General features: G+C 47.9%; 7 protein-coding genes and 1 long non-coding RNA gene across 11 annotated transcripts; 3 read left to right on the forward strand and 5 right to left on the reverse strand.

The window, feature by feature from the left end:
* Nucleotides 1–3,050: 3,050 nt before the first annotated feature.
* si:ch211-120g10.1 (butyrophilin subfamily 3 member A3) lies at nt 3,051–9,615 on the forward strand. Of its 2 annotated transcripts, none has more exons than XM_056287250.1 (10): nt 3,051–3,182; nt 5,478–5,560; nt 6,098–6,196; nt 6,486–6,587; nt 6,817–6,951; nt 8,006–8,143; nt 8,229–8,280; nt 8,393–8,419; nt 8,553–8,579; nt 8,702–9,615. In XM_056287250.1, exons 2-10 carry the CDS (start codon nt 5,498–5,500, stop codon nt 9,259–9,261), a joined length of 1,203 nt encoding a protein of 400 aa, XP_056143225.1. In that variant the 5' UTR covers nt 3,051–3,182; nt 5,478–5,497; the 3' UTR covers nt 9,262–9,615. The 2 variants fall into 2 exon arrangements, with proteins under 2 accessions (XP_056143225.1, XP_056143226.1); XM_056287251.1 differs by lacking the exon at nt 3,051–3,182 and adding an exon at nt 3,203–3,245.
* Nucleotides 9,616–11,605: 1,990 nt separating this feature from the next.
* recql5 (RecQ helicase-like 5) lies at nt 11,606–33,132 on the forward strand. Its single transcript, XM_056287232.1, has 19 exons — nt 11,606–11,743; nt 11,992–12,113; nt 12,233–12,754; nt 14,264–14,360; nt 14,448–14,559; nt 14,685–14,847; nt 14,954–15,036; nt 20,722–20,943; nt 26,833–26,938; nt 27,655–27,691; nt 28,684–28,742; nt 29,407–29,477; nt 29,700–29,793; nt 29,894–30,124; nt 30,861–31,555; nt 31,645–31,690; nt 31,775–32,002; nt 32,197–32,269; nt 32,361–33,132. Exons 1-19 carry the CDS (start codon nt 11,650–11,652, stop codon nt 32,480–32,482), a joined length of 3,177 nt encoding a protein of 1,058 aa, XP_056143207.1. The 5' UTR covers nt 11,606–11,649; the 3' UTR covers nt 32,483–33,132.
* On the reverse strand, nt 15,073–19,098 carry LOC130118932 (uncharacterized). The gene is made up of 3 exons (XR_008810803.1): nt 18,556–19,098; nt 16,247–16,388; nt 15,073–16,131 (listed from the first exon to the last, which is right to left on the reverse strand). It is a non-coding gene; the product is annotated as an uncharacterized LOC130118932 (long non-coding RNA).
* A 1,038-nt stretch (nt 33,133–34,170) lies between the features above and the next one.
* On the forward strand, nt 34,171–55,012 carry cdr2l (cerebellar degeneration-related protein 2-like). Its single transcript, XM_056287249.1, is given in 6 exon segments — nt 34,171–34,270; nt 45,569–45,681; nt 48,242–48,390; nt 49,708–49,872; nt 52,650–52,791; nt 52,793–55,012. Coding segments are annotated over 6 exon segments (1,446 nt in total). The 5' UTR covers nt 34,171–34,191; the 3' UTR covers nt 53,591–55,012.
* A 173-nt stretch (nt 55,013–55,185) lies between these two features.
* arhgdia (Rho GDP dissociation inhibitor (GDI) alpha) lies at nt 55,186–73,731 on the reverse strand. Of its 3 annotated transcripts, none has more exons than XM_056287255.1 (6): nt 73,651–73,731; nt 62,054–62,249; nt 59,683–59,769; nt 58,931–59,007; nt 58,729–58,792; nt 55,186–57,195 (listed from the first exon to the last, which is right to left on the reverse strand). In XM_056287255.1, exons 2-6 carry the CDS (start codon nt 62,241–62,243, stop codon nt 56,993–56,995), a joined length of 621 nt encoding a protein of 206 aa, XP_056143230.1. In that variant the 5' UTR covers nt 62,244–62,249; nt 73,651–73,731; the 3' UTR covers nt 55,186–56,992. The 3 variants fall into 3 exon arrangements, with proteins under 3 accessions (XP_056143230.1, XP_056143231.1, XP_056143229.1); XM_056287256.1 differs by having other exon boundaries at nt 62,054–62,246; nt 73,651–73,676; XM_056287254.1 differs by lacking the exon at nt 73,651–73,731 and adding an exon at nt 72,775–73,026.
* A 2,572-nt stretch (nt 73,732–76,303) lies between these two features.
* On the reverse strand, nt 76,304–79,391 carry alyref (Aly/REF export factor). Its single transcript, XM_056287252.1, has 6 exons — nt 79,020–79,391; nt 77,419–77,568; nt 77,116–77,263; nt 76,952–77,015; nt 76,687–76,861; nt 76,304–76,599 (listed from the first exon to the last, which is right to left on the reverse strand). The coding sequence occupies exons 1-6, from the start codon at nt 79,257–79,259 to the stop codon at nt 76,585–76,587; spliced, it is 792 nt and encodes a 263-aa protein (XP_056143227.1). The 5' UTR covers nt 79,260–79,391; the 3' UTR covers nt 76,304–76,584.
* A 350-nt stretch (nt 79,392–79,741) lies between these two features.
* On the reverse strand, nt 79,742–87,840 carry mcrip1 (MAPK regulated corepressor interacting protein 1). Its single transcript, XM_056287257.1, has 5 exons — nt 87,745–87,840; nt 86,995–87,087; nt 84,486–84,604; nt 80,798–80,902; nt 79,742–80,701 (listed from the first exon to the last, which is right to left on the reverse strand). The coding sequence occupies exons 2-5, from the start codon at nt 87,000–87,002 to the stop codon at nt 80,637–80,639; spliced, it is 297 nt and encodes a 98-aa protein (XP_056143232.1). The 5' UTR covers nt 87,003–87,087; nt 87,745–87,840; the 3' UTR covers nt 79,742–80,636.
* Nucleotides 87,841–89,231: 1,391 nt separating this feature from the next.
* On the reverse strand, nt 89,232–92,372 carry ppp1r27a (protein phosphatase 1, regulatory subunit 27a). The gene is made up of 3 exons (XM_056287253.1): nt 91,455–92,372; nt 91,171–91,321; nt 89,232–90,448 (listed from the first exon to the last, which is right to left on the reverse strand). The coding sequence occupies exons 1-3, from the start codon at nt 91,888–91,890 to the stop codon at nt 90,328–90,330; spliced, it is 708 nt and encodes a 235-aa protein (XP_056143228.1). The 5' UTR covers nt 91,891–92,372; the 3' UTR covers nt 89,232–90,327.
* Between the last annotated feature and the right edge of the window lie 23,081 nt (nt 92,373–115,453).

The raw sequence follows: 115,453 nt of genomic DNA on the forward strand, positions 1-115,453 counted from the left end.
GTTATACATAATCCTCAGCGCAGGCGCAGACAGCCTGCTGGTTATGACTGATGGGGAGCCAGCAGGCAGCTCCCTCCTGCCTCTGCTTCCCAGCTGGCCCAGTACAAGGCGAGGCCCCGTTTGACCTCTAGAGTTACAAACGATCTATAGCCTTCTTATCATCGTCTCTGACATCAACCTCTAATTAACGACAGATTCAGCCATTTTCACCATTGTTCTGGTTATTTGTTAACAGGCGACCTACCGAATAATGTTGGGCGAAGGAGAAGGAGAGAGCGAGGGCATGTCCAGGGGCAGCGGGAGAGGAGGAAGGGTAGGAGTGTGGAGGTGAGAGTCAGAACTTTGAACGTTGGCACTGTGACTGGTAAAGGGAGACAGCTGGCTGACATGATGGAGAGCAGGAAGGTAGATATACTGTGTGTGCAAGAGACCAGGTGGAAGGGGAGTAAGGCCAGGAGCATCAGAGGTGGGTTCAAACTCTTCTACCACGGTGCGGATGGGAAGAGAAATGGGGTAGGGGTCATTCTGGAGGAAGAGTATGCCAAGAGTGTGTAGGAGGTGAAGAGAGTGTCGGACGGAGTGATGAGTGAGGAGTATGAAGCTGGAAATCGAAGGTGTGTTGATGAATGTTATCAGCCCGTATGCCCCGCAGGTTGGGTGTGAGATGGAGGAGAAAGAAGAATTCTGGGGTGAGTTGGATGAAGGGGTGGAGAGTGTAGCCGAGGAGGATAAAGTGGAGATTGGAGTGGACTTCAGTGGGCATGTTGGTGAAGGGAACAGAGGTGATGAGGAGGTGATGGACAAATATGGTGTAGAAGGAGAGGATTGTGGAAGGATAGATCGTCATGGATTTTGTGAAAAGGATGGAAGTTGCTGTAGTGAATACATATTTCAAGGAGAGGGAGGAACACAGGGTGATGTATAAGAGTGGAGGAAGGTGCACACAGGGGGACTATATCAGGGTGCTGAGAGAGGAGGTGTGGTACTGTATGAGGAATTTGGGAGTTGCAGAGAAGTATGTAGGAGTGGTGCAGGATATGTATGAGGGCAGTGTGACAGTGGTGAGGTGTGGGTTGGAATGACATATGGGTTAAAGGTGGAGGTGGGATTACATCAGGGATCAGCTCTGAGCCCTTTCTTGTTTGCAATGGTGATGGACAGGTTGACGGACGAGATCAGGCAGGAGTCTCCGTGGACTATGATGTTTGCGGATGACATTGTGATCTGTAGCGAGAGTAGGGTGCAGTTTGTGGAGAGCCTGGAGGGGTGGAGGTATGCACTGGAGAGAAGAGGAATGAAAGTCAGTTGGAGCAAGACAGAATACCTATGCGTGAATGAGAGGGAGGACAGTGGAATGGTGAGGATGCAAGGAGTAGAGGTGACGAAGGTGGATGAGTTTAAATACTTGGAGAGAACTCTTTAAAGTAACGGGGAGTGCAGAAGAGAGGTGAAGAAGAGAGTGCAGGCAGGGTGGAGTGGGTGGAGAAGAGTGTCAGGAGGGATTTGTGACAGAAGGGTACCAGCAAGAGTTAAAGAGAAGGTTTACAAGATGGTTGTGAGACCAGCTGTGTTACATGATTTGGAGACAGTGGCCCTGATGAAAAGACAGGAGGTGGAGCTGGAGGTGGCAGAGATGAAGATGATAAGATTTTCACTGGGAGTGACGAAGAAGGACAGGATTAGGAACGAGTATATTAGAGGGACCGCTCAGGTTGGACGGTTTGGAGACAAAGCAAGAGAGGCAAGATTGAGATGGTTTGGACATGTGTGGAGGAGAGATGCTGGGTATATTGGGAGAAGGATGCTGAATATGGAGCTGCCAGGGAAAAGGAGAAGAGGAAGGCCAAAGAGGAGGTTTATGGACGTGGTGAGGGAGGACATGCAGGTGGCTGGTGTGACAGAGGAAGATGCAGAGGACAGGAAGGGACGTAAACGGATGATCCGCTGTGGCGCCCCCTAACGGGAGCAGCCGAAAGTGGTACTAGTGGACGATCTACCTAATAACGTCTGACAGCAAACAGTTGTTAAGCATGGGAATTGTCCCTCTGTTTTTTGACTTTGCGGAATGGCATAATCCCAACATTTTGATTAAGTTGCATTCCTCAGATAACAACATAGCCTCCAAACCCCAATGGGCAGGAAGCAACAATTTAGATGAGTATCTCGAGCCAGTTAATTGGCAAGATAACTTGAGTCAACACCATTACAATTACCCACCAGGTATACAATAATAAACTGTAGATCCTTAAAAAGCTAACTCTATCCATCCATCCATCCATCTATCTATCTATCTATCTATCTATCTATCTATCTATCTATCTATCTATCTATCTATCTATCTATCTATCTATCTGTCTGTCTGTCTGTCTGTCTGTCTGTCTGTCTGTCTGTCTGTCTGTCTGTCTGTCTGTCTGTCTGTCTGTCTGTCTGTCTGTCTGTCTGTCTGTCTGTCTGTCTGTCTGTCTGTCTGTCTGTCTGTCTGTCTGTCCGTCCGTCCGTCCGTCCGTCCGTCCGTCCGTCCATCTATCTATCTATCTATCTATCTATCTATCTATCTATCTATCTATCTATCTATCTATCTATCTATCTATCTATCTATCTATCTATCTATCTATCTATCTATCTATCTATCTATCTATCTATCTATCTATCTATCTATCTATCCATCTAACCATCCATCTATCTATCTATCTATCTATCTATCTATCTATCTATCTATCTATCTATCTATCTATCTATCTATCTATCTATCTATCTATCTATCTATCTATCTATCTATCTATCTATCTATCTATCTATCTATCTATCTATCTATCTATCTATCTATCCATCCATCCATCTAACCATCTATCTATCTATCTATCTATCTATCTATCTATCTATCTATCTATCTATCTATCTATCTATCTATCTATCTATCTATCTATCTATCTATCTATCTATCTATCTATCGTTTAAGTAGCCTGTGATTACCTCACAAACATGGCCGCCTCGTTTCTCCGACTACTTCCGTGCCGGAAATAGCCGAAGTCTCCCCACCGCCGGAGAGCCCCGCATGTAAACAAGGTCAGACACTGCAGCAGCCAGCCAGCCAGTCAGTCCCGACGCTCCTCCGGCTCCGCTTCCAGTCGCTCCTGCAGGAGGAGGACACTAAAGCTTTCCCACCCAATCATCCCAGGGAGGTAAGCTGCCCCTGCGCATTTCCACACCAATTGCGAGAGCCGTTAGACGACTCGTTTATTAAGGTAAGAAAACGTTTTTTTTTAAAAATAATTATATCAATAAATCCAACGCCTCGGGTTACATCGCACGTGAGTGTCTGTCGTGCGTGCGCGTCGCGTGCACGTTATCCGTCCGGTCGCGTCGTTCAAGGGCATTGCAGCAGCAGCGCCGCCAGAGAAGCGCCCCTGCAAAGTCGGCTCGGCGCGGTACCTTGTGCGCAGGGTGTCCGTCCGGTGTGGAACTGGGTCACGGTTCCCGGGAAAACTGCATAGTCATTTTCCCCCACCACCACCACCCACGTTAAACCAAACCGGAGAGTTCAACAATGCGAAACTGCAACACCTGCACCAGATATATTAAAATGCACGTGTTGGAATTTTGAGACGAATTGTCATTTTTGTGTGATATGACTCACTGAGGGCAATTAGTCTGCCCTCTATCCCGTCCCCCCCCTCCCCAAAAAAAAACATTTAGCCACGATGAACCTCTGGCGGTTGTGTGCGCGTGGACGGCGGCATCGTCTCCAGGGAAACCAGAGGGGATGGAATCTGAAGTCGCAATTCTGCATCTGATCATCAGCCTGAGCCGAGAGAAGAAATGTGACGGTAGACGGGCGTTAATCTGGGCACCTTCACCTCCTCCCTCTGCTGGGACCACGTATGTGGGAGGACGTGAAAGCCTGTTCAGACTGGTCATTTCTGGACCTTATTGAGTGCCAGAAGAAAAAAAACAAAAACGCTGGCTCAATTCCTGCACTCCTTTTGCTGAGAGAGACAAGGAGAAAAACGAGAGAGGGGGGAGATGAGAGAGAGGGGGGGGAGATGAGAGAGGGGGAGATGAGAGAGAGAGGGGGAAATGAGAGAGGGGGAGATGAGAGAGAGAGGGGGGAGAGAGAGAGAGGGGGAAATGAGAGAGAGGGGGAAATGAGAGAGGGGGAGATGAGAGAGAGAGGGGGAAATGAGAGGGGGAGATGAGAGAGAGAGAGGCGGGAGATGAGAGATGAGAGAGGGGGAAATGAGAGAGGGGGAGATGAGAGAGAGAGGGGGAAATGAGAGAGGGGGAGATGAGAGAGAGAGGGGGGAGATGAGAGAGAGGGGGAAATGAGAGAGGGGGAGATGAGAGAGAGGGGGGGAGATGAGAGAGGGGGAGATGAGAGAGAGAGGGGGGGAGAGAGAGAGAGGGGGAGATGAGAGAGGGGGGGGGGAGAGAGTGAATAATGCAGGGGACAGAACCTGTTCGTGGCAGATGAGGCATTAGACAGCGGCGCTGGGGACGTGCAGCACCAGACACATTGCAGAGGGCGAAACCAACCTCCGAGCGTTCACTTCTGGCTATGACTCAGTCACCCACCCACCCCACCCACCCACCCACCCCTCCACCCCCGGACTTGGGTTTCTGCACCAACAGCAGCTCCATTAAACCCAGTGATGATATGATTTGGTCGCTGAGATTGAACGCCGTGCCGTTTCCAGACGATGAAATGATAGCAAAGCTGTCGACACGGCCTCGTCTTTAGTCTGTTGTGACCACGCACACACACACACAGACACACACACACACACACACACACACACACACACACACACACACACACACACACACACACACACAGGGGTTTCGTTTCGAAGCAAAGTGGACCGAGGCCTCGCGGACACGATTTGTACGCTTTCCATCTCCCGTTTCACGGTTTACAAATACACGCTGCAACCCTGAAGACGGGGTGTTTTTCTTTTTCTTCGTTGTTCGCGGCCTTTTAACGGAGGCTCACTGGGTGGAGGTCATCGTGATAAATTCTGCAGAAGATCTAACGACTTATTTTACGTAGAAGAGTTATAGCGAGTCATTTCAGCACAACCGACTACTACTACTGCTGCTGCTGCTTTTGGCTGCTGCCGTTAGGGGGCGCCACTGCGGATCATCCGTTTCCATCTCTTCCTGTCCTCCGCATCTTCCTCTGCCGCGCCAGCCACCTGCGCGTCCTCCCTCACCACATCCATAAACCTCCTCTTTGGCCGTCCTCTTCTCCTCTTCTTCAGCATCCTCCTCCCGGTATACCCAGCGCCTCTCCTCCACGCATGTCCAAACCGTCTCCATCTCGCCGGACACTTGAGCATAATCCAATAATGGAATTGGCCCATTTGGAAGCGCTGTCAGGGAGCAACGCTCCCAGACAGTGACCCCCCCCCTCCCCCCTCTCCCGGGGTCCTCGTCAGACTAATGGTCTGATGCAGCTTTATCTCCGGTGTTTCCTTTAGGAATCCAGCACAGATCTACCATGATGCTGCAGTGTTTCCACTTCATGGTGGAGCCGGCCAAGAACATAACGGTCAAGCTCAAGGTAAAAAGAGTCCCGCCGCATCACCCGAATCCCTAAAGTCCGTATGTTTTGTGTGCGAGCTTCTTTTGCGCCTGTGTGAAAGTCTCGATCATAGTCACTATAGTAACGTCATAGAAGGTTGCAAAGGCAGCATTTTTTGGTAGCATCAGTTGATTGCTTGCATTTATTTATTTTAGATATTGAGTTCAAGTCCCCTTTTTTCTGGTTCATTTCTGCTGGAGACGGCTGAACGGGGTGACCGGGAGAGTAATAGAGGGGTGGAGTCGGGGGTGGGGGGGTATTTGGGAGAGAGAAACTGTTTTCTTTTTCTGCTGACGGCAAAAGATGTGATGTGCATTTTGAGCAGGCCAAGCATCCTCCCTTCTGTCTCGCCCTGCGTTGCTTTTTAAAGCGCTTGTGAATTCGCCGTCATAATTTTTTAAAATCCTTTTATTTATTTTTTTTCTCTGGTTGAATTTTGCTGATTGCTTTCTCTCCTTTCCTTAGATAACATGCATCTCTCCGGTTTTTTTTTTTTTGTTGTTTTCCCACCCACAGGAATCTCGCAAGAGGGCACAGAATGAAAATAGAGAGCCGTTGGAGGAGAACCAACTCTTCATTGTGGAGCTGGCGAGGGACCTCAGTCGAGTGTGCCAGGTATACACCGAAAAAGCAGAATAAACGTCTTTAAGGCAGTACTTATACCCTTTTCAGGAAGGAATTAGCTGTCATATTGATGTTGGCATGGTTACTCGACTATATGATACTGAGGTATGAGACATGCATAGGGGTGAGACTGTTGTCACAGCTGATTCAAAGGGCCGGTTGACTGGCTGGACCAGGATTCCTGCTTCTGTTTGTCCTTGTTCTCGCTGCCTGTCTCTTCGAGTGCACTCGGTGCACACAGCCAGTGACCCTTTTCCCTCTCTGCGGCCTTCGAACGCAGAAGTCCGAAGTTCTGGAGAACATCTGGAACCTGGATGACACCTGGCCCACTCCTGTCTGCAGGGCCTTCATCTTAGAGTGGGCCTCAATGCTGGAGAGCAAGGTACTCGAGTGTGTGTGTGTGTGAGAGTGACCCGTTGTCTCACACTGCGAAGTGGGCCTTTAGTTTTGAACCCGCTCTTCATAAACTTTAAGTTTTTAGCAGTGAAATGTTACCCAAGGGCATTCAATTTAGGCATGCTTTGCAGTCTATACATGAATTAAAAAATTAAAAAAAATGTAGAGACTTCCACACCGACCGGTTGTCAAACCGTTTCACGGTTCGTCTGCAGAAGAGGCCAATGCAGACGGATGGTTGGCCAGAGAATGTGGAGGTTAAAGATCAGGACCTGGCTGATGAGCAGGACATGCACCAGGCCAAGATGGTGATCCTCAACTGGACCAAGGACCTCAGAGCCCAGCCTGAGGTGGGGAGCGAATGCGTACAAATACTACCTCCTTGGTACTTCTGTTATGTCCACTGTAACTATCAAGTCCATCATCCATTCTCTGTTAACCTTCTCACATGCACCAGCCCACTACGGAGCCGTCTAGCTACAAAAATACTTTGTTTTGCACACTCCAAAAGTGCCATAACATCATTTGGAGACTCCAGATGGGCATTTTAGAGATCTACCCATGTACATCCAGCATAAAAACATAGCAAAATGCTCCTATTTTGGTGCTATTCAGTCTAGTCACATCTTTGCTGCTGGAAGTGGTGTTGGTGGGCCAGTAGGAGGCACTCTTCCCCCTGATCCTAATGAAAACAACACATATAAAATCCCAATGCCCCAGTGCAGCGACAGGGACACTGCCCTGCAGGAGATGCCGTCCTTCGGATGAGACGTTAAACCGAGGTCCTGACTCACCGTGGTCATTAAAGACCCCATGGCACTTATCGCAAAGAGTAGGGGGTCCCCCGGTGTCCTGGCAAAATTCCCAACCTGGCTGTCTCCATCTGGCCTCCTAATCCTCCCTCCACGTAATTGGCTCAGTGAGTCCTCCTTCTCTACCTCAAGCTAATGTGTGGTGAGCCTTCTGGCGCAAAATGGCTGCCGTGTACCATTGGTGGTTGTTGAAGTGAGTTACCCCCTTCAATGTGAAGCACTTTGGGTATCTAGAAAAGCGCTATATAAATTTAATTATTATTATTATTGTTATTATTATTATTGTTATTATTATTATAGATTCAAGAGACAAAGTCAAAGGAAGTCATTCTCACTCAAATAACGGTTTCTGTTTTAGGCGAAGATAGAATTCAAGTTATACGGTGTTTTGAGCTTCTCAAATTCAATTTCAGAAGCTCTTAGGTTGAATCGGACACTTGAGGAACAAATTACAATGCGTTAGCTTTTTTCCTGCAGAGACCATGATTACGCATGTATTCAAAAGTGCTCAAGAGCGCCAGATATTTTAGTTTTAGGGACATCTTAACGGGTTAAAACCTGACCTTGTGCGGTATTATTTGGTCATTTCCAGCAAAGTGTGTGGCCTGGCGAGCCCGTGGCGAAGGTTCTGGACGATCTGCAGTCCGCATGGCGGTGGGGCCGCGTGCCCACCCTGGTGACTGCTATGGAGCTGGTTATGTGGACGTTAATGTCGCAGTGCCTGGATAAGGTAAGGGGGGTGTTCGCGTCGTCCATGTACTTCATAGCCGGGTCCTTATGAAGCCAGCCTTTTCAACAATTTTGTTTTCTCGCAGGAGACCATACCCCAAAAATGGCTTATGTGGAAGCAGAGGACTAAGAAGATTGGTCTGTAAAATATTCGCTCTCTAAATTCAAGTCTGAACTAAGTCTGCTCTGCTTATGTCTGTGGAAAATCGAAACGGGAATTCTGAATGAGTTTGTTATTGTCTCTCCCCAGCTGCGATCCATTACATCCCTCACTCAGGTAGGCCAAATGGTTGAGCGTGCTTAATATTGAAAATCCGTTTCATTATTGGCAAATTATAACAGAAATATTGACTTTTTTTGTAACGGTGTCATTCCGTGCCAGTTATTCAATCGCTTTATTCATTTCACAGTGTGGGAGTGGATTGTGGAGGCTGCAGGTAGAGGTTTTGTTTTTTTGTTTTTTTAATGTCAGTTGTTTGAAACACCTGAAAATGTGATCTGATCGAGGCTGACTGCATCTTTACCGTAATCCAAACCCCTTTACTGCTCCTGCCCCCAGTGGAGGTGACGCTGGACCTGGACACAGCCAACCCCGATCTGCTGATCTCCAACGACGAGAAGAGGATGCGCTGTGGCTTTGAGAGGAAGGATGTGCCCAACTACCACCAGCGCTTCGATGGCTGGTGGTGCGCTGTGGGCGTGGATGGCTTCAAGACCGGCCGCCACTACTGGGAGGTGGAAGTGGGGGAGCAGGACTGGCGGCTGGGCGTGGCCAAAGAGTCGGCGCTGAGGAAGGGGTTCAAGTCCCTGAACACTAACACAGGCTACCTGACCCTGCGCCTGGAGAGGGGCACCGAGCTGAAAGCCCTGACTGTGCCCTTCACCGCCTTGCCCCCGGGCCTCATTCCCCGCAAGGTGGGCGTCTACCTCGACTACGACCGGGGCCAGCTGTCCTTCTATGACGTGGAGAGCCGCGCCCACATCTATACCTACAACGAGAGCTTCACAGAGAAGCTGTTCCCCCTGTTTGGCACAGTGGAGATTGTAAAGGACCTGGTAATCCGGTCCCCAATGCCCCGAACCCACTGTCTATGCCCCACGACCTGCCTCTGGGGTTGAGCCATCTCTACCTTTGCACATTCCTCGTGATTCCTCTCTCTCGATCACTCCAGTAGACAAACATCAGTATGTACAAAAAGTGAGTCCCATGTAATTACAGGGAGTAATCAGAGATCTATAACGACAAAAGATAATCATCATGCTATCGGATAGCAGCTGTATGTGAAGCCACCCTCAGTGCTACTGCTTCGACGTGATTGTTCCCGCCTCTCCCTCACTAGTTCTAGTGTTGCTCTGTGCTCACATACGTGCTGTGTTTTCACACATCGAAAAGAATACAGCGTCGAAGCCATGTATTGTGCAATATTAATCCTGCAGTAACAATGCACTTTCTGTGAATAATGAATAAACCAAACCCATGTCTTACTTTCTGGTCTGTTGTTTCGTTTTAAGTACAGCAAAGAATCATGACATTTTTCTTATTACACGTTCAGTGAACTGCATATGCATGAAATATAAAAGCTCACGTTAACAGTGTACACGGTAAGGAAAACCTCAAATTTCAGAATAAAATATCTCTTGGGAAGACGTTTGTGACCTGGAAGAAATGACAATAGTTGACAAATGTTATGAGAGTAATGAGAGTAGTTTCAACAATTGGAGCAATATGTGGAAAAGTAAATTACAATAAACCTGAGTTAACTAGAAATTCAATTAGGAAGATGCTGATAGTCACACTTAAAGTAAGGTGATGAATTCTGAGTCGCCCCTTTCAGGAGCCACACATAAGTATCGATGCAAATTTAAAAGCGCTGATTTCTGTTAAATCCGTAACACATTTAGCACTCCAGAAATCCTGAAGTACACGTCTCATGAGTGCCCTGCTGCAACAAGAGGGCCACATCCAAAACAAAGTTCAAAGGTCATGTGGGTACAAGTTAGTACAATCCATCCATTATCCGAACCGCTTATCCTGCTCTCAGGATCGCGGGGATGCTGGAGCCTATCCCAGCAGTCACTGGGCGGCAGGCGGGGAGACACCCTGGACAGGCCACTAGGCCATCACACAGGGCCCACACACACACACACACACACACACACACACACACACACACACACACACATACCTAGGGGCAATTTAGTACGGCTGATTCACCTGACCTACATGTCTTTTGGACTGTGGGAGGAAACTGGGGCACCTGGAGGAAACCCACGCAGACACGGGGAGAACATGCAAACTCCACACAGAGGACGACCCAGGACGACCCCCCCAAGGTTGGACTACCCCGGGGCTCGAACCCAGAACCTTCTTGCTGTGAGGTGACCGCGCTGCGACCCCGTGCTGCCCCAAGTTAGTACAAGCCAATCAAAATTCCTCTCTGAAGTGATCATTAACTAACTCGTAATGAATAGCCTACTGTCTGATGCGTGCCACCCTCAGTCACTGTAACAGTTTACACCTTTAGGCTTGAGGCATATGTCTTAGTCTAAATAGCGTAGCCCCCTTCCCATCCACCCCTGCATGTCTGTGTTATGTTCATCTGTCGTCTCGTTTCACTCTATTTATTGTAAAGCGACTTTGAGTACTAGAAAAGTGCAATACAAGATTGATTTATTATTATTATTATTATTATTATTAAATCAACTGGGCATTTAAGTTAAAAGTTTGTGTTTTCCTCCAGCACACACTATATGAGACAAAGCACATGCATAGGTTCATTAAAATGAAACACAACTTTGTGTAATAAGAGGTAGGGGTAATTCTTCAACATGATCCAGACAGGGCCTGTGTGGGTGCAGGTCTTTGTTCCCGACCAAGCAATTACACACCTGATTCTACCAGTTCAACCAATTCTGATTCGGTCTCTGTTAAGGACCTTTCTGTGTAGACCCGCTGCTTGGTTGGAACAAAGACCTGCCCTCCACCCGCCCTATCTGGATCACGTTGCCCATCCCTAGCTGTTAGTCAGGTGGCAGGGGCACCTGCAGCCAACCAGAGACACCACGTTGGCGCGGCAGATGAGTCAAGAGGCGAGCCCCAGCTGGGCCAATCAAAGCTGCTGACGTCATATACTGCGAACATGAACACGTGGCTTTTCGTAAGCTTGCCTGTAGTATATAAATACCAAAAAAAAAAATGAAAACCAGCCTAAGAACAAACAAACAAACAAACAAAAATGTCACCCCTGGTTTGTTCAGCTCACGTATCATGAAATGTTGGCTTTTCACTCTTATCATTGTTTTAACCGCGTTTTATTTTATCGCTGTTATCAGTGTGGTTGTTATTGCTTCCTTTTCTTTTACCTTCTAACAACGTGGACCCCATCTGCCCGGCGACCCTGACGACAGCACGAGTTTTGGAATATAATCGCCGGCGTCGTGACGTCATCCGCCTGCGACTAGAGGGAAGTTTGTTGTGAAGCTGGTTAAGTTCGAGCAGGTAACTTGATGGCGTCTTTAAAACAGTCTTTAAAATCCCACTTTGGTTTCAGGGGTTTCAGATCGAAGCTGCAGGAAGATGTTGTCAAAGCGGTCATCAAAGGTAGAGACAATTTAAGCTCCCGGTTTGGTGAAATTAGCACAACTGTCAATTAACAAATGATGGCTGGCGCTCACTCTTGATTTAACTGCGAACTGCTTCAGCGACAGAGGGCACAATGCACACTTTTCCATGGCCGTCTGATAATAGTGTCAAACGTAAAGATATTTATTTTCATTTACATCCCGTTGTCAAAAACGTTACCCCCCCCCTTTGACGTGACGATAACGGGTCCAGCTCTCCTCTTGCAGGTGACCGCGATGTGTTTGTATGCATGCCCACCGGAGCAGGGAAGTCTCTCTGTTACCAACTTCCGGCAGTGTTGGCCAAGGGCATTACTCTGGTCATATCCCCCCTAATTGCTCTCATTCAGGTCAGTCTGTAACATTTCAGTTGAGATTTTGTCAAATAATATAAAAATGGTCATTGATCTGTGTGAACTTTCCACCATGTCTTGCTTTTTTTGCCACTGTGTCTCACAATACTATTCAGGACCAAGTCGATCACCTTAGGGAGCTGAACATCGCCGCCTGCTCCATAAACTCTAAGCTCCCAGCGGGGGAGCGCCAGATGATCTTGGCTGACCTGGAGAGCGAGAACCCAAAGTTGAAGTTGCTCTACATCACCCCGGAGATGGTGGCCTCCCCATCCTTTCAGCCATGCCTCACGGGCCTGTGCTCGCGGAGCCTTCTGTCCTACCTGGCTGTGGATGAGGCGCATTGCGTCTCCCAGTGGGGTCATGATTTCAGGCCAGACTACCTCAAGCTGGGAGAGCTGCGTACCCGCATGCCAGGGGTACCTTGTGTGGCGCTGACAGCTACAGCACCCGAAAGGGTGCAAGAGGATATTGCACAGTCCCTCAGGCTTCACAGACCATTGTCTTTTTCCACGCCGGTGTTTCGCAGTAACCTCCACTATGATGTAATCTACAGGGAACTGCTGCCTGACCCCTATGTCCATCTCCATGCCTTTATTAAGGAATCTCTCACGCTGGAAAGCGGAAACAAAGAACAGGTTAGTAACTGGCTCACACTTCTATGTTAGTCAAAAGAAGGTTGAGTCAGTTCACCTGGATACAACGTTTATTTACAGATACATTTCATCACTCAACTAAGTGACATCTTCAGTCTACACTAATTGCAGGTATCCCACCCTTATCAACAATACAGTACAATACAGTTGCAAAACGACCCAACCCAACGACCAGTTTCATATCCAAATATGGGTGTGACAGTTAACTAGAATTTTAATGGTCATGTGTACAATTCACAAAGGATTTGGGCATGTCGTTATGGTCGTTCCCTCTTAACATAGATTCTTTGACTCCCCCTTCAAATCAGCGTTCCTCCCTATCAAGGATGTGCACATCCTCATCCTTGAAAGAGTGGCCACTGGCCTGCAGATGGGTGTAGACTGTGGAGTCCTGGCCTGACGTGTTAGCTCTCCTGTGTTGTGCCATTCTTTTGGCCAGTGTCTGTTTGGTTTCCCCAATGTATCATGGCAATCCTCCTGGCACTTAACCGCATACACTGTGTTGCTCTGTTTGTGCCGGGGGACCTGATCCTTGGGGTGGACCAACTTCTGGCACAGCATGTTTTGGGTTTTGAAAGCAACTGAGACGCGGTGTTTGGAAAATACGCATTTCAGTTTTTCCGCCACATACAGAATCACCACTGGTTTACGTTTAGGCAGCTGTTGTCCTCCTCTCTTTGATTGGCTGGTGCACTGTTTGGGCGTCTTCCTGGCTTTGACAAACACCTAGTTAGGATAACCACACTTAACCAGGGCCTGTTTAATGTGGGATTTCTCCCCTTTCCCTGGCCGCTGTGTCAGTGGGTACATTGTCAGCTTGGTGGGTTGCCTTACACTTCTATGTTAGGGCTGAACGGTATTAAAATTGTTGCAATATTTTTATTTTTCTGCGATATGTATCGCAGTATTAAAGAATAAAAAAGGGTTGCTTATTTACCCCAGATACATGCATCTCCCCACTTTCAAAGCTCCATGTGCAAAGAATTGATCAATCTCACAATGATTAAGGTGATTTTAGAAAGGGAACTAATAATGTTCTTCAGGAGTAGTCATGAAAAATGAAGCTTGCAACATTTTGTTTTGTATCAAGCAAGAAGGCCAAACATGGCTGATGGGCCCAGTTTGCCTTACATTGCATTCTTCGCAGTGTGACTATTGCACATGTGCAAATTGTGATGTTGATTCTGAAATTACATATTGTTCACCCCTCCTCTGTGTAGTTGAGGCTGTGTGTGTTTCTCTTCCTGGTTCTAATCAGTTGCTACCTTGTTTGGACAATGAAAATCAAATTCTTATTATGATACACTATTTTCCATCACATTTGACTGCAACATATGATGGACAAATAGAGAAAAAATGGCCTTGCTTGGGAGGTCAGTAGCTAGGGCTTCTCACTATGTATTTTTTGTGTTACGTGAAATGGATGGTGATGAGGAGCTGAAATTAGTCACACTACTATTTCTTACAGTAGTTTTTTTTTTTTGTGAGCAGGGTTGTGGAATTGTGTATTGTCGGACCAGAGAAAACTGTGAAACAGTAGCTTACAAACTAACTAAGTTGGGAATCTTGGCCAAGGCATATCATGCGGGTAAGACCATTTTTCTTTTCATGTTCAGTGGTGTGGGGAGAGAAAAACAAGTGTTTTAGCTCAAGTATGTGACTTTCTGTCCTTAAGGGTTGAAGGCGGGAGATCGTACAGAGGTGCAAAATGACTGGATGCAGGGGAGGATGCTGGTCATCGTAGCCACTATCAGTTTTGGTATGGGTGTGGACAAAGCCAGTGTAAGGTAAGGGAGTGAATGAGTTTTTTTTTCCCCCCACAATGCTGCTGTTTTCATTAACTACATGGTCTGTTGAATATATTTTGAGTTTGACTGTGTGTATTTGTTACTGATTTTCATAAATTCCCCAGGTTCGTAGCTCATTGGAACTTGGCCAAGTCCCTTGCCAGTTACTACCAAGAGTCTGGGCGAGCTGGGAGGGATGGACAGCCTTCACGCTGTCGGATCTACTACTCGCCGAAAGATAAAGAGCAGATGAACTTCCTCATCCGCAAGGAAGTTGCTCGCAAACAGGTCGGTAACACCTGGGGCAGCTGAAGATGCCAGTCCTTGTAAGGAAGAGCCTGTAATAATCCGCGTCACTTGAAGACGTGTGAATAACTTGCGCACTTGTCTTCAGGAAAAGCGTGGCTGTGCAAAGGAGACCGACCAAGCAGCCATCAAAGACTTTGAGGCCATGGTGGTCTTTTGTGAACAAGAAAGGTAAGTAAAGCAATTGGCAAAAACACACAACGTGTAACTAACTTTTCTTTTTATTCGATAACAACTCAGACATGTAGCATACACTATAGGCTGGAGCTAGTCATTAATTCCATTCAGAAAACATAGTCATACGTCACCGTTTTCTATCATTCAGGAAATATAATTTATATAAAAATGACCCATTGTTTACCTCTTTCTTGTATATAGAAAATATATATAGCTCTTTATATTAAAAATCGTTATAACATATACACCATGTTTTATCAGATTATCAGGTTGTAATTCTTGTGTTTGACAGCAGAGGGCAGACTCGATCCCTTCCTCTTTATTTGTTGTGTTGATTTTCAGGGAACATATTAAGGTTTGGCAGTGGCAAGCAATGCTCCGTTGGGAATTTGCACGCAGTCTGACTTGAGTAGTCATCTCTTAAGAATGTAGCGAGAGCCGCGGTTTAGACAAGCAAAGTTGGAAAAAACAACCGTCTCGACTCTTACGTTTCCCTGCGTACGTACCGGCTGGCGTCTTCCTACACGTTGGCTTAGAAATGCCGCGCTCGTCTTATTGTTGATATTCCATGCATCTGACTGCCCTTCTCGAGACAGTCTAGGGATGCCGTGTCGGGGCCCTCCCCTTTTCTCAGGTCAAAGGCAGCATTGTCGACCTGAAGAGCCCAGGGATGCTCCGTGGAATGTCGATACTCCTGAAAACCTGGACGCCTTGGCGGGAGTGTTCGGCAGCCTTTCGGGGCATCCTCCGTCATGTTGGTCAGGAACTGTGGTGTTTAAAAGCTGGCCTCTGCTATGACCACTTCACATTCTCTATATGAGCCCTCGTTGCTCAGTGAATTCAGAGTCAGAGTTGGAGAGAATGGCTGCTGTTGTGTATAAAGAGTTGTCTCATATTTTAGCCTGTCTGGATTCTGCACAGACCCGGTTTTTTGTTTGTTTGAGGGTTAAGCGTTCCAGAGATCGCCTTTCAAAACATTTCTTCCCCTTGTGTGAAAGGGCACACCTGCTCAGATCTGGGGCCCTTTGGTTCCTGTGCTCCGGCAGCAACAGGTCACACAAGTCAGCACCATCATGAGCACAACAACCACTTTGAGAGAGAGAGAGAGAGAGAGAGAGAGAGAGAGAGAGAACATAAACATGGCCGTTATAATCGGTTATTTATGATGTGTCACAGTGGATTATGTATCAAGACATAGACTTACAGATGAAGGTCAAAAGAATGAAGAATGCCCCCAGCTCCAGAGGGCTAGCGTTAGGCAGGGCCTGCAGCTTGGTCCAGATCTTGTTCAGAAGTCCCAGCGTCTCCTCTCTGGCGTCCATCCTGGGGAGGCAGGAGCAACAGCTCTAAGGGGAAATGCACCCACAGCGGATTGTTTTTGTTAAAGTTTCAGCTTGTTGACATCGTGTTATTATTCCTTACTTGTATGTTTTGGTGTCGGGGTGCAAGGCTCTCTGCTCGCTGTGAACTTGCCAGACTGGGTTAAGATGATATTGCTGCTATGTTGGAGCAAGCCACACCGCCATATGTTTGACGTTGGAGCCAAATTCCTACGTTTTCTATTTACATAGATTGTTAACGGTGAATTTGACAGATGGTAATTAGTTCATGATTAATTCATGGAGGCACAATTCTGCTTTACTGTAATCGAAACAGATAAGTGGATTTCTGCAGTTCGTGTTGTTTGCATGAGGAGAGCGGCGCCCCGCAGGTTTCTGACCATGTCATTGTAAACGTGGATATTTTCTCAAGTGAACGTCGAGCAGAAAGCATTTGTTTTTTTTTGTGTTTTTTTTGGGGGATTTTTCCCCCCTTTTTCTCCCCAATTGTATCCGGCCAATTACACCACTCTTCCGAGCCGTCCCGGTTGTGCTGCTCCACCCCCTCTGCCGATCCAGGGAGGGCTGCAGACTATCACATGCCTCCTCCGATACATGTGGAGTCGCCAGCTGCTTCTTTTCACCTGACAACGAGGAGTTTTAGGGGGAACGTAGCGTGTGGGAGGACCACACTACCCGCCCCCCCGAACAGGCGCCCCGACCTACCAGAGGAGGCGCTAGTGCAGCGACCAGGACACATACCCACATCCGGCTTCCCACCCGCAGACACAGCCAATTGTGTCTGTAGGGACGCCCGACCAAGTTGGAGGTAACACGGGGATTCGAACCCGTGATCCCCATGTTGGTAGGCAACAGAATAGACCGCTATGCTACCCGGATGCCCCCTCTTAATGCTTCTCTAACCCAAGATGGAAGGGTTGAATGGAAACATGCAGGACATAACTGCCAAAATGTTGCATATGTATAAGTATGTGTGTATTTCTTTTTCCCTCTCTGGCCCAGTGTGATTTGTACTCGGCTGAAGAGTATAGGGGGGGGGGGGGGTTCAGCGTAACTATGAGATTAGCACGCTGAGTTCTGTCATGGCAGCTATCTATCAGACAAAACCGATGGTCCCCTGATCTATTGGCGTCCTGGAGGTAGGAGGACACTTGCTACGCTAGGCTTTAGTTTAGTGTCCTAAAATGTGTTTTTGTTTTTTTACTGGGTAGTGGCGCTGTTGACTGTTCTCGGGTTTGCCGACAGCGTCAGTGTACTCTGCAGTAAACTTAAATGGCACTGGGTGTGACAGCTATTCAGTGGTGGAACGAGATCCTGCTCCGGTGTGTAACCCGCACTCACTTTTCCCATTCACATCCTCCCTTTGCTGCTTAGACCGGCGAGCGGGCAGGCTGCACATATTAAAATGTGGTCTAGTTATTCCCCCATATCGTTCTCAATTAAAGCCTTGATTCGAGAACAGAATTACACACTCGTCGTGCCACTGCTGTAGCAGACATGAAAACAAAAAATCAGGCTACCCGTCAGGAGAAAGACACCATGCAGTTACGCACTGACGTCCGACCGACCACCCAGTCAGTCCTTCCATCCCGGCGTCTCTCGGACCCCTGATTTTTTTTCTGTTCCCGCGCCTACCACGGTGCTTTTACTGACTCCTAGAATCACAGTATCGAATCTCTAAAAGTCCTGTGCGTGCATCACCGAGTTGTGGACGTTGCTTTGGAAAGGCTCCCATCTGTTTGTCAGCATTAAGTGTGCGGTAACCCGTGGCGAGCCGATGTGAAGGCAGGAACACGAGTCGTTTTAAATCAGTCACACTGCGGAGAACACGATCATTTACAGCTATTCCAGATGGTTGACACATCTGTAAAACAGGAACTGCGATCGCAGTGGCGTGAGGTAGTTTTACTTCCCACGGCATTCCTTGTAACAAGTCGTTGAGAGGAACTCGTGTGCAGTTCCCCCCCCCCCCCGATGCATTCTTAACATAGGTTAGTCTATACGTTGTGCAAACTCCCACTCGCACACATGCAAAGAAACCCACGATGAGCTCGCCGGTAGTTTTCTCGCACGTGAACCTTCGCTAATTAAAACGAGTCAAAGCGGTCGTCTCGAAAAGGAAAGGGGAGCGGATCGGTCGCCGCAGAAACGTGAGAAGCGGAGCGTCTCTTACCTGGGGTGTGCGAGCCCGAGAGTTCCCTTCTGCGAGAGCGTGTGCGACTGTGCATCTGTTGTCTTTAGCCTGCCCCGCTCCAGACAGAGGCGGTGCTCCCTCGCCCTCCCCGAGCCTGGGAGCTAGGTCGAGATTAGGGTTAGAAAGGATTATTTCTCAGGTGGCGGTGGTACTAAGGTACTGAGAGAGAGAGAGAGAGAGAGAGAAAGAGAGAGAGAGCACCACACTTCTGTCTTCTTTCCACAGCCTCGACTCCCCCTTGTACTTGTTTTTTTAAAAATTTTTTGTGCGCCAAGTTACAAGGCAGTCATGGAGCGAACCTTTCCAGATGTTGCTCTTTACGTCCCCGCACAATCTCTCTCTTTCCTCGGCGTCTCTCTCGCCGTTCTGTTTTCTCTCTCCAGTGCGGCTGTCAGGTTGTTGCCCTCTGCTCGGAAATGACCCCCGCTGTTGTTTGCATAGTTGTCTTATTATTATTGTGCTGCTGTTTGCCAACGGGGCTGTTTTCTCTTACATTCCTCCTTGCGGGTGACTGTTGCTTCAGCGTGTTGGAGTGAGCCTCTCTGTCTGTGACTCTCTCTCCCTCCCTCCCTCTCTCTCTCTCTCCGCCTCTCCCCTCAGTGAGGAGCCCCCCCCCCCCTCTTTCATCACTGTGGAGACCAGTTTTCCATTTGCATTGGACTGGTTGGCGTTAGGTGTATTTGTTGAAATGGCCAGCCTAGTAGGCTGCTCCCCAGAGAGACGGGTGTTGTTTGAGTGCGTGCCTGGTGGCCTGTGTGTGTGAATAGGGGCAGTTACATAGTACTGGATCCCACGCAGGGCAAGATCTCTTTACAAGGGGCATCAGAACTGCCACATGTATGACAAGGATGCCATCAGGAAGGCAAAACCCAATGACTTTGATCTACCATTCGAAATAGTGGGATGTGGGGCGTCCGGGTGGCGTGGCGGTCTATTCCGTTGCCTACCAACACGGGGATCGCCGGTTCGAATCCCTGTGTTACTGCCGGCCTGGTCGGGCATCCCTACAGACACATTTGGCCGTGTCTGCGGGTGGGAAAGTCGGGTGTGGGTATGTGTCCTGGTCGCTGCACTAGCACCTCCTCTGGTCGGTCAGGGCGCCTGTTTAGGGAGGAGTGGGAATGGGGGGGGGGGGATAGCGTGACCCTCCCATGCGCTACGTCCCCCTGGTGAAACTCCTCACTGTCAGGGGAAAAGAAGCGGCTGGAGACTCCACATGTATCGGAGGAGGCATGTGGCAGTCTGCAGCCCTCCCTGGATCGGCAGAGGGGGTGGAGCAGCGACCGGGACGGCTCAGAAGAGTGGGGTAATTGGCCGGGTACAATTGGGGGGGATACAATTGGGGAGAAAAAGGGGGGGAAATAGTGGGATGTGTGGATAGGATATATGCTCTTGAGATCAATAAAAGCTATGTTGTTGTACACGGTCCTTCAGTTGTGATGAATTTCCCTCGGAGGTCAGTCAGAATGTAGTCCGCTCCTTCACAGAATGGCCACCATCTTACCCTGCTATTTCACACTCCAACGATCTCTTCTCTCAAAACTATTGGGTTTGTGTTTTGTGTGTACCAGTTTCACAGATGTGAATTATTTTGCAGCAGACTTAATATATAATATTCATATCCCGTATAATGTTCATATCCATATCATATAACACATCTGATACAACAGTTGCATTTAATATCCTAAGAGTATGAGAATGAAACTAAATATTTGTTAGTTTCATTCATCTGTCATGAATTCTCTTTGTTTTGCAAATGATGAGGGAGGTTTGACTCATTCTATAATAGATACGCATTGATTGTGGTCACATGAAATAGTTACACAATATCTTATTGTGTAACTGTTTCACGTGACCGCAATCAATTACAATCTGTTATGAAATAGTTACACAATTATTGATCCATGATGCACCGAATGGCTTATCCAGTCAGATGTTTTGTGTCACCAAAATTACTATAGGGCTTATCGTTTCTTTCGAATATAGGCTAGAGCCTAAACATGACCTGTCCCCACCTGTATCACAGAGGATTTTACATCCGATTTGCTCTGAGAACCACATAGTGTACCAAGCCTCTGAGTCTGCATTTATTTTGCACTAAGCTGGAAGTGTATGTCTGGCTAATTGTCTTACTTTCTTGTCTAGCTGCCGCCATGCTACCATATCCAAGTTTTTTGGGGACCAGAAGCCAGACTGTGCTGGTGCGTGTGATTTCTGTCGCAACCCGAAGCTTGTACGAGCCCAACTGGAGAGAGCGTCTTTCCTCAGCACTAAGACAGCAGCAGCTAAGAGCGAAAAGCCCAAGGGCCCGTTCGGTTTTGACCAAAGCCTTTATGAAGGAGGAAAGAAGGGCTATGGCTTTGAGAGGTAAGGAAACGGTTAAGATCAGTGGTTCGAATTTTTTGTGTTGCCAATATTTTAAGTGTTCCACACCATTGCTCTAGTTGAGGCGGAACAGTGGCGCAGTGGTTAGCATGGTTGCCTCACAGCAACAAGGTCCTGGGTTCGAGCCCCGGGGTAGTCCAACCTTGGGGGTCGTCCCGGATTGTCCTCTGTGTAGAGTTTGCATGTTCTTCCCATGTCTGCGTGGGTTTCCTCCGGGTGCTCCGGTTTCCTCCCACAGTCCAAAGACATGTAGGTCAGGTGAATCGGCTGTGCTAAATTGTCCCAAGGCGTGAATGTGTGTATGTGGGGGGTGTGTGGGGGGGTCCCTGTGACTGACTGGTGGCCTGCTGTCCAGGGTGTCTCTCTGCATGCCGCCGAATGACTGCTGGGATAGTCTCCAGCATCCCCACAACCCCGAGCAGGATAAGTGGTTTGGATAATGGATGGACGGATGTTCTAGTTGAGTCCTGATGATCAAGAGTCATCATTGCAGTGTAAATGCAGCACTCGTGTTAAGCCTGTAGAATCAACTTCTGTACCGTTCCCTCCTTTAAAATCTCCTTTCTGATTGAATACCATCTCATGGAGACCTATTATTTCTGCTTATTGTCTATTTGTAAACTTATTAGACAATGCTGTTAAATTGAGATTTGTGAGTTTGGGGGAGCCCTGATTCACAGAGGTTGGCGGATGTGCGTGCATGCTGAATATTATGTTTTATACAGTTATAGGCACATATATATATATATATATATATATATATAGTGGCTTCAGAAAGTATTCAGACCTCTTCACTTTTTGCACACTTTGTGCTGTAGATTTAATTTCAAAGATAAAATTGCCATTTTTGCTCATCAATCTACACTCAATAACTTATAATGACAAAGTGAAAGCATGTTTTTAGAAATTTTTGCAAATGTGTAAAAAAAATCAGAAACCAAAATCTCCTAAGTTTTCAGACCAGACCCTTTACTGTGGCACTCCAAATTGTGGTCAGGTGCATCCTCTTTGCTATCCTTGAGCTGCGTCCAGAAATTGATTGGAGTCCACCTGTGGCAAATTGAATTGATTGGACATAGTTTAGAAAGGCAAACACCTGTGTATATAAGGTCCCACAATTCACACTGCATGTCAGGCTAGAAACCAAGGCATGAAGTCCAAGGAACACTCTGTAGACCTCTGGGATAAAATTGTGGCAAGGCATAGATCAGGTCAAGGGTATGAAACCATTGCTAAGACTTTGAGTGTTCCCGGAGCACAGTGGCCTCAATAATTGTGAAATGGAATACGTCTGGAACCACCAGGTCTCGTCCTCAAGTTGGCCATTTGCCCAAACTGAGTAACTGGGCAAGAAGGGCCTTGTCAAGGAGGTGACCAAGAACTCAAGTCACTCTTAACAGAGCTTTGGAAGTCCTCTGCAGAGATGGCAGAACCTGCTGGAAGGACTACTGTCTCAGCAGCACTCCATCAATCAGGCCTTTATGGTAGAGTGGCTAAACAGAAGTCATTCTTGAGTGAAAGGCATGACAGCTTGCTTGGAGTTTGCCAGCATTTAAAGGAGTCGGAGCATGAGGCAAAAGATTCTCTGGTCTGATGAGACAGAAATTGAACTCTTTGGGTAGAACTTCAAGCACTACGACTGGTGAGACCAGGCACTGTTCATCACCTGTCTAATACCATCCCTATGCTGAAGCATGGTGGTAGGAGTGTCATGCTTCTCAGCAAAAGAGACGGGAAGACTGGTCAGAATTGAGGGAAGGATGACTGTAGCCACATACAGCAAGGTCCTTGAAGAAAACCTGCTCCAGAGTGCACGCAACCTCAGACTGAGGCGATAGTTCACCTCTCAGCCCAACAATGACTTGAAGCATGCAGCCAAGACGATGCTGGAGGGGTTTCAGGACAAGTCTCTGACTGTTCTTGAGTGGCTCAGCCAAAGGCCAGACTTAAACCCCATGGAATATCTGCGGCGAGACCTGAAGATGGCAGTTCAGATGCTTCCCATCCAATGGGACAGAGCTTGAGAGGATCTGCTTGGAAGAATGGGATAAATTGCCCAAATACAGTTGTGCAAAGCTTGCAGAGACTTACCCAAGAAGACTCAAAGCTGTAATCGCTGCCAAAGGGGCTTGAATTAAGGTTCTGAATACTTGATAGTTCAGGTTTTGATTTTTAATTTGCAAAAATTTCTAAATGTGTTTGCACTTTGTCATTATGGGTCTTTGAGTAGAGATTGATTGACAAAACTGGCAAGCAGCTTTGTCCAGCAATTTTATCCATTTAAAATTAAATCTACAATTCAAAAAGTGATGGAGTCTGAATACTTTCTGAAGCTACTGTGTATACACTGAGCCAAAACATTATGACCATCAGTCCATTTTTTTAAAAAATAAAATTTTTTTGGAGATACTTTATTGAGCCCTGTGGGGAAATTCCTCTCTGCATTTAACCTATCATAGCTGTGTAGCTAGGAGCAGTGGGCAGCTGCCGTGCAGCACCCGGTGACCAACTCCAGTTCGTCTTGCCACGCCTCGGTCAAGGGCACAGACAGGAGTACGAAACCTAACGTGCATGTCTTTATGTGCTGTTGGTCCTTCGTGTGCCGTCAAAACAGTGCCAACCCACCGAGGCAGGGACTCTACAAGACCCTTGAAGGTGTCCTGTGGTATTTGGCACCAAAGTAGCAGCAGATCCTTCAACCCCTGTAAGCTGCGAGGTAGAGCCGTGGACTTGTCAGTCCGGCACATTCCACAGATGCTCAGTCAGATTGATATCTGGAGAACTTGGGGGGGCCAGGGCAACACCTTGAACGCTTCATGTTCCTCAAACCATTCCCAAACAATGTGTGGCAGGCAGGGGTGCAACGAGGGGGTGTGCAGAGGGTGCAATGCACACAGGCGCCGCATCAGCGGGGGTGCCAAAAGTACAGTGCACAGTAAACAATTTCTGATTATAGGCCTATTTGTTTTTTAAAAGTTTAATATTTATAAATGTTGTTAGTTGGATGAGAATTTTGGATTAGAATATATAGATTATTTTTTTTTTGCGTACGGTCTTTTGGCGCTCCCATTGATGTGGCACCTGTGTGCATTGCACCCTCTGCAGTCTGCACCCCCCCTCTTTGCACCCCTGGTGGCAGGGCGCATTATCTTGCTCAAATAGGCCACTGCCGTCAGGGAATACCATTGCAATGAAGGGTGTACCTGGTCTGCATTGATGTTAAGGCAGGTGGCATGTGTCAAATTAACATCCACATGAATGGCCAGGCCCAGGATTTCCCAGCAGAACATTGCCCAGAGCATCACACTGCCTTCATCAGCTTGTCATCTCCCCACAATGCATCCTGGTGCTATCACTTCCCCAGGTAAACGGCGCACATGTACACCACCATCCATGTGATCTAAAAGAAAACGGGCCTCATTGGACCAGGTGATGCTCACGTGCCCATTGTAGGCACTTTTGACGGTGGACAGGGGGGGGATCATCATGGGCACCCTGACTGGTTTTCAGCTACACACCCCCATAGGCAGCATGGTGCAATGCACTGTGTGTTGTGGCACATTCCTCCCATAACCATCATTAAAAAAAATATATTCTTTTACGACTTGTTCCACAGTAGACCTTCTATCGGTTTGGACCAGACAGGATAGCCTTTGTTGCCCTTGCGCATCGATGAGCCGTGGGTGCCCAACATCTTGTCACCGGTTTGTGGTTTGTCCCTCCTCAAACCATTGTCGGTAGGTACTCACCACTGCTGACCGGGAGCACCCTACGACCCTTGCCGTTTCAGAGATGCTCTGACCCAGTTCGTCTGGCCATAACAGTTTAGCCCTTGTCAAAGTCGTTCAGGTCTTTACTCCTGCACCATTTCTCCTTCATCCAACACCTTGATTACAGAACTGAATCTACCTGGGCCTTGACATGTGCTCTTGTTTGGAGATGATCAGCGTTATTTGGTTCACCTGTGAGTGGTCATAATGTTTTGGCTCATCTCTGTGTGTGTGTATGTGTCTGTCTTACAGGCAAGGTTTTAACATTATCAATTAATAAAATTCATCCGTTATCCATCTTAGGGTTGTGGGATGCCGCCTATGCCAGCAGTCACTGGGCGGCAGGTGGGGGGGACACCCTGGACAGGCCGCCAGGCCATCACAGGGAATTATCAGACAGACAGCAGCTAGCAGGAATCTCTGCAGCCCAGTCACGATCAATAGCTCTCACTTTGGTGCAGGATCACACAACAATGAACGTTTGTTTTACATGGTAAAAAGCCGCACTACAAGACCAGCACCACTGATGGCATGGGAAATTAGAATTAATAAAATTTAACATTTTAAACAAATTTTAGCACTTTTATTTGTATCATTCATATCACAATACAATACCATCCCTATAGTCTGTCACATCCCAGATGTGTTTATTTGAATGCGGAAACTTGCATGACTGAAAAATTCTTGATGATGATGACCATGCTTGCTGGCTAATGAGGAAAATTCATATTGCATCCAAATATTGTTGACGGCTAAAGATAAAATTGTTTAATTTGGATTTCAGGCCAAGTTCTACTCCAACTGGAAAGAAAATTGCAGTTGGGTCTCCCTTGTTGTGCCTGGCACGGTTTGCTCATCAGGCAGCACTGCCAGATGGGGATATTAAAAAACTGTTGTGCTTGAATTTAAAGCCATTAAACATTTAACTGCTGAAGCTAAAGAAAACATAACTTATTGCGGTATATGAATATATATGTTAGTTTATCCAAGTTCAAAGGGACGTTGTGTCGTCAAGCTGGAGGGTGGTCTGCTCTTCTCATCCACCGCCAGCGTCGACAGACTTCAGGTCATTATCGTATTGGTACGATTCGCCCTGTGTACGCTGTACGATCCCAAAAGCAGAAGGATCCTGGTCATGCCAAAAAGCAACGAAATGTACGATGATTTTTGTTATTTCACAAATACGGTGTATGCATTTCCAGGTTTTGGGGATTGGGAAGGCGGATCGTAGGTCTGAATCTAAGGGTCATTTTAAAACAGACAGTCAGTGGAAGGCTTGATGCACGCCGTGTCCTCACGGGAGCGGTACCTGTTGAGCCATTGCAGTTTAAATTTGATTACACATATTCCATAGATGGGGTTTTTGTTAATACAAAATGTTTTGTTTTTCGATAAGTTTACAGTGGCGAGGGGCGTCTGGGTGGCGTAGCGGTCTATTCCGTCGCCTACCAACGCAGGGATCGCCGGATCGAGTCCCTGTGTTACCTCCGGCTTGGTCGGGCGTCCCTACAGACCGTGTCTGCGGGTGGGAAGCCGGATGTGGATATGTGTCCTGGTCGCTGCACTAGCGCCTCCTCCAGTCAGCCGGGGTGCCTGTTTGGGGGGGGGGGGGGGGGGGGATAGCGTGATTCTTCCACGTGCTACGTCCCCCTGGTGAAACGCCTCACTGCCAGGTGAAAAGAAGCGGCTGGCGACTCCACATGTATCGGAGGAGGCATGTGGTAGTCTGCAGCCCTCCCTGGATCGGCGGGGGGGCAGCGACCGGGATGGCTCGGAAGAGTGGGGTAACTGGCTAAGTACATTTAGGGAGAAGGGGGGGGGGATTCTCCCCCCCCCAAAGGTTTGCAGTGGCGAGCTTATCTTGAGGATGTTGCTTCAAAGAGACATTTTGGAAAATCACCTGTTTACACCCATGATATCTTAGTTTGGCTATGTACGGTACTTTCTGTAGACTACAATAACTCTCAAGTGCAGGTGGTATAATCTCATGTCGAGTCTTGTGATTCTCTCTGAACAACCCTGAAACCCAAGTCCTTCGTGTACGTAAACGTGCGTGGCAATTACCCTGATTCTGAGTCAAAAACTGGCATCGTTCTTTCAGATATGATGAGGACGGCGAGGGTGGCGGTGACCACACTGAAGATTATACGGTTAAGAGGAAGAAGGAATTCAGCGACCTCTTCAAGAAGCAGATGGGCCTGCGGAAGGTGAGCAGTTAATCCTCAACACTCCCATACAAAGACTCTTGACTCCCTCCTTCCAGCAAATGAGTATTTGCTGGAAGTACAAATCTTAAGTAAAAACGGCTCCGTTGCGGTGTTTCTCTCTCTCTCTTCCACATCTGCAAGCCAGCTGTTTGCATTTAGGACAACATGTTAGGGGGGGGGTTTCGGGGCCCCTAGGGGTAAATGGCTCCCACACGTGGAGTTGGCACACAGATGTTGTGAAAACATTGTTGTTGGTGTATTTTCTACATCGGGCTCGAGTGGAGCTTGACCAAAATGTTGACTATTCGCAGGATTAACACGAGGGAGCGTATCCTCTCTCCTCGGCAAAACATGCTCCAAAAACCTGAAACTTAGATCTGTAAAGGAGACCGAATCGCAGCAGCATAAACAATGATTAAGCAATAACAAGTTCTTCCTGGAAACCATGCAAGTGCTACCCAGACCTGTAAGTGATTGTCACAAATAAACGGATGAAGAGTCAGGTTGATGCTCCTTGTTAAGTACGTTAAGTACAAGACTGGGAAAGATGCACACTGAACACAAGTCAGAGGAAGGGGGAAGAGAAAAAAGCAGAGCCGTGAGGCAGGACAAACATGGCGACCATTTTCACAGTAGACTTGCGTGTGGATATTTTGTTGGCTATCGGTGAGCATCAAATCATGCTGTTTTTTCCCCCCCTCTTCACTTTTTCACAGGGGACAACTGGTCCCGGAGAAGACTTTGCCGAACCAGGTAGGCCTTATACCTTTGAGTTAAAGGCAGAATGAGTAGGATTTTCCTAAACAAAATCAAATGTATAGACTCGTACAACAATAATCCCTCTAGGGAGTCCGGGTGGTGTGGCGGTCTATTCTGTTGCCTACCAATACGGGGATCTCCGGTTCGAATCCCCGCATTACCTCCGGGTTGGTTGAGCGTCCCTATAGACACAATTGGCTGTGTCTGTGGTTGGGAAACCGGATGTGGGTATGTGTCCTGGTCGCTGCACTAGCGCCTCCTCTGGTTGGTTGGGGGTGGGGCACCAGTTCGGGGGGGAAGGGGAACTGGGGGCAATAGCATGATCCTCCCACGTGCTACGTCCCCCTGGTGAAACTCCTCACTGTCAGGTGAAAAGAAACGGCTGGCGACTTCACATGTATGGGAGGAGGCATGTGGTAGTCTGCAGCCCTCCCCGGATCAGCAGAGGGGGTGGAGCAGCAACCAAGATGGCTTAGAGGAGTGGGGTAATTGGCCAAGTACAATTGGGGAGGAAAAAAAGGGGGGGAGGACCCCTCTAAATCAGGGGTGGCTAACCATGTGCCATGAAGAGCCATGTGTATGCAGGTTTTCATTCCAGCCGGACTCCACACCAGGTGATTTCACTGCTTAGCAACCCTTCAACCAAAGAAGAAGAATGTATCAGTGAAATCACCTGGTGTGGAGTCAGGTTGGAATGAAAACCTGCATACACATGGCTCTCCATGGCACATGGTTAGCCACCGCTGCTCTAAATCATCACTTATGCCCCACTAGATGTGTGTGGCGGTGTCTGTATCTGCAGAGACCCTGTCCTCTGCCTGTATTTTCTTATTTTGCTGTGTACGGGACGATTCGGGGGGTTAACCTTTGGGCAGTGGGTGTTTAGAATGGTACAAAGTGAGTGTACATCATTACACATTACTAGCTAGCTTGGTTTTACGTTGATGACTGTTGAACAAGGATATAATCAGTTTCCTGTCGTGTAGATGACGACTGTCCCCTCAGAGAGGCTAGCAGCCAGAAGATTCCCAGGCTCACGGTGAAGGTACGTAACACACGAGTGATGATAAACCCGGCAAACACATTCCTCATGCTTATGATATCAATTAACACTTGCATAAGAGCTCAGGGGCTCATTCCTCAAGATACATTAGAAGCTTTAGTGTGTGGCTACTTCTGCTATCATTTCAACTGAGCTCTTATTATTGAATTCCTAATACACTGTGTATTTGCTGTTGAAGTAACATTGTTATTTTACTTCCACCATATGGCTAATCTTTGCATTACATATGAGTAACTTGAAAACTTGCCAACCTGCCTGTCTATAGCATCATGAGCTCACGGACAGTGATACAGTAATTAAAAGTATATTCTATTAATTGTGCAGATTTTAAAATATTGGATGTGTAATAATGGGGGATAATGTGAGGCTGACTGAATTTTAGAACGTTTCCTAATGCAGGGGTGTACAAATCATATGCTACAGTTTGGCTGTGGTCTGTGATTTCACACATTTCCAGTATCCCAAATGTTTCGCTCTCCCCAACAGCTGTTTTTCTTTAAGGTTGTGCATAAACATGGTTCTTCTGTTATTAGCAAATGCAGGCATTGTCAGTTTTCTTGAAACCTCAATCTTAAGCAAACATTTCATTAAAGCTTATTTTTAATCAGCAATCAAATCGTACGATTATACTGTTATTCCATTTTAGGCCAGGGAGCACTGTCTGTCCCTCCTGCAGGAGACACTGAATGGCCACCAGGAGGCAGAAGATGCTTTCGGGTAATTGCATGCACTCAAAGCTCAAACACACACACACACACACACACACACACACACACACACACACACACACACACACACACACACACACACACACACACACACACATCTCAACTACAATGTCATTGTGGATAGTTTTGTCACAGAGACCTTGCCAACTTTCTGCTTATTTTCTGTGCATTGTCATCTCAATCCTTCCTCTCCACTTGCTCATCTTCACAGCAGCGACGTCCTCTCCTTGGCAGTGGATATGGAATACCAGGTCTTCAAGAGCAGCAAGTCTTCCAATCTGTACAAAGCAGCTGTCTTGAAGAAAGTAACTGCTGGCTCACCTGCCCTTTTTTACGCCGTTATTTACAACACAGTACGGTTAAGTAAAGCAAAGGCAGACTCTTAACCCTCTGTGTTTTCTGAAGGTAGCGGAGATGAAGAAAGGAGCATCTGCTCCAACAGCAGCTGCAGCAGGAGAAGTGCAAAGAAATGGAAAAGGAGGTGAGGAAGGAGAGGTGGGGACCAGCACCGGTTCCGGCGGCACCAGAGAGATGAACTCGAAACCCAGAGAGGAGACGGCCTCCTCTTCCTGCTCCTCTTCCTTCTCCCTCGCTGAGGAGCCGCAGGGGTTCACGTCTGCCTCCCAGATCTACTCTGTAAGATCCAGCAAACACTCTTGGAAGGCAGTCTCTTCGGCTGCCGGCTAAAATTGATATTCTCGTGCCTTCACGTGTCTGTCCTGAACTTCAACACGGAGCTAAGCAGTTCACCTTACATCAAACCCGTGATATACCATTGAGACCTACTCTTTATGCCAGCTAGAGGTGTCACAATATATCGGTATTGACGATAACCGTCATATTTGAAAAACGAAATATTGACATCATGTTAATACACACATGATAATATTGTGTGGCTAATCCAGTGGCTCTTAAATCCTTTCTGTTTCTTTGCGTTCTCGCGTTGTCTCCCTCCCCCGCGACGCCGTGACTCAGTAGCTAGCTAGAGTGGTCTTGATGCATGCTCAATAATCCAGGTAAGGAAATCACAGAAAGTTGAGTCAGTTAATCTGGACACAACAGTTATTGGGAGAAACATTTCGTCATTCATCTAAGTGACTTCTTCTGTCTCAACTGACTACAGGTATCCCCACCCTTCTAAACAATACAGCTGCATAACGACCGAAACCAATGATCAGTTTCATGTGCAAATTGCCGTGACCATTAACTAGATTTACATGTGTACTATTCACATTTTTGGGACTCTTTTACTGCCTGCTAAGTATAACCAGTGTTTACACGTACTCTATATATATTATATATATATATATATATATATATATATATATATATATATATATATATATATATCCACTTTGTTTCTCCCCACCAGCTGAAGCGTAAAAGAGTAGGAGCAGGCCTGAGGGGCTCCTCCAACCCCTTCCAGACAGCTAAGGAGTTGTTTCAGACATCCACTGCGGACATAGTGCCTAACAGAGGAAAAAGGAGCGACGGGATCTACCCTGACAGCCTGGGAGGCGCCGAGGAGCCAAACGGTGAGGATAATGGCTGCAGCAGGGAAGAGAAAAACACAGACACATCCACGGCAATAACGTCTATCAGATCCAAAGCCAGCGCTGTTGCGTCCTTCCTGAGCAGCCCCACCAAGACGGGCAGAGCCCTAAACAAGAAGCAGCAGAAGCTAGCCGAGGCCGCTAAAAGCTCCCGCAACATTTCACTGTATTTTGAGAAGAAGGAAATCTCAGAGAAAAGCCAGGAGTTAGAGCTGGAGAAGGGACTTGCCTCTACATCCTCTCAGACCTCCTCTCAGACCAGACTGACAATCCCCATGGCACAAAACACCCAGCAGGGACACTCACCTGTGACTGAGGGAGCTGCTATGGATATTACCCCGCCATCCGCCAGCCCTGTTCACTCGGTCACTGGGAACACCGTCAAAGCTGAATGCAACATAGAAATCATAGTGTTAGATGATGATGATGGTGATGACAGGGGAGAGACAAATAAAGCGTACAAAGTGAACTTGGTTCAAGACAAATCGGTTCCAAACATGAAGTTCGCCTCAAAGTAAGATACCCTTTACTCAACATTGTACCTCCTTTTATTGAAGCGGTTGTCTCCGCCTCTTACCTTAACGGCACTTCTGTCTTTCACAGACAAAAATTACACGAAGCAGAACCCAAACCAGCCCTGATAGAAAGGGTAGGTGTTTCTTGCCTGTAAATATGATCACAACTGTTTTCCGCCCTGTACATTAACCTCATTACTGATGTCAAAATGGTACAGTTATCAGGTAACACGACCGCAGATGAGGGGTCCTCCTCCCCCCCAGCCAAGCGCAGCCGGCCTCCCCAGGACCATGGGAACAGGAGGGTGACCTTCAACCCCAACGTTCAGGAAAACGTACTGGAACCAGTTAAGGAGCCGGTGAAACCAGTCACTTTAAAGGAAGTGGCCGACATTGTGGTGCGCTGTCTGGATCCATTTTACACTCAGGGCAAGTTTGCCACCAAGGTGAGAGAGGCACGGAGCACGGTGAAACTTTCCACATTTGTACAAACTCCGGTCTTTCCTCGGAACATAACTAAGGCACAGTTTGTTTAGCTCTGATTAAGCCACAAGCGGATAAGTAAGGAATTCCTTAGAGAATCTGTGAATGACTTGTTGTGGTACATGATGGACCGTTTTTGTGTTGCCTTCTTTTTAAGGAGCTGTTCAAGTCCTTTGCCCGCTACTTGTCTCACCTTCTCGCCGAGGGAAGGAGTCGGGGAAGAGGTCAAGGTATTAAGATGCCCCAGTTTGTGCATTGCTGCAGGTGATGGACTGTACGTCGACACGGTATTTGTGATTTTAAGCTTGTTTGTTTTTACAGTTAAGCTAGAGGCCAGGGCTCTGATCAAGAAGTTCTTCAGTCAAGTGACACGCTGTGAGAAGGAGGCTGACTGGAACCACCTCAGACCAACACTCGCCACTAATACCTCAGAAAAGGAGTGACGAGGGCAGAAACCAAGTGTCCTCCTTGTCAGTGCCTCCTCTTCCCTCTCCCCTCAGGTCTCACCCCTACGAGGCGCGTTGCTGCAAAGCCTTTACTGACACTATTTCCAGCTTGACTAGTGCTGCGGTAGTGCATCTAAACAGTTTAATTTTGCAATAAAAATGTACAAGGTAACCGCTGAGCCGAGTGACCCCCCTGCATGCATGCGTACAATGCATGTGGAAAGAGGACCATTCTGTCTTGACTGGCTGGTTGCATAGTTGGCCAAGAACTAAAGAGGACGCTTTCAGTTTCTTTTACTGCTGCTGGAGCTTCTTGCAGCGCTTGATCGAGGAAAAAACGAGCCATTTGAATGTCTAGTCATAGATATTATTTAAAACCGTTGTGTCACAACGTCTAAAAAAGAAATCTTAAGTTGCTTCCGTCTATTGTTTCTAGTTTTGTGCGTCCTACATTTTTTTTGCAGAGCGACATGTTTTTGTTGTCTTCTCTGCGAAAGGCTGCAAATATGATTTCAGGTAAGGGCAATCCTCCATGCGGTATTCTGTAGCCAGACATTGTGATTGACGGACCCCGACAGACTGCCAGACCCCCCCACGACTGTCTGTTGCCCCCCCCCCCCAAAATCCAAAGGGCGTCTGATGCACAAAAACACCACACTACCACCACAGTGTCGTTGCTCCTAATAGTTTACAATAAAGCATTACGCGTGCGCACAGCGGCTCGTGTGTGAGACGTCTCTTATTGTTGGTGTGTTCATGAATGACCCTTTTTTGGGGGGGGGGTTGCACGTTGCACCCTCCATGCTGTGCGGACAATTCGGTTCATTTTACTGGGGATGCGGGACAAGAGACGTCGGCGCAAAGCACGCGCTTGGAGGGGGGGCGTGTCCGCGAACAACTGGATGTTTACGTCATTGGGGGAGGGGGGGGAATGATGACTTCATCCCTATCGTGAGACAATTGGCGATAAGCACCGATTGGGATCTCGCCGGTGGGCCTGAAGGGCGTGAAATGGCCGCACGTTCTCAGCGCGCCACACTGACGTGACGTCAGTGCTGTGTTCTCCAACATGTCTGTGTGTGATTTCGTTCATTTCTCTGAAGGGTTCAGGTTAGTCTGGGATGGGCTCCAGCACCCCCTAAACGGTTTGGATGATGGATGGAAATTAATCACGTGGTGCAAATTTTGATATCCCCCCTAAAGAATACGTTCCCTTTATATCCGGAACGTGACGCCACGGACGGATAGATGGGAAAAAATTACTTTTTTTTCTGTTTAAAAGGTTTTTTTTTTCCCTTTGATTTCAGTTTTGTAATTATTTATTTTTACAAAGCGGCAAAGCGCCGCTGGAATAATCAAGGTGCGGTTTCAATGAACGCGCGCGCGTTCCTGCGCGTCTCTACGGGCCCATACGTTCGTGGGAAACCTATTTTGTTGGGGATTCGAAATGTAACATCACACCGACGGTTTCTCTCCACCCCCACCCCCCCTCCACTCTTACGGGCTCGGCGCCTCGTTAGGGAGCAGGTGCGCCGCTGGATTCAGTCTTGAGGATATTTGTGTACGGGCCGCTGAAAGGGTTACACGTTTGACTCGATTGTCCCCCCTCCCCTCCTCCCCTCCCCTCGTCCGAGGCGTGCTCCGCTTCCGGGCGAGTTGGCGGCGCAGAGCACCGGGGAGCGTCTCCGTCGTCAGTCCGAGCCTCGATGCTCCGCGAAGGCAGGATGGAGGAGTTTGTCACGGAGGACGACGAGCCGTGGTACGACCAGCGGGACCTGGAGCAAGGTGAGCGTGCCGACCCGAGCGGGTCCGGATCTATGATGCTGAGTGTTGTGCGCCGGTGAGATTGATGTCATGCAACTCTTAAAACAACCCCCCCCCCCCTGCAAAAAACCGTGCAGCGCTGTTTTTTTCTGAAACGCAATTAGCTGGGATTTGGATTAAAGGGATTAAGAAGAAGAAGAAGAAGAAGAAAATCGGTGGAATCGTTTCGATGAGGGCGCATCCATCTTGCACACCGCGTTCGGGTGCGCGCAGCCCGTTTGATTGCAACGCATCAATGTCAGGGGCAACGCTGTTTCACTTGTTTTTCTCCCTCTCCCTCCCCCCCCCTCCTCCCATCCCTCCATCTCCATCTCCATTATACGTGATAGTCATCGAGTCCCAAGTTGCTTGCCCTCCATTTCTGCTCTCCTCCCATTGCCAATTACTCAGATCTTGTCAGTAGTCTACCCAGAATAACCCTTCTCTCTCCCTCTCCCTGTGTCTCCAGTGCCCCCCACGGAGAGAAGTGGCTGCAGGTTTGCACCCCGGCCCCCCACCCTCTCCCCTCCCCCACCCTCTCCAGTCATTGATGTGTATACTGTTTCAATTTCAAATCCAGGTTTTCTGGGCCGATTGATGGGAGGATGACGAGCGGCGTTCTGCCACCATTTGTCTGTTACGAGTCAGATCACAGCCTCCAGAGGATGTAGGCTGCCGCGGGGGAGAATAGTGCACATTTTTGAGATTCTCTGGGTGGCATTAATCTGTTTAACAAAGAAAAGGGCTCATGCAGGACAACATCCGAGAGGGCAAACTTGGCAGCGGAGCGAGTGTGTAGTTGGCAGTAGGAAAAATACGTCTTGTTGACTGACTGGTACAACTTGGCAAAGACCCAGTGAGTGTTGTCAAGTCAACTTTACTTGTGTAGCCCAATACCACAAATTACAAATTTGCCTCAGGGGGCTTCACAGCCAAGCAACATCCCATCCTTAGACCCCCGGCGTGTTGATGACGTACAAGAAGTGCCCGGGCAGCAAGTCTGGACTCCCTGAAGGATGCCATCTTCCTATCCGCACTGCAATAATCCCACTCGGCTAACTGGGTTTAATCTTTGTGCGTCTGCTCACTGTGACAGGAGATGGGATGGTGAGTGGGGGAAACATCCCTGCAGATCTCCGCCTTTTCTTAAAACAAGCCAACAACCACCACAAAAGTCTCCGTTACACATGTCGGATTTGTGTCAGCGTTTATGATCCTGCACCGGCAGGTTCAGTTTGCAAAAGGTTACCTCGGGTGACAGGGATAAAACATCAGAGTGTAGCGTTAATGATATACGAGAGTGTGTGTGTGTGTGTGTGTGTGTGTGTGTGTGTGTGTGTGTGTGTGTGTGTGTGTGTGTGTGTGTGTGTGTGTGTGTGTGTGTCCCTCTATGGCCCGGGTCTCTGCGTCACCACATCATTACACGCTGACCCAGAGTACAAAAGCAGCTTTTGCTTTTCATTATTGCCTTCTGCATAGCCGGAGGGGCAGGTGTGTGTGTGTGTGTGTGTGTGTGTGTGTGTGTGTGTGTGTGTGTGTGTGTGTGTGTGTGTGTGTGCGCTGTATCTCATCTCATCTCATCTCGGTGTTATTCACTGTTGGGCCTGGAGACATTAAGCCCCTGGCTGATTTGATTAGGGAGGCTCAGATGAGACCTCCTTGGTGGGGATCAGAGGTTTCAGGCTTTTGGGGTCAGGCAGATTTTCTCACAAAACCAAAGTGTAAATGTTCTAACTGAATGACCCCATACATCACCGTATTCCTGGTCATGCGTGATATTGCGTCAGTGTTGCACGAGAGACGAACACTGTTGCTCTAGTTCCCTGTAACAAGTTGTGTTACTTGGTGACCCTGTAACAAGGCGTGTTACTTGGTGACCCTGTAACAAGGCGTGTTATTTGGTGACCCTGTTACAAGGTGTTATTTGGTGACTCTGTAACAAGAGGTGTTATTTGGTGACCCTGTAACAAGGCTTGTTATTTGGTGACTCTGTAACAAGTTGTGTTATTTGGTGACCCTGTAACAAGAGGTGTTATTTGGTGACCCTGTAACAAGAGGTGTTATTTGGTGACCCTGTAACAAGAGGTGTTATTTGGTGACCCTGTAACAAGGCGTATTATTTGGTGAGCCTGTACCAAGGTGTGTTATTTGGTGAGCCTGTAACAAGACGTGTTATTTGGTGACCCTGTAACAAAGCGTGTTATTTGGTGACCCTGAACAAGGTCTGTTATTTGGTGACCCTGTTACAAGGTGTTATTTGGTGACCCTGTTACAAGGTGTTATTTGGTGACCCTGTAACAAGGCGTGTTATTTGGTGACCCTGTAACAAGGCGTGTTATTTGGTGAGCCTGTAACAAGTTGTGTTATTTGGTGACCCTGTAACAAGGTGGGTTATTTGGTGACCCTGTAACAAGGCGTGTTATTTGGTGACCCTGTAACAAGAGGTGTTATTTGGTGACCCTGTAACAAGGCGTGTTATTTGGTGAGCCTGTAACAAGGTGTGTTATTTGGTGACCCTGTAACAAGGCGTGTTATTTGGTGACCCTGAACAAGGCGGGTTATTTGGTGACCCTGTAACAAGGCGTGTTATTTGGTGACCCTGAACAAGGTGGGTTATTTGGTGACCCTGTTACAAGGTGTTGTTTGGTGACCCTGTAACAAGGTGTGTTATTTGGTGACCCTGTAACAAGGTGTGTTATTTGGTGAGCCTGTAACAAGTTGTGTTATTTGGTGAGCCTGTAACAAGGTGTGTTATTTGGTGACCCTGTAACAAGAGGTGTTATTTGGTGACCCTGTAACAAGAGGTGTTATTTGGTGACCCTGTAACAAGAGGTGTTATTTGGTGACCCTGTTACAAGGTGTTATTTGGTGAGCCTGTAACAAGGCGTGTTATTTGGTGACCCTGAACAAGGTGGGTTATTTGGTAACCCTGTAACAAGGTGTGTTATTTGGTGACCTTGAACAAGGTGTGTTATTTGGTGACCCTGTAACAAGGTGTGTTATTTGGTGACCCTGTAACAAGGCGTGTTATTTGGTGACCCTGAACAAGGCGGGTTATTTGGTGACCCTGTAACAAGGCGTGTTATTTGGTGACCCTGAACAAGGTGGGTTATTTGGTGACCCTGTTACAAGGTGTTGTTTGGTGACCCTGTAACAAGGTGTGTTATTTGGTGACCCTGTAACAAGGTGTGTTATTTGGTGAGCCTGTAACAAGTTGTGTTATTTGGTGAGCCTGTAACAAGGTGTGTTATTTGGTGACCCTGTAACAAGAGGTGTTATTTGGTGACCCTGTAACAAGAGGTGTTATTTGGTGACCCTGTAACAAGGTGTGTTATTTGGTGACCCTGTTACAAGGTGTTATTTGGTGAGCCTGTAACAAGGCGTGTTATTTGGTGACCCTGAACAAGGTGGGTTATTTGGTAACCCTGTAACAAGGTGTGTTATTTGGTGACCTTGAACAAGGTGTGTTATTTGGTGACCCTGTAACAAGGTGTGTTATTTGGTGACCCTGTAACAAGGTGTGTTATTTGGTGACCCTGAACAAGGTGGGTTATTCGGTGACCCTGTTACAAGGTGTTATTTGGTGACCCTGTAACAAGGCGTGTTATTTGGTGACCCTGTAACAAGGTGTGTTATTTGGTGACCCTGTAACAAGGCGTATTATTTGGTGAGCCTGTAACAAGTTGTGTTACTTGGTGACCCTGTAACAAGGTGTGTTATTTGGTGACCCTGTTACAAGGTGTTATTTGGTGACCCTGTAACAAGGTGTGTTATTTGGTGACCCTGTAACAAGGCGTGTTATTTGGTGACCCTGTAACAAGGCGTGTTATTTGGTGACCCTGTAACAAGTTGTGTTATTTGGTGACCCTGTAACAAGGTGTGTTATTTGGTGACTCTGTAACAAGGTGTGTTATTTGGTGACCCTGTAACAAGGTGTGTTATTTGGTGACCCTGTAACAAGGTGTGCTATTTGGTGACCCTATAACAAGGTGTGCTATTTGGTGACCCTATAACAATGTGTGCTATTTGGTGACCCTGTAACAAGGTGTTATTTGGTGACTCTGTAACAAGAGGTGTTATTTGGTGACCCTGTAACAAGGTGTGTTATTTGGTGACCCTGTAACAAGGCGTATTATTTGGTGAGCCTGTAACAAGTTGTGTTACTTGGTGACCCTGTAACAAGGTGTGTTATTTGGTGACCCTGTTACAAGGTGTTATTTGGTGACCCTGTAACAAGGTGTGTTATTTGGTGACCCTGTAACAAGGCGTGTTATTTGGTGACCCTGTAACAAGGCGTGTTATTTGGTGACCCTGTAACAAGTTGTGTTATTTGGTGACCCTGTAACAAGGTGTGTTATTTGGTGACTCTGTAACAAGGTGTGTTATTTGGTGACCCTGTAACAAGGTGTGCTATTTGGTGACCCTATAACAAGGTGTGCTATTTGGTGACCCTATAACAAGGTGTGCTATTTGGTGACCCTGTAACAAGGTGTTATTTGGTGACTCTGTAACAAGAGGTGTTATTTGGTGACCCTGTTACAAGGTGTTATTTGGTGACTCTGTAACAAGGTGTGTTATTTGGTGACCCTGTTACAAGGTGTTATTTGGTGACCCTGTAACAAGGTGTGTTATTTGGTGACCCTGTAACAAGGCGTGTTATTTGGTGACCCTGTAACAAGGCGTGTTATTTGGTGAGCCTGTAACAAGTTGTGTTATTTGGTGACCCTGTAACAAGGTGGGTTATTTGGTGACCCTGTAACAAGGCGTGTTATTTGGTGACCCTGTAACAAGAGGTGTTATTTGGTGACCCTGTAACAAGGCGTGTTATTTGGTGAGCCTGTAACAAGTGTGTTATTTGGTGAGCCTGTAACAAGTTGTGTTATTTGGTGACCCTGTAACAAGGCGTGTTATTTGGTGACCCTGAACAAGGCGTGTTATTTGGTGACCCTGAACAAGGTGGGTTATTTGGTGACCCTGTAACAAGGCGTGTTATTTGGTGACCCTGAACAAGGTGGGTTATTTGGTGACCCTGTTACAAGGTGTTGTTTGGTGACCCTGTAACAAGGTGTGTTATTTGGTGACCCTGTAACAAGGTGTGTTATTTGGTGAGCCTGTAACAAGTTGTGTTATTTGGTGAGCCTGTAACAAGGTGTGTTATTTGGTGACCCTGTAACAAGAGGTGTTATTTGGTGACCCTGTAACAAGAGGTGTTATTTGGTGACCCTGTAACAAGGTGTGTTATTTGGTGACCCTGTTACAAGGTGTTATTTGGTGAGCCTGTAACAAGGCGTGTTATTTGGTGACCCTGAACAAGGTGGGTTATTTGGTAACCCTGTAACAAGGTGTGTTATTTGGTGACCTTGAACAAGGTGTGTTATTTGGTGACCCTGTAACAAGGTGTGTTATTTGGTGACCCTGTAACAAGGTGTGTTATTTGGTGACCCTGAACAAGGTGGGTTATTCGGTGACCCTGTTACAAGGTGTTATTCGGTGACCCTGTAACAAGGCGTGTTATTTGGTGACCCTGTAACAAGGTGTGTTATTTGGTGACCCTGTAACAAGGCGTATTATTTGGTGAGCCTGTAACAAGTTGTGTTACTTGGTGACCCTGTAACAAGGTGTGTTATTTGGTGACCCTGTTACAAGGTGTTATTTGGTGACCCTGTAACAAGGTGTGTTATTTGGTGACCCTGTAACAAGGCGTGTTATTTGGTGACCCTGTAACAAGGCGTGTTATTTGGTGACCCTGTAACAAGTTGTGTTATTTGGTGACCCTGTAACAAGGTGTGTTATTTGGTGACTCTGTAACAAGGTGTGTTATTTGGTGACCCTGTAACAAGGTGTGTTATTTGGTGACCCTGTAACAAGGTGTGCTATTTGGTGACCCTATAACAAGGTGTGCTATTTGGTGACCCTATAACAATGTGTGCTATTTGGTGACCCTGTAACAAGGTGTTATTTGGTGACTCTGTAACAAGAGGTGTTATTTGGTGACCCTGTTACAAGGTGTTATTTGGTGACTCTGTAACAAGGTGTGTTATTTGGTGACCCTGTTACAAGGTGTTATTTGGTGACCCTGTAACAAGGTGTGTTATTTGGTGACCCTGTTACAAGGTGTTATTTGGTGACTCTGTAACAAGAGGTGTTATTTGGTGACCCTGTAACAAGGCGTTTTATTTGGTGACCCTGTAACAAGGCGTGTTATTTGGTGACCCTGTAACAAGGCGTGTTATTTGGTGACCTTGTAACAAGGCGTGTTATTTGGTGACCCTGTAACAAGGCGTGTTATTTGGTGACCCTGTAACAAGGTTTGTTATTTGGTGACGCTGTAACAAGGCGTGTTATTTGGTGACCCTTTAACAAGGCGTGTTATTTGGTGACCCTGTAACAAGGCGTGTTATTTGGTGACCCTGTAACAAGGTGTGTTATTTGGTGACCCTGTAACAAGAGGTGTTATTTGGTGACCCTGTAACAAGGTGTGTTATTTGGTGACTCTGTAACAAGAGGTGTTATTTGGTGACCCTGTTACAAGGTGTTATTTGGTGACTCTGTAACAAGGTGTGTTATTTGGTGACCCTGTTACAAGGTGTTATTTGGTGACCCTGTAACAAGGTGTGTTATTTGGTGACCCTGTAACAAGGCGTATTATTTGGTGAGCCTGTAACAAGTTGTGTTACTTGGTGACCCTGTAACAAGGTGTGTTATTTGGTGACCCTGTTACAAGGTGTTATTTGGTGACCCTGTAACAAGGTGTGTTATTTGGTGACCCTGTAACAAGGCGTGTTATTTGGTGACCCTGTAACAAGGCGTGTTATTTGGTGACCCTGTAACAAGTTGTGTTATTTGGTGACCCTGTAACAAGGTGTGTTATTTGGTGACTCTGTAACAAGGTGTGTTATTTGGTGACCCTGTAACAAGGTGTGTTATTTGGTGACCCTGTAACAAGGTGTGCTATTTGGTGACCCTATAACAAGGTGTGCTATTTGGTGACCCTATAACAAGGTGTGCTATTTGGTGACCCTGTAACAAGGTGTTATTTGGTGACTCTGTAACAAGAGGTGTTATTTGGTGACCCTGTTACAAGGTGTTATTTGGTGACTCTGTAACAAGGTGTGTTATTTGGTGACCCTGTTACAAGGTGTTATTTGGTGACCCTGTAACAAGGTGTGTTATTTGGTGACCCTGTTACAAGGTGTTATTTGGTGACTCTGTAACAAGAGGTGTTATTTGGTGACCCTGTAACAAGGCGTATTATTTGGTGACCCTGTAACAAGGCGTGTTATTTGGTGACCCTGTAACAAGGCGTGTTATTTGGTGACCCTGTAACAAGGCGTGTTATTTGGTGACCCTGTAACAAGGCGTGTTATTTGGTGACCCTGTAACAAGGTTTGTTATTTGGTGACGCTGTAACAAGGCGTGTTATTTGGTGACCCTTTAACAAGGCGTGTTATTTGGTGACCCTGTAACAAGGCGTGTTATTTGGTGACCCTGTAACAAGGTGTGTTATTTGGTGACCCTGTAACAAGAGGTGTTATTTGGTGACCCTGTAACAAGGTGTGTTATTTGGTGACTCTGTAACAAGAGGTGTTATTTGGTGACCCTGTTACAAGGTGTTATTTGGTGACTCTGTAACAAGGTGTGTTATTTGGTGACCCTGTTACAAGGTGTTATTTGGTGACCCTGTAACAAGGTGTGTTATTTGGTGACCCTGTAACAAGGTGTGTTATTTGGTGAGCCTGTAACAAGGTGTGTTATTTGGTGACCCTGTTACAAGGTGTTATTTGGTGACTCTGTAACAAGAGGTGTTATTTGGTGACCCTGTAACAAGGCGTATTATTTGGTGACCCTGTAACAAGGTGTGTTATTTGGTGAGCCTATAACAAGGTGTGTTACTTGGTGACCCTGTAACAAGTTGTGTTACTTGGTGACCCTGTAACAAGTTGTGTTACTTGGTGACCCTGTAACAAGGTGTGTTATTTGGTGACCCTGTAACAAGGTGTGTTATTTGGTGAGCCTGTAACAAGGTGTGTTATTTGGTGACCCTGTAACAAGGCGTGTTACTTGATGACCCTTTAACAAGGCCTGTTACTTGGTGACTCTGTAACAAGGTGTGTTATTTGGTGACCCTGTAACAAGGTGTGTTATTTGGTGACCCTGTAACAAGGTGTGTTATTTGGTGACCCTGTAACAAGGTGTGTTATTTGGTGAGCCTTTAACAAGGTGGGTTATTTGGTGACCATGAACAAGGTGGGTTATTTGGGGACTCTGTTACAAGGTGTTATTTTCGTGACCCTGTAACAAAGCGTGTTATTTGGTGACCCTATAACAAGGTGTGTTATTTGGTGACCCTGTAACAAGAGGTGTTATTTGGTGACCCTATAACAAGGTGTGTTATTTGGTGACCCTGTAACAAGAGGTGTTACTTGGTGACCCTGTAACAAGGCGTGTTATTTGGTGACCCTATAACAAGGCGTATTACTTGGTTACCCTATAACAAGGCGTGTGATTTGGTGACCCTGTAACAAGGTGGGTTATATGGTGACACTGTAACAAGGCGTTACTTGGTGACCCTGTAACAAGGCGTGTTATTTGGTGACCCTTGTCATTGTTCTCATCCGTTCAGCACACAGCTGTGCTGGCGGCGCGGTGACGTCATGCTTCCTGCAGCCCGTTTTGACTGGGTCAGCTTCACACCTCGCAGTGGAACATGAGATCCGCATGTCCTCACGTGGTGTTACAGGGGCACAGATAACAAAGTGTGAAATATTAGTGACTGTGAGGATGGACGCCATAGTCGTGTAAGATAAGGGGCATTATTATTTCTTTAAGTCTGTGAAGAAGCGTGGCATCAGTCTGCGATGGCTGGTGTTCCCTCAGCCGAGACTCTTGGCTTGTCTTGTGTTTTTTTACATCGTGCAGAAATTGGTTTGCAAAAAAAAAGAAGAAGAAGAAAAACACCACTGTAAGATTATATAACCGAGACTGGGCTTCAGGGACACCGTTCATGCGTATAGATGGGCACATGCGGTTTAGTCACACTGGAAAAGGAACTGTGCTGGGACTGAGAGGGACCAGGGGGCGAATGCTCCCTTGATGACTGAGAGACACACAACTCGTTATCGCGCAACAATCCAGTGGTTCCCTTATCAGTTCCACGTCGTTGAAACAGGAAATTGCACGCTGTCCCTGGGCAGCGGCGAAGGCAGAAGTAAAAAGCGAGGCGCGCGCAGGCCGTGAAGTTAATGAGATGAGCTCGCGGGGTTTGCCGAGACGTGTTAAACACGGAGCAGGAAGGGTGCAGCGCCGTTCTGTTGGGCCACTCCTTCTGGATTAGTCTCACAGCTGGCACGCTCGGTTGTGTTTTCAGGTGAACTTAACGCAAACGTGCACCAACGGCCGGTCACCCCTCCGGATGAGCTCACGGCAACCCTTATCATCTCCCCGTCTGATACTAAACAAATGAGCCGACTTCCTGCAGCGTGGCGTCCTTGTCGATGCCGATGCCGAGCCACGGTGGTGATAAAACGCCGCATTCATTCCCTTTGATGGATGTCGTTGCATCTCGGTTCCCCTCGCCCTCCCTCTCCTCCTACTCTCCTCCCGTTAAAGGGCTCTTATGCAGCGGTACCCCCTTCCCCTCACAGCCCAGCACGGCCCAGAGGAGGTGAATAATGTACATCCAAAAGCTGAGGTGTAGGGAACTCAGGAGGTCTGTAGGTGTGCAGATGGGTGCAGGTTCGGGGCCCTTGGTTGGTGTGTGTGTGTGTGTGTGTGTGTGTGTGTGTGTGTGTGTGATGCATGTTCAAACAGATTAAATGCGACGGGGGGAATGAACTGCAGTTGTGTCTGTGGCAAATTCATTGCCTCGGCAGTTTGTGCAGCGACTTGGTGACAAGCGACTTAGATGTGTTCTCAGGTTCCTCGTGTTTTCACTTAAGAGTGTGCAAATGGTCTGAAGTTAGAGGCGGCACATCGGCACACAGATTGATCCTTGATTTAAAATTTTAAAAAAAAGTCATAAGGCACATAAATCCCAGTGCAAACCATTCCCCTTTTAGGAAATATGAGTGGAAAAGACCCGTACGGGTGTCTTGGTTGTGTAGTATTCACCATGTACACGCCCTCTGTATTGCTTCAGATGTTTTCTTCTATCCAGGTTTTCAGCACGCTCATATTCAGCGCAGCGGGGTCAGCCCTCCATGTTCCCTGGGTTAGCTATCGAATAGGCTAGCTATCGAATAGGCTAGCTACCGGTTGAGGTTAAGTTTATGTAAGTTCAGTGAAATAGGGTTGAGGTGACATAGACACGCTCCCTGTGAAGCCATGGCTTGTTTTCATCAGAAAAGAAAAGAAAATAAACCCCGGGCATCTAGTAGGTGTGTTCTAGTAGGGTGTATTCTAGTAGGGTGTATTCTAGTAGGTGTGTTCTAGTAGGGTGTATTCTAGTAGGTGTGTTCTAGTAAGGTGTGTATTCTAGTAGGTGTGTTCTAGTAAGGTGTGTTCTAGTAGGTGTGTTCTAGTAGGTGTAGTCTAGTATATGTGTTCTGGTAGGCGTGTTCTGGTAGGCATGTACTAGTAAGGTGTATTCTAGTAGGTGTATTCTAGTAGGTGTGTTCTAGTAGGGTGTATTCTAGTAGATGTGTTCTAGTAAGGTGTGTTCTAGTAGGTGTGTTCTAGTAAGGCGTGTTCTAGTAAGGCGTGTTCTAGAAGATGTGTTCTAGTAGGTGTGTTCTAATAGATGTGTTCTAGTAGATGTGTTCTAGTAAGGCGTGTTCTAGTAGGTGTGTTCTAGTAGGGTGTATTCTAGTAGATGTGTTCTAGTAAGGTGTGTTCTAGTAGATGTGTTCTAGTAAGGCGTGTTCTAGTAGGTGTGTTCTAGTAGGGTGTATTCTAGTAGGTTGTGTTCTAGTAGGGTGTATTCTAGTAGGGTGTATTCTAGTAGATGTGTTCTAGTAAGGTGTGTTCTAGTAGATGTGTTCTAGTAGGCGTGTTATAGTAGGTGTGTTCTAGTAGGGTGTAGTCTAGGAGGCGTGTTCTCTAAAGCAGCACGTTGTCAGGAATCACAGACTTGATTTTATGTGTCTGTTGTGCTGAGAAATGTGTTTCCTATGCTTCTTGAGAGCTGTGGTTTATTTAATTTGTATTTTTGTGAAACATCTCAAAAGGTATATTTGCTCCACCTGCACTTGGCGTTCTCATCAGCTTCTCCCAGGCGGCCTGTCCTCTTTTCTTCCTTCATTTTCTAATTATTTTTTTTTTGTCCTCTCCCCCTTCCACCAGACCTGCACTTGGCAGCCGAGCTGGGCAAAACTCTCCTGGAGCGCAACAAGGAGCTGGAGGATTCCCTGCAGCAAATGTACATCAACAATGAGGAGCAAGTGCAAGAGATAGAGGTAGGGGTGTGGTGTGTGTGTGTGTACTTTGATGCACACACATGCATGTGTGTTATCAGACAATGCGGTCCAAATGGATGCAGTAATAAGTTGTTTAAAGACCTACTACTACTACTACTACTACTACTACTACTACTACTACTACTACTTTCGGCTGCTCCCGTTAGGGGTCCACCGACAACAGATCATCCATTTCCATCTCTTCCTGTCTGTCCTCTGCAATCTTCCTCTGTCACACCAGCCACCTGCATGTCCTCCCTCACCACATCCATAAACCTCCTCTTTGGCCTTCCTCTTCTCCTCTTCCTGGCAGCTCCATATTCAGCATCCTTCTCCCAATATACCCAGCATCTCTCCTCCACACATGTCCAAACCATCTCAATCTTGCCTCTCTTGCTTTGTCTCCAAACCGTCCAACCTGAGCTGTCCCTCTAATATACTCGTTCCTAATCCTGCCCTTCTTCGTCACTCCTAATGGAAATCTTATCATCTTCATCTCTGCCACCTCCAGCTCCTCCTCCTGTCTTTTCAATCAGTGCCACTGTCTCCAGACCATATAACATAGCTGGTCTCACAACCATCTTGTAACCTTCCCTTTAACTCTTGCTGGTACCCTTCTGTCACAAATCACTCCTGACACTCTTCTCCACCCACTCCACCCTCGCCTACACTCTCTTCTTCACCTCTCTTCTGCACTCCCCGTTACTTTGGACAGTTGACCCCAAGTATTTAAACTCATACGCCTTCTTCACCTCCACTCCTTGCACCCTCACCATTCCACTGCCCTCCCTCTCATTCCCGCATACGTACTCCGTCTTGCTCCTACTGACTTTCCTTCCTCTTCTCTCCAGTGCATACCTCCACCTCTCCACCTCTCCTCCACCTGCACCCTACTCTCGCTATACAGATCACAAAGTTCTTGAAAGTTCCGACGCACAAAAAAAGGAATCCATCAACCTGAAAGTCGAATTATAGCTTGGTTTCTTGGTTACCGTTCACGCAGGACGACACCCCGGTGCACCTGCGTGTGTGCTGAAGTTGCGCTCCGTTATCAGCAAAGTGCCTCTTAGCTTCAGCACAATCCAGATTTCCTCGTTATTTATTTATTTATTTATTTATTTATTTATTTATTTATTGCATGAAGCCACAGACACACACACACGCCGCAAAGCCTGCAGAGCTGAAAGGGGAGTCAAACGGGTAAGAGAAGGGAGGAGCGGATGGGGGAGTGCAGCTGCGACTGAAAAACCGCGTCTACTTGGCGAGCGGAGAGGAGAAGGGCCGACTCATCGACTCCTCTGTGCCGCTGCCAAATAGGCCACCTCATTTAGAGCTCACAGCCTCCGTCCGCTCCTTATTAGCCGGTCGCGTAGACGTTTCCCCGAGAGCGGCCACGGTACGCGGGACCGTGCGCTGAGGCCGCTTTCCAGGAAACGGCCTCGGCGACGTTGAAAGACGAGTGTAAATGTCACCGCCGTCAAGCCGAGCCGCGTTAACAACCTTTTATGAACTTCGGTGACATTTAATGGGTCAGTTACTGTAGTTTTTTTTTTTGGGGGGGGGGGTAACTTTCCGCCTTCTTCTCCCTAGTTGTATCGGCCAATTACCCCGCTCTTCCGAGCCGTCCCGGTCGCTGCTCCACCCCTTCTGCTGATCCCGGGAGGGCTGCAGACTACCACACGGCCTCCTCCCATACACGTGGAGTCGCCAGCCGCTTCCTTTCACCTGACAGTGAGGAGTCTCGGTGATCTTTAGCGAGAGAAGGGTGCAGGTGGAGGAGAGGTGGAGAGGTGGAGGTGTGCGCTGGAGAGAAGAGGAATGAAAGTCAGTCGGAGCAAGACAGAATACATAAGGGTGGATGAGAGGGAGGGCAGTGGAATGGTGAGGGTGCAAGGAGTGGAGGTGAGAAGGTGGAGGAGTTTAAATACTTGGGGTCCAACTGTCCAAAGTAACGGGGAGTGCAGAAGAGAGGTGAAGAAGAGAGTGCAGGCAGGGTGGAGTGGGTGGAGAAGAGTGTCAGGAGTGATTTGTGACAGAAGGGTAGAGGACAGGAAGAGGTGGAAATGGACGATCCGCTGTGGCGCCCCCTAACGGGAACAGCCGAAAGTAGTAGTAGTAGTAGTAGTAGTAGTGAGGAGTTTCGCTAGGGGAACATAGCACCGCGGGGGATCACGCTATTCCCCCTGTTCCCCCCTGAACAGGTGCCTCGACTGGCCAGAAGAGGCAGTAGTGCAATGACCAGGACACATACCCACATCCGGCCTCCCACCTGCAGACGAGGCCAGTTGTGTCTGTAGGGATGCTACCAAGCTGGAGGTAACACGGGGATTCGACCCGGCGATCCCCATCTTGGTAGGCAACAGAATAGACCGCTACGCTACCCGGATCATCGGCGGTTTTCCCTTCCCCGCCCCTCACGCCGCCGCCTCCGCCTCGCCTTACAAGCAAGAAGACGGCGCTGCCTGCGCGGCCGCGCGGCGATAAACGAGCGAGGCTCATCTTTCCGTCGCTCACGGCGTTGTCCTGGCTCATGCTAACGGTGAGCTCATTCCGTCCACAGTATCTGTCCAAACAGCTGGAGATGCTGAGGGAGATGAACGAGCAGCACGCCAAGGTCTACGAGCAGCTGGACGTGACCGCCAGAGAGCTGGAGATCACCAACGAGAAGCTGGTGCTGGAGAGCAAGGCCTCGCAGCAGAAAATAGACAGGTGACACCGCCCGCCACCACACCCACCAGAATACCACGGCGCACGCTGTGGGCGAATTCCATTAACACCAACCGCAGTGTGTTTTTGTTTTTCCGCAACCCCCCCCCCCCCCCCCCCCCACCCCCCCGATTTCAGCTCGTTTCAGATCTTATTCGACTGAGCTGGCTAACACGATTACTCCTTGAATGGTTCCCTCTGTTCCCTGGAAAGAGCCTCCTCCTCATTCTGTCGGTCACAACACCGGCTTAGCAGCGTGGAATGTGGAGGGAAAAGATTTTGATTAATGACATAACAAGGGTTGCACATACTGTGTGTGTGTGTGTGTGTGTGTGTAGACGGGGTGAGAAACTAAAGGAAAAACCTGAACGATTGACCCCTACAGCGAGGGGGTCTGGGGGCTCTGTTATGCTGCGGGGGGGGGGGGGCATTTTCCTGGCATGGTTCGAGTCCACTTGCCCCCTTAGAGGGAAGGGTCTCTGCAAATCAGTACAAAGTTATTCTGAGCGATCACCTTTTATCCTATGACGAAATATTTCTATCCTGATGGGGGCGGTCTCCTCCAGGATGACAGCGCCCCCATTCACAGGGTACGAGGGAGGAGGGGGTCACCGAATGGTTTGATGAGGATGAAAGTGATGTGAATCACATGCTGTGGCCTTCGCAGTCACCAGGTCTCAGCCCCGGGGGAACTCCTATGGGAGATTTTGGACTGACTTGTTAGACAGCGGCGCAGTGGTCAGCGCGGTCGCCTCACAGCAAGAAGGTCCTGGGTTTGAACCCCCAGGGTTGTCCAATCTTGGGGGGTCGTCCCGGGCCGTCCTCTGTGTGGAGTTTGCATGTTCTCCCCGTGTCTGCGTGGGTTTCCTCCGGGGGCTCCGGTTTCCTCCCACAGTCCAAAGACATGTAGGCCAGGTGAATCGGCTGTACTAAATTGTCCCTAGGCGTGAATGTGTTGGCCCCTGTGATGGACTGGCGGTCTGTCCAGGGTGTCCCCCCCCGCCTGCCGCCCAATGACTGCTGGGGTAGACTCCAGCATCCCCGCCACCCAAATTCGGATAAGCTGCTTGGATAATGGATGGATGGATGTTAGAAAGCGACTCTCCTCCACCATCATCAAAGCACCACATGAGGGAGTATCTTGTGGAAGGATGGTGCTCCATCCCTCCAGTAGAGTTCAGAGACTTGTAGGCTCTATGACAAGGAGCACTGAAGCTGTTCTGGAGGCTCCTGGCGGACCCAACACCTCTCTAAGACACTTAACGTTGGCTTTTCCTTTCATTCGTCACTCGTCTGTGTGTGCTTCCCTTGTGTGCGCAGATTAACGGGCACCATGGAGACGCTGCAGGGCCAGGTGGACAGCCTGACGGCCCAGGTGGAGGAGCTGCGTACTCTGGAGGAGCTGAGGGTTCGCCGAGAGAAGAAGGAACGACGCAAGACCGTCCACTCCTTCCCCTGCCTCAAAGAGCTCTGCACCGCCCCGAGGTGAGCTGCCGCGTCACCCAGCCACCCCCCGCGGCGTCGACGTGACTCGCGAGACGCGGTTTCAGCCTGGCGGCGACACGCTGACTCGTGTAACTCCGAATATAAACACCTAAATGTTGCCCAACTGTTGAATTACGACAATTATATATCGTCCCAACACCTTTTAAGTAAGATACACCACCGAGTTCATATGTTGTGTAGGAACTCCTAATTGCCCTTGTTGAGCAGTGGCTGTTAAAGAGATTTGGATGTCTTCTAGTCTGCTAGACTTGGACTTTTCAACCAGATTCGGCCCCGGTTTGAGACGGCGCGTACCAGTTTAGATGTCCCAGTGGTGTTTTTGGACCAAGGAAAGTGTAGTCCATCGTGACATGTATGTCTGAAATGTTGACTGCGCCAAAAAACAAACCCCCCCCCCAAAACCCAGTTCCCTGATCGCCGGTTCGAATCCCCATGTTACCCCCGGCTTGGTCGGGCGTCGCTACAGACACAACTGGCCGTCCCTGTCTGCGGGCGGGAAGTCGGATGCGGGTATGCGTCCTGGTCGCTGCACTAGCGCCTCCTCTGGTCGGTCGGGGCGCCTGTTTAGTGGGGGGGAGGGGGAGTAGCATGATCCCCCCATGCATTAGCTTGGCTGGGGGCTGCAGCTCCCCCTAGTGATGGGTGCAGCCCCCTCCCTCCCGTTAGTGGCAGGTGGCTGTGTAACATCTTAGACCCAACGGTAGGCCGAACTTTTCCTAACGTACAACTGAAGAAACAACAACATAACTTTATATGAAACAGTGGGCGGGGCTGCGTGGAGCGTACGTTGCAAACAAAACAATGACGTCATACCGTAGCGACCAGCGGTCGCTCCGACTGTCGGCGGTTCTGCGCTGGGGGAGCGTAATGGCTGTTGGGACTGTTAACCAAGATTAACTCGGAGACTGTTTACTGACTAACCGACCGTGATTGGGACCGCTGTCGCCACTTGGGACATGGGGGGTGGGGGGGGGCTCGTTACGTCGTTGTCAGTTCTGAATAAAAGAGCACTCCCGGGTGTACGGGGGCAGGGGAATAGCGATTAAAAAGAGATCTCTGCCTCTCGACCCGTTCTCCCATGCCGGCTCGCCTCACTACTTGTTGTTTTAGTTGGCAGCCCCCCTACTCAGAACATCTTCCCGCGCGCTGCGTCCCCCTGGTGAAACTCCTCACTGTCAGGGGAGAAGGAGCAGCTGGAGACTCCACATGTATGGGAGGAGGCATGTGGTAGTCTGCAGCCCTCCCCGGATCGGCAGAGGGGGGGTGGAACAGAAACCGGGACGGCTCGGAAGAGTGGGGTAATTGGGCCGGGTGCAACTGGGGAGAAAAAAAGAGGGGGGGGGGATCCGCAAAAAACAGTTCCCTGAAGACGTTTGCATGCAGGCTGAAAAGAGGGGATTTCTGTCCTGACTCTCTGAAGTAGCTGTTAAGCTACAGAGAGGGAGAGGGAGAGGGAGAGAGAGAGAGAGAGAGAGAGAGAGAGAGAGAGAGAGAGAGAGAGAGAGGGAGAGGGAGAGAGAGGGAGAGAGAGAGAGAGGGAGAGAGAGAGGGAGAGAGAGAGAGAGAGGGAGAGAGAGAGAGGAGAGAGAGAGAGAGGGAGAGAGAGAGAGAGAGGAGAGAGAGAGAGACAGAGAGAGAGAGAGACAGAGAGAGAGAGAGAGAGGGGGGGGGAGGGAGAGAGGGGGGGGGAGGGAGAGAGAGGGGGAGAGAGAGAGGGGGAGAGAGGGGGGGGAGATGGAGAGAGGGGGGGAGAGGGAGAGAGGGAGAGAGAAAAGATGGTTATAGAGGAGGGAAAAAATCAAAATACAACATACATATTTTAAACCGATAGGGAAATATACAATAAAATCTAATTTAATATATATTAAATAGAAAATAATGTAGAATATAAAATGAATATAAACATGAAATAAAATATTAACTAAATATTAAATAATATAAAATAAATATAAAAGTTGGCGGGGGGCACGCGGACTCAGTGCAAACTAAGAATATCAAACCTGTGATTGGCAGATTGAGTCTGGAAGTGGGTCTAACTTATAAAGGTTGTTCATTTTTACAGGCTTTGATCGAATTTCATGGCTAAACTTCATCAGCTCCGCGGTGGGAAACGAATCGCAGCGGTTGCCATCGGGGAGCGGTAATACAAATGGCGTCTGCGTGTCTGATAGTCATGTTATGCTGTCCAACAATATTTTTCTTGAACATGTTAAGACTTCTCTGGCCCGCCCGTTTCAACCGTGGAAAACACTCGCTGGTTTTCAGCTCGTTTGGCTTTCGGTCATCCGTTCTGAATAAATTAGTCCTGTCAACAAACACGGTCGCGCTGCGACTCTGTGGTTTATATGACCGGTCTGTCGTCTCAACGTGTTGGTTTTACCATTTCAACGTTTGTCTGAAACTACTGTAGCGGATTCGGGAGGCAGCCCGGGACCGCCACAGCCGGGACGCGAACCCGTGTCTCCTGCACCGCAGGCGACAACGTTAACCAGTCGACTAAAGGGTCCGACCTGTTAGCCAAGGGCTAACGTGTCTACTTATTCGTGTACGTTACACCACCCCCCTCTTCCGGGACGCCTCGGATGACCTCGTGGTCTCACCGTCCCACTTCTGACACCAATGTAGCACCACGGGCGACAACGTTAACCAGTCCGACCCGTTAGCCAAGGGCTAACGCGTCTACTTACTCGTGTACGTTACAATACTTTTGAAATTGACCTCACACAGTAATGCAAGTTTTTTTTTTTTTTGGTCAGGTATGAAGATGGCTTCCTGTTGGCCAACCCGGGCAGCATGGACCTGGCGGAGCGTCGGCCGGCAGACGAGGAGAACGAGCGCCTGCGCGACGCCGCCGCGTCGTTGCGCTCGGCCATGGTGGTGGAGCGCAGCAGGAGGGAAGGGGGCGGAGCGCGAGTGCGCCGCCGTGCTGCAAGAGTTCGAACGGCTGGAGCAGCGCCTCCTCGGGGCGGAGGGCTGCCAGCTGCGGGTTCAAGAGCTGGAGGCCGAGCTGCAGGAGATGCAGCAGCTGAGGAAGTCCCGAGTGTGTCTGATCAGCGACACGGAGGACGGCCTGGAGCAAACGCTGCTCAACAGCGCCCCCGAGACCGACACCCCAGAGGAGGGCGCCATGCCGGAGCAGGGCGGGGAGGGAGCCGGCGGGGATTCGGGGGGCACGGGTCAGCAGGGCGCCCCTGTGAGGAAGAGCTGCAGCGACACGGCGCTGAACGCCATCTCGGCCCGCGACGCCTCGGGCAGGCGGCAGGGCAGCTACGCCCTCCACGCCAACGGCGTCCGTAAACGGGGCATGTCCATTCTGAGGGAGGTGGATGAGCAGTACCACGCCCTGTTGGAGAAGTACGAGGAGTTGCTGGGCAAGTGCCGGCGTCACGAAGAGAGCCTGTGCCACGCCGGGGTGCAGACCTCCCGGCCCGTCTCCCGAGACCCCTCCATGAAGGAGTACAGCATGGTCTCCCCCGGGCCCTACGCGTCGGGGGCCTTCGCCATTCCCCCCACTCCGCCCCAGACGCCCTCCACCCCGGAGGCCCTGGAGGGCATCAGCAGGCAAGTGGAGCAGGTGGACAAGCGGCTGGGCCAGAACACACCCGAGTACAAAGCCCTCTTCAAAGAAATCTTCTCCCGCCTGCAGAAGACCAAGAGCGACATGAACTCCAGAAAGGGAAGGAAGACGAACAAATAAACCCCCGAGCTCGTTCGTCCACGACCGCTGCCACCGATACGACATGCGGTGAGAAGCACCGGGTACAACAGTCGCACACGTCCTAATTTGCTTCATTTATTCCCATAACCGTCTCCATAGCTGCTTGTTAAACTTTTCGTCACTCGTGTCTTAATGGCGGGATGCCTAGGGTGATGGCTGCAACATCCACCGTGTCAGTTGTCTGCTGTTGAAAGGATGGCTTAGTTAATCTATAAAATGCCAAAAGTTAAATATCAGCTACACGGGCGAGGGGTTGTAAATAAGCCAAATTTTCTTAGTAAATGAAATTCCTTTTCTATGAAGGTAACACTCCTGAAAAATGACTAACATAAAAAAAATAATGCGCTAGTCTTTGTTGCTCCCATCTTAAGACAATCTAGTGTGGTTTTAGTATCGAGAACAAAGTCGTACTAAGTTGATCTAACGCAGAAGTGATTATCACTTGTGAATTTGAATTATTTTGAAAACGAGTCATTTATTTCAAAATGAAGAATTTCTAATGCTGAATAATCCTAACTAATGTGGCTGTGATGCATGTCCTCATCTATTTAAGTCTAGATCTTCAACATCAAGTATATAAATATAAGCACTGTAAAAACCCAAGCCTGTGGGACTGAATAAGGAAACTTGACTTGAAATACAAAGAAGAAACCGATAAGGTTGTCTGTGTCCGAGAGAATTTTCTGCATTGGTTGCCATGTCTGCATAGAACAGTTGTGTTATATTGCCAAAATGAAGCACAAATGTTTACTATTTCCAGTTAAGATATATTTATTTAAATGGTTGTTTATGTTGTAATTTGTTTGAAAGCACTGATGTTTGTTTCACTTTTTTTGACCGCATGATTTCTTTGCGTTTCGGTCCTCCTGTGTGTCTTGGCTGCGGGTAGTTCAGTTGTTTCAGAGGTGACGTTCTCCGTTCCCGACTCGCGTGAGTCTCCGTGCAGTCTCCAAGTCGTAAAGCTGATAATTACTTGTAAACGGCCGTATAAAATGTTTTCTCTTCGATTAAAATTTGCAACATGTTAACCTTGTGCTCTGCTACATTTGGTAGATGGATGACGCTGGACTTTTTTTTGGGGGGGGGGGGGCGGGGGGTCTCATAAGGCAAGTCTGCAAACAGCAGCCAGACTTTGCAGGGACCTTTTACTGTCAGGAATTTTTTCCCCCTCACTTCTGTCCGGCCAATTACCCCACTCTGCCGATCCGGGGAGGGCTGCAGACTACCCCATGCCTCCTCCGAAACACGGAGTCGCCAGCTGCTTCTTTTCACTCGACAGTGAGGAGTTTCACCAAGGGGATGTAGCGCATGGGAGGATCATGCTCCCGCCCCCCCCCCAAACAGGTGCCCCGACTGACTGAAGGAGGCACTAGTGGGACCATTCTGATTCTGATACCCACATCCGGCTTCCCACCCGCAGACACAGCAAAATGTGCCTGTAGGGACACCCGATCAAGCGGAGGTAACATGGGGATTCGAACCACCGATCCCCGTGTTGGTAGGCAACGGAATAGACCACTAAGCTACCCGGACACCCTTTATACCAAGTGTTTAAATGACTCAAACAAAAGGACTTGTGCAGGCCCAGTCTGAATACTTTATTGTGGACATGGGTGAGCAATAATCTTCAGGTAGCACAGACGAGTATTACACATCAAATCAAACCCAATCCAAACACATGATAGTCTGTGATTAATCTTCTCACATAATATGGAGTGTACAAAAATAAAAAGGTAATATGCTAGGATGTAACCGTCTTATTAGAAGCTCTGGGTCCCTGTCAAAAACCTCAGTCTCACTAGGCTACACATAAGGTCAAAGGTCAAAAGTAGACCACCTTTCACCTTTGTGATATCGAGTGTTTTGAGTGTACACAGTGTGCAGTGGTCAAAGGCTAGAGGCACAATCAGTGTTGGTAATCCTGAAGATGAGCAACGCGAGGTGAGAGGTTTAACAGTCCTGGTGTGAAATTCTTCACTTGCTCACAAGTGCAGGACTCACAGGGCCGCAAGATCCAGTCCCTCTCTGACTGGCTGACGAGACTACAGCCTGATCCGAGACTGGAAATACGGCCTCGGTTACCAGAGGGAAAGACGTCGGGCGATGTGAAAAGCTACGAGTATAGACTGGGCTTACGACACTGCTATCAAATACACATGATCTGAATGACATGAACTCAAAAATTAGTAAATTTAACTGAACATGAGCTATTTCTGAGATCGGAAGGAGAGGAGGTGGTACGGGGGGGGGGGCGATATGGCTGAGAACTACTGGCTTTCACAAGTCATCAGACCTGAAGTAAAGCTATTCCCTGCAGTTTACCTCCATTACTCGATCCATTTAACACCAGCCTTGTGATTGGAGGCTCACATGACAGTATGGCAAATAAACTCGAAAGGCAAACGGCTCATTTTAAGTTGTCCGGTCAGTCACCATTTCTAAGGATTTCACTTTTAAGGCCACGTGGCTGCTGAAAGCACTGTCAAGAATATACCCCGTTTGAGGAAAAGGGACAGCCGCAGCGCGAGCAGTGGTGGGCGACACCGCTTCGTAAGGGCTGGAGGTCACAATACATTCGATGGGTCCATACTCAAAGACGCCGGAGAACGCCAACTTCTTTGAAAGTAAACCTGGACTGAATTCCAGAAAATTAACACAGACCCCCGGTACCAATACTCCGCTCAAAGGCTGTGGAGGGGTTGGCTCAGTGACAAGTCTCTAGCGGTGATCGCTCAGTGGCCACATGGCAGTCATGGACATACAGCTATGCTCCCTGCTCCTATGACAATGCTTTACCAAGGCAGATCATGGTGATCACGTACAAAATCTAAAAAAAAAAAAGTCAAAAGAATGAAAAGGAAGGAAGGATGGATGGGGAGAGAAAAGACAGGGAGGGGTCAGACTATAGGTGAATTCAGTAGCTGGTTATGTTCGACAATAATGACCAATAACGATATAACAAGAGCCATTAATAGATTACATTTTCCCCCCCACCATTATAATTTTTTTTCCTTCTATATACAAAGAAAACAAACCCCCCCTCCCTCCCCCAAAGAAATCTTGATTGTGCACATCGTTTGCTTTCTCCGTACATATATCGTCAAGGTCTGACACTCGGAAGACACACGGCGAGTGTGTAGGAGGAGAGGGAATGACGTGGAATGATGGAAGTGAAGGGGATGAGCCAAATAAGGCGAATTGTAAGAGGGTTAGGCTGGACGGAGAGAGCAAAACTTTGACCAGTGAATACATAATCAAGAAATGGATCCAACCAGGGAGGAATGGAACGGCGGTGGGAGAAAGAAAGAAGTATGAGGGGCAGGGGCAGGGGAAAAAAAAAAAAATTAGAGAGGTCGATAGTGGAGGCTTGAAGCGGGGGAGTCAGTCTTTCCACTCTTTCTTGATGGTGAGGTTCCATTCCCAGGAGAGGTGGTCGTGCTTGTCGTCGTCCGTGAACTTGGACTTGATGTTGTAGGTGCCGCGGGCCAGCATGCCTTTGGGCGCCTCCTCCAGAGGGGTGAGGAATTCGTATTCCTGGCCCGGTCGAGGCCCGTAACTGCCCACCATGTAGTCCGTCTTCTCGACTACAAACGGGAAAGAAAATTGGGAGAGCGAGTATGAGACAGAGGAGGAGAAAGAGAGAGACAGATATAGAGAGCTGGTGGTTGGCATGAGAACCTTATCTGGTAGACCACAGCTCTGAATTTGCCTCTCATGACCAGATCCAGGGCACGGCACATTGTAGGGTCAGTTTGAGAAATTCCAGAATAAACATTTCTGTGTTGCTCTCACGTCGGAGAAGAGCAGCTGGGTCATGCAGTAATGGAGGGAAAATGAGCTGAAGTTCAGTGAAAACAGGCCAACTGAGTCAACACGAGATAAACACCGGGTCCGGTGGAAGAACCATTAACTAGACATTGACTTAATATGGACGACGGCCGAGGTAAACCGCTCCCCTCATCAATAAACAAAGGCCGGCGCTTATTATGAACAGGAAAATAGGCCCGTTCTGGTCCCGGCTCTCCCGGGGTGATTTCAAAAACCTGGTCATGAGAGTATCAGATCCTTCAAAAGTTTCTGTTAAATGACAGTCAGGTACTTCGGGGGTCTAAGGGGATACAGTCATTTTAAATAATGCTGGTTGCAAGTAAGAAACTAGACGATGCAGTTGCCCACTGGGGACTGGGGTTCGCGCCCCGGTCTCGTCAGATCCGACTATGGCCGGACTCGATGAAGCAGCAATCATTGGCAACACTGTCTTCGGGAGGGGGGCGGAGTCGGCTTGTGTTCGTCATGTGAATGCGTCTCTGTGTGTGTCGGAAAAACAGTGGTTCGGCTTGGATTCGCCTTGTCACGAAAGTGGGGAGGCGCTTTCCTTCGAGACTGCCGGCCGGAGAGATGCAGTTGGCGAACGCATGCAATACGAGGGTGGGTGTTTGAATTAAAATAGGGATCAATTGGCCACTAAATTGGGAGAAAAAAGGGAAAAATCAGAAATAAATTTATTTAAGAAACTAGAGGGCGGCTGAAGGAGGTACCTCGAGTTGTAGGCTGGATAAATGTACTACATGATATATGTGATGGAGAGACTACCTTTTCCTCAGAAACCCCAAGAAGACATTCAACAAATCTGGAGGGACTGAATACCCAACACCATACAGGACGGACTTCATCCCCCCCCCCTTTTCTCCCCAATTGTACTTGGCCAATTACCCTATGTCCGGGTCGCTGCTCCACCCCTTCTGCCGATCCGGGGAGGCTGCAGACTACCACATGCCTCCTCCCATACATGTGGAGTCGCCAGCCGCTTCTTTTCACCTGACAGTGAGGAGTTTCACCAGGGGGATGTAGCACATGGGAGGATCACGCTGTTCCCACCCAGTTCCCCCTCCCCCCCCCGAACATGCACCCCAACAGACCAGAGCAGGCGCTAGTGCAGCGACCAGGACACATACCCATGGGAATATTTTGTATTTGCTGTTTTGTTTTTATCGGTTTACAAAAATTCTCTTTTATTGTCATTCCTTTCCCCTTTATTCATAAGGAAATTCAATGTCAGATTGTTTTAACCCAGTGGGATAATGGAGTGATACTATAAGATAAATGGTCAGTCTTACTCCTCACTCCTTTCCTGAATGTATGCTGGATGTACTTCAGGCCCGAGACAATCTCCTTGTTGACCTGCAAAAGACGGGAAAACGGATGACGCATCCCCAAACAAACAGCGAGATGTGCAGCCGGAAAAACATCTGCGCCTGCAACAGTGTGAGACCCAAACAGACTGCCGGGGGTTCTGTACAGAGGACCGGCCTCCTTTACCTTAAAGCTGATCTTTATCCTGTATTCCACGCCTTCTTTCAGCACAAACGCCTGCTTCTTAAAGGACTCCAGGTCTCCTGGCAGGGACAGTGAACAGAGACAGGGGCGGGGAGGTACGTCAAGGGGGTTTTAATTGAGGTGAAAAACGCGGCCCGTTTCGCAAAGTTTCTAATCAACGTTCAATAAGACACATCTGAGCTGGGGGAAAAACAAAAACAAATAAGGTCTCATTGTTTAGCTGCTTAGTCCATGCGAAATGCAAGAAACAATGTATTGTTTAAAGTGTTGCATAACATATAATATGGCCACCAGGTGGCGAGCTGCCTTGAATGACAACTAACTCACACCTCATTTTTGTAGGGTACCTTGCAGGCCGTGGGAGGGCAGGAGAGCCTTCTAAGGGAATTCCTCATTAACCCGCTTACACAGGATTTGTGTCATTACTATTCATTGACTAATGACCCCACGAGTCCTGCTTTGACTATATTTGCAACCACAGATGGGAGTGATTATTGGCCATAATTAATTCTGCCATGAGGTCATTTCGCTGGTAGGAAGGCTGCACAGAGGAATATCACCATCTAAATGCAGGCTTTCACTCCAGCATACTGATGTGGAAAATATTACAGGTGTCCCCCGTCAAAGGTTTCTTTTCATGGTAGAAATCGGCTCCCTTTGTAGCGGGGGAGAGAAACGGGCCCACTATATACATATATTTATACTAGTCCAACTGCGATGTCTGTGGAACTCACCCTGCAGGTCAAGGGTCAGGGCGTTTGGCGCCGTGTCACACATAAGGGTCAGCCGCGTCACCTGAATGTTGGGAGCGTTGGGATCCACTAAGACAGAAAATATGGCAAACGACAGAATTGAGGTGTTCCATTATGAAATGCTTTCACTAAAAATATACACATTTTGGGGGGGGGGGGTCCCCCCCTTTTTCTCCCCCTCAGTTGCACTTGGCCGATTACCCCACTCTTCCGAGTCGTCCCGGTCTCCGCTCCACCCCCTCTGCCAGTCCGGGGAGGGCTGCAGACTACCACACGCCTCCTCCGATACATGTGGGAGTCGCCAGCCGCTTCTTTTCACCTGACAGTGAGGAGTTTCGCCAGCGGGACGTAGCGCGTGGGAGGATCACGCTATTCCCCCCCCCAGTTTCCTCTCCCCCCTGAACAGGCACCCCGACCAACCAGAGGAGACGCTAGGGCAGCGACCAGGACACACACCCACATCCGGCTTCCCACCCACAGACACAGCCAATCGTGTCCGTAGGGACGCCCCACCAAGCCAGCGGTAACACGGGGATTCGAACCGGCGATTGCCGAGACCGCCGTGCTACCCGGACGCCCATATACACACATTTTGTGGTTAAAAACTAAAGTTGGATGGTACCAAATTTAGGAGGACCCTGTCGGGATCACCCAGCTCTTCGAATACAAAGGGATTCAGCAAATACACCACCGAAGGCTCGATCGAAAATTAGACCTTGTGAAGCTGTAGCCTGGTAACCGTTACACAGCCGGACGGAGGTAACTGGACAGCTGGGGTGTGGGAGTGGTCCATAAGGTGTACGGAAACAGTCACAGTGGTGTATGCGGGGGGAGACTATTCCACATCCAACATCGTCCGACAAGGCGCTTTGTGTAACCACACAATGAACAGCAGCAGGTCAAAGTAAGATGGCCGTCGGCGAAAGAATGTTAAACATTCCAACGACTCCCGCTTATGTTGTCACAGGTAGAAATACTGGGCCGTCTGAAGGCGGCGCGGTATCATCAAAGCCCCCTGAGGACGTCTGGGGAGACGTGACGTGTGCAGATCTGCAGGAAATCGGCGCTCCGCCACAGATCCTGATAGCCCGGTCCCAACAAAAGGAGGCCGACCTCTTTTCAGCTCCCAGACGGCGTTAAGTGGGCGTCCGGCACTGACCTGCTATCAACAAAGGCAGATGCCTCGGGGGGACTGTAGTCCTCTTAGGAGGAGGCCCCGACTGTCGCTGGGTGGCCCCGTCACGAGAACAACAGAGCAGCCAGCCTGACGCCGTTTGGCTGCAAATGTTCAGTTTCAACGGTTCAAGTGGCTTCCCGGCCTTCGTTTATCGAGTTCGTTGGGAGATTTTAATAAGCGTTTCAAATACACCACAGTTATGTGTGACGCTTGACTGGGTCTGCCTCTTCATAACATCACGCAGTCAAGTCTATTTGGACTGGCTAATGTTTATTTTTACTTTTCAAAACTTTCCAATCTTCTATTTTCCACTACCCCCCCCCTCCCCCAAATGTATCGGCCCAATTACCCCGCTCTCCCGAGCCGTCCCGGTCGCTGCTCCACCCCCTCTGCCGATCCAGGGAGGGCTGCAGACTACCACACGCCTCCTCCCATACATGTGGAGTCACCAGCCGCTTCTTCTTCACCTGACAGTGAGGGGTTTCGCCAGGGGGATGTAGCGCGTGGGAGGATCACGCTATTTCCCCCAGTTCCCACCCCCACCCTCCGAACAGGTGCCCCGACCAACCAGAGGTGGCGCTAGTGCAGCGACCAGGACACACACACCCACGTCGGGCTTCCCACCCGCCGACACGGGCCAATTGTGTCTGCAGGGGGTAGCATGGGGATTTGAACCGGCGAGCCCCGTGTTGGTAGGCAACGGAACAGACCGCCACGCCACCCGGACGCCCCTCTTCCCCACTTTAAAAAGGATTTTTCAGACGGGTGTAGGGACCCTAGATTACGGTACGCCTGAACGCGTGGGCAGCAGGAGCTGGTGTAGTCCAGACTTTGACCGACTGCGTCCAACAGATTGGAGGAAGTCGAGATAACTGTCGGTTAGCGGCGGAACTGGCTAGCAGAATATAAACCTTACCGCGGAAAAGCAAAATGTCACCTGCATTTGGCGAGGGGTAAGTATTAATACCCCCTGGGACTCGAAAGGTACGATACCTTGTCCAAGTCGTGACATAAAACGAGAGTAGGAATGTGTCTGCCCATGTAGACGTGTGCATTTCCGGTGCCGTGGTATAAACGATAAGAGCAGGAGACATGGCGTGGTCACCGCTCCCGAGGAGATGGGAGTTTTAACTCTGGAGGCGGCTCGGCACCGTCCGTGTCCCCCGAATCACTAACCTTTGCACACGTCAGTGCTGCCCAGGAGCGCCTCCTTGTACTTCCGCAGGCTCTCGTCATCTTTGTCCAATTCCTGGATCTCCTGTAAGCTCTTCTGGGCGGGGGGTTTATAGTTGACCCCGGTTTCCCCCTCGTCGTTGTCTGCCGCAATGGCTGCCAGCTGCTCTGGGGTGGGATCCTGCTCTGCCATGGTCTACTGTTCGCAGAGAAGGGGGAGGTGTGAATGTGGGCGAGAGAGAGCAAGAGAGAGACGGGGACAGGTTAGGTCACACGGTCTGGTCTGCAGAACCAGCTCCTCTGGAGGCCACGGCAGAGGAGCAACGCCGCGCTGTGGAAGCGAGGCACTGGAGGGTGGTCTAACGGGAGATCATTATCTCGGCTCCGAGCCTCATTCTCATCTTCTCCCTCCCTCCCTCCTCGCTTCTCCTTTTTCAGCGACCGCTATCTGGTTTCAGACGTAGACTGACAGGAAGACAGCAATGCCGGTGCAGCTATCTGCATCCAGATGCACCGCATTACAAGTCACAACCAATTACAGCCGAGGGACTAGACGCAAGGCAGGAAGGAGGACAATAGCATTAGGTGATCATCTTGCACTCACTGTCAGTGAGCAGACAGGGAATTGGAGGAACTGCAAAACCGTAAGTCATCCATTGTGTAAAAAAACAAAAGGAAACATGTGAAAATCCCATCATTTATGGGTAACATCTGGTGCTACATGTGTAGGGGCCAAGCCTATATATATATATATATATATGTGTGTGTGTGTGTGTGTGTGTGTGTGTATATATATATGTGTGTGTGTGTGTATATGTGTGTGTATATATGTGTGTATATATGTGTATATATGTATGTATGTATGTATATATATGTATATACACACACACACACACACACACATATATATCAACAACCGTGCAAGCCAACAGGCTGCTGGGTTGTAGCTTTCTCATCGACTCTGTGAGGTCCCCTGTATCTTGGGTTGCCCGTCATTGTCTTAAGAGACTGACTGAACCACCTCAGCCTCTGTCGACTTCCCATCTCCATGGTGTAGCGCACATATTCCCTAAAAAGTCTCCCCTGCGGCTGCACAACCTTATTCAATTTATGATTTTGTGCTTGTTTACGCATATCTTAAGTTTTTAAACCTCCGGGTTGTCCGATTCGTGTGTGGGGGGGGGGAATAAAAATTATATATACACATGAGTTTGGGGAGAATTAATTCCAGCAGTGAGATGGGGGAAATAAAACACTTCCATGTTCAATTAAACCCCGAATGCAATGTGAAATTAACTTGCATGCAACAGCGCATTCCTCTCGGTTATCGTAGCTACGCGATTGGTTAGACAACACGAGCGTTGCATGACAAAAGCTTTTTTCCCCCCTTTTTGCCAGACATTTGAATTTTGAAAGTCTGCTTCCTGTATTGAACACATTTTATCCACTTCCTGAATGTAGCTGGATCATAAAGCATGCATCATGCATCTAAATATACCTCAAATAATCTGGACCTAAAACGGGCCAAACATGTCGCAGCTGTACCTTTGACATAAATAAATAAATAAATAAATAAATAAATGAACGGCCTGAGCAGGAACGGAGAAGAACAATGCTTTGAGAATGGACGACGGTGACCAAATCTGAGCACAGGAAACTAACTACCTAACAATGAGACAGGAAGTCGATACCACAGGCGCAGCAAGACCACAGCAAAGCTCCATCTCATAATATGCATTTCCTAACGCCGAGCCGAGGGACTTTCGCTCACATGCAGACACGCAAGCTGTGCAGAGTGGACCTACGCCTGCCACATTTTTGTCCAATTTTCTCCTCGGGCGTGTAACGGCACAAATCTCTTGTCAGCTTTTTTTGATATATGATTCTGTAAAAACAGGCTTGGCAACTCGGAACAACATTTTTACAAGGACGCTGCTGTTGGAGAAACAAAAGCCTGTCCTCTCTCCAAACACACAATAAGGGCAGCAGCACTACAGACTGGCAGCAAGAAACCAGCTTCCCGAGCTATCACACGGCGTCAGGGAAGTCTCTCGAACATTAACGCCGCCTCCACCAAGGACGCAACGAACGACCGATTCGTTATCGATTATTCTATTTCTCTTTTTTTTTTAACTTTTAACTGATGAATCATTTAGCCTGGAAAATGTGACAAATGTTGACAAATACCCATCACGATCCCCAAAAGCCCAAGCTGGTGTACTTTTGTGTGACTGGAGGGGGGAAAAAAAACGCTAAGGTATTCATTTTATAACGATATGAATACGAGAAGGAAAATCAAAGCACTTTTGAAGCCGTTGGTATGAAACTATTATTATTTTTACATGATAAATGAATACTCCTGCTCCTACTACTCCTACTACTCCAACTATTACTGCTCCTAATGCTACTACTACTACTACTACCCCTACTGCTACTACTACTCCTACTACTACTCCTACTGCTACTACTCCTCCTACTCCTACTGCTACTACTACTCCTACTCCTACTACTCCTGCTACTACTACTCCTGCTACTACTCCTCCTACTCCTACTGCTACTACTACTCCTACTACTACTACTCCTGCTACTACTCCTCCTACTCCTACTGCTACTACTACTCCTACTCCTACTACTCCTACTGCTACTACTACTCCTGCTCCTACTCCTCCAAATATTACTACTCCTAATGCTACTACTACTACCCCTACTGCTACTACTACTCCTACTCCTCCTACTCCTACTGCTACTACTACTACTCCTACTGCTAATACTACTCCTTCTCCTCCTACTACTACTACTCCTACTGCTACTACTATTCCTACTGCTACTACTACTACTCCTCCTACTACTACTACTCCTACTACTACTCCTCCTGCTGCTACTACTACTACTCCTACTCCTATTCCTACTACTACTCCTCCTACTACTCCTATTGCTACTCCTACTACTCCTACTGCTACTACTACTCCTCCTACTACTGCTACTACTACTCCTACTACTACTACTCCTCCTACTGCTACTACTACTCCTACTACTACTACTACTACTCCTACTCCTACTGCTACTACTACTCCTACTGCTACTACTACTCCTAATGCTACTACTATGCCTACTGCTACTACTACTACTACTAATCCTACTACTGCTACTCCTACTACTACTACTACTACTCCTACTGCTACTACTACTCCTACTGCTACTACTACTCCTAATGCTACTACTATGCCTACTGCTACTACTACTACTACTACTCCTCCTACTACTACTACTCCTACTGCTACTACTACTCCTACTCCTCCTACTACTACTACTCATACTGCTACTACTACTCCTAATGCTACTACTATGCCTACTACTCCTACTACTACTACTAATCCTACTACTGCTACTCCTACTACTGCTACTCCTACTACTACTACTACTCCTCCTACTACTACTACTCCTACTACTAATCCTACTACTACTACTCCTACTACTACTACTCCTCCTACTACTACTACTCCTCCTCCTACTACTACTCCTAATGCTACTACTATGCCTACTGCTACTACTACTAAATGACTAAAAAGATTAAATCTATTATCAAAATTGTGGCTGATTTTCTGATCAGACGACTCATCGCTCCAGCGCTACACTAACACGCCACAGCGTAAAAAAAAAAAAAACCACGGCCCAACTTACTGTCAGCAATCCAGACAGCATCACAGTAAATCACATGAGCGCGAACAGCAACTCCGGGCAGCTCTAATCGCGCAGGTGTATTAGCTGGAACCTGAACAAACACCACACAAACCAGAGTTATGTCAGCCGGCCTCCCTGCCCAACCCTTTTCTCTGTTGCATTGTGCCTGGCATACATCGTTGGGTATTAACCAGGCGGGAACCGAGGACACGGAGCCCCCCCCCCCCACACCCCTCTCTCCCCCAAATGGGGCCTCGACGTACCCATAAAAGCAGAAATTCCTGTTCTGCCTACAGGGGGTTTTGGCAGGTCAGCTGCAAGTGAATGTATGTCGGTCGGAGAGCGAGGGGCCTGCGGGACAAGGTGACGCAACATATTCACGCAGCCCAACGGCCAATCAAACCGATTCGGCAAACGGCTTCGGTCACGGTTATGAACGGCTTCGCAGCTTTACCTAACTCACCACTAACTCCACGGCTCAGGTTATGACGTCATACTTATCGACACGGCTACCGGTGGGCTCGGGTGCACCCTGGCGACGCAAATTGTTCCAACACTTCACGGATATTTCGCCATCGAGTTGGTCCAAAGGAGGAGGGCATGAATGCCGGACATCGAGCTTGATTGAGCAAGCTCATCGCCAATTAATTCAGAAATGCCGTCTCAATCAAGCGTGAATTTAAAAAGCATGACTGAGTAAATTAACGACCCACGGGCCCAATAAAACAGATTAGGTTTGACAATAATCATCATTACCAACTTCGTAATAACACATTCTTCCTGTGGCCCCGAGTGTGTACGAAAAGACAGAGGTGACTCACTCACCACACGCTTCGCTGTCAGATACAGGCCCCGCCATTGTCCAGCTTGGCAATGTGAGCCAGGAGGAGGTCATGAGATCACATCAACAACTGAACCTCTCAAGCCTCCCTCTCCTAACACTTAGTACCTGCTGAGCGCGCCACCTAACGAGCTCCGAAGGGTAGCTTACGTGCTCCTTTGATGGGGCTCAGGAGCGCGGCCTAATAAACACACCGGGCTTGGCGGCGGCTTGAGATCTGAGATTAAGACAATTCCCAAATGACACCACAAGAGGAATCAAGTCTATAGAAAGTGGGATTAGGGCTAATGAGGCTTCCGGGGACAGAACAGAGAGTTGTTTTGAAGAGGCAGTGGTGACAGTCAAGAGGACCCCCCCCCCAAAAAAATGAACTCATTAATCTCCTGGATAATTAAGAGAGAAAAAAAACAACCCCCCCCCTCCCAAAAAAACAAAACAAAACACAAATATACGTGATTAACGAGAAACGGAGAAAACTCCTGAGACCACCCACTGTGCTCTCTTAAAGTGAAGATGGGGGGGGGGATCAAAATAGTTTGACCCTCATTTTGAAGGAGCAGTCAACATCACAAGTATAATACTCTGCATAACTGAAGTGTCTCAATTATGAAATGAAATGAAAGCCACCTTATTTTGTCATTGTACAGGTTACAATGAGTGTGTTCTCTGCATGTCACCCATCCTATTGTATAGGAGCAGTGGGCAGCTGCAGCGCCCAGGGACCAACTCCAGTTCTTCTTTCCGTTGCCTTGCTCAGGGGCACAGACAGGAGTATTAACCCTAACGTGCATGTCTTTTTTTGACGGTGGGAGGAAACCAGAGCACCCGGCGGAAACCCACGCAGAGAACATGCAAACTCCACACAGAAAGGACCTGGGACGGCCAGGGGTTCGAACCCAGGACCTTCTTGCTGTGAGGCCACCGTACCGCCAACAGTTAACGACCAAAATCAGTAATCAAATTAAAAATTTCCCGTCTAAATACTTTGAACACGGCTTTATAAAACCATTTGACAATTGTTTTTGTTTGTGACGGGGCACGAAATTCGCTTGTTCATTTTTCGGCCAAGCGATCAAACCCACGCGTGGCGCGCTCAGTTAGGCCCTTTAGGCCAGGGGTTCCCAAACTTTTCCATGCCAAGGCCCCCCAAATAGCATTAGCTTCTGGCCGGGGCCCCCCTTTTTGCAAGATGTCTTTAAAAACCCATTGACAACACTACGGCAAATGTTAAAAAGAAGAAAGGAAAAAAAAACTCCTGAATATATTTCCTTACTTTAGTTAATGCGATAATAATGATATTTACACTTCATTCAAATTTTAATCCTTCCATTATATTGAATATTTCTGTTTTCCATTATAAGCATTTTTTTGTTGTAAAATATATTTGATCATAATATGCATAATAATTCAATTTATTTTTTAGCCTTTTCCCTCAGCTTCCCCTCCAATTTGCTGAGGCCCCCCACGTTGAAAACCACCGCTTTAGGCTACGGTCACGCATGCGCGACTGCAGGCAAACGAGCATCGCGTGCCGAGGGGAAAGTCGTATTTTGCCGCGCTGAGTGTGGGCAGCGCCGGATGTGACGCACACGGAAACGTGTCTGCCGGTTTGTGGTCTGTTTGAGTCGCTGTGGCCGTCGGTCACAGTAGCGGCTGTTGGTTTTGTGATGGGAAAGTGTACACTGTGAAAGATAAGTGTTTTCACTCAGTTGTCTCCCTCGTACACGTTATCATAGTTTCACAAATACGGAGGAAGAACACTTGTACAATTCATATTTGTAAACCGCGAAATATGAGTGGATGTTATTGATAAATGTTTCCCTTATTTACGTTCAAGGCCTGTCTTCCGACTCACTTGCCAGCCAGGCAGCGTCTCTCAGTTTGTAGTTTTCATGGGCAATGTCGCACAACACCGCCTGGTTAGACACAGCAACGAGCCTCCTCCATCCTGGCCCACTAAGAAAACCACGGCCAGTGACAGCCACGTGGGGTCCAATCACACGCACGCACGCACTCCTTGCTATTGGTTGAGGCTGCGGACCGCCGGTCAAAGTTCACTGAAGTTGAACGCCGCACGAGGCAACCTTTTTCGCCACCGGAAGCGAACGTTTTAGAACGGAAGGCGAATATTCGCCGCTGTTAATTTGGCGGTAAACTAGGAGTCATCGGGACGCTGTACCACCGCCACGGCGGCCGGGGAAGGGGAGAACCCCCCCCCCCACATTAAACAGGCCCTGGTTAAGTGTGGTTACCCTAACCGGGCGTTTGTCAAAGCCGGGAAGACGCCCAGACAGCCCACCAGCCGATCGAAGAGAGGAGAAGGACAACGGCTGCCTAAGCGGAAACCGGCGGCGAGTCCGTAATTGGCGGGAGTGTCGGAACGGCTGAGACGCGTATTTTCCAAACCCCGCGTCTCGGTTGCTTTCGGAACCCCCCAAAAACACGCTGCGCCAGAAAGTGGCCCACCCCAAGGATCGGGTCCCCCCGGCACAAACAGAGGAAGATTAAGTGCCAGGATTGCCGTGACTTGTACATCGGGGAAACCGAACAGACGCCGGCCGAGAGGATGGCGCAACACAGGAGAGCAGGTCAGGACTCGGCAGTCTACACACACACACACACAGGCCAGCGGCCACTCTTTCAAGGATGAGGATGTGCACATCCTCGGTAGGGAGGAACGCTGGTTTGACCCGGGAGTCAAAGAGGCCATCTATGTGAAGAGGGAACGACCATCCCTGAACCGGGGGGGGGGGGGCTAAGAGTACATCTGTCGCCATCTTACAATGCTGTGATTGCAACTATTCCCAAATTCTGTGTGAATAGTACACATGGCCATTGTAACTCTAGTTAACGGTCACAGTCATTTGCATATTAAACCGACTGTTGGTTTCGGTCGTTATGCCACTGTATTGTTTATAAGGGTGGGGACACCTGCAGTCAGTTGAGACTGAAGAGGTCACTCAGATGAGGGATGAAACGTTTCTCTCAATGAACGCTGTGTCCAGGTGAACTGATTCGACTTTCTGTGATTTCCTGACCTGGACTATTGAGCATGCATAAAGACAAATGAGACAAGTAAGTGAAAAGACGTATTTATCTCTCTCTCTCTCGACTTCAGTGTACATTTTCCCGTCGCAAAACCCAACAACCGCCCATGTGTGACCGACAACCGCAACGCGGGCCACACACCAGCAAACGGATTTCCGTGTGCGTCACATCCTGCACTGCCCACATTCAGCACAAGGTATGAATTTCGCCTCGGCATTTGCCGCACGTGTGTATTAAGGCAGCGGTCTGGTCCTCATTAATAGTCATGAGCTGACCTTTGGAATATAAGTACAACAGTTGATGATGACTCAGGAATCAGTAATCCTGTCATTTCACTTCATGTACTTGCGTACATGAAATGAAGGTAGGCGGGGTTTAATACTGTGATGATCTGATTGGCTGTATGTAAATAAGCATGTCTGACGACTTGAGCGTCAGAAAAAGGGATCGTCTGAATGAAGGTGAAGTAGGGGGAGTGAAAAACGGACTTCTACCTCACAGTATATAGTTTTAGCTTTGGTTTATAGTTTCCATCTTTTGTAGAAAGCTGGTACAGTTCTGGCCATTTTATTGTTTTTATAGTTTAGTTTGACTTGCCTTTCTGCATGAAATAAAATAAACGGGCCTTGCCTTATGCATGACGATTAAAGTAATGAGTGATGAAGGAAAATGTTCTCCTTTCAATTTTGGCCCAACTTTAAATGTAGGCCTAGTACCCTCTTCTCTCCTCTGGATTCTGCTGAAAATATGCAACCCACATTCTCAAAAGAAACTGCACACGTGAGAGGTCACAGAACGATGACAGCGGCATGCTGTAGAAGCTACAATTACTGACATTTTCCCTCACATAAGGAGGGGAAGGAGAGCCTGAAGTCGAAGAAGGAAAAAAGAAGTCCAGTGCTGAGAATGGAGGGAGTTATTAAGAGCTGTGGAAAAACCCTTAATACCCCGAACTGCTGTCAGCAGAGTACGTCAACTCCCAAACAACAGATAGAAAACGAGTGCGGTACTCAAAAGCCCCAGCTAGAAACTTGAGAGCCTCGGCTCACGTGCAGCGCTACTGAGCTCTTGGTCTCGTCTCTCTCTACTGTAGACGTCCCTCAGAGATGTGTGGCCCCATTGATGCCCTGCACCCTGTCTGTGTCAGGCAGCACTCGGGAGGGCGGCCTGAACTTGTCCATCTCATCCAAATTCCCTCTTTCATCAGTTCCTATGATGTTACTCGGTGCTACGTGGGGAGCAGTGCACAAAGCAGGTCTTTTTTTTTTTTTAACTGAGCGCCTCTCGTCCGGGGTCAAGGGCGCTGTGCAATAGCAGGTAATGGTTTTTTTGCAATTCTCTGTCGAGAGACCATTGCGATGCTTCGCTCTTATGGGAAACGCTCTGTTGACTCACATCCTTTTGGGTGCTAAAACCACACCGTACAAAAGTTGCCGAAGCTCAAGGCTTTCACTTGAGAGTGAGATCTTCTCGATTTTACCTTTAAAAACAACCTTGATCAAGTCTGTTTCTCCTGGCCGTGGAGGATCTATTAATAGAAAGGGAGCATGTTGGATTGATGTAATGTGTCAAAAGGTCAACATTTGCTGGCTCCGTCACTGTGATGATGCGGGGCCTACACGTACTGATGCCTTTCGGAGGATACGTTGCACATGGGACTCTTGATGGAGCTGATGCAATGCAGAGGAACTAAAGCGCCACCATAAAGGGGAAGGGAGGAGGAGGAGGAGGGGTGAACTTAACTGAGAAAGAAAAGATGAGAGAAAACAAGCGAGGAAGACAGAACAAGAACAGGAGAAAGAAACAGGCAGCAAAGGAAATTGAAAAAAAAACTTATCCCAGGAACGACTGTAGCAAAAAGGGAAACGTCAAAAATAGCCTATGAGAAATCCCTGTGCATAGCAGCAGGATGCCCTGTGTGAGGGAGCCACTTGACAGGTCAGGGCTTCTTCTGCCCTGTAGGAACCTCAGTGATATGCCAGATAGACAGATTCTGTCTGCTGCCCTTGGCAACGGTCTTTGTGGAAATGGTGGATGCCATTCAGTGCAGGATTACAGACATAGAGTGAACTCCCCCGTACCACGACATAAACTTGTTCGCGTACGTTAGCTGACCCTAGAAAAATAGCTCAGCACTAAAAAGACAACGATACAACAAAAAAAAAGAGCAAACATTCTTATTCTACTTGGTAGCGTTGATAAGTTATATGGAGCACTGATAACCAAAACATTCAGCTCTTCATTTCTGTAGGAGGGTAGGGGGGTGTTTTGAACAAGAATGCCGTTCCCTGGTGTGTGGGTGGGTGGGGTGTTGTTCGGATCGAGGACGCCACAATGGAAAGGAACCTTCGGGGGGAAAAAAAAGGCTAATCTTTTCTCTTCAACACTGGTCTCTGTGTAGAGGCTGGCTATTATCCCTATTCCCCTACGAGTCCCGAGTTAAAACAGAAGAGGCCAATGACATGTCACTTCCTGGAGGCGTGAGGGAGGTGAACACTGGAGGCCAAACCATGCACAAATAAGGTCGGCTCTCGTCGAAAAGGAGCTGTTCTTCTTCACCATCATCGGTAAAAGGCTTCGAGTATCCATCAGTGGTCTCTGTGCATCCATTTCGGAGGAAATAAAACTCCTCATGGAGCCGTCTAGTGTCCACCTTCCATTCCCTTCGTACCCACTTCACTGTGCTCGCTAATGTGAGATAACCGAGCCCATTATGACTCTCAAATTCACTGCACTCAGCACAGACCTGGGATCTGGCTCCTTTTCACACCAACATGTTACAACTTGAAACTGTTGGGACCATTAGCAGAGACCAGGACGGGCTATGGTCTTTCACTGGTATCGCATGGGGATGAAATTTGAACCATGTCATACCGTGAAACCAATTTTGTTGTCTAAATTAATGACAACAATAATGCATTACCTCAAATTTCACCCCCAAAAATGCAGTCTGAAATATACAAGAATCGCACAGAAATGGGTTTTTGGCATACTTTACGTAAACAACCAGTTCAGCTGGATTCTTGAATATGGTATTTCTTGCACATGTAAGCACATATCAAGATAAAACACCGACTTCGTGTAAACTCCCCTAATGGACCATCGTGACGTTGGTCGGTTGTCTCCATGTCGCCCCGCACTAGTTGGAACTAACCGGATCCGCGAGCCCGTTCGCCATACAGGAAGCAAATGGAGGCTTCACCCGCAGGAAGGCACCGAGCTCGTATGGACGGCTTCCAGCCAACTTGGCCCAAATGACTGCTGCGAGGCCAGCACCGAGTGGCTCTCATTCGAGGCACAAGCGGCGATCTAAACTCAACCCGCTGCGGAGACAAGCGACTGGGGAAAAAGTCTTCTCAATCAGTATCCCCCCCCCCCCCACTACTCTCGACAACGGTAAAAGTTTTCAACTTCTGGCAAGCCGCTCGTGGTTGCAGAGAACCAGGAAGTGGCGACGGCGAGCTCTTGACATCGTCCTGCGCCAACTGTCAAGTCACAGAAACCGCCCACGCATAAACTGGGCCGAGCCGTGCGTCGGTTCAAAACAATCCAAAGTTTCGTCCGCGGCGTCTTGCGCCTCATCGAGTCCCGCGAACAACAGCCGAGCCGGTGTTCCCGACTAGTACGCCTGGCCTACGCGGTACTTTGGCGGGCATAAGAAATTAACAACAAAAAAAAAATCACTGCGATCACCTCCGGCCAAACCAGCCCGGGCTGCGCTCGCCGCAGAGCCCGCTAACTTTCGGGCTGTACACGCGCGGAAACCGCCTCGTCATTCCCGTTAATGCGGCGGCGGACCGTCGGGAACTCCTCGTTGGCTTTCGAGCAAAGTTGCTTTGCGGCGGCTTTTCGTGAAGCCCAAAGCCCGTAAACTAGACCAGCAACTTCCTCCCCGAACTAACGCGACCCGACACACCAGAAGCGTTTCGCGCAGACGAAACGGCCGTCACCTGTGGGGTGGGTGGGGGGGCTTTTCCCGAGCAAACAGACGCTATATGGACAGTTTACGCACTGTCCGAGCGGCACTTACCGTGAACGAGTGGTGCACTTGGATACGCGCCCTATGAATGGCGGTGAGAGGGAGCGAGGGGCCGTGAAGCTACGGAAGGTGGTAGCGCCACTTCCGGTGTTTGGATTTCAAAATAAAGGCGAGCCCCTCGACGTGGTTGCGCTCGGAGGAAAAGGGGCACGCGCGACACGAGCAACAGTTTGCAGCTCCTGGGAGATGACCCATGAGTTCACTTTGAATGTGTTGAATATATACTTATCAGGTAATGAACGAAGCAACATTATGCAAGCTTCCCAATGTGGTTATGACATTTCACCCCCCCCTCCCTTGTTTCAGCTGTAAGGTTGAAAAATGGGGGGGGGGGTTGTTAGCTAGTTAGGATCAGACTGTCTCTCTAAACCAGTCACAGTTGATCATCAGAGTCTGATCATTCAGTTTTGTTTTGTTGTAAGTGCGAGGTCTATGGACATGGCTGGCTCAAGAGGCCCTGGGCAGTGTTAGTTATTATTTCAATAATTGTTATTGTTAATCATTAATAAGAACTTTTGAAATAATGTTTCCGCAAGATTACAAAGAAGAAGAAGAAGAAGAAATTGTCCAAGTGCCAGCTACATTTGAGGAATAAAGTACTTGCAGAAGTGAGCGACCAAGACTTGCACACCTATGGCCGAGTTTCAACCAGCAGCACGATGCAGGGAGATGTGTCACAGGGGAAGCTTATCTGATCATGTTTGCCCCGAAATGTCGAAATTTCATCCAGGGCTGGTGTCCTTTATCGACCTTAAGCCATATATTTCAACTTTTCACGCAAGGCTAAATAACTAAATGAAGAAAAGACAGGATACGTAGAGATTTGCAAAACTGGCGTAGTAGTTTTTTTGCTTTCATTTTGAAGGCCACTGTCTTATTTCCGACAACTATTAGCGGCGCTGTGTTTTACGACTGCTTGAAGAACGTGCGGAACCCTGGAACTCAGTTCCGGAAAGAGTGACGCGACGCGGTACGCGTGGACGGCAATTCTACGTTGCTTTCATCCATTACCAAACCAAAGCTACTTTTGCGTGCTCCTGTCATCTACCTTACATCCTTCTAATGCATGCAATAAAACACCGCCAAGCCTTCACTACTCGAACTGCAGTACAGTACTTAGTGGATGTGGCGTCAGCCAGCACGCTGGTATTGATTTAGAGCAGCGTTTCTCAACCGGGGGTCAGTTGACCCCTAGTGGTCCATGGTGTAATTGCAAGGGGTCAGTGAAAATAAAATATCTTTAAAAAAAAGATCCTATGACATTTATAGAAATAGGATTATTTTGCTCAAATGTGACTGAGACCTTTATCTACCTAAACTATAAAGGGTAACAGGACTTTTTTCTCTAATTACATCTGTTTCACAAGTGTAATTTATTGTATTTTAATAAGAGATCTCGCTCCCGTTTGCATTGTTAAAAGTTACTGCATAAAAATTCTGTTGTTACATATATCTGAAAGTTACTGAATACATATTCTGTTTTGTTACATATATCTGAAAGTTACTGCATAAGAATTCTGTTATGTTAACTATATCTAAGTTATAACTGAAAGCTCTTATTTTTGCCCCAAAGAGTGAATAAATGCTATAATGCAATTTAAAATGCAGTTTCTACTGTTTCTATCAAATTGCAACCCCCCTCCCCCAAGATCAGGTGGAGGGGTCCTCAGGGTAGATCAAAAACACGCAGGGGGTCCAGGACCCCAAAAAGGTTGAGAACCACTGATTTAGAGGACATCTAGTGGCTGTGCCGGAGTAACGTCCTTTCGAAAACCGGGCCTGAACGTCGATAACCACTCAGTCAATAGGTCATAGGAAGGCTGAATATGGTTGAAATGGGGATAAACCAGTGTAATCACACTGGAATTATTAATGTTGGTTAAAAAAATTTGCATTTATGTAAAACTTTACCACAAATGTGCAGCTGATTATCTCCTGGTTTCAGTGTTTTTTTCCGTGAGATGAAAGTTTGCTTGCACTTGCAATTGGCCAAATAAGACAAATATAAAGCCTAGTTATGATCATACATACGATTTCCTGTACACAGGTTCTGATCAACTGCAGTATCAAAGAAACTGTCTCTGAGCAAATAGACAATTCTTCTTCCATTGACCCTCTTTTAGGTAATAGTCAGTCAGCCAGATTGGATTCCTAATCCTCATACTAGGTGCACTCCAAAACCTGGCTGGCAGTGTCCGTTTGTGTGGAATGGACATGGTTTCCACTCTACTTCCTAACTTGAATTAATGGCCTGTGCATGGAGTAAACAAAGTACCACATAGCAAAAGCTTAGCAGACAATGGTGAGCAGTAAATAATCTTTTACACTGCTTGGCATGGCTGAACCCAAATGGAAATGTTAAGTGTTAGGGCAACCTGTCCTCGAGGAGTGTTACAACTTCTGCCATTGTTTAATCTACAGCCGATACAGACTCAAGATAATTCCTGCTGCTGGCATTCCTTTGAAAAAGGGTTTCCCCACCCTTGTTGGTACCCAATATTTGACACGCCAGTTAAACCAAATGGCACACACCCACCCCACAACCCCATCAATCTTAATGTAACTTTAAACTTTGTAAATTTTCCAGATGACTTGACCCACAGATAAAATAGAAATAAAACAAACTTAGATAGGCAAAGACAGATTATGGTTAATATATACTGTAGGTTTTATTATATCAACAGGAAAAGAACTGGGTAACAAACAGGGGACATCTAACAGCTGTAACCTACAGTCAAAACCATTTTTTTCTTCAAACGAAAAAATAAACAAATTGGTATAAAACTGGAGCATTTAAAAGGAGGAAAAAAGTTAAAACAAACTTCAAATCACATCCAAATGTAAACTATCCTGCACAATCCAATGCTGTTACAACTGCTTTGCAATGGAGGCAGGAGAAGACAAGTGGACGAATGGCTTCAACTCTTAGCTGGTATCCATCTGGAGAGAAAAAAGTTGTCGTAAGATGGTTGCTAAGAAGAGGCCGCTTAATTGATAAATCATTTATGTAATAATTTTTTAACATACCCTGGCATTGTAGGCATCTAACTGGGCATCAAGCTCTTCTGCAGATAGCTGCTGTTTGCTTCCACCACGGCTGCCTCGACCTCTGCCTCTACCTGCACCACGACCGCGTCCTCTCTGCATGCCGCCAAAACCACCGACGCGATTTCTATTCATGCCTCCACCGCCTCTGTTCAGGCTTAAAGATTTTAAAAAAAAGTATCAATTTAGTCACAATATTTGCAGGGATCATCAAGCTTTTTTTAAAGCATGCCAAGTTGAGACTTACCCCTGCATAGGTCGCCTTTGTGTGTCAATCTGTGAGGTAACAAGCTGTATATTCATGGGGCGCCCTGAAAAAAATAGAAAAAAAAGGAGGGGAGGGGGGTGTCCGTTTTAATAATTCCAAAACTTTGTCTCGAAGTAAGCAAAACAGATAGATCATGAACGTACCATCAAGTGGGACGCCATTGTACTGTTTCATGGCCTTCAAAGCATCTGCCCTCCTTTCAAAGTGGACATCTGCAGTGCCCAGGCTCCTTCCAGACCTGTCGTAATGAACCGCTGCCTTTTTCAGAGTCCCAAACTCTGCAAACAGTTCCTGAGAAGAGACCAAATCAACTATGGGGTAAATCATGTTTGCACTGTAATTCCAGTCTCTTCATTGCCCCAGGTCAATAAGTAAACAGACGCCACCATGTGACGGCATGACCACAAGGTGATGGATGCAAAGCGGTCAAGCAACAAAGCTAGTACCTGAATGTCTGCGTCTGAAACTCCAAAGTCGAGATTGGAGACGAGGAGTTTTCCACCAGTTTCCACACCAGCTCCACCGCCGCCTCCGGCACTGGCATTGAAGCCATTGTCGAACATGTCATGCTGCCACTTATCCGGGAGCTGCTTTGGCTGCAACAAATGAAAGAGAACGCACCTGCTGACTTCAGGATCCCCTGTCTCTGTCAATCACAGAGTCCACACGGTTGGGTGTTGGGGCAAGCAGGGGCTCCACTTCCAACAGGGTCAGGGCACTCAGCTCCCCAATCAAGATCCCCAATGTTCCCTGCCCACCCCACCACTACAAACAAGTAAACCAATTCAGAAAAAAAAAAGAAAAAAGAATTTGACATCAAAGAAAGGTAAAATTGTATCAGGTAGATATTTTTTTTTCTCTCCCAAGGGAATAGGATTTGTAGACTGTGCTATGCATCGACTGTGATAATAGTAGTAGTGACATCTCATGTCAGTGACAACTCTGACATGGCATAGCCTAACAATCTAAAAATGACTGTAAAGCCTTTGTACACAGCCGACTCACATTAAGGCCTACTAATTACTGTGAGCAAAGTAATCGATCTTTTTGCTCTTGCCATCTGCGCCTCCAGACAGCCGTCTCGAAGGAACTGATCCTCGGGGTACAGGGCGGGCGTTCTCTGAAGTAGCGTCCCCTCCAGCGTTGCTCGATTTCCTTGCTTGCCCAAGAGTTCTTTACACAAGCCAAAAAAAGAGGCTCGCATGACATAAGTGTCCATGAGTGAGGGTTGGAGTAGAAGGAAAAAAAAAAAGTAATTACAATGCTCATCTATCCATATTATGCAATGGCGGTTATCTGAACGTCCATTTTGAAATCACGCCATTTTGACTGGGACCTGGTTGACTAGGGACTCATTCACTTTTAAGAGTGATGGCATCAAATGAACACTACAGGAGGTTTTTAAGTCCACTGCTGTACACAAAATTTAAAGCCACAATGGTAGAGAGCCCCTCAAATTGGTGTCGACTAAACCCGCCAGCCACTCCCGAACAATAGGCCGCCGGGGCCACTGCACCAGGCCAGCAAGCGATGAAAATATGCTCCCAACAAACGACGAAAAACAAATCTTGGTCGATGACGTGGTCTCGTTTCGCCATCACTTCAACAGTGGGATGATGCTACTGGGAGTTGATGACTCTAACTAATCTGACGGTTTGTAAAACGAAGAAGAAGAAAAATGATGGCTTGTAGATGCTGGATTCAAAATGGCGCTGTCAGGGCCTCGGCGATCCATTAGCTGGCTAGCCAACATGGCTAACAAGCTAGCTTGATCCAAATGCTTCGTCTTCAGAAAGGTGAAACACACATGGGTAGGGGGAAAGGACATACTATGTATACAACTTCCATTTACGATTAACCGCAATTTACAGAGCCCTCCTCGTTATTATTGAGGGGAGACTCGGCGGTTAGCCATGCTATATTCAGTTGACTAGCAAGCTAGCTAGATGGTAGCTAGCAAGCCTATTGAAGATTAGGATGTCACCTAGGCATTTTCAGGCTGCCAAGGGTTCTCCTTTTTCTGCCCATTCCTCTAATTTTCTCATACCCTGCTGTAAGGTGCCGGTCTGCCTCTACCGCGGTTCAGGTTCTGTCGGTTCCTCATTGGGCCGGATCCGCCGCCTCGGCCTCCAAATCCTCCCCCGGTGCCTCCGAGTCGCCCAACACTACCTCCTCGGCCCCCGCCTGCGCCTCCCCGGCCACGGCCTCTTCCACCGCGGCCTCCACCTCTCTGCTGCCTGTTTTGTTTGATTATGTCATCTAAAGACATATCCATTTTATCGGTCATTATGCTTTTTCAATACTGCTAAACTTTCAGCGAAATATGAATGTATAAATATACACCCTAGCCGCGTTTGGTCCCTTGTCCTATTTCTCTACACCGCAAATGCCTCGACGAAGATCACGACGGCGGGCAAGGGCTGACGCCTATAGTCGCCTCGTACGTACCGTGCGTACGCGTGACGTCATCCCGCAGTGGTCGGTGTCCCCGCCCCCGAACAGCGTGCTGGTATTGTCTAAGGTCCGAACGCGCGTCTTCCAGAGTCCTTGATCAATTAAAATTTGTGTCAAGTATTTAGGTCACTATCTCACCAGCCCGTTCAATACAAATAACTTGAGTTTTTTCCCCAATGAATATCTGTATACAGCTCCACCATAAACAAAGTATTTTCACGATGACGGGGTGATTGTAAAGTTCGTGCTGAAGCTCAGCAGTCAATATGAATAATGGCATCACCCGTGGCATTTATTGTACCTGGTCAATTTCTATGCATGATGAATCCAGTTAGGGTTATATTAAAAGTCTTTTATTCAATGTTTTGTGTCAAGGTCGGGGCATCAAATAAGGGCAGCATACTAGGAAAAACCTCTACTCAAAGTCAATTTTTTGACCAAGGGGAACTAATATTCAAAATGTTGGCATTCTAAATTGTATTTGGCTCCCAAAGCTTGCCCCCGTGAAGTCTGATTTCAATATTACTGGAAAAAAAAACAATAAAATAGAAGTCAGCCCTTCGGAATTCTCTTCCAAGGTAATAATAGAAGTTTTGTAAAGAAACGTGTTTTGTGTTTAACATCGCAGTCTTTTTGTGTCCGATGGAGAGTGCTTGTGAGCACTTTGTATCTCAGCATCTGATGTCAGCATATTTTCGTGAAAATTTGCATCAGTCTCATTCACATAAAAAATAATGTACATTATGAAGAATTCATAACTTGAAAAAGATATAAACTGTGGGGAAAGGGGCTTTTTTTTTAAAGATGCCCATCCTCTTGTATTTCTTCTCATTCAGCGAGAGGTGGGGGAGGGGGGTAAATACAGGAAAGGAGATAGGACAGGATAGATGGAATAGAGGTTACACTTTCACTTGGCAGATGCTTTTATCCAAAGCGACGTACATCTGAGGTGTAGTTAGCTTGTATAGCATCAGGAGGTCTAAGCCAGGGGTCTGAACCTCCGATCTCTGGCGGGAAAGCCGGCATTCTTACCTACTGAGCTTTTTAGCTCAGTAGGTAAGAATGCCCTAGGTTAGGGGTTTAGAGGGGGCTTGGTATTGTGAACCAGACTGGCCAAGGGGGCTGACTTGCTGGCTGACAGAGGGCTGATGAAGGAAGAGCTTCTGACGATAATAGGTGAAAAAAGGGTGCTGGACCATCACAGGAAAGACTAGGACTTTTTGGAGTCCTGTGTGTTGCGTTTCTTGAGGTCACTCAGGTCAACTGGTGTGAAAGCTGAAAGAACAGAAAGAAAAAAAGAATGCTGTTATTTAACTCATGCTCGCTCTTGTCGCCAAGTTGCTACAAAGGAAATCAAATTCAAGCACTTACAATGCAGGTTAGGATTAGGGTTCTTTTCCACGTATTCCTGTGGTCCACGGTCATTGCGTTCACTGTTTTGTGTTGATCTGATATCTCTGAGCACACACTGCCAGGCTGTAAAAAGAGCAAAGGCACCCGTGTCTTTATGCATGCTCAAAAATCCAGGTAAGGAAATCACAGAAAGTTGAATCAGCTCATCTAGACACAATGTTTATTGAGAGAACCGTTTCATCCCTCATGCCTAACAACATCAGGCAAAGGGACTGCTGATGGAAACTAGCATATTCGCTAACTTGGGTACATTTACATTTGTTTCAAAAGTTCATTAATGTACATTGCCCCATCCCAAATAAACGTTTTAATCTAAGTGACTTCTTCAGTCTCAATTGACTGCAGGTATTCCCACCCTTATAAACAATACAGCGGCATAACGACTGAAACATGCAAATTGCAGTGACCATTCACTAGAGTTACAATGGCAATGTGTATTATTTACAAAGGATTGGAGAAAACTCAGCATTGTAAAATGGAAAAAGATGTACTGTTAGGACTCCCCCGTGGCACAACACAGAAGAGCTAACACATCAGGCCAGGACTCCGCAGTCTACATCCATCTACAGGCCAGCGGCCACTCTTTCAAGGGATGAGGATGTGCACATCCTTGATAGGGAGGAACGCTGGTTTGAATGGGGAGTCAAAGAGGCCATCTGTCGTGGTAATTATTTAATTCCACTCTGACATTAAATGAGGAGTGAGACAAAAATCTCTTACAGTATTGTCACTTTAAAATGTTCATGAACAGACGCACAAGTCTAGATACTTAAGTGCACGCCAATCAGTACAGTACAGTCTCTCTTATAAAGCAGTTGTCTGTTCTTCCGCTCCTTATCTCATGCTTTACAGCTCACATTTCACCAAGGTCATTTCTCCAACTACTGTGTACAGACTTGCTACACTCAGTGAGTTTCTCATACTTTCCTCTGCTATCAACCAACAGTTCTAAGCAATGTAAAATAAAGTTAAACATGGTATAGGTCATACATGGTCAGAGATTAAAAGTAAGCAAACGTCATATATGAATCAAAGAAAGCTGAATTAGTTCATCTGGATACATTTATTGACAATATGTTTCACCACTCATCTAATGCCCCTTTTCCACTACATGGTACCGACTCAACTCGACTCGACTTTTTCATTTTTCATTATTGGAAAGTACCGGCATTTTGGTAACTGTTACCACTTTTCTGGTACCACCTTTATCGAGGTTCCAAAAAAGAACTGGAGCAGGTACCAAAATCAATCCAGACCAGCTACACTGAGGGGGTACTGTTACGGTAATGGAAAATGACACTGCGAGTCGAGTCGAGCTGGTACCATGTAGTGGAAAAGGTGACCTCTACAGTCAGTTTAGACTAAAGAGGTCACTTAGATGAGTGATGCAACGTACTTGTCAATAAACGTATCCAGATGAACTGATTCAGCTTTCTTTGATTTTCTGACCTGGATTATTGAGCATGCACAAAGACATCATATATTAATTTCTCTCACACCACCTATGTGAAGAGGGAACAACCATCCCTGAACCGGGGGGGGGGGGTGGATAAGAGTACATCTGTCGCTATATTGCAATGCTGTAATTGCAACTATTCCCAAATCCTCTGTGATATTGCCATTGTAACTCTAGTTAGTGGTCATGGTAATTGGCATATGAAACTGATAGTTGTTTTTGGTCGTTATGCCACTGTATTATTTATAAGGGTGGGGATACCTGCAGTCAGTTGAGACTGAAGAGGTCACTTAGATAAGTGATAAAACATTTCTTTCAGTAAACACTGTGTCCAGATGAACTTATTCAACTTTCTGTGAAAGGCATCCATACTTTTTAACATATTCAAAAGTCTCATCAGCAGTGGGAAATAAGATGAGAATTCAGGGCCCCCATTTGCGAGGATATGATAAAACCAACTGAAATCCAAGCCAAAACGAGTGCAAAGTCAACCCATTGGAACATTTGAATGGAGGGTTCAACCAGTGCCAGAATATGTATCCCAGCAGGCATGCTCTGCTCTAGTAATATTTGGTTACCAAAAAAATGTTGTGTTGCACTTTTGTAACACAATCTTACAAAATGCTCCACAGTTAGGGACACACATATGTATGTTTAAAACATCTCATCTCATCTCATCATCAGCCGCTTGTCTGGGTTGGGTTGCGGTGACAGCAAGCTAAGTAGGGCACTCCAGATGTCCCTCTCCCCAGTGCCCTCCAGCTCCTCCTCGGGTATCCCAAGGTGTTCCCAGGCCAGATTGGACATGTAGTCCCTCCAACGAGTTCTGGGTCTACCCCGGGGTCCCCTCCCAGTTGAACATGCCCGGAAAACCTCCAAAGGAAGGCACCCAGAAGGCATCCTAATCAGATGCCCGAACCACCTCAACGGGCTGCTTTCAACATGAAGGAGCAGCAGCTGTACTCCGAGGTCCCTCCAAATGTCCGAGCTCCTCACCCTATCTCTAAGGCTGAGCCCAGATACCCGACAGAGAAAACTCATTTCAGCCACTTGTATCCCCGATCTCACCCTTTCGGTCACTACTCAAAGCTCGTGACCATAGGTGAGGGTTGGAACGAAGACTGACTGGTAAATTGAGAGCTTTGCCTTCCAGCTCAGCTCCCTCTTCACCACAAAGGTCAGGTACAATGTCCACATTACTGCTGATGCTGCACCAATCCTCTTGTCAATCTCCCGCTCCATCCTACCCTCACTCGTGAACAACACCCAGAGATACTTGAACTCCTTCACTTGAGGCATCAACTCATCCCCAAACTGGAGGGAACAATCCACCGTTTTCCGGTAGATGACAATGGCCTCAGACTTGGAGGTGCTGACTCTCACCCTGGCCATTTCACACTCAGCTGGAAACCGCCCCAGTGCACACTGGAAGTTGCGTTCTGATCAAGTCAACAAAACCCCATCATCTGCAAAGAGCAGAGATGCAGTTCTGAGGTTCCCAAAATGGACATAGTCTTCACCTTGGCCTTGACCTCCTCATCTCGCCTTGAGAGCCCATCCAGAATATCACAAACAAAATCGAAGACAAGGGACAACCTTGGGGGAGTCCGACACCCATCGAAAATGTGTTTGACTTTGTGCCAAAAATATGGACACAGCTCTCACTTTGGTAAAACAAGGGCCGGATGGCTTGTAGCAACTGCCCTGGTACCCCATACTCCCACAGTACCCCGCACAGAGTGCCTCGGGGTACACGGTTGTAAGCCTTCTCCAAGTCCACAAAACACATGTAGACTGGTTGGTTAAACTCCCATGCCTCCCTCAGCACTTCCGCAAGGGTAAAGAGTTGGTCCATTGTTCCACTGCCAGGACGGAATCTGCATTGTTCCTCCTGGAGCCGAGGTTCGACAATCGGTCGGAACCTCCTTTCCAGCACCCTAGAGTAGACTTTCCCAGGGAGGTTGAGCAATGTGATGCCCTGATAATTGGAGCACACCCTCCGGTTTAAAACAACCAAGTAAAAGTTAATGTTTGCAGTAAAAATAAATAAAACTGCCAAAAGAAAAAGAAAGGATATAGCACTGGTTAATAATTAACATAATAAGATCAAATACTCAATAGTAAGTCTACAAAAGTGAGCTTTAATGACTGTTCTATTTTACATATACCAGTCTTGGAAGATATACTTACTATCATGAATAAAACGCACATTCTCCTCATGTGCTGGTGTAAAGAGCTCCCCGCTGTTAGTAGGAGACCGGGGACTAGAAGTCCGCTTATAACTATTCACCATCCTGGGAGCCGATGCACTTCATGACCATATCCACACAAAAAAGAAGGAGAAATACATACACAGATAAATATAAATGATTTATTTCTACATGCAGCATAGTTAAATATATAGTGGTCAATCTGACAAAAATAATAGGTGTATTACTCCCTTTTTCCGCTGAGGGAATCACTCGGTTTTCAAGGGGATAGGATTAGCTAGATATTAGATATACTTTATTAATCCCTGTGGGGAAATTCATCCTCTGCATTTAACCCATCCTAGCTGTGTAGCTAGGAGCAGTGGGTAGCTGCCGTGCAGCGCCTGGGGACCAAATCCAGTTCTTTTCTTTTTTTTTGCCATGCCCCGGTCAGGGGCATAGAAAGTAATATTAACCTTAACATGTGTCTTTGATGGTGGGAGGCAACTGGAGCACCCGACAGAAACCCACGCATGCAAATGCAAACTCCACACAGAAAGGACCTGGGACGGCCCGGGGTTCGAACCCAGGACCTAAGGACAGGATGTTGTGTTGCTGTAAAGCTCCCTGAGGCAAATTTGTAATTTGTGATATTGGGCTATAAAAATAAAATTGACTTGACTTGATCTTCTTGCTGCGAGGCAACAGTGCTAACCACTGGGCTACTGTGCTTGCTGCCCAGCTATTGACAGTCATTAGCTTGACTGATCTTGCAGTTGTGACAAGCCTTGGAGCGATTTCATTTAATTGTTCATGTTTAAAAGGACGAAAAGATCATGACTTCAAAAAAAAAGTTCTTGGACTGAAAAGAAACCAAGAAATACTAAATACAATTCTGAATTACGACAGTCTGATAGCAATAGCTCAAACTTCCCAGGAACTTCCACTCCATTGCTCCATATGCTTAACGGAAATTGGCACTCTGGCTGCATTCCTTGCACTAACTAACCTGGCACATTTGCACTCTTGCATATTTGTTGCATTTCCCTGCAGTAGTTCTGTGATTTAGTGTTGACGTTGTCCTTTTGTAATCTGACATCGTGTGAACACTGGCCCCTAGTGGGACAATAAAGATAACCTTGAACCCTGAGGTTTGAAACAGTTTCAATAGTTCTTAGAAGGTTGATATGGTATTACGTAAGGGCACGTGTGGGTATCTGTCATTTCATGTGATTAGAGTGATAAGCAATTGTGGCAAGAAGCACAACGCCATATAACAAGGACAGAAAGTTATTAGAAGATAAACTTGTTTATGCCCAAAGGTAGCATAAGTGGGATTCCATTATGTACGTGTAACCATTATTGTGCAGAAAATAGTAGTAGCAGTAGCATATCAAGACCACCATTAGACTGTCAAAGGGGATGACTGAAAACATCCTTGTGTCGATAGAGAGGCTCCTGCTCCACGAATACGTCCCGATCAACAAGGTCTCTGATTAAAAGCAGGACCTTGATTGACGCAAGTAGATTGTTCACTAGATTTGTAAGTAGTATAAAGACAGGGAGGCTTTTGTCTGAACTCCAGTCATTCTGCAGACCGACTCAGACTTTGTTGATACGTCAATAAAAATCTTATTTTGAAGGATCTTCGTCTCATTGACATTTTTTTTTGTTGCTATTTCTCTGTATCATTGGCCACCACATTGATCATTGAATATCTTACACAAGACTTCGCCCTGATGACCAGTTTCCTAATATGAGGGAGCTTTTTTAGGGGTTAAAGAGTGCATCTCTACACATTCTAAAGTCAACACTATATGCATTTTTACTATATAGACAATTTTTGACCAAAAGAAAAAAAAATTTCAGTAAAACCTGTGTAAGAACAAGCTGATATGATTAACTGCCATTTTTTTCAGCTAAATCTGTAATGCAATAATATCCTTTCATAATAATGATCACAGCACTTTGCTGGTATTGAGTCTTGATAATTAACCCTATTACCTGGCAAATATCTAATTTCAGTATCAGTCTGCTATCAAGTTGAAGACCTTTTCCTATGCACAAGTCACAGTCACAGTTATGACAGTATATAAACAACAGTCTCAAAACTTTTACTTATCTAAAGGAAACGCTTTCCATCTCAAAACAAAGGACTGCCAGTACAAGATGACAGTTTCCTGATTTTGAATCCTTGTCAATACACAGGACTCGTCTGAGAAAATTGGCCGGTGTTAACAATTCTGGCAGTGCCAAAGAAACGGAACCAAAGGAAGATTTGCGCAATCTATTACTTAATGTGTTAACTGAATTTGATAAAATACTATCACGGCTTTTACTAAATTAATAGAGTATTTCATCATCATCATCAAAACATCTTTTTTTTTGTGCTTGGTTGTTAGAATCGCTGAGCCTCTCCATTATAAAATGGTTAGTCTGCCATTGGGCCAACACCTGTTAGTGGAACCAGTGCTGGTGCAACAATACTTGTAGCCCACAGATTCTCAGACCTGGTCATCCTGCTTGTGGTTGGCACTTGCTCTTCGCTCCTCTATGGTGAATGATTTGGAGACTTCGGAGGTTCTGATATCTTCTGATAAGTTCTAAGAAACATAAAAATGAAGCGACAACACCAGTGAAAAGAAAGGCAAAACTCACAATCAGAAGCTGTTTTACGAGGGCGCAATATTGAACCACACGGCTCACTTGTTATGACAGGACAGGAAAGCGCCAGGTTGTGACAAGGGGGGGGGGGTTTAATCATTTACGGGCTGGCGCCCAGGTGAAGATAGCAGATTGTGTTGTTAAGGAACACAAAACACGGGACGGCCACTGTCGACGTCAGCTTAGCCAGCAGGGCTGTTGTTTACGTTTCGGCTAACATTAGCACACCATCACACCGGACAACGCTGCGGTTGGATTTGCCACAGACCGATATGTGTAAAAACCACCTCGGGTCTCCTCGTCAAAAAAACAACGCCCAATTTTAGCCTGTCCGCCATTCTTTCGAATCGCAGCTACGGGTCAGCCGGGCTCACACAATAACGCCTAGCTAGGCTGCTAACGCTGGCTAGGAATTCGCGTAGTTCCAGGTCTTGTCCAAGTTAACGGCTAAGCTAGCTAGGCGTTTAACTGGCGTTGCTGTTTCCTGATATTTATTAGAGAGCTTTCGCCGGCTCTGCTGATATCACGTGTACACGGATTAATAACGCCAACAAGGGTAAGAAATTCAATATATATATATTTTTTTTTTTACAAACCTTTTCTCTTGATTATTTGTTTCGCTTTCTTTAGTCAGACAATCTATACGCTCCGAGTGAGGCCTGGCTAAAACGTTGCCAATGCCAACCAATCACTTCCGGGTTAAAGGGAGGAAGGGAAGTGAAAGCGCTCGGTGACTGTTGGTGAATGTGATATATTTTTCTTCTTTCCAAACAAATACGTTTGTGTTTAGAAAAGACGGGTCGCGATAGAGATCAAGGGAAGTAACCGAATTGCTGAGTTTTGCCAGCTATATCGTAAACGAGGCGATAAGATGTCTCGGTGCCTTCTCAATAATCCAGGTAAGAAAACCAAAGAAGGTTGAACCGGAGGTCCCATTTTAGAACATCTTGTTCTTTGGTTTTTGCCTGGATGATTAATTCGTCAACCGATTCAGTGTACAACTTACAACCTGTGAGGTTTTCTCGATCTAGTCATCTTATCAATACAATAAAAATTTGTCTTTTTATCACCCCCCCCCCCACCCCCACCCCCGTAAACTTTCTCTGCCGTGAAGCTCAGGGCAATGACCAAGGTGGAAAACGTGCCCAGGACTAAGGACCACCGCTGGTATACGGTTGGGGGGGGGGGGCATGTTCGAAAAAACGCCCCCAAAAGTGCCCTGTTGGATGCCGCAACGTTAGATAAAACACGACCAAGTGCCCTCTAGGTTGGCCCAGTGTGCAAGACAATGTGACATAGTGCCCCCTAGGGTGCCCTTCCAGTGGGGAAAACATGATCCATTGCATTAATGGGTGCTCTTCCAGCGGGACCATAAATGCATCACGACTTTCTGCACGCTGGTGCCCCCACCGCATACAGCTGGTACCCTTTTTATTTCTTAATTTTCCCCCACCTCTGCCCCTCAAACAGCCCGAGTCTGCCACTGATAAGGGCTAATCATTTTCATAAGTCGTAAAAGCAAGCTCATATAATAAAATTGTGTTGTGTACACTAGGAATAAGGCACCCCTGATGGTGCCTACTATTTTATTTTCATATTTCATTATTCCTTTCATATTTCTCAAACTCCTTTGCGTGAGACACGTTCACATGCAAAAGAATCTCTTTAATGGAGTTTTGCTCAAATCAAAAGACTTGACTCACGTATATAAACTAATACCCCCACACTCATTTCTCCTCCTTTGGGATATTCAATGTTAATCATTTGCTTCGGAATAAGTTAAATCATATATACATGTAAATCATATTAAAAGAGACTAAAACTCAACTGACTGCAGAACGATTGATATGCATTGGGTTTATATAAATCTACTTCTTATACTTTTAAATATTTTGTACAGGTCTACTCTCAGTATTTACAAATTGAAGAAAGAAAGAAAAAAGCTTCATAGAGCCTAGTCCCAACTTGTCCTGCATCAATAAGCAGCGTCTCCATCAGAACTGATGATAGCAAATGTAAGGATTTGAGGTCCACTTTTAATAATACTCTTTACTCTGTAACAGATTATACACCACCATCTTGCTCCGTATCTATAAAACGTGGCTTTATTTATGAAACATGTACAAAAATAACAATTGAGGAAGAATTTATAAGACTTTCTCTGCTGATACTCATATTATTTCAGCACACTATTTCCAATACACATAAAACAACAACAGCAATACTTAAGTTGGCAGCATGGCTTTACAAGTGCATGACTCATTGTTTTTAATGGATTTCTGGTCTAGCAATTAAACAATTAGTTTTGATGTCCCTCTCTCTGCCCAGCAGTAAGGACGCACGACTCCAAGTGTAAGACAAAAACAGTTCAGGCCAATTCATTATTTCAAATCCAGTTTTTACAGTAAAAAGGAAGCAGGGTTTCAAAGTGCAACCATCCATCCATCCATCCATCCATCCATTATCCAAGCCGCTTATCCTAATTAGGGTATCGGGATGCTGGAGCCTATCCCAGCAGTCATTGGGCGGCAGGTGGAGAGACACCCTGGACAGGCCGCCAGTCCATCAAAGCGTTTCAAAGTGCAACCAGCACACTGAAAAGGAGCGGTTGCCTCATGTGGATGGATGGCCCAAATATTAAAAGGCTTAAACCATAAGGAAGGAATTTAATCTCATTTAATTCTTGCGAAGGATAATCTATGTTAAGACCTGCACCATTAAAAAAAATTGTAAATATTGCAGTAATATGGTGGCAATTAACCTTGTACGGCATGAGCTGAGGGTGAAAATAGAAAGATGCTGTGCTGACTATAAGCATGTGAAGACACTGGCAATACAATAATAGCACAACAAAACTGAAGCACCAAATGGAGAAAAATATTCAAACAAACCCTCCAAAAAGGCAAAAAAAAAAAACAGCTTTACAAAGTTTAAAGTTCATACTTTAAAAATACTGTCAAAACTGTGAAAATAAAAAGCAAAACAATCAAACAATCATCTTCTTCTGCACGGGCAGTAGCATGGTCCTACACCCGGTTGTCCTTTTCGGCCCGGGTACAGGTTTGCATGGCACTGTATCCTGCTCTCATTGCATAACATTTTCGCCCCCTAATCGTCAGTCCGTCCAAAGTTATTCTATCCATTTAAACTGAGCTCCCCCAGGTCCAATTTTGGCCCAGTCAGACGCAGCCTGTCTCAAACAGTTTAGCTAGCTCTTTGCAGTCTGGGTCAATGAGGTCAGCTGGCTTCTCTCCGCTCTCGTTCTCCGCCTCAGTGCTCGCTCCCATAGACAGCAGGTAACTGTGTGGGGAGATAAATGACAGAATTACAACAATCAAAGAGTTAGTTTTTGGAAAATATGCCATGGTTAATCATTTGCACAACTGATGCATTTTATATCTTCAACAATAGCTGTAGTGGTCTGCAATATATCACGTGATGCAAAGCTTCTCTTGGTGCTGGAATTGCTCAGTTACATGGGTTTGACGTTATAAATTTGCATCTTTCTAAATGTTGGTCCAACTATATCCATGGTAGAAAGAAAGAAAATATGTAGATGGATATAATAGACGGAATGTGAAAACTCAAGTGCTCAATTCACGCTTTTATTATTGAACAAAATCCACGTCACTTGGGGAAACCAGTGTCCACAAACATTTCCACAAAATGTTCCCAACCGGAGTTCTCTTAGTCACCGGTTGAAGTGGTTTATATGCTAATCCAGGTCTGGCCAAGTTTTGTACTGATCACTTCCTTTGTGCCCCTCCGATAGGCCTCATTCAGGCGTGTTAGTGTTACGTAGGACTTATAATGCCTGTTGCTTACCACATCGAGCATATGATTGGTTACATAGGGTTTCCTCTAACCACCTATATTGGTCGTGAGTCATTTCTGTTGACTGCTTTTCAATACTGCCCTTGCTATGTTCTTTGTATAGATATGAATCCTGGAGGGGGGCAAATGTGAGAACACGGATGCCGAGTCAACAGAAAACTCTACAAAGGTTTAAGTAGACGGATAACCTGGCAATCTCTGGGAAGCCATCACTGCAGGCCATGTGAAGTGGAGTCCAGGCATCTTCATCTCTCTGATGAACATCAGCTCCGTACTTCACCAGCAGCTTAACCACCTCCAGGTTCCCGGTCAGGACAGCCTCGTGAAGCGCTGCCATACCTGCCATACACGTGACGACGCATACACACCCCAGTTAGTTGGTTTCAAGGCAAGACCCTGTAAAACCTGATGTGGCTTGTCAAAACTGCTGACCGTTGGAAGAAAAACTGAGGAGAGGGGAGTCCTCACTCACCTGAAGGGAAGAGGGTATCCACGCGAACTTTCCTTGCTCTCAGGAACCGTCCAATTTGCTCCAGATCTCCGTGTCTGACGATATCCTGGAAGACGATGTCGTTGGGGAAGTGCACGGTCCGCTTTGCGGGTGCGACAGGTATGACAGGCGCGGGGGTCTCCTGTGCTCGCGCGTGACGTGTTGAAGTGTACCGCGATCCTTTGCTATACGAGGGGATGTATGTGGATGTGGTCTTGTATGAGGGTGTGTAATGTGAGGACGTGTGGTGTGATGTGGTGTAGTGCGTTGGGTTGTATTTTGTGATGGAGGTGTATGTGGGTGTGTAGTGAGTTGGTGTGTAGTGTGTCGGAGTGTAATGGGTTGGGGTGTAGTGTTTTGGCGTGTACTGAGAGCTGCGCGTGTACGATGACACCGGTACATGGTAGCCGTACTTCATCCCTGCAGCGGACACGGCTCTGCCCCCTCTTGTGCTGTCGGCCCCGGAGGAGCGATGGGAGAAATCCAAGACAATGCCGCAATCCAACCAGAGAGCAAAAATATCCTTAGTCTTTCCTTTTTCCGCTCCTCTGCTGCTGTCCTGTCCTTGGCCTTCACTCCCCTGTTATCCTGTTAGTTTCCAGCCGGGGTAGCCCCCTCCGCTATGCCGTCCTGCAGCACACACAACACTTTCCAAATGCCTTGCTTCACCCCAGTCTCTCACTCCCCTTCTCTCTGCCGTTCTTGCCCTCTCTCTCTCTCTCTCTCTCTCTCTCTCTCTCTCTCTCTCTCTCTCTCTCTCTCTCTCTCTCTCTCTCTCTCTCTCGTCTCTTGTGATTTCTCCCGTCCCAATGTGGGATTTTATTGACACGGCGCCTTGGCTGTTGCACCGGGTGGTCGTCTGATGGAGAAGGTGGGAGAGGGTCCCTATATATTCTCTGTAGCGCTATTTTGGGGTCCTAATATCAAGTGACTTGAGCTTCGAAACGAGTGGCCTCTGCCCGGTGCCTCCCACCACCCAGTCACATGCCCGATGACACTACTCCCCACCCCTTACCCCATGAAAAATATTGACAACCATAATGATCTGTGCGAGTCTTGCTCAAGTCATCCCGTACCACATAAACAACCAAGCAGCTATGAGCAATGTTAGGGCTGGGAGGAAAACACTCAGAGGGAAAGTAAAAACAAACAGCACATACATATAAGGTATGATTTTTGGAGGCCGTCTCTGCCGTCATTTCTCAGTTTTCAGGGTACCGCGTCCAACAGCAAGGGTCAAAGTGTGAGAGTCACTATTATAAATTCAAATTTGCAGCAGAAACATTCAGTTTGCTTTATTATGTAGGTTTGTTCTTGCTTCTTTGCTATTTGGCCGTTTATATTTATATCATTCATTTATAGGCCACAGAGAAGGTCTCCAAACAGTTCTTTGGGTGTGTGGTCGCTTTTAATGGGTGACTTTGTGTCATTAACTCGTGCTCTTGTCATCCACATATGGACTTGCCGTCCGTCATGTGAGTTTATTGCGTAAAGATAAGCCAGACAAATAAAATTCAGACACCGCGGATGTCAACTGTGGGAGTGTAGTGTTGGTCAACTGACATGCCGCGGGAACGTAAATCAAAAGTTGCTAAATATAATCCCCGTCTTTTGAACGGCACCGAAAGTCACACAGTTTTGGTTATGAGAAACAGCTGTTTTCAGTGCTGCACCCCCCCCCCCCCCCACCTCCACGTGTTCTGCAGATTTCATCGTTTTTCAAGTCAAATTTTCGACTTGTATCGCTTGGTCAAGTGCGGATGTTTGTCTTTCCGCCGAAAATCCTATCCAAGCTAAACTCGGGGCTAGTTTAGCCCACGATGGGCCGTGTGTGAATGGTTCCGTAGCTTGGTGCTGGTTGGTCGGTGGCAGCAGCTGTCCCTCTGCAGACTTCTGAGATTGGCAGAGAGCTGGTCATAGCTGGATCCCAACAGCTTTGTAAGTGGACTTGGACATTGCGTCGAAGCTGGAAGGGGTGGCTGAGGAAATAACATGGCTACCGTCCACCAGCTTCTTACCAAGACACCCCTGCGTAGTATGCTCAAAGGAACATTCTTGCATAAGGACCAGATTTACTCCCATACAGGTTTCATTTTACTTTATTTTATTGCACCACACACTACAGATGCCTAGCTTTGTACATCTAACCAATATGGACCATTCATTTTGTATCCTCTGTCATTTAGTTGGCACCCCCCCCCCTTTTCCTCCCCAATTGCATCTGGCCAATTACCCCACTCTTCACTGCTCCACCCCCTCTGCCGATCCGGGGAGGACTGCAGACTACCACATGTCTCCTCCGATACATGTGGAGTCGCCAGCAGCTTCTTTTCACCTGACAGTGAGGAGTTTCGCCAGGGGGACGTAGCACGTGGGAGGATCACACTATTCCCCCTCCCCCCCCGAACAGGCATCCCGACCAACCAGAGGAGGCGCTAGTGCAGCGACCAGGACACATACCCACATCCGGCCTCCCACCCGCAGACACGGGTGTCTGTAGGGACGCCCGGAGGTAACACGGGGATTCGAACCGGCGATCCCCGTGTTAGTAGGAAATGGAATGGACCGCCACGCCACCCGGACGCCTGAGGACACAAAATCTTGTCACAAAATCATATTTTCTGCAGAACCGCTGTTGAATGAAGATGGGTAAACACCCCTTACACCTCACACTCATTTAGATGAGTCACTATTCTGTTACTCAACCAGGTAAGGGAGAATAACACTCGAGTAACTCTTAAGAGTAAACAGCCAATGAATTTCTCCGAAGATTGCTGGTGACCCCAGCGCAGCACCACTGCCCATCAGTCGGTCATCTCTCTCATACTCAGCCCGGTCTCATCGGCCTGCACGGGGAAGCGGCGTAGGGATGCGGCTTAGAGCTCGTGTCTAGACAAATTGAGGGGAGAGTAAATGAATGTTCACGGCTCAGGGTACTGAATTTTTGAAGCTGCTATCAAGTTCCACAGTTTCTCATATGGCAGTCCGATGTGGGGGATGGGGTGGGCTTTCCTGAGCAATGGTGCCACCCCTCCCCAACCCCACCCCCCACCCCCACCCCATTCCCCATCCATAACATTCTGCACACCCGGTGAAAGCGGGGCCACAGTTGGTGGAAAATGTTGGTGTGTTTCACTGTGGCATCGGTCTCACATGCGCGCCTGTAAGAACGCTCATGCATTACGTCCCATACCTAACTTGCTGCCCTCTATATATAGACAGACCCCGCCCCCGCCCCCCCCCCACACACATACACACAACCCACCCATCCACCCACCCATGCGCAAACACACACACATGCCCTTTAGGGTAAATGTTGCTCTCTCAAATTACCAAGAGGCCAGTCTGCATTGAAAACATCCAGGTGGGACTAATAAGAAGAATCTGATGGTGAGGGGTTTGGTTGACATGTAAACCTGGACTTGGGCCCAAATGGTACGTGGTCTTGAATCCCTTACGCACGTTGCATTGACAATTATAATCAAGTCATGACAAAATGGGGGCACCCAGGTAGCGTAGCAGTCTATTGCGTTGCCTACCAACACGGGGATCGCTAGTTCGAATCCCTGTGTTACCTCCGGCTTGGTCGGGCGTCCCTATAGACACAAATCGCCGTGTCTGCGGGTGGGAAGCCGGATGTGGGTATGTGTCCTGGTCGCTGCACTAGTGCCTCCTCTGGTCGGTCAGGGCGCCTGTTCGGGAGGGTGAGGGGAATAGCATGATCCTCCCACGTGCTACATTCCCCTGGTGAAACTCCTCACTGTCAGGTGAAAAGAAGCGGCTGGCGACTCCACATGTATCGGAGGAGGCATGTGGTAGTAACGGCACAACAGTTTGGGAGACAGGAAGTCCAAGTCGTCACAGTGTACATGCTAATGTTGATCTCTCACAGCGGCTTACCAGTAGGCCGCACATTTAACAAACCGGTCAGCTAGCATCGCAAACAGGTATGAAGCAGGCTGGTGAATCCATGTCCTGAAAATATAGCAAGTTCTATGAACTAGTCAGCTCTTGCATAGCTGTGTATGAATTCAGGCAGTCAGTCAGAAAGGTCATTGCAGCATGGCTGTATTGTCTCGTTGAATTACATTCTGTGAAAATAATTCTGTGGAAAGATATGTTTGCAAAACATATCGCGTCTCTTGAACAGGGATTACGAACAGAACTCGGGCACATTATGTCTAGAAAACACACCTCTTCTGCCAAGTTGGTTAGAGGTGTCTTCATAATAAATTGGTGTTTGTGCTCATCTGCTCCATGTGCATGACTTCATGACGCTCTTCCCAGAAAATATTGCACTGTCCCTGGCACGCACGGCCTTGTGGGTGACAGCGGATGCGGTGGTATGTTTATAGCCGGGGCGAGAGAGCGGCAGCAGATGAACACACCTGGATTACTTGACAGTAAACACTTCATGGCTCGGTCTCAGCCTGGATCTCTCAAGCCCGGTGGGAGATACACACTTGGAGCTGAGAAGGATCCAGTTACAGCACGCGTGCTGGGCTCAGGAAAAAAAAAAGGAGGCTAAATCTAATTTAGGAGCCAGTAATCCTCATTCCTCTGCTGAGACAGAGCCTCCGATGCCAGCTGCAGTCACCACTGTCAGTAGCGTTGGAGTGCACTGACAACAAACAGCAGGAGGCCAAGCCAAGTGCACATGGTTCCTTCTCAGAAACCAAGTAACAAGAGCTGAAACCCAAAGAGCAGACTCCATGGCCCAGGGAGAGACGAGATCTCCTCCTCGTTTGAGATTCGGAATGCTGAAATGAAATAAACAGAGGTTACAATCCCTCAGTGAAAATGTATCAAGGGTTTACATGCCGGATCATACAATAACACATCTTGTGAAAGGCGAATGCTGTCTTGGCGATATGAACCGCAAACCTTAGACGATCTTTCTTCAGAATTTGAAAATTTAATCTGGTTTCAAGCCAGGGCTGTCACGATATTTTCATTATACAATTATGGTGGCCGAAAGAATGCATGATAACGATATTATCCTGACATCTTTAGAAAATTTGAGAGTTAAGGAAGCTATTGGTCACTGTGATAGTTTACTGACAATGGTTTAAAAAAAGGAAATTAAACTGGTTTGGGCATGTTTGCCAAATGGAAAGGACACTTGCCAAGGAAATCCTGCAAGGCCTGGGAGAAGGGACTAGGAAGAGAGCGAGACTGAGAAAAACCTGAGTAAACAACATCGGAGAATGGCTACAGATGAGCGTAGTGGAGGCGGGGAGAGCTGCGATGGATAGGAAACGTAGGAAGAGACTTGTTGAGGCATCATCTGTGCTCCTACGACCTCCATAGGTTACGGAACTGATGATGATGATGATGATTGTGCGTTTTGTCTCTTTTTTGGCAAATGAATTCAAAATATGAGCGTAGGGAGGCGGAGAGAGCGTCTGTGACTGTAACTATAGAAAAGTGTACAAAAACAATTACACTTAATGCATGGTGAAAAGGCAACCAGATGAGCTGATAAACAAAAGATCCACGAGGCTTATCATCTGCCTTGATGATACAACGTCATCTGAAGCAAACCCACCAGAGGGGAGCAGGGGACAGAGAGTTTTTGCGTGAGACCATGTGCTGACAACTAACCACTCTGATATACTGTGATTTAATGGCCACTGACCATGTCCTTACATCATTTGTTTCCGCTTTCCGTTTGTCACGGCGTGATTTTGCGCAGCAGTAGTTGCCACACGCTGTGGTAGTAGCTAGCTAGCTAGCGTAGCATCTGAGCAAGATCAAACCAGTCTGAGTCAATGTCAAACCCCACAAAGGATTACATGCATTCAGAAAACACATGACCCCTGGTAACTGTTTTACAACACAAACTAATTTATAATTAATTGCAAGGCAGGGAAATAAAACATTCCAATTTAAATAAACTCAACCACACCGCCAGACAATTTTCAAAGGTTACGTTAGAGCAAAAGGGGAAGAGAAAGGTTCCACATAATTCAGTTCAGTTTATAGAATAAATACTTTACTTCGGGATTTCCCAGTGATCACTATCGGGTCAATTCAGTTCACACCAGTGACGGCTGGCCAGTACAGGGCGCCGCCCCCTTCAAACATCAAACGATGAAAATCTACTTAAACATGTGAAATATAATTTAGTTGTATAATGCAAATAATTATGAAATAAAAGTGTTTTTCAGTCTGTGAGCGCCTGTCAGTAGCCATTAAATGTTGGCTCCAAATGGTATTTGGTTGATTTCTGTCTGAATACATATACTTCCTGGGTGGGGGCGCCGGCCGAACCATACCTTATGTAAGGCCTCAAACTTTTGGCGAGCAGGTGACCTGAGGCTGCTGTCTGATTGGTTTCTTCAAATTTTCCAGGGGGCGCAGTTCTGGGCGCCCCAGACACGCCCACTTTTATCGGCAGCGAATTGGTATTGTTTTAATGTTGTTGTTTTTTTTATATCTAAGGTGATTGGACAATTCTCGTGGCTGTCAATCATGTTCACACCCACCACGGCGCCTCGTCTCGACTGTCAATCGTCCACCGTCTATGAACCCTGCTAAATCAATAGGCTACACTGTCCTTCTTAATAACTCTGTGACTGTGTGGACTTTAAAGCAACTGTCAGGTGTGCCGCGCCAAGGTAAATTGCGCCCCCCCCCAAAAAAATTTGTTTAGCACCAGCCGCCACTGGTTCGCACAACAAAAATACTCCACTTCGGGATTTCCCAGGGATCCCCAAGATTTCGCGATGTCGCGATCCCAACAATCAACGCAAATCCAGCCGATCCCCCGCGAATTCTGCGCGACCTTTGCAATTTTGTCCAATCACCGCACCGCTTCCGCAAGTTTGACCAATCATCGTAGTTTCCCGCGAGTTTCGCCAATCATAGCAAACCATTGAGCCATACGTCACTATTGTATTTAGAAATCACGTCAGGACACAGCGCTGTCGCTCGACACAACCTCTCCGTGGCATTCTTTATTTAGACTGACACAGCATCAAAGGCAGACCCGATCAAACAACCCAGAGCCCGCAGGCATCACCAATCGATCCCAGCACAATAGAACAGCACCAAATCAAATGCAGCACTGTCGATGTGTGCATACATAACATTTCCCCCCCCCCCCCGGCAAGATTTCAAACATGAAAGGTTGACACAAAGTCCTCTAGGTGGCCAGGGCGTAAACGTGTGCGAACAGGTCGCGGGGCGGCCTGAGGCTGGTCAGGCCGAGGTGGGGAGGGAGATGGCAGGGGAAGCTGAGGCCCAGAAATGTCTGGGGCCCGTGTAGGAGCTGCATGAAGCCCCGGGGCGTCTCGCCATGCTGAGGGAATGGCTATGGTTGTGTCACCAGCTGTGTGTGGCGGAGCTGACACCTTCCGTAGACGACTGGAGTGCCACCGAGTGCCATCGCTGAGGAGGTAAGTGGCTGGGCCCAGCTGACGGGTGCCTTGGAGAGGAGAGGACCAGTATGAGGCCATTTTATTGTCCCTGTGGGGCCTGCGGACCCTGACCCAGTCTGACACATTGATGTCTGGCACCCTGGTTCGTTTTGACTGGTCAAACCGTTGCTTCATCCGCGTCTGCTGACGAGTGACTGAGGCTCTGACCCCAGAGGGAGGTGCCTGAGGTGTGGAGGGGCGGAGCCTGTCAAGGGGCATGCACAGTTCCCGGCCTAGCATGAGAGAGGCTGGGGAGACGCCTGTGGTCGAGTGCTGTGTGGCCCGATAGTGCAGCAGAGTGTGACGGATGGCCTGCGTGAAAGAGCACCCTTGGGCCATGTGTGCTCTGAGGCCGTTCTTCAGTGACTGGTGAAAACGTTCAACGCCGCCATTGGCCTGGGGGTGGTAGTACGCAGTGCGTATATGACGGATGCCCTTGCTGTCGAGATAAGCAGTGAACTCAGCAGAGACCAGCTGAGGGCCGTTGTCAGTGGTGATGGCCTTTGGGAGGCCCCAGCGAGAGAAAAGAGAGTCCAGGAAGTCGATGATGATCTGTGAGGTCACAGTGCCGGAAGTGGTGAGTTCAGGCCATTTTGAGTGTAGATCGTAGGCGACCACCATGAAGCGTTGGTGGTGGGGAACTCCATGGATCTCACCACAAATGTCCAACTGCAGGTGTTCCCAGGGCTGAGAGGGCCAGGCGAGAGGTTGCAGGGGTGGGGGAGCCTGGTGGCCAGTCTTGCCACTCACAAGGCAGGCAGAACAGTCCTTCACCAGAGCCTCAATATCTCTGTCTATCCCCGGCCACCACACCAGGTCTCGGCAGCGCTGTTTCAGTTTCACAATGCCCAGGTGGCCTTCATGCGCCGTATTCAAAACACGTGCACGGAGAGCAGCTGGGACCACTGTGCAAAACCCACGTGCCACGCAGGTGTCGTTCCAGCAGGAGAGCTCCTGTCTGACTCGGGCGAACGCAGCCAGCTCCTCTGGGACCTTGTGAGGCCAGCCGTTCTGGATGTAGGTGCGGAGCTGGGAGAGGACAGGGTCCTGTTCGGAGGCTGCCCTCAGCTCCTGCAGAGAGACAGTGGCCTGGAGGGGTGTGTGTAGCATTTGGACAATGTCCTTTTCCACACAGTCAGTGTCCGTCTGTGGAGCTGGGGTGGAGACAGAGCGAGAGAGCAGGTCGGCGACAACATTGTCTCTGCCTGGGGTGAACTGCAGGCTGAAGTTGTACTGGCGGAGGCGGTCAGACCAGCGGTGCAGCCTCAGGGGTTTGTGGCCTGTCCCAGATGTGGACAGCAGCGCTGTCAGGGCCTGATGATCTGTCCTGAGGGTGAAGGAGCGGCCATAGAGGTAGAGGTGCCACCTTTCACAAGCCCAGATACAGGCTAACGCCTCACGCTCACCCACGGAGTACCGCTGCTCGGTCAGGTTGAGGGCACGGGAGGCGAAGGCAATGGGCTTCTCCACACCGTTCTGGGTTTGAGACAGCACGGCCCCTATCGCTGTGGCTGATGCGTCACAGGTCACAAAGGTGGAGCTGGAGATGTCGAAGTGAGCCAACACTGGTGGTGAAGTCAGTTGAGTCTTGAGATCACGCACAGCGTCACTGCATGCCTTTGACCACACCCATGGCTCGTCCTTACGCAGCAGCTGGCGCAGGGGGGCTGTGGTCGCAGAGTACTGGGGAAGAAACCTCAGGTAGTAACTTGTCATACCCAGGAAGGAGGCGACCTGGGCGGCCGAGCTGGGCTCAGGGATGGCCTGAATGGCGTCCACGTTGGATTGTAGTGGAGTTACACCGCTCGCTGACAGCCGGAACCCAACGAAGTCGATGGCTGGTACAGAGAGGACACATTTCTCAGCATTGAGAGTTAGCTTGTGCTTGGACAGGGCTGCGAAGACCATGTTAAGGCGCTTGTCGTGGATTTCACTGGTGGGCCCGTGTACCACTATATCGTCCAGATAAATGGCCACGCCCAGTATGCCAGCCAGCACGGAGACCATGATTTTCTGGAAGCAGCTAGGGGCGGAGCTGAGACCGAAAGGCATCCTGGTGTAGCGAAACACTCCTGCATGTGTCACAAAGGCTGTGAGGTTTCGGCTGCTGGGGTGGAGGGGCACCTGTAAGTACCCCTGTCTGAGGTCGAGCTTGGAGAACACCTCAGAGCCATAGAACTGAGCAGTGAGTTCTTCTGAGGTGGGCAGTGGATACTTATCAGGGACCACTGCCTTATTTACTGCACGTAGATCGACGCAGACACGCAGGCCCCCCGACTTCTTCTTAGCCACCACGAGGTTTGAGACCCAAGGTGACGCGTCCACCGGTTCAATGATGCCAGCTTCCAGCAGTTGTTGCAGCTCGGCGGAGACCCCATCACGGAGAGCCAACGGGATGCGGCGCAGTGGTTGGATGACATATTTCACAGCAGGGTTGAGGAGAGGTTGATGGGTGAAGGCGGAGAGGCAGCCCAGCCCCATAAACAGCGATGGCCACTTCTGCTGCCAAGGTGTGGCGACAGTCAGGATTGCTGCCCCCCTTGTGTCTAAGAGGGAAAACCCCAGAGCGGAGAACAGGTCCAGGCCCATCAGGTTGGCCCCACGGCGTGCCACATGAAAAACTGCATTGGGCACCAGCTTGGTTCCATAGCGGACAGTCAGTTGGAGAGAGCCAACCAGATCGATTTTGGAGTCACCATACCCACAGAGGACAGCTGAGGGTGCGGACAGTGGCAGTGAACCGAAAAATTGACTGTAGGTATCAACATTCAGGAGAGACACACTTGCACCGGTGTCCAACAGCAGGGGGATGCACACATCATTAATGTTGACTGTGCATGATTTGAATGACACTGGCCCAGAGCTCACCTTGTGAATGACGGCGGTTGAAGACTGGGGGGTGTGGCCCTCTGACCCAGCCGGGGAAGATCGACAGACGTTGGCAAAGTGATTGTGCTTACCGCAGCTACGGCATGTCTGGCCACGGGCAGGGCAGTTCTGAGCCCTTGAAACATGAGACCGAGACCCACAGTTACCACAGGACTGTTGAGGGCGGGGCCGAGAACGCCGTCGTTGCAGTTGCAAGACGTCCCCAGTGGAGTCGGCGCCCGCCTCGCTCTGGCTGGGTTGCGTCCCGAGGGGCAGCCGTGAGTAGAGGGAGGAGTCGTTGGCAGCTTGACTGGAGGTGGCCACTTGCTGTGTATTTAGCATAGCAGCACACTCAGCTGCTCCCTCAACCTGTAGTGCGATGGTAATTGCTCTGGACAGCAGCAGATCATCTTTTTCCAGCAGGAGAGTCTCACGCACCTTTGCGTTGTTGGTGTGTTCGATTAGCTGGTCGCGAACCATCTCGTCCTGAAGCGCGCCAAACTTGCATGAGCTAGCTACCCCTCGCAAATTAGCTACGTACTGCCGCACAGACTCACCAGGCAGTTGGTGTCGCTGACGGAATATAAATCGCCGAAGGAGGGCACTCTGTGGAGCAGCGAAATGGGTGCTCATAAGTCCCACAGCTTCGGCAAAGCTTGTAACGTTCCCCAGAGACCCGAGCACACGATGACCCTCTGCTCCCAAGCAGTGAAGCAACAGAGCCGTCTTCCTAGCCTGGCTCACGTCGTCGAGCCCTGAGGCGATGATGTAATTTTCAAAACTATGTAGCCAGCGAGTCCATGGTACCGGAGGCTCGCCAGGTAATGCCAGGAAGGGGGCAGGTGGTGGGAGAGAGATATCAGCCATCCTCGTCGCCAATATTGTATTTAGAAATCACGTCAGGACACAGCGCTGTCGCTCGACACAACCTCTCCGTGGCATTCTTTATTTAGACTGACACAGCATCAAAGGCAGACCCGATCAAACAACCCAGAGCCCGCAGGCATCACCAATCGATCCCAGCACAATAGAACAGCACCAAATCAAATGCAGCACTGTCGATGTGTGCATACATAACAGTCACCAGACCCACTTTCCTGTTTCCGGTTGTGAAGGCGCGGACATGTGCGCCACGAACGTCTCACATTTACCAAGTAAAATGACCGCCAAAGGCCGTGCAAGGCAGTCCCCCGGTGTTCTGCACGGAAGCGGGGTAAACGGCTTTGCACCACGTGCAACGTTGTGGCGGAACACAAGCGACAATCGTTGACTTACAAGCACTTTTCTACCGGAAAGGCAGCCGGAGAATGGCCGAAACGAGTGGGCAACAGACAAGGCAACGCGCCATGACAGAGGCTGTTGCTTCCAGATCTACTGCAAGCGCGGAAAGAATCAAGGTGAGTTTGATTCCGTATGCATGGTTACTGGTGTAACCGGTTATTTTCTTGCCCGGTGCGGGATTCGAACGAGGTGTACTGCTCCACAAGGCGACATCACTAACCGCTCGGCTAAAGGCTCAGACCCGTTAGCTAGGGACTAACTAACCCGTTAGCTAGGGACTAACTAACCCGTTAGCTAGGGACTAACTAACCCGTTAGCTAGGGACTAACTAACGTGTCTTATTAGTAGTTTACAGTCGTCACCCTCCCCGGAAGCGCGCCCTCGCGCGTTGTTCTTCCCGCGCTCCGAAGAGACTCCTGAGGATCTGCACACTTCCGGATCCCACCGCTGCCACCAATGCAACCGGTTATTTTCTTGCCCGGTGCGGGATTCGATACGGGGTGTACTGCACCACAAGGCGACATCACTAACCGCTCGGCTAAAGGGTCAGTTATTAGTAGTTTACAGTGGTAACACCTGCTTGCCTGTATGCATGAATTTTTGTAACCCTGAGCCTTTTTTTGGTAAGGTTACTTATAACACTAAGGACAGTGCGCTTTTATTCTCACTCGAACAAGTTGCCCTTCGGTTTTTAACGAATTTTACAACAACAAAAAAAGCAACTATTTTTTGCAATTTTCACTTGCTTCCGCAATTTCATTGCAAAAAAAAGAGCCTGAAAACATCGCAACATGCATTGCAATTTTTTAGAAGAGCTGCCATGAAATCAGGCATTTTAGGCCGCAACAACCCCCCCCCCCAAAAGCCAGCGAAGCCCCCATCCACAAGGCACGAGGGGTCACTGGATGGGTCGATGAGGATGTAAATCATATGCTGTGGCCTTTGCAGTCACCTGGGGCTTCATGTAACAATCGTTACTATGGACAAATTTGTGCGTACACACCCATGGGATTTTTTAGCCCTGAGGTTTGTCTCAAGAGACCAGTAGAGAACCTGGGTAACCCCTGAATTTAGACACCGATTGGCTAACACAGATGTCTTACCTTGTAATTTCCTAGTTATAGAGTGGTAGTTTTTACAGGTAACTTTACAGCTAACCCTAACCCAAATTACAAGGTAATTTCAACCTTATTTCTAAGAAATTACGTGATAATTACCACCTTCTTCTTCTCCTTTCGGCTTATTCCCTGTTTCCCAGGGGTTGCCACAGCGGAATCAATAGTTTCCATCGGTACCCTGCGAGGGCACAACACCGATGGCAGATTTGTCAATCCGCATAATGATCTGGCAAAATTTTACATCGGATGCCCTTCCTGACACAACCACTAACCCTATGGACGTGATCATTACCACCTTATTACTAGGAAATTACCAGGTAATTTCCGACCCCCCCTAAAATAAAGTGTAACCAATAGATGTTAGGAGGAAGGAATTACAAATAACCATCATGCTTTGCGGCTGACTGTCAGACATTCTTGAGGGTTCAAATATTCCATGGGTGTGTACATACAAATTTGCCCATGGTAATGATTGGTACAGAGGCCCCAGATCTCAACCCAGTTGAACACCTCTGAGAGATTTTTGGACTGACGTGTTAGACGGTGCTCTCTACCACAACCATCAAAACACAAAATGAGGGAATATCTTTCGGAAGAATGGTGCTCATCCCTCCTGTAGAGTTCAGAGACTTGTGGAATCTATGACAAGGAGCACTGAAGCTGTTCTGGAGGCTCGGGGTGGCCCAACGCCTTACTGAGACACTTAATGTTGGCTTTCCTCCATCTGTTTGGCTATGTTTATAGAAGGTTAACACATGAAAGTATTAGAAACACGTTCAACTGTGGTTCACACAGCGAGAAGACAATGGGCACAGTGAGTCAGTTCATTTATAACAGCTGATGTTACTAAAATGTTGTGACCAAAATAATTTCTTATTTCAGCAAAGAAATAACAACATGGCCTAGAGACAATGTGTTTATTCACTTCCATATGGATGTCATCCTCATAGCGGATCCTCTGCTATAATCAGCTGGTCTAGCGTGCACCCACAAACAGATGAGCTGACAGCTTTCAGAGCCTCCATGCTGAGGCCATGCAAGCAAAGAGGACCAGTCAACCAAAAGTAAATCGAGCCATTTGCTGTGCAAAATGAGACCGTCTGCCATCTGGCCCCTGCATGCATGGCATGACCATCATGGTTCCCATGCCTCTGGACTCTAAAGTCACCAATCCCTCCCGAGTCCTGAGAACATAGTTTCCATGGGAATTGGCTTGTATTCATTACCAATAAGAATTTAAGATAATGAATAATAATAATAATTGAAAATGTATCCCAATTTGACGATTGTAATTTGGGGTGTTTTAATGTGGCGTAGAGCTGGGATTTAGCGTTACTTGTACATGTCATTGAACATCAGTGAGGGGAGGTGCCCCCTTGATGACCCTAATGCCATACTAACATGTATAGAAATCCTTTAATAGTTTGTTTAGGTGGCTTAGATAAAGATGCTGCATGATTAATTGTCTGATTTGTCTTTAGTGTGACTACTCTCGGCTTTTTATATTACCGACATTACATTACATCATGACAGCCAGAAAAGTACTGCATACCTTAAAATACAGAAACAGCACAGCTATCACAAAGGCCTACAGGGGTTTGTGTTTCTATGTCAGTTTTGTAGATCAGCTTCGTGTTCTCCCTGCTGAAGCAGAAGAACATGGTGTTTTTGTTGATTCCAAGATAGCAAAACTGCTGTGGCCCGGACCCGCCCCACACTGACACTTTCATCCAGCCTGCATATTGCGTGGAATAATGGCACTTGGGCGGCCTGCTCCTGTTTGCCAGATCTGGGCCAGAACCAAGCCATAACAATGCCGCATGTGCCACATATTTGCCAAAGGTGGCCCATATTTTGTGTTGTGATATTTGGGCCATATTCACCATTTACCACACGGGCCACTTCAGGGTCACATCCAGATTACATGTTGCCGAGAGCACGTATTAGCATGTATTATAGCCATATTGGCTATAATACACGTGGGCTACTTCAGGCTCACATCCGTTTTGTCAGGGCCAGAAGATGGCCATTAGTGCCGCATCATTGCGTGAAGTGGCCCACATCTGGATGCTATCTGGGTTTTAAGAGGGTGCGGGATCTGTCTTTTCAGACAGAATTTCAGCCAACAAAAAAGAAACAGTTACATATCAGTGTTCTCCAAATACAGTGCAAATAATACAGTTAGCCTATTTATTTATTCATTCATTCATTCATTTACTTATTTTTGGATTTTTCCCCCCTTTTCCTCCCCAATTGTATCTGGCCAATTACCCCACTCTTCCGAGCCGTCCCGGTCGCTGCTCCACCCCCTCTGCCGATTCCGGGGAGGGCTGCAGACTACCACATGCCTCCTCCGATACATGTGGAGTCACCAGCCGCTTCTTTTCACCTGACAGTGAGGAGTTTTGCCAGGGGGCCGTGGCACGTTGGAGGATCTATTTCCCCCAGTTCCCCCTCCTCGTTGAACAGGCACCCCGACTGACCAGAGGAGGCACTAGTGCAGCGACCAGGACACATACCCACATCTGGCTTCCCACTTGCAGACACGCCCCAATTGTCTGTAGGGACGCCCGACCAAACCGGAGGTAACATGGGGATTCGAACCAGCGATCCCCATGTTGGTAGGCAACGGAATAGACCGCCATGCTACCCAGATGCCAGTAAGTGTATTTAAGCCAACCCCCCCCCCCATAATGTGTATCTAAAAGACATATCTCTTCCCTCAGTTTCAACTGATTTAATTACAAAGAAAAGTCAGAGACTGGCTGTTTTGTGGTCGTTATGGATGCAAGTTCCATAGAAAGTGTTACCTTTTTTTTTTCCACCACAGAAATGCAAAGAGCGAAATGTATGTGAACATAAAAGTCGTGCACAACCTCTTCTCTTTTATGGGACACACAAAGGCTTTATCAGTATAACCTCGATAAATCCCTATTTAGTATTCAACCCACAGAAAACAGACAAGTCTTCACAGTTTAATGTGTAGATCGAACTAACGACAGCTGCAGATGACCCGTCCATGCTGTGCTAAAGGAACACGAACGTGGGTTTTGTTCCAAGAGACATTTGACAGTTTTGCCAAGAGAAAACCATAATACTTGAACCCAGGCGCCCAGACTTTGCATATCGCCACATAAACCCCTCGCCTTTTTAACGGTTTCCAAAGACCCCACGTAACCCGTATAAAAATACGCTTCCAGTATCGCTACGCCTTAACTGGCCCTCGGGGACGATCCCAGCATTTATGGACTGTCCAGGATAATGCTTTGTGTGTCGTCCAACGCTGCTCCTGTTCATGACTGGGGGAGAAAGCTCAGACCGTAAAGACGAGGCCTGCGGTACCACCGGCATTGACCAAATATGAGGAAGGCTACCCTGCAAGGCAGCAGTGGAAATAAACAGGCACGGCAGCTGTCCAGGGCACAGTGTGAGTGGGCTGTGCTGGGATTGTGTTACCCAAGCCCAGGCCCACATCCATGGAAAAGGAGGGTGAAGGTTATAAGATGTGCATACGGGTGTCTAATTGGTTGATGCTCGATTACACAATGAGGTTGCACGTCTGGACGGGGAAGCACGGTGCAGAGGAGGAGGAGGAGGGGCTGTGTCGAATGAACGTCTCCCTCAACACCACAGTGTGCTCTCACCAGGATGTGCAAGGTTAGAGTGAATTAATTACTTGGCTCTGCGAAAGCTTAAACAATTAAGGATGGACAGGTGGAGAAACTAAATCTAACCTTTACTCAACACATGAAAGGACAATGGAGGACTGCTCAGACAATGGCCTGGGCCACCTTTAGTGGACTAACAGACATATATATGGCTACTTGCCTGAAACTGAAAATGGCAAATTATTACAGCCATGGTTAAAGAGCATCAAAAGTAATAATATTTAAAGGATAATTCCATTTTGTCACAGCCGTGATCTTATTTTCGTATCTGCCATTGTACATATCGGTTATGACATCATGTTACTTACCGGCTTAATTTTGGAGATTTTGGATATGGGACGACCACTAGCCACCTCTACAATGGTGTCTAATGGGGCATTGAAACACGAGCCTCAAACCGGTTCTTTCCACCCCCCCCCCAAAAAAAGACTCCCGAGCGTCTCAGTTGGTCTGTGCACATGCACCCCATTATCTGTGACTTCTCAGTTGTGCTGGTCAGGGAGTTTGATGGCTGTTACTGTAAGATGGTCATTCCTGAAAGTTGAACCAAGACATAGCTCTGCTGTATCAGGAATCGGGAACACTTCATTTGTCGTTTCCCACAGCAGTGCAACACAAAGTCAAAAACACATAGCCAAAAACTACAAGAACACACATCCAAACTCACACGCATATCCAAACTAACACATATGTCCAAACTAAGCAAAAACATCACTGTCCAAGGGAACGAATGCCAGCCAGGATGACTGTTGGAACTGCCGGTCTAGCAGTTAGCTTAGCCTGCCTTGCTTCCGCGTCCTGTCAGACCACCCTTGGTGTTTCCTCTTCAGGTGCAGCTCCAGGCAGGGGCCGTGGTCCTTGGGCCCATCGGGCGTGGCAGACCAGGCTCCCTCAGCCGATCCAACGTCAGCTCTCCCAGCCAGACACCCCTCGACACATCTCCCCGCACTCCAAACGACGACACCAAAAACACCACAGTCAACGCCAGGCGAGGCCGCCGCCAGACCGCCCTCGGTGTTATCGGAAGTGCCGGTCTGCATGGGTAGCAGTTAGCTTAGCCTGCCCCGCTTCCATGTCCTGTCAGACCGCCCTCGGTGTTACCTCCTCCGGCGCAGCTTCGGACAGGGGCGTGGTCCCTGGACCCACAGGACGCAGCAGACCCAGCTCTCCCAGCCGATCCAGCGTCAGCTCTCCCAGCCATCAAACGAAGACAAAACTTAGACGCAGAAGGTATGTACTATCATTCTGGACAATATTGGACATTCTGGGTAATAACTTTTAACTTGCACTTTTGTTGTCACTTGTAAATACATGGTTTAGATAATTGGGTTAATTTGGACTTGTTGAAACATAACGTTTATGTTCCCTTACCTCATAAGATGCTGTTGCAAAGCGGTATCCAGCGGTGATCCCAGATCCAACATCTCCGAAATGAAGTCGGTCAGTAAAACGATATCGTAAATGATATGCACCTTGCCAAAAACAATGAAAATAAGAACCAAGTTGTAAAAAGAAAAACAGAATGATCATATAAGCCGACGCCGACTGAGTCTGTGTTTCTATAATTGTGCTTTTGGAGGCAATCCACGTAGTCGTGTCATGGTTTAGGGTAAGGATTAGGCTGCAAATTGTCAAAGCTAGATAGAGAAGTTTTTTTGTTTCGAAATTCCCACAAAGTACATTGGTGCACTGTTCCACCAGCATTAGTGATTATGAAGCTCCGCATACAATATGATGTGGTGCTGACTGGATTTCGAGTCAATCAGTGAATGCTGCAGGCTGCAAATCTCACCACCAAGCGTAATCTCATTCTGCAGAAGTCATTTCTAGTTAACTGAAACTTTTGTCTGCACTTCAGAGAAGGTTGGATCAGTTCATCTGGACACAACCTTTATTGACAATGCCCCTTTTCCACGACATGGTACCGGCTCAGCTCGACTCGCTTCTGTGTCGTTTTCCATTACCGTGACCAATCAGAGGTCTGCATTGATTTTGGTACCCGCTCCAGTTTTTTTTGGAACCTCAACAAAGGTGGTACCAGAAAAGTGGTAACAGTTACCAAAATGTTGGTACTTTCCAGTAATGGAAAAGGAAAAAAGAGCGAGTCGAGTTGAGCCGGTACCATGTAGTGGAAAAGGGGCATAGGTGATATCTTCAGTCTAAGCTGAATGCAGGTATTCCCACCCCTTATAAACAATACACTGGCATCATGACTGAAACCAACAACAAGTTTCATATGCAAATATGTACATCGGGGAAACTGAACAGACGCTGGCCAAGAGGATGGCACGACACAGGAGACCTAACGCGCCAGGCCAGGACTCCGCAGTCTACACCCACCTACAGGCCAGCGGCCACTCTTTCAAGGATGAGGATGTGCACATCCTTGATAGGGAAGAACGCTGGTTTGAACGGGGAGTCAAAGAGGCCATCTATGTAAAGAGAGAACGACCATCCCTGAACCGAGGGGGGGGGGGCTAAGAGTACATCTGTCACCATCTTACAATGCTGTGAATGCAAACATTCCCCAATCCTCTGTGAACAGTACACATGGCCATTGAAACTAGTTAATGGTCACGGCCATATTTGCATATGAAACGGATCGTTGGTTTCGGTCGTTAAGCATCTGTATTGTTGATAAGGGTGGGGACACCTGCAGTAAATTCTGATTTTCTTACCTGGATTATTGAACATGCATCAAGACACTCTGTCTGCACTATCCCTCCCCCAATCCTTGACCCAATATCCCTTTTACGTATGCCCTCATTAGCTCGTGTACCTCCGGCTAGGTCAGCAGCCGCTGCGGCCTTGCACCCCCTTCCTCTTATCACTCTCTGTGGGGCAGAAGACCGGAGGGCCCGGTCGTCTTCATTAGATCCTGAGATTTAATAGCAGAAATGTATTAAATTCATGAGAGCACGACGAAGGTGGGGATAAAACGAGCCAGCTTTGCAATGACCCCCTCCCCCCCCGACCGCATGCAATAATAAAAATATATGTAGACTGAATTTGATCTACTATTTCCACACCCATCAGCGGGTTTACGACTTCATCTCGAGTCAGGCGCTTGGGAGTGGACGGTCAAGTGTAAATTATATAACCGAGCTGGATGGAGTTTGGAGAGCGATGAAGAGTGTGCACGTGTGTGTGCACTTGCCCTGATTTTTTTTTTTCTTAATTTGAAATGAGATTGTAATTTCTATATTGCCTCCACATTATCACAGCACCTCTCGAAAATGAGGGCGGCAGTAATCCTGGTTTTTCATTCGGCCACGGCTCCGGCGTGCAAAAATGAATTGAATTTGACGTGGGAATGAAAACAGTACCGACCAGTGTGACATTTGCCGCCTTACGTAACCCGTACAAAGAACAGGAGGTATGAATAGGGTTGTGCCTGGTTAAGTGTTAGGGGACGCCTTCGTGCTAATGGAAATATCTGGGTTATGCAATCTCAAGACATCTACATCACCTGATATATGAAGGCATTCGCATCTTTTCACGTTTCGTTTTATGGCCCTCCGGCGCTCTTCTTACAACAGGGCGCTGTTGTCTCATTTATCGGCGAGCGGCGACTGTAAAGTTGCGCCGCTGTTCTTCTAATGGCGCGGTGTCAGTGGAGTTGATACGCGAGCTCCGTTGATTTGGGTTCTCGTAAGTAACGAAGTTAGATATTTCAGAAGTAAACGGGCCACGGCTCATCTCATCACATCTCATCACATCACATCACATCTCACCACATCACATCTCACCACATCACATCTCATCACATCACATCTCATCACATCACATCACATCACATCACATCTCATCTCATCATCACATCTCATCACATCACATCTCATCACATCTCATCACATCTCACATCTCACCACATCACATCTCACCACATCTCATCACATCACATCTCATCACATCACATCTCATCTCATCTCATCACATCTCACCACATCACATCTCACCACATCTCATCACATCACATCACATCTCACCACATCACATCTCATCACATCATATCTCATCACATCACATCTCATCACATCTCATCTCATCTCATCATATCTCATCACATCACATCACATCTCATCACATCACATCTCATCACAGTGCTTTGTCATCAGGTTGTTCTGCAACCCTCGAAAGAAACCGTTTTGAGCCAGTAAATGCTGCAGTACAATTTAAAAGCAATATTATTATTATTATTATTTTTCCCCTTTTTCTCCCCAGTTGTGCTTGGGCGATTACCCCACTCTTCCGAGCCATCCTGGTCGCTGCTACCCCCCTCTGCTGATCCGGGGAGGGCTGCAGACCACCACATGCCTCCTCTGATACATGTGGAGTCACCAGCCGCTTCTTTTCACCTGACAGTGAGGAGTTTCACCAGGGGGACGTAGCGCGTGGGAGGATCACGCTATTCCCCCCAGTCCCCCCCCCCCAAACAGGCGCCCCGACTGATCAGAGGAGGCGCTAGTGCAGCAACCAGGACACATACCCACATCCGACATACATACCTACGTCCGCCCGCGGACGCAGCCAACTGTTTCTGTAGGGACGCCCAACCAAGCCGGAGGTAACGCAGGGATTCGAACCGGCGATCCCCGTGTTGGTAAGTAGTGGAATCGACCGCTACACTACCCAGTCACCCAACAGTTTTTTTTTTCTTAAAACATGTAAACATACAATTTAGTAACACTATTTAATACTGCTAATAACAACACAAAAATACTAATGAAAGTACTGCTACCAAACCACCACTGATGTTAATCATGGTGATAGTTACTCTTAATACTTCTGTTAATTGTAGTATCATTAATTGTACATCCACCCCTTAAGTCTTTTTTACTGAAGTACGGGGAGAAAAGCAAATATTAGGAGCTGCTTTATAAAAAGTAGCAGAAGCAATACTGGTTGAACGTACGAGTAAAACATACACAATTTTAGGAATTAGACAACATTTTGTGGCACAGTGCGATAATGCGGCATGACGGGAAATGGAAGGAAAACACGCCTTGCACAGCAATCAAGACAAGACCGTCTCAGCAGACGTCTCACTAAATAACTCTTAGTGATGACCTCACTGCTCCGTCTGAGGGGCCACAAACAGCACCGGCCCCATAAGGCCACGTTAAAGACAGAATATTCCCAGAATGCATTTCACGGGGGTCAATATGCCAATTTTAGCAGAGTGGCCAATTGCAGTTCAGCACTCATGCTCCAGATACAGGACGGGCCGGATCAGGTTACGTGACAGGGACACGGATGCACATACAGGCAGTAAAAGAGAGAGCACGGGGTGTTCTCCTGTTTCACATTTTGTCACCCTTTACGCCGAACGGTTGAATGGAGGTTAATGCACTCCTGTCTTTCTCTTGCCAGACTTGCTGCACGTATAGCGTGGCCCTTCCCTCGGTTACCGCACCATTTGCCCCATTTCCGTGGAGTCGGGCGCTGCTGTAAGGGTGATGCGGGTGTAGGTCGACACCGTACTGTAGGCCACCTTGTAACAGGACTCCCGGCGGTTTACGAGAGCACATGATGTCACGTCGTGGATTTAGGCACGTAGTAAAGTCACCACCTTCTCCTTGACAGGGCTCACAGACGGGCCACCCACACGGGGAACTGGTCTCTGAGGGAGAAATCAGCGGCTTCCTCGGCCAGTGTGCATGCCTGAGAGGATGCTCCAGCCCTTGGCACAATCACGGGGTGAGGCCTTTTTTTGGTCAGTACACTTTTTTTTTGTTGATTACCCCCCCCCCCTCGTTTCTCCCCAATTGTACCCGACCGATTACCCCACTCTTCCAAGCTGTCCTGGTCGCTGCTCCACCCCCTCTGCCGATCCGGGGAGGGCTCCAGACTACCACATACCTCCTCCCATACATGTGGAGTTGCCAGCCGCTTCTTTTCACCTGACAGTGAGGAGTTTCACCAGGAGGACGTAGCGCGTGGGAGGATCATGCTATTCCCCGCAGTCCCCCCCCCCACCAGAACAGGTGCCCTGACCGACCAGAGGAGGCGCTAGTGCAGCGACCAGGACACACACCTGCATCCAGCTTCCCACCCACAGACGAGGCCAATTGTGTCTGTAGGGATGCCCAAGCAAGCCGGAGGTAACGGGGGGATTCGAACCGGCGATCCCCGTGTTGGTAGGCAAAGGAATAGACCGCTCCACTGACAATACAGCTGAGAACCTGCTCCTAGCGCTGGATGATACCATCTACATGATAATCATAGCAGTTATATATGCGGTATGAATATATCGAGATATCTTCTTACATCGGCAAAAATTGCACGTTAAAAGAATTCGTCTGAGGCTCCTCCCATTGAACCATTTGATAATGTACGGTACGGTTTCAAGCCAAAACTAGGTTTCAAATAACCCTCCCTCAAATATTTCATTTTGTCAGACATTTTAAGCAGTAGACTCGTTACCATTAATTCAGACGACAAAATGATGCATCACAATATGAATTTCATCTTGATACACAACACCAGTGTCAGACAGTAAATGGTAACACTGAATTAATACCCCGCCCTACTTATTCCCAGCTCTGATATTGCCACAAGTGACTCAGTAATACTCCACAGTGGTGTCGATAAAAGATAGCCGTGCCCGGGTCACCGGCGCCCAAAATATGCTGCCCGCTGGTGTCGAGGCTGGCCTCCAGGTTGTGTGTGTGTGTGACTGGTTAAACAGCGGTGTGTGTGTGTGGTATAATAATAGGGCCAGTGTGCAGAACTCTAGACGGCTGAGACATGATTCTGTCATCGCGGGCAGAATGGGGTTTTTCACTTTCGGACCGCCGATCCGATGCCATGTCCCTCAGAGAAGCCTCGCAGGGGCCCTGCACTCGCCCAGGAGACCGACGTCACTCAGTATGAGCCTTGACTGACTCGGGGTGGGGGTAGGGGGGGAGAAACCCTTGAATCTAGGGTGCCGCTCCATGGGGTCATCAAGTGTACAACGCAGACTCGAGTTCCCGTTCGCAGCACTGCACCCGGGCCGCAGCCAGAGGAAGGGAGGCGAGGAAGTGAAGCGGAAGAAATATCAAGCGGCTCTGTGAATTGCAATGGATTCGAACCTGCGACACACACACAGTGCTGTGTTCAATACCTACTATGAACACGCACAATGCGGGCGCGTACAGATACGCATACACGTTCGTGCAGAAATACTGCCAGACACACACACACATACACACAGAGAGAAACAAAATCCCAGTAGCGGGGTTGGGCTGACCCTAATGAAGACGAATGCTTCGCCCCGTAGGCCACCGTATAAGTGGGCTTGCGAGAGGAATGGAGATGAAAGCGTCTAAAATGGTGGCAGGCTGTCGGTGTTAGCCCCGGTGTCAGGTTCTGTGGATTCCCACATGGATTTGGCCCGCCTCTCAGCATCCCCCGTGAACTTCCTTTCAGAACGCAGACCCCCCCCCCCCCTTAAGCTGACGGCAATGGCCGTGACGTTTGTGAACCGGTTCTATGCTGTCCACGTTCTTAAGAAAAAACCAAACCCCAAACATAGTAAATAAAAACAAACACAAGAACTCGTCTCTGTTGGGCGACGTTTAAGAACTCGCTGCTTAGTTTCAGGGATACAAATACGAATGAAAAATTAAACTGCAGTTGGG

The sequence above is a fragment of the Lampris incognitus genome, chromosome 10 (genome assembly GCF_029633865.1).
Source record: "Lampris incognitus isolate fLamInc1 chromosome 10, fLamInc1.hap2, whole genome shotgun sequence".
Taxonomy (NCBI): domain Eukaryota; kingdom Metazoa; phylum Chordata; class Actinopteri; order Lampriformes; family Lampridae; genus Lampris; species Lampris incognitus.

Excerpts from the sequence above, each read along its gene's own strand:
- ppp1r27a (XM_056287253.1), bottom strand. The coding sequence starts at position 91,890 with ATGAAGTACGGCTACCATGTACCGGTGTCATCGTACACGCGCAGCTCT. Across the intron at positions 91,322-91,454 it reads GGATACCCTCTTCCCTTCAG|GTATGGCAGCGCTTCACGAG; the intron begins GTGAGTGAGGAC and ends CGTGTATGGCAG. Across the intron at positions 90,449-91,170 it reads GGCTTCCCAGAGATTGCCAG|TTACCTGCTGTCTATGGGAG; the intron begins GTTATCCGTCTA and ends CTCCCCACACAG.
- arhgdia (XM_056287255.1), bottom strand. The coding sequence starts at position 62,243 with ATGGCAGAGCAGGATCCCACCCCAGAGCAGCTGGCAGCCATTGCGGCA. Across the intron at positions 59,770-62,053 it reads CAGCACTGACGTGTGCAAAG|TGGATCCCAACGCTCCCAAC; the intron begins GTTAGTGATTCG and ends TTTCTGTCTTAG. Across the intron at positions 59,008-59,682 it reads CCTGACCCTTGACCTGCAGG|GAGACCTGGAGTCCTTTAAG; the intron begins GTGAGTTCCACA and ends TGTCCCTGCCAG.
- alyref (XM_056287252.1), bottom strand. The coding sequence starts at position 79,259 with ATGACCGATAAAATGGATATGTCTTTAGATGACATAATCAAACAAAAC. Across the intron at positions 77,569-79,019 it reads GACCGGCACCTTACAGCAGG|CCAAAGCAGCTCCCGGATAA; the intron begins GTATGAGAAAAT and ends CATTTGTTGCAG. Across the intron at positions 77,016-77,115 it reads CAATGGCGTCCCACTTGATG|GGCGCCCCATGAATATACAG; the intron begins GTACGTTCATGA and ends TATTTTTTTCAG.
- mcrip1 (XM_056287257.1), bottom strand. Across the intron at positions 80,903-84,485 it reads TGTGCGTTTTATTCATGATA|CCTGGCAGTGTGTGCTCAGA; the intron begins GTAAGTATATCT and ends CTCTTTTTACAG. Across the intron at positions 80,702-80,797 it reads CCCTAATCCTAACCTGCATT|CTTTCACACCAGTTGACCTG; the intron begins GTAAGTGCTTGA and ends CTGTTCTTTCAG.
- si:ch211-120g10.1 (XM_056287250.1), top strand. The coding sequence starts at position 5,498 with ATGATGCTGCAGTGTTTCCACTTCATGGTGGAGCCGGCCAAGAACATA. Across the intron at positions 6,588-6,816 it reads CCTCAATGCTGGAGAGCAAG|AAGAGGCCAATGCAGACGGA; the intron begins GTACTCGAGTGT and ends GTTCGTCTGCAG. Across the intron at positions 8,420-8,552 it reads CCATTACATCCCTCACTCAG|TGTGGGAGTGGATTGTGGAG; the intron begins GTAGGCCAAATG and ends TTCATTTCACAG.
- recql5 (XM_056287232.1), top strand. The coding sequence starts at position 11,650 with ATGGCGTCTTTAAAACAGTCTTTAAAATCCCACTTTGGTTTCAGGGGT. Across the intron at positions 14,361-14,447 it reads GGCCAAGGCATATCATGCGG|GGTTGAAGGCGGGAGATCGT; the intron begins GTAAGACCATTT and ends TCTGTCCTTAAG. Across the intron at positions 26,939-27,654 it reads AGCAGATGGGCCTGCGGAAG|GGGACAACTGGTCCCGGAGA; the intron begins GTGAGCAGTTAA and ends ACTTTTTCACAG.